Source organism: Musca domestica, unplaced genomic scaffold, assembly GCF_030504385.1.
Source record: "Musca domestica strain aabys unplaced genomic scaffold, Musca_domestica.polishedcontigs.V.1.1 12, whole genome shotgun sequence".
Taxonomy (NCBI): domain Eukaryota; kingdom Metazoa; phylum Arthropoda; class Insecta; order Diptera; family Muscidae; genus Musca; species Musca domestica.
The window spans coordinates 10,788,728-10,916,227 of NW_026712155.1; the positions used below are offsets into that span (position 1 = coordinate 10,788,728).

At 36.5% G+C, this 127,500-nt stretch overlaps 5 protein-coding genes across 13 annotated transcripts; 3 read left to right on the forward strand and 2 right to left on the reverse strand.

The window, feature by feature from the left end:
- Positions 1-70,170: 70,170 nt before the first annotated feature.
- LOC101892900 (arrestin domain-containing protein 3) lies at positions 70,171-88,030 on the reverse strand. Of its 3 annotated transcripts, none has more exons than XM_020035779.2 (4): positions 87,822-88,030; positions 87,183-87,756; positions 70,543-71,934; positions 70,171-70,472 (listed from the first exon to the last, which is right to left on the reverse strand). In XM_020035779.2, the coding sequence occupies exons 2-4, from the start codon at positions 87,295-87,297 to the stop codon at positions 70,414-70,416; spliced, it is 1,566 nt and encodes a 521-aa protein (XP_019891338.2). In that variant the 5' UTR covers positions 87,298-87,756; positions 87,822-88,030; the 3' UTR covers positions 70,171-70,413. The 3 variants fall into 3 exon arrangements, with proteins under 3 accessions (XP_019891338.2, XP_019891337.2, XP_005180781.2); XM_020035778.2 differs by having other exon boundaries at positions 87,815-88,030; XM_005180724.4 differs by lacking the exon at positions 87,822-88,030 and having other exon boundaries at positions 87,183-87,815.
- On the forward strand, positions 72,548-82,874 carry LOC101893072 (GTP:AMP phosphotransferase AK3, mitochondrial). Of its 7 annotated transcripts, none has more exons than XM_011293058.3 (10): positions 72,548-72,699; positions 72,992-73,286; positions 73,536-73,753; positions 73,832-74,043; positions 74,122-74,328; positions 74,387-74,811; positions 75,152-75,220; positions 75,304-75,488; positions 75,556-75,710; positions 75,764-77,036. In XM_011293058.3, the coding sequence occupies exons 2-10, from the start codon at positions 73,001-73,003 to the stop codon at positions 76,884-76,886; spliced, it is 2,880 nt and encodes a 959-aa protein (XP_011291360.2). In that variant the 5' UTR covers positions 72,548-72,699; positions 72,992-73,000; the 3' UTR covers positions 76,887-77,036. The 7 variants fall into 7 exon arrangements, with proteins under 7 accessions (XP_011291360.2, XP_058974189.1, XP_011291358.2 ...); XM_011293056.3 differs by having other exon boundaries at positions 72,593-72,929; XM_059118204.1 differs by having other exon boundaries at positions 72,593-72,888.
- Positions 88,031-92,798: 4,768 nt separating the features above from the next.
- On the forward strand, positions 92,799-99,807 carry LOC101892437 (arrestin domain-containing protein 3). Its single transcript, XM_005180721.4, has 4 exons — positions 92,799-93,358; positions 97,349-97,716; positions 98,644-99,166; positions 99,228-99,807. Exons 1-4 carry the CDS (start codon positions 93,235-93,237, stop codon positions 99,641-99,643), a joined length of 1,431 nt encoding a protein of 476 aa, XP_005180778.1. The 5' UTR covers positions 92,799-93,234; the 3' UTR covers positions 99,644-99,807.
- A 1,071-nt stretch (positions 99,808-100,878) lies between these two features.
- Positions 100,879-112,329, forward strand: LOC101892268 (mitochondrial thiamine pyrophosphate carrier). The gene is made up of 3 exons (XM_005180720.4): positions 100,879-101,678; positions 106,978-108,110; positions 111,758-112,329. The coding sequence occupies exons 2-3, from the start codon at positions 107,389-107,391 to the stop codon at positions 112,092-112,094; spliced, it is 1,059 nt and encodes a 352-aa protein (XP_005180777.1). The 5' UTR covers positions 100,879-101,678; positions 106,978-107,388; the 3' UTR covers positions 112,095-112,329.
- Positions 112,330-123,403: 11,074 nt separating this feature from the next.
- LOC105261651 (uncharacterized) lies at positions 123,404-125,337 on the reverse strand. The gene has a single exon (XM_059118208.1). It carries the CDS (start codon positions 125,232-125,234, stop codon positions 123,426-123,428), a length of 1,809 nt encoding a protein of 602 aa, XP_058974191.1. The 5' UTR covers positions 125,235-125,337; the 3' UTR covers positions 123,404-123,425.
- Positions 125,338-127,500: the final 2,163 nt, after the last annotated feature.

A 127,500-nucleotide genomic window follows, 5' to 3' on the forward strand; every position in this document is an offset into this window, starting at 1 on the left:
TTCGGAAGCTAGAGTGACTTCCACAGACGGATAGACGACAGACGGACGGACATCGCTAAATCGGTATAGAATTTTATGCTTATCAAGAATATATATACTGGGTGGGGTCTAAAAAAGGTCTAAAAACGGAATGACAAACTTAATATAACCTCCATACTATGGTGGAGGGTAAATAATAACACTCTAAAAACACCACAGAAACTTCTCTAAGCCGACCTTCTGCAATTCTCTGAGAAATTTATCGAATCACCTCTCAGGAGAAATTTTGAAAATACCTTCAAAAATTCCGTAAAATAAAACTATTAATTCTCTCTAAGGAAATGGTCTTCTCCCAGCAGAACAGTGTTTCAAAAAAACAACCTCCAAGTCCTTTATAAGAAGCCTATTTGGCTTTGTATGAACGACCTAGCTGACTTCTAGGTGGGAAATCTTGTATGAAGTGCTTTTATGGTTTACTACGAAAAATCCTAGTTGTATACTCGATTTATCTGCTATGAGAAGTCCTTCTGCCTTTCAGAAAAATAATTTCAGGCTTTAATATTACAAAACCCACTGGCCTTCTATGAGAAAACCTCCGGGCCTTCTGTTAGAAACACCATTCGATCTTCAACAACAGAGTCTTCTATTTTATGAGCAGACTCTGTCCCACTGACCCTGTGGTCTCTTTTAAGATACCCTTCTAGAATAAGACTTTCACGTTTTCTAGGCGAAGAATTTCAGCTCTCCTGTGAGAGGACTTTCAGCTCTTCTAAGAGAAGACTTTCTGGTCTGCTATGAGACGACCTTGTGGTCTGCTATGAGACGACCTTCTTGGTCGCCTGTGAGAAGTAATTTTTGTCTTCTATGAAACGAACTTCTGTTCTTCTTCTACGAGAAGACCTTCAGTTCTCCTGGGAGAAGACCTTCAGCTCTTCTATGAAAAGACCTTCGTCACCTCTTCTATGAGAAGACCTTCAGCTCTTTGTTGTTGTTGTCTCTGTGAGAATACCACTCGCTCTTTTCTGAGAAGACCTTGGGAGAAGAAATTCCGCTCTTCTATGAGAAGGCTTATAGCTCTTCTGTGAGAAGACCTATAGCTCTTCTGTGAGAATACCTGTAGATTTCTCTGAGAAGATCTTCTGCTCTTTCGTAAAAAAACACTTTTTTTTGAAAAACTATCGGATTTTAATAGTACTTCTGAGAGAATACTTTCGCAACTTCTACTAAATGAACTTCTGGTCATCTATCGGAAGACCATCTAGTCCTCTTTGAGAAAACCATTATTTTTTATGAAAAGGCCTCCTTGCCTTCTACGTGAGGATCTTCTTATCTTTCGTGAAAAAAACCTATCGTCTTCTAGGACAAGACCTTCCGGGTCTCTATGCGATGCACTTCTGACGTCCTATTTGAATACCATTTCGTCTAGAAGACCTAGTAGTATTTTATGGGAAATTCCTGTTATATTGTATAAAAAAAAACTTCTATGTCTTCTATGAAAGAAGCTCTCTGGAATTTACGTGGAAAGCTTCCGATCTTCTATCAGAAGACCAATTGGTCTCTTATGATAAGAATTTTTACTCTTCTGTGAAAAGACCTTCTGTTCTTTTATGGAAGGCCCTCTAAGCATCCCTCTGGTCTTGTGTGAAGACCCTCAAAGTATATATGAAAACGCCCTTCTTATCTCCCGGCTTTCTGTGAGAGGATATTCTCGTTTCTTACAAGTGAAACCTTGTGGCCTTTTAAAGAGAACTTCTGTATTGTAAAGAATACATCTGGTTTTCTATCTGAAGACCTTCCCGTCTAAGAGAAGAACTTCTCACCTGCTTTGAGAAGACCATGTAAGAGGATCTTTAATTAGACAAGACCTTCTGGTTTCTATCAGATAAGATTTCCTGGTCTTCTTTAAGAAGACTGTGAGCTTATCTTCTTTAAAAAAAAACCCGTTTCCTTTGCTATCAGGAAGATTCTCTCCTCTTCTATGAAAATAAAGTCAGGCCTTCAGAGAGAGAGCCTTCATGTACCTTCTGATTATTAATGATGTCTGCTCTTCGTGACTTCTATGAGAAGACCTTCAGATTTCTAAAAGAAATGATTTGGGGGTTTGCTGAGAAAACATTCAGTTCTCCCATTATAAGGCTTTCTGCTCTCCTGATAGAACATTTTCTCGGAGGAATTTGTGGTTGCTACCTCCTTCTTAGGTAATAAACTCTTCGGCCAACATATAATTTGTGATTTTCTTTGAGAAAACTTTTTGGTTTTCTCAAAGAGAGAGAGGGAGAGAGAAATAGAAAAAAGTATTTCTGATCACAAACTTTTTAGTTCTAACAGAATATACCAAAGTTTTTCTCTAAAACTACTTCCATAAGAAGGACCTTATAGTCGTTAAGGTTATTTCATCTAAGGAAGTGTCTTTTTCAGGGAGAAATAGTAATAAATAAATACTCTTCACAAAGGAGATCTTTTAACATTCTCTTTCAAGAGCAGCTTTCTGTGTTATGCTCCCGCTGAGAGGGGTTCTTTAAAAAACCTTGTATTTGTACTCTCTGTGTGAGTACGCTCTCTCTCCTCTATGAATACATCTGTTTCTCTTAAATGAGAAAACACGCCAATCTTCTTTAAAAATTATAATTTTTTTTTTTGTAAATGCTGGGATTTTTTCAGAATTTAGGCACAATAGGAACATTTAAACTGTATCTGAAATTAGTGTTCCTAGTTTGCAATAACAAAAACAACGGCGTAATCGATTTCCTGCCAAACTAAATAAACAACAAATTCTTTCCCCCAACTGTCAACTGACAATTGAGCCCCTTTAACCTCTCCAGAGAATTTTCGTGTTTCCTGGTTTATGGGACTATTTGTTTAGCAGGCGGAAGGTTTGGCTAATATCATTCCAACGAATGACCAGTGAGAGGCGTTAATGCAAACACCAGTGATGTCCAAATATTTATTTCTTTTGTTTTTTTTGACACTACCCAACAAATAGGAGTTAGACCAAATCACACAAAAAATACATGACTAAACAACAATTTAATTGTCCTCCAAGGAATTGATTAAAAGAAAATTTACAACAAATAAAACAACTGTTGTGTTTGCATTGAAAGTTGGGGGCATTGTTTATCGAATTGTGAAATATGGATTTATGTTGGCTGACATTTTTTTTTTTTTTTTGGCTGCTGTTGAAGTTGAATTGGGAAAAAAATTGATAAAATGACGCAACAAAATCCAAAGATAAATATTTAAAGGACATAAAATTATGCAAGTTATTTGTGTTAGAATAATAAAAGCAAAAACAACAATGTCAAATAGCCAACTAAACATTCTTATCAACGAATGTTTAAAAATATTTTTGCATAGCAAATGAAACGAGGTTTGGATTTTTTTCTCTAAAGGGATTTGAATGCCCATAAATTACAAGGATTCATGGTTAACATGGACTTTGAATATCCGTAACATGGGGGTGGATGAAAAATTTTCAATAGAAAATTCTCCATCCACCGATAGGGTGGAAGAAAAATTTCAATAGAAAATTCTCTATTCACCGATAGGGTGGATGACAAATTTCTATAGAAAATTCTCCATCCTCCACCGTTAGGGTGGATGAAAAATTTTCTATAGAAAATTCCCCATCCACCACCGATGGGGTGGATGAAAAATTTCTATAGAAAATTCCCCATCCACCACCGATGGGTGGATGAAAATTTTCTATAGAAAATTCCCCATCCACCACCGATGGGGGGGAGAAAAATTTTCTATAGAAAATTCCCCATCCTCCCCGGAGGGGGTGGATGAAAAATTTTCTATAGAAAATTCCCCATCCTCCCGGAGGGGGGTGGATGAAAAATTTTCTATAGAAAATTCCCCATCCTCCCCGGAGGGGGTGGATGAAAAATTTTCTATAGAAAATTCCCCATCCTCCCCGGAGGGGGTGGATGAAAAATTTTCTATAGAAAATTCCCCATCCTCCCCGGAGGGGGTGGATGAAAAATTTTCTATAGAAAATTCCCATCCTCCCCGGAGGGGGTGGATGAAAAATTTTCTATAGAAAATTCCCCATCCTCCCCGGAGGGGGGTGGATGAAAAATTTCTATAGAAAATTCCCCATCCTCCCCGGAGGGGTGGATGAAAAATTTCTATAGAAAATTCCCCATCCTCCCGGAGGGGGTGGATGAAAAATTTTCTATAGAAAATTCCCCATCCTCCCCGGAGGGGGTGGATGAAAAATTTTCTATAGAAAATTCCCCATCCTCCCCGGAGGGGGTGGATGAAAAATTTTCTATAGAAAATTCCCCATCCTCCCCGGAGGGGGTGGATGAAAAATTTTCTATAGAAAATTCCCCATCCTCCCGGAGGGGTGGATGAAAAATTTTCTATAGAAAATTCCCCATCCTCCCCGGAGGGGTGGATGAAAAATTTTCTATAGAAAATTCTGCATCCACCGATAGGGTGGATGAAAATTTTCTATAGAAATTCTGCATCCACCGATAGGTGGATGAAAAATTTCTATAGAAAATTCTGCATCCCCCGATAGGGTGGATGAAAAATTTTCTATAGAAATTCTGCATCCACCGATAGGGTGGATGAAAATTTTCTATAGAAAATTATGCATCCACCGATAGGGTGGATGAAAAATTTTCTATAGAAAATTATGTGTCCACCGATAGGGTGGATGAAAATTCTGCATCCACCGATAGGGTTGATGAAAAATTTTCAATAGAAAATTCTGCATCCACCGTTAAGGTGGATGAAAATTTTCCTATAGAAAATTCTGCATCTACCGATAGGGTGATGAAAAATTTTCTATAGAAAATTCTGCATCCACCGATAGGGTGGATGAAAAATTTTCAATAGAAAATTCTGCATCTACCGATAGGGTGGATGAAAAATTTTCAATAGAAAATTCTGCATCTACCGATAGGGTGGATGAAAAATTTCAATAGAAAATTCTGCATCCACCGTTAGGGTGGATGAAAATTTTTCTATAGAAAATTCTGCATCCACCGTTAGGGTGGATGAAAATTTTCTATAGAAAATGCTGCATCCTCCACCGAGATTGTGGATGAAAATTTTTCTATAGAAATTCTGCATCCACCGTTAGGGTGGATGAAAATTTTCTATAGAAAATTCTGCATCCTCCACCGAGATTGTGGATGAAAATTTTCTATAGAAAATTCTGCATCCTCCACCGAGAGGGTGGATGAAAAATTTTCTATAGAAAATTCTCCATCAAATTCTATAGAAAATTTTTCATCCACCCTATCGGTGGATGCAGAATTTTCTATAGAAAATTTTTCATCCACCGGTAGGGTGGATGAAAATTTTCTATAGAAAATTCTGCATCCACCGATAGGGTGGATGAAAATTTTCTATAGAAAATCTGCATCCACGATAGGGTGGATGAAAAATAATTTTCTATAGAAAATTCTGCATCCACCGATAGGGTGGATGAAAATTTTCTTATAGAAAATTCTGCATCCACCGATAGGGTGGATGAAAATTTTCTATAGAAAATTCTGCATCCACCGATAGGGTGGATGAAAAATTTTCTATAGAAAATTCTGCATCCACCGATAGGGTGGATGAAAAATTTTCTATAGAAAATTCTGCATCCACCGATAGGGTGGATGAAAAATTTTCTATAGAAAATTCTGCATCCACCGATAGGGTGGATGAAAAATTTTCTATAGAAAATTCTGCATCCACCGATAGGGTGGATGAAAAATTTTCTATAGAAAATTCTGCATCCACCGATAGGGGATGAAAAATTTCTATAGAAAATCTGCATCCACCGATAGGGTGGATGAAAAATTTTCTATAGAAAATTCTGCATCCACCGATAGGGTGGATGAAAAATTTTCTATAGAAAATTCTGCATCCACCGATAGGGTGGATGAAAAATTTTCTATAGAAAATTCTGCATCCACCGATAGGGTGGATGAAAAATTTTCTATAGAAAATTATGCATCCACCGATAGGGTGGATGAAAAATTTTCTATAGAAAATTATGCATCCACCGATAGGGTGGATGAAAATTCTGCATCCACCGATAGGGTTGATGAAAAATTTTCAATAGAAAATTCTGCATCCACCGTTAAGGTGGATGAAAATTTTCCTATAGAAAATTCTGCATCTACCGATAGGGTTGATGAAAAATTTTCTATAGAAAATTCTGCATCCACCGAAAGGGTGGATGAAAAATTTTCAATAGAAAATTCTGCATCTACCGATAGGGTGGATGAAAATTTTCAATAGAAAATTCTGCATCTACCGATAGGGTGGATGAAAAATTTTCAATAGAAAATTCTGCATCCACCGTTAGGGTGGATGAAAATTTTTCTATAGAAAATTCTGCATCCACCGTTAGGGTGGATGAAAAATTTCTATAGAAAATGCTGCATCCTCCACCGAGATTGTGGATGAAAATTTTTCTATAGAAAATTCTGCATCCACCGTTAGGGTGGATGAAAAATTTTCTATAGAAAATTCTGCATCCTCCACCGAGATTGTGGATGAAAATTTTCTATAGAAAATTCTGCATCCTCACCGAGAGGGTGGATGAAAAATTTTCTATAGAAAATTCTCCATCAAATTCTATAGAAATTTTTCATCCACCCTATCGGTGGATGCAGAATTTTCTATAGAAATTTGTCATCCACCGGTAGGGTGGATGAAAAATTTTCTATAGAAAATTCTGCATCCACCGATAGGGTGGATGAAAAATTTTCTATAGAAAATTCTGCATCCACCGATAGGGTGGATGAAAATTTTCTATAGAAAATTCTGCATCCACGATAGGGTGGATGAAAAATTTTCTATAGAAAATTCTGCATCCACCGATAGGGTGGATGAAAAATTTTCTATAGAAAATTCTGCATCCCACCGATAGGGTGGATGAAAAATTTTCTATAGAAAATTCTGCATCCACCGATAGGGTGGATGAAAAATTTTCTATAGAAAATTCTGCATCCACCGATAGGGTGGATGAAAAAATTTTCTATAGAAAATCTGCATCCACCGATAGGGTGGATGAAAAATTTTCTATAGAAAATTATGCATCCACCGATAGGGTGGATGAAAAATTTTCTATAGAAAATTATGCATCCACCGATAGGGTGGATGAAAAATTTTCTATAGAAAATTATGCATCCACCGATAGGGTGGATGAAAATTCTGCATCCACCGATAGGGTTGATGAAAAATTTTCAATAGAAAATTCTGCATCCACCGTTAAGGTGGATGAAAATTTTCCTATAGAAAATCTGCATCTACCGATAGGGTTGATGAAAAATTTCTATAGAAAATTCTGCATCCACCGATAGGGTGGATGAAAAATTTTCAATAGAAAATTCTGCATCTACCGATAGGGTGGATGAAAAATTTTCAATAGAAAATTCTGCATCTACCGATAGGGTGGATGAAAAATTTTCAATAGAAAATTCTGCATCCACCGTTAGGGTGGATGAAATTTTTCTATAGAAAATTCTGCATCCACCGTTAGGGTGGATGAAAAATTTTCTATAGAAAATGCTGCATCCTCCACCGAGATTGTGGATGAAAATTTTTCTATAGAAAATTCTGCATCCACCGTTAGGGTGGATGAAAAATTTTCTATAGAAAATTCTGCATCCTCCACCGAGATTGTGGATGAAAAATTTTCTATAGAAAATTCTGCATCCTCCACCGAGAGGGTGGATGAAAAATTTTCTATAGAAAATTCTCCATCAACCCCAGATGGGGGTTGGATGAAAAATTTTCTATAGAAAATTCTCCATCAACCCCAGATGGGGGTTGGATGAAAAATTTTCTATAGAAAATTCTCCATCAACCCCAGATGGGGGTTGGATGAAAAATTTTCTATAGAAAATTCTCCATCAACCCCAGATGGGGGTTGGATGAAAATTTTCTATAGAAAATTCTCCATCAACCCAGATGGGGTTGGATGAAAAATTTTCTATGGAAAATTCTCCATCAACCCCAGATGGGGGTTGGATGAAAAATTTTCTATAGAAAATTCTCCATCAACCCCAGATGGGGGTTGGATGAAAAATTTTCTATAGAAAATTCTCCATCAACCCCAGATGGGGGTTGGATGAAAAATTTTCTATAGAAAATTCTCAATCCCCCCACATGGGGAGGTGAGAAATTTTCTATAGGAAATTCTCCTACTTCTTCTACAGAAAATTTTCCAAAAATTGTCTCTAGAAATTGCTTTCATCCCCCCCTCCCCCTTATCTGCCTCTTCGAAATCGCCCTCTGAGTGTGAAAGTGAATTAGTTGGATATTTCATGTGTCCATTTAAGGAACGAAAGCACTTTCAGTAGTTTTTATTACACCTGAGCGCAGAGTGCATTCATTTCGTGTTGCAAGGCTGGAGTGGAGGGCAGAGGATGGCCAGCAAATGGAACAATGGCTTGCATTTGGTTTCTATACTCCCAACAGCAAAGGAGGTGTGTGTTTTTGAGCTCAAGGAAAGCTAGGAGTCTGCTGGTTTATTGCTCGTTGTAATGGCTCAAAAAACACCAACAACAACAACAACAACACCGTTGGCAGGACTGAGTGCTAAATGGCCATGTTAGAGTTGCAGTATAATCATGATATAACTTTAAAAAGTTTAGAACCACCTTAACGCGACAACGTAATTACAGCTGTTATGCAGCCATCTGACTTGGGCTTCGCCTTAGCTTTTAACTTAGATTGCTGGGTGGTTTTTCTACTTTTGTTGTTGTTGGTTGTTTTTTCTCCAGTTAACCTCTTCATGGCTGCCTTGTTCTTCGTTAACACTTCGAGTAATGGTCTTCAAGACCTGCATGGCTTTCGTCGTCGTCATCATCATCATCACCTTCAGTGCAGCCCCATTCAAACGCTACTTCATCACCATCGTCAACACCATTTTGTGGTGCCAGGACGCGAATAAAGAAATGTCTTCACCAAAACCTATTATTTTCTGCATGAAAGGCGCTTTCGGAAGACTTTATGAAGATAATTTCGCAACGAAAAGAAAAATGAATTATGAGGGTAAATTGGAAGTGTTCGCTCGCTCAACCCCAGCACCGCCATTGATAGTGAGCCATCATTTAAATTGCAAAAGTTTGTTTTCTTCAGCTCCAGCTCTGCTTTCCCCTCCTCCATACCCTTTACCTCTATCGTAAATGGATATCCAGCGATTATATGGCAAGTGTCAGGTCAGAGAGTACCTGGGGGATCGCTGAGTTTTAAGAGGTCATGCAAGTAATGTCTTTAGTTATAATTATCTCTTGTTTTACTTGCCATAATTGGAGAAAGTTTTCATTTGCAAAATTTTTGAAAGCTTCGTAAATGGCTTGATAAGGATAACAATGCTTAAGCACGAAGGGGAGGGCGGGGAAATATCCAATAAAAAATATATGCGATTAAGGTAAGAACAAGTCTTTGTCGCTCATGTGGATACATTTATAATATAAAGAAAACTCTCTCTATCGGCATATACAAGTATTGACCATTTGCAGGTGAGCTATCAGAAGGGTTCCGCAGATATATATCATCTTCACAACAGATCTTGTGTTAGCAAAAATATTTGTAAGGGTGAAATTTGAAGAGAATTGGATGCTAATTTAGCTTTATTTGAGCGTTTGTTTTCCAAAAATCGTGAACCCTATGTGGGGGAGGTACCAGAAGAAATGGTCTGACCTCCACTATCTTTATAACAGATCCTGTCTTGAATGGAGTCGGATATTTATTTCATGTTTCACAGGGCGAGATGAAAAAATTGCAACCATCTTCAGACTGCTGTCATTTCTAAGCCCCTCATCCGACAGTTGTAAAAACTATTCCAGAGACAGCTCATTATATTGTTTACAAGGGTAGCAAAGGCATTTTGATGAAAATTTTCCAGAAAAAAAGTTATTCGTGTTCGAATTCAAGAGTGATAGTGTGATCTCCTTATATTTGTCTGGAAAACCACAAGTGGCTATCGTAAGAGCACTCCAGCATTTAAATGTGAAGAAATCTTTTATGTCTCGTGCCATCGCTTGTTACTGTGATACTGGTAGCGTAGCCCGACGTCAAGGAAGTGGACGAAAGAAAACAGCAACAGCATCAGCAGAAATGGTTCTAAAAGTAAAGAAGCGACTTGATCGAAACCCGCGTTGCAGTGGCCGAAAAATTGCTTGTGAGCTGAACATATCGCAATATTCCATTCGGCAAATATTGAAAAATGAGCTCGGGGTAAAGCCATTGAAATTCCAAAAAGTGCAAGAACTTACACCGCAATGGAAAGAAAATAGACTCAAAAGAGCTAAAGAGTTGCTTCGCTTGGCCGAAAGTGGTGAACTGGTGAAATTGGTTTTCTCCGACGAGAAAATATTCATTCAAAATATTCAGTTTGTCAAAGAAACAAAAAGATCGTGTTTACTTGCCAAAGAGGTTAGCTGAAAAGGGGCACCTTCGGTTGGCCACCAGAACTCAAGCGCCGTCCATGGTGATGGTGTGGGGGCGCCATAACAGCCGACTGTTGCTCTCTGCTCGTATTAATCGACTGTGGCATCAAAAAAAAATGGCGAATATTATATCGAAAATATTCTGGAGGGTATATTAAAGCCTTGGACAAGCAAACATTTTGGCCGCTGACCTTGGTCATTCCACCAGGACTCAGCACCATCACACTCAGCCAGCACGCGTCACCCAAGAATGGTTACAAAATGAGGTTCCTCGCTTTATTTCCAGCGCACAATGGCCACCAAAATCTCTCCGGATAGCAAGCCGTTGGACTATTGTGTCTGGAGTATTTTGGAAAGCAAGGTTGGCACCAAATAATATCAAAGTGTCGAACACCTCAAGCAAGCGCTTCGCCGGGAATGGGCCGCAAATACCGCAGAGCAACATTCAGGAAGCGTGTGATGGTCTCTTTGGCCGTTTGGAGACCATAATTCTTGTCAAAGGTGACCAATTCGAATAAATCTAAACTTATTCTAAAATTTGCTGCTATTTCCGACATTTTTTGCTTTCAATCAAAAAAATTTAAAAATGTAAAAAATATGTCTTTTGACTTTGTTGCAGTTTTTTTATCTCACCCTGTATATCCTTTGAATTTCCTAAAAATATATTTAAACAAGTAAAAAAGCAGCTAAGTTCGACCGGGCCGAAATTTTAATACCCTCTACCATTTCGAAGGAAATTGAAATTTTTCAAAAAAAAATCCGAAAATTACCACTTAAATGAAAACCGCGGGGACTATACGAAGACGTGGACCTGCATGCGAAATTTTTTGTCATAGGCAATAGTGACCGTTAAAAACATCAGATATGAAATTTTTTACAGTTACGTTGAATAATGTCGCAAAAATCATGAAAATACGGAGTATCGGGAGGTGGATGGAGGCTATACGAAGATGCTAACATGCATACGATTTTTTTTTGCCATAATTTGTAGTGTACAATAAGGTCTTTCAAGACGAAGTTTAAAACGATTTCGGTGAATAATGGTGCCGAAATCTTCTAAACACCGACTATCAGGAGGTTCCGGTATACGGGGGCTATACGAAGACGTGGACCTGCATATAAAAATTGCGGTCATAGACTGTATATTACCCGTTACAAACTTCAAATACGAAATTCGAAATAATTCCGATAAATAATGTCGCTAAAATGATGAAAATACCGAATATGGGGAGGTACCGTTATATGGTGGATATACGATGATCTGAACCTTCATACAAACTTTTTTTTCTATAGCCTGTAGTACCCATTGGTATCTTCCAGCACGAAATTTGAAACGATGCCGGTGAATAATGTTGCTGAAATCATTAAAATACCGAATATCGGGAAGTACCGTTAAATGGGGGCTAGACGAAAACGTGGACCGACATGGCCCATTTACGAAATTAACCTGCCACACTGGTAAACTATGCATGTACAGGGTTGCCCATATTCGACGGACCTTTGGGCCCATTCCAATCGACGAGGCTTGTCCGCAGGCAACATTCTTTGCATCAATTGAATTTTGTACGGGAACAAATGCAAATCGATGCGAATAATCCGTTGTAAAGTGGACCGAGCCATGCCCAACTGCTGAGAACGGCGCTTTTGGGATGTTTTTGGGGACCTCTCAACACTGGCTCGTACGGCAGCGATATTTTCGGCCCATCGCCTTGGTCGACTTTTATATGGCCTCTTCGGATTAGAAAGAGCCTTACCAGTAGAAAATTTTGCGTATAAACGCTTAATGGTGTTCTTAGAAGGCGCACTTCTCACATTTTTTAATGTTTTAAAAGCACGTTGAGTCTTCACAATTGACTTCTTGTAAATTTCAACTATTTCAGAGCGCTCGCGTGTCGTGTATTGGTTCATGGTAAAAATCTACTTGGACTGACGCTTCAAACGCGGTATGTCATTAAGCGATGTGACATCTCTGTCAAAATTTATGGCGTTGCCAGATGGGTCCGTCGAATATCGGCAACCCTGTATGCAAAATTTTAGCCTTCTATCTCAAGTCGTTCGAAAAATAGCGTGATTACAACTGAGAGACGGACAGACAGGCAGACTGAGGGACATCGCTAGATCGTCATAGAATTTTACGCTGATCTAGAATATATGCACATTGAAGGGTCTATTATGAATATTTCGATATTTCCCTAGAATGGTGTAGGGTATACAAAAATATAAATAGCCCCCTATACGTATTAGTGTCGACAGGACTCATACGTCTATGTGACCAGTACAATATTTGTTTCTTCAATAATAATTTCTGTCAAAGCTACCTTCAGAAGGAACATATATGCCTCTTCCAAAATGTTTATATTTTATATTTATTCATTCTATTTATTTGAAATGTAAACAAAAATTTGTTTAAATTTGAAAATTAAACAAAAAATTGATTTTTCATAAATTATTTGCCATTTAATATATTATTTAAATGGTTACTCCATTCTCCCGTCCTCATTAACTGTCCAACAACAATAATTGTTTTCTTTCATTTGTGTCCATTCAATGATCCAACCTTAATTGCAGCATTGCATTGAGTGTTAAATGTCCTGTTCTGTGGGCTAGGTATTCCAGCAATGGACATCGAGACACACACACATAAGACTACACACATACATTTACGTATTTACCTGAGAATGCATGTGCATATACGTCTGCATAACCAACAACAACAATTCTCTCTCCTCGGACAATTAATGAAGTCGTAGAAAACCACAAAATCTCTTTTAAACGCGGCATTCATTTAGGTTTCCCCCATCCCATCCACATTTCCATTTGAGGTAAGTCCGATGGTGCTGGAGATGGTGGCTCCTGGTTAAACGACTGGCCAGGTGAGGTTGCGTTCGGTTGGGTGGGCTTGGGTTTTGCGGCTGGAATCCATAAACAAATCATTATTTATACTGCAGTCACATGTGGCGGCATCTGAACGATATTTAATTCGTTGGAATTGCTTGGCAAAGAAACAATGGCGCCTCGGGACAATAGCAAAAACAACAACAAGAAAATAGAAAACGCATGAAATAAATTTCTAAGAAGAAAAAAATAACAAATAACACTCAGACGATAATGGGGTTATTATGAAAATGAGTCTTTGAGAATTTTCAATGAAGAGTAAATAAGTGAAATTGTAAATAATATTTTCTTATGTTTATGGAAATGGGATAGAAGTTAAAAAATTGGCATATAATTTTCTACTAAACTTGACCTTGGTAGAAAAAGGTATTATTGTTAAAAAAAAATGAAAATTGGAAATTTTTGTTCACAAGGGCGTATGAGTGTTGTTGACACTAATACGCAGAGGAGGATTTTAATGAATATTAAAAAATAACAAGTAAAGAAGCTGTAAGTTCGGCCGGGCCGAACTTTGAATACCCATGGTGGAGGGTATTCAACGTTCGGCCCGGTACAAATTAGGCAATTTTCAAAAAAACAATAAAATCCGTTAAAAATCCCGTTAAAATCTTAAAAATACCGAATGTAGCTGTTATATTAAGGTCTATGCGACGACGTGGACCTGCATAGTCAACTTTTGTCACAAGCTATTACAATATTCAAATGCGAAACTTAAAAAAATCTGTTTATAATGTCCCTAAAATCATTAAAATACCCAATATCGGGAGGTACCGTTATATGGGGGCTATACGAAGACGTGGACCTGCACAGACAATTTTCTGTCTTAAGCTGTAGTATCAATTACGAACTTTAAATACCAATTTTGAAACAATTCTGGTGAAAAATGTCCCTAAAATCATTTAAATACCGAATATCGGGAGGTATCGTTGTATGGGGGCTATACGAAGACGGGGACCTGCATAGACAATTTTCTGTCGTAGGTTGTAGTATCAATTACGAACTCCAAATATCAAATTTGAAACAATTCTGGTGAAAAATGTCGCTAAAATCATTAAAATACTGAATATCGGGGGGTACCGTTATATGGGGGCTATACGAAAACGTGGACCTGCCCAGACAAATTTCTATCGTAGGCTGTAGTATCCATTATGAACTTTAAATACCAAACTGGAAACAATTCCGGTGAATGAATTCACTAAAATCATCAAAATACCGAATATCGGGAGGTACCGTTATATGGGGGCTATACGAAGACGTGGACCTGCACAGACAATTTTTTTTGCCTTAGGCTGTAGTATCTATTACGAAATTAAAATACCAATTTTGAAACAATTCCGGAAAATAATGTCGCTAAAATCATCAAATTTTATCAACCTACTTCATTTCGTTCGGAAGCTAGAGTGATTTCTACAGACGGATAGGCGGAAGGACATCGCTAAATCGACATAGAATTTTATGCTGATCAGGAATATATATACATTGCGGAGTCTAAAATGTGTATTTCGAGGTGTTACAAACGGAATGACAAACTTAATATACCCTCTTTACTATGATGGAGGGTATAAAAAAATCGAAGTTTTAAATATAATTAATGGACTTAGGGGCGTATGAGTGTTATCGACACTAATACGCGTTTGATTTAAATAAATAAATAAATAAACTTTAAAAATATACTTTTTATGATGTTTTTTTTTTTTTCTATTTTTAAGGAGTTTGGAGGGGTACATTGTCTTAGATCTTTTATTAGTTTAAGATATTGGAGATATTTATAATCGTGGATATTTTTAGTATATTCCTGAGTTATTGGAGGGATCCTATACTGGTGGATTTTTATTGATTTTTATACCCTCTGTAGCCATATGGCTACAGAGGGTATATATCATTTGATATGGTCAAAACGTGAATAGTGGAAATAACGGTTTTAGACCCTAGGTCTCTTTGGACCAAATTCGTTTCAGGACATTTGGAGTAGATCTAGCGATGTCCGTCCGTCTGTCTGTCTGGCTGGTGCGCACGATAACTATCGAAGGGAGTATCCGATTTGATCCAAACTTAGTAACATTTTTGTAAAATTTAGATCGAGTTCGGAGATGAGCAATATTGGTCCAACACCTTAAAAATCTATTTTAAAAGTCCTTTGTAAAATCGCCTCTCCTGCGTATTAATTTCGACAATATTCATACGCCCTTCTGAACCCACTCCTTCTGGTAACTTCCCAACAAAAGGTCGAAATTTTCAAAAAATATATTTTCTGCACAGAAAGTGAATGGATGATCAAATTTTGCTCCTACTTTGCTATTCTTAATATTTGCATCAATGCTAGGTCAGGTGCTAAAATGGACTATATCGGTCCACTCCATAAAGTACCTCCTCCACAAATGGTCAAATTTTTTAATAATTACAACTCTCATAAAATGTGTTGTAAGAGTCCGATTGTCTTCAAATTTCACACATCCCAATATTTATATTAAACTGGTATTAAGATGAAATATATATGTCCACTCCTTCTGGTACCTCCCCTACAAATGGACGAAATTTAAAAAAAAATATATATATATATTTTTTGCACAGAAAGAGAAACGATAATCCGATTTTGCTCCAACTTTGCAAATCCTAATATTTGCATCGGTGCTAGGTCTGGTGCGAGAATGGACTATATCGGTCCACTCCTTCTAGTACCTCCACGGGGTCAAAGGGTCAAAATTTTAAATAATTACAATTCTCATAAAATGTGTTGTAAGAGTCCGATTGTCTTGAAATTTCACACATCCCAATATTTTTATAAACCCCAGATCTGGTGTTAAGATGAAATATAACGGATCCGCTCCTTCTGGTGTCTCCTCCGAAATTTTGAATAATATAAAATGCGAAATTAACATCGGATTCCATTTAGACTTGACACATCTGAATATTTCTATCAACACAGGATCTGTTAAAAAAAAAACGGTAGAGATCGGTCCATTCCTTCTGGTACCTCCCCCATAAAGGGTCAACGTTTTAAATAACCAAAACGTTTATAATATCAGGTTCTCTCCATATTTCACACATCCCATTATTTCCACTAACAAAAGATCCTTTTTGTGAAGATGGGATATATCGGTCCACTCCTTCTGGTACCTCCACCACAAAGGCTCAAAATTTTGAATATCTATGAAGCTCATAAAAAACGACATTGACATCGGATTTCATTCAAGACTTGGTATATCCCAATATTTCCATCAACACAAAACAGTCCGAAACTATATTTATATCATATTTATTTAGGTCCGATACGAAATGACCAATATTGTCCTATTCCTTCGGAACCTACTGCATAAGGGGTTAAACATTTGAATAATCATAAGAGAAGTCAAAATATTTTTAAATAATCGAACATTGGCTGAGGGTATACATCTGTCGGCAAAACCGACCAATACTTTTTTACCTGTTTAATTGTTTTTTTTTTTTATAGACAGAAGAAGTCCTGCAGATTGAACTTCTCTAGGGGATTTGGATGAATAAGGAAAGATTCTTTAAGGATTCACAGTTTTTATGGGTAGAATTTTGCCAATCAAGTTCGATCGAACGAACTAGTATCTTACCTAGCTCCATGGACTCCCGTCGTTTGTATGAAAATTCTGCGTATGAGTGATATGAAATATATGCAATTTATGATATCACTCATACGTTTAGATTATATCTTGTCGAAATTGTACATGTGTTGTGTCTTTAAGAAAAAAAAACTCTTCCATCCACTAATTTAATTTCCAAAAGCACGAACTGCTCAAAACACTTCCCTAAACATTTCCATTATTTCAGCTCGTCCACTTGTGATACCACACGTCATGTCTGTCTTAAATTCCGCAAACAAATCCGAATGGAACGAAATGAAAGACTCACAAATTGTAATAACAGAAATTGAAACAAATCCTTGCATTGGTTCGGATACCGCTCACACCTACCCACCTAAATTTATATGCAGATTTATTTCGTGATGCTTTGGCAAAAAAAAAATATGCACAGAGCTGCAGAACAAGGAAAAAATCACAAAAAGAGAATCATGCATTCCATATGGATTTTATGCTGCTGTGTCGGTCTTTTCATTTGTATTCTCAATTGAAGATTTACTTTTGGTTAGAGTTTTGTTTTTTTGTGGATGTTTTATCTTTTGACAAACATATATGTATAGGGATGTATGTGTCTGTATGTTTGTATGTGTTCAATTTATTGGTTACTTTCGCCAAGCTGTGACTGGCATTGTCTGCTGTGCCAGGCAAAAAAAAAAATCTGTTTTTTGGAGAGAGATTTTTTTTTTGGTAGAGAGCTTTATTTGCTGTCGTTGTTACTGATTTATATCAGAATTTTTTAGGGTGATACTAAGAAGTTTTGCTATCTATATGGAGGTATAAAAAGGTATTTGTCCAATTTTTCCATTCAAATATGAAATATTTCTGAAAAAAGTTCATATTTTGTTATAAAAAAAAATCCTCTTCTTTCCCCTCACCTCTCTCTCCTATAAATAACCTAAAACACACACACACACAAATATAAAGGTACTAGCAAGTGCCGGCCACTTCGTCAGCGAAAAGCCCACCTCAACATTTTTAGATTCGTCGTAACAGCTTGTGTTAGGCCTTTTTCGTACTCAAAATACTCAATTCTTTTCATTATACCCTCAGCCATATGGCTACAGAGGGTATATATCATTTGATACGGCCAAAACGTGCCTAGTCGAAATAACGGTTTTAGACCCTAGGTCTCTTTGGATCAAATCCGTTTCAGAACATTTGGAGTCGATCTAGCGATGTCCGTCCGTCCGTCTGTCTGTCTGGCTGGCTGGTGCGCACGATAACTCTCGAAGGGAGTATCCGATTTGGTCCAAATTGGCTACATCGTAATATTTTTGTCAAACTTAGATCGAGTTCGGATATGGGCAGTATCGGTCCACTCCTTCTGGTACCTCCCCCACAAAAGGTCGAAATTTTCAAAAAATATATTTTTTGCACAGAAAGAGAAAGGATAATCCGAATTTGCTCCAACTTTGCAAATCCCAATATTTGCGTCAGTGCTAGGTCAGGTGTGAAAATGGACAATATCGGTCCACTCCATCAAGTACCTCCCCCACAAATGGTCAAAATTTTGAATAATTACAATCTCATTAAATGTGATGTAAAAGTCCGATTGTCTTCAAATTTCACACATCCTAATATTTGTATTAACACATGGTCTGGTGTGAAGGGGGAATACATCGGTCCACTCCTTCTGGTACCTCTCCCACAAAATATTGAAATTTTGAGTACCCGTGAAGCTCATAAAACGCCAAATTAACATCCGATTCCATTTAGACTTGGCACATCTGTCGAAATATTTATATCATATTTTTGGGTCCGATAGGAAATGGGCAACATTGGCCCATTCCTTCGGGATCTGCTCCATAGAGGGTCAAACGTTTGAATAATCTTAACACTAGTCAAAATATATTTAAATAATCGAACATAGGCTGAGGGTATATATCTGGCGGCAATACGTGATACTTTTTAACTTGTTTTGATAAAACTTTTTAATCAAAACTTCGTACTTCGAATATTAACAAAACCCTTGCCGAATGGACCCACATCCAATATTTCTAGCTTCAGCCGTTTCTTTAGCGTATTGCTTTTCAAAATCTTGAACCGTATGTGGGGGAGGTACCGGAAGAAATGGTCCGATCTCTAAAGATTTATAACAGATCTTGTGTTGATGGAAACTTGGAGATGTGCCAAGTCTGAATTAAATGGTTATTCAAAATTTTGACCTTTTGTGGGGGAGGTATCAGAAGGATTGGACCGATACATCCCATCTTCACAGCAAATCTTGTGTTAGTACAAATAATAGGATTTGTGACATATGAAGAGAACCGGATGCTTATTTTAGATTTTATAATCGTTTGGTTATTCAAAATTTTGAACCCTTTTGTGGGAAGAAATGGTCCGATCTTAACATCGATGGAAATATTGAGCAATACAAAATCTGAATTAAATCGGATGTTAATTTTCAAAATTTCAACCTTTTGTGGGGGAGGTACGAGAAGGAGTGGACCGATGCATCCCATCTTCACAGCATATTTTGTGTTAGTAGAAATAATAGTAGAATAAATTGTGAAGAGAACTGGATGATTTTTTTTTTCGGATTTAATAATCGTTTTGGTTTTTCTAAATCTTAAACCCTTTTGTGGGGGAGGTACGAGAAGATATGTTCCGAAATGTACCGATCTCTACCATCTTTACAACATATCTGGAAATATTGAGTACAAAGTGTGAATTAAATTGGATGTTAATTCTCTGTTTTATGAGCTTCATGGATATTCAAAATGTTGACCCCTTGTGGGGAGGTATCAGAAGGAATGGACCGATATATTACATTTTCACACAAGGAAATGGGAACTTTTATGTGGGAGGTATCAGAAGGAGTGATATATACCCTCTCTACACATATGGTTGAGGGTATAAGAACCCACCTGTGCGTATAAGTGCCGCCAACACTCATACGCACGTATGCACCAGAGAATATATTTTTTTAAAGAAATTCTTTGAATTACATTTTTTTTCAGTCAATTTGTGTTAATTAAATGTTGGTGAAATTTAAATAAATTACATTACAATGGTTTTCAATTATTTAAACATTTATGGACATTTTATATACACATTTTTATACCCTCCACCTTGGAAAGGAGGGTATATTAACTTTGTCATTCCGTTTGTAACATCCTTAAATATTCGTCTTAGACCCCATAAAGTATATATATTCATAATCAGCATAAAATTCTAAGTCGATTTAACGATGTCCGTCTGTCTGTCTGTCTGTCTGTCTGTTGAAATCACGATACAGCCCACATTATTTGACGTAGAGCGTCAAAATTTAGCAGAGCTATTTGCATTGTGTCTAGGATGGTTGGTATTGAAAATGAGATATATCGGTCCACGTTCTGCTATAGTCCCCATATAACGGTACCTCCCGATATTCGGTATTTTGATGATTAATGCCACATTTTTTCAGGGATTTGTCTGGAAATTGGTATTTGATGGTCATAACGGGTCCCTGAGCGTGTGGCAAAACATTGCACGTATAGGTCCACGTTGTGGTATAGTCCCCATATAACGGTACCTCCCGATATTCGGTATTTTTATGGTTTTTGCCACATTTTTTCACTGATTTGTCTAAAAATTGGTATTTGTGGGTCATAATGGGTCCTAGTTCGTGTAGCGAAACATTGTAATTATAGGTCCACGTTTTGGTATAGCCCCCATATAACGGTACCTCCCGATATTCGGTAATTTGATGATTTTTGCCACATTTTTTGCCACATTGGTATTTTTGGTCATAATGGGTTCCAGCTTCGGTGGCGAAACATTGCATGCATGGGTCCATGATATAGCCCCCATATAACGGTACCTCCCGATATTCGGTATTTTTATGGTTTTTGCCACATTTTTTCACTGATTTGTCTAAAAATTGGTATTTGTGGGTCATAATGGGTCCTAGTTCGTGTAGCGAAACATTGTAATTATAGGTCCACGTTTTGGTATAGCCCCCATATAACGGTACCTCCCGATATTCGGTAATTTGATGATTTTTGCCACATTTTTTGCCACATTGGTATTTCTGGTCATAATGGGTTCCAGCTTCGGTGGCGAAACATTGCATGCATGGGTCCATGATATAGCCCCCATATAACGGTTCATCCCGATATTCGGTATTTTGATGGTTTTTTGTCAAATTTTTTCACTGATTTGTCTAAAAATTGGTATTTGTGGGTCATAATGGGTCCTAGTTCGTGTGGCGAAACATTGTAATTATAGGTCCACGTTTTGGTGTAGCCCCCATATAACGGTACCTCCCGATATTCGGCATTTTAATGGTTTTTGCCACATTTCTTCTAATGTTTCTTTTACCCTAAGGTGAAGGGTATTAAAAGTTTGGCCCGGCCGAACTTAATGTTTTTTTACTTGTTTTCTTTTGTTGTATGTAGCTAAGTAAATTTAATACACTTTCATGATATGTTATTTCATTTTTTATTCGCCATATTTTTAGGGTTTTTCATTACAGTAACTTATACGGGATTTCGATTTTTTTGACAAATATTTTCGGTAATAATAGGAAAATAATAATTATAATTAAGATATATATCTAGCCAGGGAATAATATTAATAAGAAATTATTTTTAATTTATTATTAGTTCCCTCCATCTACATTTCTCCAGCTACGCCCTTTGGACTTTTAACAATTGACTGTTAACATATTTCAGTGTAAACTCTGTTAGTTTCTTTTTATACCCTACAACACTATGTGTTGGGGGTATTATAAGTTTGATTGGCCCAAAAATTATGTAACACCACGAAATATTGATTTCCACATAGGAAAGTATATATGGATGTTCCTAGCTCGCCGAGCTGAGTCGATCTAGCTATGTATGTCCGTCCGTCCGTCTGTCCGTCTGTCCATGTTAATTTGTAATCACTCTACAGGTCGCAATTATGGCCCGATCTTCACGAAATTTAGAATGTAGGTGGGGTTAAGGTCAGAATAGAACCCTATTTCTTTTGGAGATGATCGCCAAATGTTTAGGGGTTGAAATGGACCAAATACTGAAAAAATTTCGGATTTTACAATAGCTATACAGGTCGCAATTATAGACCATTCGACGCGGAATTTCGCATGTAGCTAGAGTTTAGGGCGGGGAAGAAGCCTACCAATTTGGGTGGTCATCGGATAATATTTAGCGGGCAAAATAGACCATATCTTTTGTGTTGAAAAAATTCAAAATTTTTCATTAAACCGTGGATATTTTAAATCCCGTCGAAACCACAAAGCCATGACAAGGTTACTTCTGACCTTTACATTGATCCAACAAATCGAATATATAGCAAAATATGTGCGATATATATGTGTATCAAAGAATATATGCTTGAAAAATCTCTTATATGTCGAGAACGGCTGAACTGATTTCGACAGTTCTCATTAATTCAGAATGGCCTCTTGTTAGGAAAGAAAAAACGTATAAAAAATCCCTTAAAATATCTCTCTAAAGATCAAAATATTGGATTTGTAACATTTTCTCATATTTTTTCAATTTTGTCATATTTTTGGCATATTTTCATTTTGAATTAAACATTTGGTAATATTTCTACAGCTAACAAAACTAAGTAGTTAGGATATCAGGATATCATATACAGATCGCATTTATGGCCCGATCCTTACGAAATTTTGCATGGGGATAAGATGAGGGTCAGAATAGATGCCTACTCTTTTTGAAGATGATCGTTATATATTTAGGGGTTGAAATGGACCAAAAAACGGCAAAATTGTCAGCAGGTCGTAATTATCGCCCGATCCTCACGCACATTTGAATGGGGGTTACCGCACATTGCAAAAGCCAAGCAGTTTTGGATGGCCATCCAAAAATATTCATTGTGCGAAATAGTTTGCCAACTTTTGTAGACAAAATACGAAAATGTCCATTCCAGTGACTTTGGAGAATTCACAAATACAGGAAAGACGCACTTCTGACTATTTCGTTAACGCTGATTTCGTTGAAGAATATAGTCAAATGGCTGTATCTCTTATAGATCCGTTTCAGTCAAAAACCAATAATAAATGTTAATCTTTTGCCACTTCTGAGGGATTATAGGTCTTTGGGAAATATTGGTTCCAGATCTAAGAAGACCATTTACGTGCAACATCTACCAATAAATTGGAAATGAGCAAATTAGTTTAAGTTGCTATTATTCGAAAAATAGAGAACGAAACCTGATGGTTTTCTTTTATTATTTGTCGCAATATCTTGTGGAATTCTTCCGAGTATCTCGCCTATATAAACTGTACGATTTATTATAGTGTTGTAGGGTATTCAACGGTCGGCCCCGCTCGACTGTAGCCTTTGCTTACTTGTTTTTGTTTATCTTCCATTGCAACGTCCGGTGGAAAAATGCCAGTCAGTCAGTCAGCCATCCAGACACCGGCGATTGCTGCCGAGGTTGAAGAATCCAGGAAGAATAACACACAAAAAACGCGAAAAAAAAGAATCAACAACAGCAATCTGTAATAACAAACTGAGCAAAAAATAATTAAAAACTGTTTTTTTTTTTTTTGTAATTACAATTAACACACAGCAGAATCTCGTTATATATTCGTTTTTTTTTATTTTTCAGGGAATAACTAAGAGGGAGAAAGGACATGTGGGCCAGGAAATTATATTACACATATATGTGGCTTGTTTCTCATTAAGAATTAATACAAATTATATTTTAAAAAGTATTTTAATAAAAAAATTTATAATTAAATGTGTTTTTTGCCTTTAAGAAATAAAAAAGAAAATATTTTCTTTAGCAAATCACAGGCGTATAATTGATGACATCAAGTATACGCCGAATCTTCATTCAATTTTCACAATTGACGCTGGTGGACTTCAACTCACCTGATTTTTTTGGGTCTTTTAGCATTTCATACCATAGTCGTCTTTGGGCATACGCACCTATGAACCAAGGAATGAAATATTTGAAAAATATACATGGTGAGATGAAAAAAACTGCAACCAACTTCAGACTGCTGTCATTTCTAAGACACTCGTCCGACAGCTGTTAAAATTATTCCAGTGACAGCTCATTATATTGTTTACAAGCGTACAAAAACATTTTGGTGAGAATTTTCCAGAAAAAAAGTTATTCCCGATGGAATTCAAGCGTGATAGTGTGATTTTTTTATACTTGGCTGGAAATCACAAGTGGCTATCGTTAGAACACTCCAGTATTTAAATTTGAATAAATCTTTTGTGTCTCGTACCATCGCTCGTTACAGTGATACTGGTAGAGTAGCCCGACGTCTAGGAAGTGGACGAAAGAAAACAGCAACATCAGCAGAAATGGTTCGAAATGTAAAGAAGCAACTTGATCGAAACCCACATCGCTGTGGCCGAAAAATGGCTCGTGAGCTGAACATATCGCAATATTCCATTCTGCAAATATTGAGAAATAGGCTCGGGGTAAAGCCATTGAAATTCCAAATTCCAAAAAGTGAAAGAACTTGCACCGCAACAGAAAGAAAATAGACTCAAAAGAGCTAAAGAGTTGCTTCGCTTGGCCGAAAGTGGTGAACTGCCGAATTTGGTTTTCTCCGATGAAAAAACATTCGTTGTCCAGCAGTTTGTAAACAAACAAAATGAGCGTGCTTCCTTGCCAAAGAGGTCAGCTGAAAATGTGTACCTTCGGTTGGCCACCAGAACTCAAGTGCCGGCCATGGTGATGGTGTGGGCCGCCATAACAGCCGATGGTTGCTCTCCGCTCATATTTTTCGACCGTGGCTTCAGAATAAATGCAGAATATTATCGCGAAAATACTCTGAAGGGTGTATTGAAGCCTTGGGCATGCAGACATTTTGGCCGCAGTCGTTAGACATTCCAACAGGACTCAGCACCATCGCACTCGGCATGCGCCACCCAAGAATGATTACAAAATGAGGTTCTTCACTTCATTCATTCAGCGCACAGTGATCATCTATACCTCCGGATACCAATCCCTTGGACTATTGTGTCTGGAGTATTTGGAAAGCAAGGTTGGCACTAAAAAATATCAAAGTGTCGATCACCTCAATCAAGCGCTTCGCCGAGAATGGGCCAAAATACCGCCCAGCAACATTTGAGGGACATAGTTCGTACCAAAGGTGACCAATTCGAATTCAATGCACCTCAAGCAACCGCTTTGCCGGGAATGGCCCAAAATACCACCGAACAACATTTGGGAAGCGTGTAACGATTTCATTGGCCGTTTGAAGGCCATAATTCGAACAAATCTAAACAATTCGAACAAATCTAAACTTATTCTAAAATTTGATGCTATTTCCGACATTTTTATACCCTCCACCATAGTATGAAGGGTATATAAAGTTTGTCTTTCCGTTTGTAACACCTCGAAATATACATTTTAGACACCACAAAGTATATATATTCTTGATCAGCATAAAATTCTATGTCGATTTAGCGATGTCCGTCCGTCTATCCGTCTGTCCGTCTGTAAAAACCACTCTAGCTTCCGAACGAATTGAAGTAGATTGATACAATTTTTCTCAAATGTATATTATGTCTGCAGGACTTTTGGTATTGAAAAAGGGGCCATGTAGGTCCACGTTTTGGTATAGCCCCCATATAACGGTACCTGCCGATATTCGGTATTTTGATGATTTTAGCGACATTATTCTTCGGAATTGTTTCAAATTTGGTATTTGAAGTTCGTAATGGATACTACAGCCTATGACAGAAAATTGTCTGTGCAGGTTCACGTCGTCGTATAGCCTCCATATAACTGTACCTCCCGATATTCGGTATTTTGATGATTTTAGCGACATTATTTAGCGAAATTATTTCAAAATTAATAGTTGAAGTTCGTAATGGATACTACAGCCTAAGACAGAAAATGGGCCATGTAGGTCCTTGTGTTCGCATAGCCCCCATATAACGGTACCTCCCGATATTCGGAATTTTGATGATTTTAGCTACATTATTCACCGATTTTTTTGTTAAATTCCGCACTTGTATCGCATTCGAATATTGAATATTGTATGCAGGCCCATGTCGTCGTATAGACCCTAATGTAACAGCTACATTTGGTATTTTTAAGATTTTAAAAGAATTTTTAACGGATTTTATTGTTTTCGAGAATTGCCAAATTCGTTCCAAATGCTGGAGGGTATTCAAAGTTCGGCCCGGCCGAACTTACAGCTTTTTTACTTGTTTTGCTTTCATTCAATATAATTTAAAAAAAATTTAAAAATTATGGCTTTTGACTTTGTTGTATTTTTTTATCTCACCCTGTATATATACATAGATAATCGCATATAATGGAACCTTATCTGTCCTTAAAAATTAGTTTTATAATTTCATGATTTTAGGTCTATAAATAACATTTAAACACAAACTGACAATGCGTCAGTCCGACCTTCCTTTATTTATCCCATAAATGCTGTTAATTTTTGTTATGCAGGACGTAGATTTCGTGCAAGGTATTAGAACAGGAATACTAAAGTAAACAAGTAAAAAAACATTAAGTTCGGCCGGGCCAAACTTTTAATACCCTCCACCTTAGGGTAAAGGAAACATTAGAAGAAATGTGGCAAAAACCATTAAAATGCCGAATATCGAGAGGTACCGTTATATGGGGGCTATACCAAATAGTGGACCTACACATGCAATGTTTCGCCAAACGAGCTAGAACCCATAATGACCTACAAATACCAATTTTCAGACAAATCCGTAAAAAAATGTGGCAAATATAATCAAAATATCGAATATCGAGAGGTACCTTTATATGGGGGCTATACCAAAACGTGGACCTATAATTACAATGATTCGCCATACGAACTGGGACCCAGTATGATATACAACTTCCAATTTTCAGAGAAATTCGTGAAAAAATGTTTCAAAAATCATCAAAATACCGAATATTGGGTGGTACCGTTATATGGGAACTATACCAAAACGTGGGCCTATACATACAATGTTTTTCCACACGTACAGGGACCCGTTGTGACCTACAAATACCAATTTTCAGACAAATCCGTGAAAAAATGTGGCATAAATCATCAAAATATCGAATATCGGGAGGTACCGTTATATGGGGACTAAACCAGAACGTGGACCGATATATTTCATTTTCAATACCAACCATCCTAGACACAATATAAATTTCTCTGCTAAATTTTGGTGCTCTACGTCAAGTAATGTGGGCTGTATCGTGATTTTAACAGACAGACGGACAGACTAAAAGACGGACATCGTTAAATCGACTTAGAATTTTATGCTGATTATGAATAAATATACCTTATGGGGTCTACGACGAATATTTAAGGATGTTGCAAACGTATTGACAAAGTTAATATACCCTCCTCTCCAAGGTGGAGGGTATAAAAATGTGAAATAGAATTTCCTTTTTAAATTTCAAACATTTTCAATATTTTTTTTTATTTTTATAAAAATTTGATTCAAAATGCATTTGATTGTAACTTGAAATAAATCCCATTTTTCACGTACCTACAGCCTTCCAAAATTATCTCCAAGAGTAGTCTCCTTTACTGTTTTTATTTGTCACAATTGCGTGCCCTGAACATCTATTGCAGTGTGTACATGTAAGTATGTGTGCATGTGTGTTTGTGCGTGACAATCGCAGGCCGTGTCCGTTGCTGATATATTTTTATGCATAATACATTGTGTATGCAAATAATTTAATTGTATATTAATTTTAAAACCATAATTATCAAATGCTTATTGGTTTAACTACATCCACGCAAGAGCACGCACACCCATACGCACATATATAGATACACTCGCGCACGCACACACTCACACACAATTGGGAGAAAAACAAATCAAGAGGAGCAACAAAAAATAAATCGGCAATGCAATGCCAATAATAATAACAAATGTTTGCATAAATGTTTATTTGTTTAACATCATTTCGTGTCAAAAAAATCTCTGTATGGGTGTGTGTGTGCGTGCGTATGTGTGCGGATGCGTGGGTTTTATGGCTAAGTTTGTGTTAACATGTGTATTTGGATTACAAAAATATCAGGAAAAAATGAGAAGGATATGAAAAGGGCCAGCAGTGATGAAGGGGTTGTCCGTGGGATGCCCTACACTTCGGGGAAACCTTACAGATATTTCAATAGATATAAGATCTTTAAGAGGTTTTTGTAGATCGGAAGACTTTTGAGGGACTTCTACATATAAATAGTAAAGCTTCTAGAAGAAGATTTTTTAAAGCTCTTTTGTGGCCAAAGACAAACTTCCAATTGAAAATCCCTATGCTATGGAACGAAAGACTCCTACAGGCTTCTATGTTTAAAAGAAACTTCCGCATGTTCTCTAAGGCAAAAAAAAATTCCCGCAAAACTGATTTCGATAGATAGAAAATCACGTATAGGTCTTGGTAGACCAGAATACGTATATGATCTTCTAGAAGTATTTTATCTCTTCAAGGAAGACAGAGGGTTTCTATGGCGAGAAAGTCTCCTACAGGACTTTAATATTTAGAAGACATTTTACAGGACTTAAATAACTAAAATATCCCTTTCAAGCTTCTATGTTTAAAAGGAGCTTTTAACATTTTGTAGGACTTAAAAGGCTGAAATATTCTTTTCCGGCTTCTATGTTTAAAAATAAACTTCTGCAGGTCTTCAGTGGCCGCTGATCGTATTTCGAGAGGTGGAAGTTCTTTCGAGATTTTCGTAGGCCATAAGATTTTCCTGTGTCTTCTATGAAGAGTTGACTTTCTAGATTCCGATTCCGGAATTCGATTCCGAATAAAAGATCTTCTATAGGTCATTTATAGCTAAAACATCTCCTACGGAAGATACAGGGCTTCTATCGCTAGATAGATTTCCATAGAACATTTATGTATCGGAAACATGTTATAGGGCTTAAATGGCTCTTTTATAGGGTTTCACGGACTTCTATAAATATTAGATCTTCTAGATGTTGTTTCCGATTAGATGATCTTCTAGAGGTCTTTTATAGCCAAAAGACCTGTTACATACGATACAGGGCGTCTATGGCGAGAAAGGCTCCTACAGGACTTTTATGTTTAGAAGACATTTTGTAGAAATTAAATGACAGAAATATCCTGTTCAGGCTTTTATAAGAAACTTCTAGAGGTTTTCTATGGCTAAACGATTCTCTAAAGGTCTTATTTCGATAGTTAGATGATCTTGTATAGGTCTTCGTAGAACAGAAGGGTTTTCTTCTTCTTTTTTTTTTTTTCTTCTATGATAAGTAGACATTATAATGGATATTTCTGATTAGAAGATCTCCTGGAGGTCTTTTATGACTAGAAAACTTCTTACGAAAGATACAGGTATTCCCTGGCTAGAAAGACTCCCACAGGACTTTTATTTTTAATATTCATTTTATAGGACTTTTCTATGAATAGTAGAATTTCTGGAAGATGCTTCCTACTAGAAAACCTCTGGTTTTTCATGACTGGAAGATCTCCTATGAAAAATACAGTTTTTTTATGGGTAGAAGGACTCCTACAGGACTTTTATATATTGAAGACATTTTATAGACTCCTACAACTTCTACTCTAAAGAGGTTTTTGTGAATGAATAGATATTTTCTATGGCTAGAAAGACTCCTACAGGACTTTTATATTTTGAAACCTGAAATATCTTTTCCAGGTTTCCATGTTTAAAAGAAACATCTGCAGGTCCTCAATGGTTGAACCATCTCCTATATGTCTTCTAGGGATGGTAGATCCTAGAGCGATCTTCCACTATTATAATACCTCTTATAGGAGTTCTATGACAAAAAGACCTTCCACAAGCCTTGTACGGCTAGAAAGGCTTTCACAGGTAATCGATGTTTAAAAATGTACTAAAAATTGTTCGAGACTTAAACAGTCCTTCCATGACTTCTATGGCTAGAAGTCCTTTTACTAGTTATCTACATGGCTGGGTGATATTTTACTGGAAGTTTATAGGTACAAGACCTCCTGCAAATGTTGTAGGGCTAAAAGACCTATTACGGGTCTTTCATGGCTAGATAACCTTTTACAGGTCTTCTATATCTGGATAACCTTTATCATAATCTCCACAGGTGATATATGGCTAGAATTCATGTTAAATGTCCCTTATGTATGTGTCCAGAAGATCTCCCACATGTCTTCTACGTCAAGAAAAAGTTTTCAAAATAATCTTTGGCTAAAAAATTCTCCCGAAAATGATAGCAGTCTTTTCACGACGTCTAAGGCTTTAAGAACTTTTACAGGGTTTCCATTGCTTAAAATAGTATTTACTAGACATTTATGGCGAAAAGAGGCCTTAGAGGTCACCTCCCACTGGCCTTCCACGACTAGAAACGTTTTCACACGTAATCTTTGGTTAATGAAATCTCTTGAAAATCGTTTGAAAAGTTTTTTATAGGGTTTTCGTGGCCAGAAGGTCCTTCAGAAATCTTTAAATAGTATTTTTGGCAAGAAGGTCGCATACTAGGCATCTATGGCGAAAGGCGACCTTAGAGGACACCTTTAACTGAGCGACATTTTAAGTATATTCCACGTAAAAAAACTTTTTCAGGTCTTTTTTGGATATGCAGCCTTCTATGGTCTTCCAAGAGCAAAATATTTCCTACAGGTATGTCTGGAAGACATTTTACTGGAGCTTTATAGGTAGACAGCCCTCTGCAATTTTTGTATGGTAGAAGACCTAGTATGAGGCTTCCATGGCTTTATAACATTTATGTTCTTTATGGCTATGTCCTTCTACAGGACTTGTATGGCTGGAAAAGCTTTCAAGGTAATCTTTGGTTAAAAAGTTACTGAAAATCGTTTGAGGCTGGAACAGCCCTACACTATTTCTATGGCTAGAGTTTCACGGGGGTTTCATGGCTAGAAGGACCTTTAAAAGTCTTCAAAGTATTTTTTTTGTCTAGAAGACCTTTTACTACTCATTTATGGTCTTATATTAGCTGGCAGATATTTTACAGGACTTTTAGGTAGAAGATGTCCTAAAAAAACGTTCCAAGGTTCAAGGACCATGGCTAGAGAAACTTCTATGTCAGGTCTTTGATATCAAAGTATTTTTTGGCTAGAAAACTTCTTACTACCCCTCTATGGTCTTATATTAGCTGGCAGACATTTTACAGGACTTTTAGGTAGAAGACGTCCTAAACAAACGTTCTATGGTTCAAGGGCCTACTATGCCCTTTATTAGACATTTTATGGCTAAGAGACACTGCAAAGGCCTTCTACGTCTACAAAAAGCTTTCAAGGCAATATTTGGTAAAAATCTCCTAAAATCGTTTCAGGCTCGAACAGTCCTTTCACGACTTTTAAGGCTACAGAAACTTTTGCAGGGTTTCCATGACTAGAAGATCCTTTAGAAGTCTTTAAATGGAATTTTTACCTGGAAATCGATGGTAAAAGGAGACTTTAAGACCTCCTACTGACCTTCTAAGGCCAGAAAAGTTTACACAGGTAATCTATTCCTATAAAATATCCTGAAAATCGTTTGAGGGTGGAACAGTACAGGTTTACAGGTTTTCATGACTAGAACATCCTTTAGAAGTCTTCAAAAGTTAATTTTTGGCTAAATGACCTAGTATGGGTCTTCCATGGCAAAATAATCCTTTACAGGCTTTCTTTGTCTAGATGACCTTTATTAGACCTTTTTATGGCTAAGAGACTTTCCTGGGCTTTATGGCTAGCTGATGTTTTGCCAGACCTGTATGCCTAAAATACCTCCCGTAGGTCTTTCCCTTCAGGACATTCTTCAGCAACTTGTGTAGGGTATTGCCAGACCGATTTATAGAATCACCCATCAACTCATAATCCTACAAATTATTTTCAGCTTATTTACCGCTGTGCCCACCTATGCATGACTACACTTACACACTCACATGCAGACTCCTACAAATATGTAAATAATATACCAGAGCTATTTACATATGTAAATTCATTTTGGCATCGTCCTTTTAATTTATTTCAGTTGCGGCCTTTATTTGTTCAAATTGGGATTATAATTCATGTGAAAGGCTCTTTAAATTGAAATGCAACAGCAGCAGCAACAACAAACAGTACAAACAAAAACTACAACAACAACAAATTACAATACAAAAACCCAAAAACAAATGTTAAATGGGGGGTCAACTGACCAGCCTACATGTGCCTCCCCTGGAGAGTTGGTCTGCAAAGCCAATTTAATATTTGTTTGTTGTTTTATTTTTATTTTTGGTGTTGTTGTTGTCTTTTTTTCAAAAAGTCACTTTGTCGAGAATTGTTGCAACAATTTATGTAGTCAATTGAAATTAACACATATACCGCAGGCCTCAAAATGCCATTTGTCATATTAGTGGCCAAAAAAAAAAAAACAAAAAATAAACAACAAAAAATTTGAGAATAATTTATTGACATTTGTTGCATTAAATAGCTGGACTAAAATATGTTTGTTTTTGGTTGAGGTGAGGCAGTATTGGTCACTTGATTCAAAATTTTTGGCCAACAACTGAAAAATATGCCGGAAAAAACATACAATTACACAACTGAGAATATGAGGCCCAACTATAATCACTTTATAACTTAAACATAGGTGGGAGACTTTTTAGAGGCGTTCTGAGGTTCCAATTTTTTATTATACCCTCCACCATAGTATGGAGGGTATATTACACCTCGTTTGTAACACCTCGAAATATAAATTTTAGACCCCACAAAGTATATATATATTCTTGATCTGCGTAAAATTCTAATATTTCCACGTCTGTCCGTCTGCGGAAATCACTCTAGCTTCCGAACGGAAAGAAGTAAGTTGATAAAAATTTACATAAATTTGTATTATGTCTGCAGGACTTTTGGTATTGAAAATGGGCTACGTCTACGTCCAAGTCTTCGTATAGCCCCCATATAACGGTACCTCCCGATATTCGGTATTTTGATGATTTTAGCGACATTATTTACCGGATTTGTTTCGAAATTGGTATTTAAAGTTCGTAACGAATACTACAGCCTAAGACAAAAAAAGAGCCATGTAGGTCCACGTCTTCGTAGAGCTCCCATATCCCGGTACCTCCCGATATTCGGTATTTTTATGATTTTAGCGACATTATTTACAGGAATTGTTTCAAATTTGGTATTTGAAGTTTGTAATGGATACTATAACCTAAGACAGAAAATGAGCCATGTGGGTCCACATCTTCGTATAGCCCCATATAACGGTACCTTCCAATATTCGGTATTTTGATGATATTAGCGTCATTATTCACCGAAGTAGTTTCAAATTACGTATTTAGTGTTCGTAATAGGAACTACAGACTGTAACAGAAAATTGCCTACGCAGGTCCAGGTCTTCGTATAGCTCCGATATAACGGTATCTCTCTATATACGGTATTTTGATGATTTAAGCTACATTATTTACCGTTTATTTCAAGTTTCGAATTTGAATTTGTAGGTCCACGTCATATAGACCCGTATATAACGGCAATATTCTGCATTTTTAAGATTTTATCAGAATTTTAAACAGATTTTATTTTTTGGAAATTTTCAAATTCGTTCCAAATGATGGAGGGTATTAAAAGTTCGCCCCGCCCGAACTTACTGCTTTTAACTTTTTTTTTTTGTTTTTTTTTTTTTTTTTGTCTTCTGGAGATATAGGTGATTTATACTCCCATTTTCACAGGTCTTCTGAGGATAGAATAACTTTTCAGGGTCCTATATGGGAGGTGAATAATTGATCGCCTTTGATCGATTTAAATTTTAAGGTTTCTTGAATATATTTCTATGATCATCCAGAGGCCTTTAACCGCGGATAATCGAACATATTTTTAAGTATATTTGGTTGTATAATCTTCGATTTTCATAATATATTTTTAAGGTCCAAAAACGCAAATTTTTTTTAAATATATATTTCACATTATTTTTGGAGGAAAATAATTTCAAATTATTTGAGGGTCCATAAAAGGTGATTTTTCTTGAAGGGTTTTCGTGGGTTTTTTATAACGGTCCTATAATTGTTGATTTTTACATCCTACAACACTGTGTTGGGGGTATTATAAGTTTGGTTGCGCCAAAAGTTTGTAGTACACACCGAAATATTAGACTCGCCTAGTCGAGTCGATCTAACTATTTGCGCCCTTTCGTCCCTCCGTCTATCCATGTAATTACGTTACAGGTTTCAATTCTGGCCCGATTCTTACGAAATTGACATGGAGTTGAGGTTAAAGTCACAATAGAAGCTTATCGGTTTTGGCGATGATGTCGAAATATTTAGGGGCTGAAATCGACCAAAAACAGAAAGTTTAATTTATTTTGCAGTTGATCGACGGGTCCCGATTATACAGCAACACACACGGAATTTTGCACGAGATAAAAGATTCAGGTATAACATAAGCCTACCTATTTGGGGTAGTCGTCGGTTAATGTTTAGAGGGTGGAAAGATCGCCTTTGATCGAAACTTTTGTGTAATTGGAAACAGTTTGGTTAAGGGTGAACGGATGAAGATGACGTTTTTAATTTTTGTATTGGGGTCCCTGGTGTTGAGAAGGTTTGAGAGAAAGAAATGCTATTTGGAAATGTGTAACACAAGTGCACGAAAATCGCAAAATAGTACAATATTTGGTACAATTCGGGTAATCTAAAATTCGGTATTGGGGTCACTGTTCATGTGCATCCAGGGCATATGGATGTGGTTTCGGAAATGTATACAATACCTGTATGAAAAGTACTAAATGGTACTAAATTGGGTATTGGTTGAAGGAATAGAGTTAAAGTTTTGAAATTACAGGGTGAGATAAAAAAACTACAAAAAATTCAAAGGCCATAATTTTTTAATTATTTTTTTTAATTTTGATGAATGAAAGCAAAAAATGTCCGAAGTAGCATCAAAGTTTAGAATAAGTTTAGTCTTGGTTCGAATTGGTCATCTTTGACACGAATTATGGCCTTCAAACGGCCAATGAAATCGTCACACGCTGCCTGCATGTTGTTCTGTGGTATTTTGGCCCATTCCCGGCGAAGCGCTTGCTTGAGGTGGATAATTGACACTTTGGTATTTTTGGTGCCAACCTTGCTTTCCAAAACACTCCAGATACAATAGTCCAATGGATTGTTATCCGGAGATTTTGGTGGTCATTGTGCGCTGGAAATGATGCGAGGAAACTAATTTTGTAACCATCCTTGGCTGGCGCGTGCTGAGTCCTGTTGGAATGTCCAAGGTCTGCGGCCAAAATGTTTGCGTGCCCAAGGCTTTAATACAACCTCCAGAATATTTTCGCGATAATATTCGGCATATTCTGGCTGTTATTGCGGTCCACACCATCACCATACATTTTCAGCTGACCTCTTTGGCAAGTGAACACGATCATTTTGTTTGTTTACAAACTGCTTTACAACGAATGATTTCTCATCAGAGGCGGAGAAACCCGTATTCGACAGTTCAACACTTTCGGCCAAGCGAAGCAACTCTTTAGCTGTTTTAAGTCAATTTTCTTTCCGTTGCGGTGTAAGTTCTTGCAATTTTTTGAATTTCGAATTTCAATGGCTTTACCCCGAGTTCATTTTTCAATATTCTCCGAATGGAATATTGCGATATGTTCAGCTCACGAACCATTTTTCGGCCACTGCGACGGGGATTTCGATCAAGTTATTTCTTTACTTTTCGAAGCATTTCTGCTAATGTTGCTGTTTTCTTCCGTCCACTTCCTTGATGTCGAGCTACGCTATCAGTATCACGGCAACAAGCGATGGTACGAGACACAAAATATTTATTCGCATTTAAATGCTGGAGTACTCCAACGATAGCCACTTGTGGTTTTCCATAAAGAAATCACACTATCACGCTTTTTTTTTTCACCAAAATGCTTTTGTACGCTTGTAAACAATATAATTAGCTATCACTGGCATAATTTTAACAGCTGTCGGATGAGTGGCTTAGAAATGACAGCAGCCTCAAAGTGGTTAATTTTTTCATCTCATCCTGCAATTTTTTTAACAATTTATCCTCTTTCTTTTTCGAGTTGACGCCTGAAAGTAACATGAAATTGGACAAAAAGTGTTAAAAGAGGAAATATTCTACACAAGATTTCAATACAAATCTCAGAATAAACCATATATCTAGGTACAATAGTTTTTTAGAAAATTACATTCGAAATTTTAAGTACCACAAATGAAAATTATATATCTGTTTTTTTACTCTTAATTGGACATATTTTCAATCTAAGACAAAATCTCCATTTATACTTCATTTTTTAAAGAAAGTGTCAAAGGAAGAAATATTCTGGACCGAATGTCTCTGAACAAAAGAAATTTATATATTCAATATTTACCATGGAAAAACATTATTCGAATTTTATGAAATACATGTGAAATTATATCTGATTTTTTTCACTTTTAATTGAACACATTTTCAATCTAAGACCAAATCTCCATTTTAACTTTATTTTTTTAAGAAAGTGTCAAAGGAAGAAATATTCTGGACCGAATTCCATAGTGAGTCTATGAGCAAAAGAAATTTGTGAATTCAATTTTTACCATGAAAAAGTAGCATTCGAATTTTATGTAGTACCATGTGAAATTATATATATATATATATATATTTTTTTTTTTTCACTGTTAATTGGACATATTTTCACTCCAAGTCAAAATCTCCATTTATACTTCATTTTTTAAAAAAATTGTCAAAGGAATAAATATTCTGGACCGAATACCATAGTGAGTCTCTGAACAAAAAAAATGTGTATGTTCAATATTTAGCATGAAAAAATAGCATCCGAATTTTATGTAGTACATATGAAATTATATCTGTCTTTTTCCCTGTTAATTGGACATATTTTCAATTTAGGACTCCATTTTTTTACATTTCTCCATTTTAATTACATTTTTTAAAGAAAGTGTCAGAAGAAGAAATATTCTGGACCAAACTCCGTAGTGAGTCTCTGAAGAAAAGAAATTTGTGAATCCAAGTTTAACCATGAAAAATAGCATCCGAATTTTATGTAGTACATGTGAAATTATATCTGATTTTTTCACTTTTAATTGGACATATTTTCAATCTTAGACAAAATCTCCATTTTAATTACATTTCTTAAAGAAAGGGTCAAAGGAAGAAATATTCTAGACCAAATTCCATAGTGAGTATCTGAACAAAAGGGATTTATATATTCAATTTTTAACATAGAAAAATATCGTTCGAATTTTAGGTAGTACATGTGAAATAATGTCTGCTTTTTTTCCACTGTTAATTGAATATATTTTCAATCTAAGACAAAATCTCCATTTTTATTTCATTTTTAAAGAAAGTGTCAATGGAAAAATTGTTCTGCATCAAATTCCATAGTGAGTCTCTGAAGAAAAGAAATTTATGAACCTAATTTATACCATAAAAAATAGCATTCGAATTTTATGTACTGAAAGTGAAATTATGTCTGTTTTTTTTCCACTGTTATTTGGACATATTTTCAATCTAAGACAAAATCTCCATTTTAATTTCATCTTTTAAAGAAAATGTCAAAGTAAGAAATATTCTGGACCAAATTCCATAGTGAGCCTCTGAAAAAAATAAATTTATATATTCAATTTTTACCATGAAAAAATAGCATCCGAATTTTATGTAGTACATGTGAAATAATGTCTGCTTTTTTCCACTCTTAATTAAATACGTTTTCAATCTAAGACAAAATCTCCATTTTAATTAAATTTTTTAAAGAAAGTGTCAAAGGAAGAAATATTCTGGACCAAATTTCATTGGGAGTCTTTGAACAAAAGAAATTTGTGAATTCAATTTTTACCATGAAAAAATAGCATCCGAATTTTATGTAGTACATGTGAAATTATATCTTATTTTTTCACTTTTAATTGGACATATTTTTTATCTAAGACAAAATCTCCATTTTAATTACATTTTTCAGAGAAAGTGTTAAAGGAAGAAATATTCCGGACTAAATTCCATAGTGAGTCTTTGAAAAAAAGAAATTTATATATTCAATTTTTACCATGAAAAAATAGCATCCGAATTTTATGTAGTACATGTGAAATAATGTCTGCTTTTTTCCACTCTTAATTAAATACGTTTTCAATCTAAGACAAAATCTCCATTTTAATTAAATTTTTTAAAGAAAGTGTCAAAGGAAGAAATATTCTGGGCCAAATTTCATAGTGAGTCTCTCAAGAAGGAAAATTTGTGAATCCAATTTTTACCATGAAAAAATAGCATCCGAATTTTAAGTAGTACATGTGAAATTATGTCTGTTTTTTTCCACTGTTATTTGGACATATTTTCAATCTAAGACAAAATCTCCATTTTAATTACATTTTTCAGAGAAAGTGTTAAAGGAAGAAATATTCCGGACTAAATTCCATAGTGAGTCTTTGAAAAAAAGAAATTTATATATTCAATTTTTACCATGAAAAAATAGCATCCGAATTTTATGTAGTACATGTGAAATTATATCTGATTTTTTTCACTGCTAATTGAACACATTTTCAATCTAAGACCAAATCTCCATTTATTCTTCATTTTTTAGAGAAAGTGTCAAAGGAAGAAATATTCTGGGCCAAATTTCATAGTGAGTCTCTCAAGAAGGAAAATTTGTGAATCCAATTTTTACCATGAAAAAATAGCATCCGAATTTTAAGTAGTACATGTGAAATTATATCTGATTTTTTTCACTGTTAATTGGACATATTTTCAATCTAAGACAAAATCTCCATTTTAATTACATTTTTTAAAGAAAGTGTCAAAGGAAGAAATATTCTGGACCAAATTCCATAGTGAGTCTATGAGCAAAAGAAATATGTGAATTCAATTTTTACCATGAAAAAGTAGCATCCGAATTTTATGTAGTATATGTCTGCTTTTTTCCACTCTTAATTAAATACGTTTTCAATCTAAGACAAAATCTCCATTTTAATTACAATTTTTATAGATAGTATCAAAGGAAGAAATATTCTGGACCGAATTTCATTGGGAGTATCTGAATAAAAGACATTTGTATACTCAATATATATCATAAAAAAAATCATCGATTTTATTTAAAATTTTAAGAAAATTTGCCTCTTTTTCCAAACCCGATCCACGTCCTATAAAGAGAATATCTACTACAGTTTATCTATGAATAAAATAAATTTTGAATTTTTTATCACAACCATGAAACCCACACCTAATTCCTTTTGCCCCCCTGACATAACTCAAAATTAAAATTAAAATAAATTTCATATTAAATTCAATTGAATATCCTTTTGGCCAAATCTCAACAAAAATACGAATTCAATTTAAATCATTACATTTGCAACCGATTGCAATTGATAGTCCGAAAAATTCATTTACAACATAAATATGCATTCATGTGTGTGTGTGAGTGTGTGGGTACGTCTGTGTGAGTGCATAATTTTGGGTTATTCAATAACAACCTACACAGATTGTTTTATCCGTTTTATCATTGGAGTTTCTCCAGTTTTGGATGTGGGTGTGTTCGTGTGCGAGTGTGAGATCATTAATATGGACATTCCTTTGAAAGTAAATAGTAGTGAATGGCCTTTGGTGCGTATGAGTGTGCACGTGTGTGTGTGTGTGTTTGTGTGTGTGAGGTTTTGCATATCCATTTGTATTTACATTTGCATATTATGTTTACTTTAAAACAAATTTTACCATTTCAACCTTTGCTTTATGGTCAATAGCAATAGTAATAAAAATAACAACAACAAGAACAAGTACAAGTACAACAACGCATGATTGCCTACACAGTCGCACACACACACACATGCATACACACATCCAGATTCAAATGTTGCAGGAAAGATATTTATTATTAGTTTTGGCATATTTGAAAATGTAAACACACAGACAAGGACGCTCACACACACCAACACCACCAACATGTGTATTTAAGATACAGTCACGACTGTTTGCGTAGGGACTTCGTGGAGAATGGGAGTTGGAAATTGGCGACGGGTATTGGGTTCATGAATTTGAATTCTAAAAAAATTAATTTAAACCAAATTATAAGGATTGCTTCTACTTTTCTATGTACAGACGGTTAGCTGACCCGCCAGCTCGCCTATATAGCCACTACTGGAGAGTAGCTGGCCTCAGAGGGCCCTATGGAAGAGTATCTGGCCTCAGTGGCCACTCCTGGAAAGTAGCTGACCTTAGAGGCCACTACTGAAGAGTAGATTGCCTCAGATGCCACTACTGAAGAATAGATGGACTCAGAGGCCACCACCGAAGAGTAGCTGGCCTCAGAGGCCACTACTGAAGAGTATCTGGCCTTAGAGTCTACTCTGGGAGAGAAGCTGTTCTCAGATGTAGAAGAGTAGCTAGTCCAGTGACCAATATTGCAAAATAGATAGCCTCAGTGGCCACTACTAAAGAGTAGCTGGCCTACGAGGACACTTCTGAAGAGTAGCTGGCCTCAAAGCCTACTTTGGGAGGGAAGCTGTTCTCAGAGGCCACTATTGAAGAGTAGCTGGTCCAGTGAACACTATTGGAGAATATCTGGCCCATATTTCAATACTGAAGTCCATGTGGTCCCAAAGTGCACTATCCAAGTGTATCAGGCTTCCGAGGTCACAAGAAAAGATTATCTCCGATAGTAACTGGCCTTCGAGGCTACTATAGGATTGTAGCTTTTATCAGAGGCCACTATTGAAGAATAGCTAGGCTCAGTGACCACTATTGGCGAGTATCTGCCCAGATTGCACAACTAAAGTCTATCTGGCCCCAGAATCCACTATCCAAGATTATCTGGCCTCAGAGGCCACATCGTCTTTAGATGAGGGCGAGACAGTCTCGCCCTTCAGCACCGTCCATAGATGAGAATGATACTGGCTCGTCCTTCAGTTCCGTTCATTGACGAGGACGAGATTGGCTCGTCCCACACCTCGGTCCGTACACGAGGACGAGACTGTCTTGTTCTCAGCTCCGTCCCTAGACGAGGGCGAGGCAGACTCATCCTTCAGCTCCGTCCATAGGCGAGGGCGAGGCAGTCTCGTCCTTCAGATCCGTCCATAGACGAGGGCGAGGCAGTTTCGGCCTTTAGCTCCGTCCATAGACGACGGCGAGACAGCGTCGTCTTTTAGCTCGGCTTTGGACGAGGACGAGGCAGTCTCGATCTTTACCTCGTCTATAGACGATGACGAGGCAGTCTCGTCCTTCAGGTCCGTTCATAGACGAGGACGAGACAGTCTCGTCCTTCAGCTTCATCTTTAGACGAGGACAAGAAAGTCTCGTCCGTCTCGTCCGTCTATAGATACTCCCTTGCCCTCCAGCTCGTCTATAGAGACTCTTCGTCCCTTAGCTCATCTATAGAGACTCCCTGGCCGTCCAGCTCGTCTATAGAGACTCTCTGGCCGTCCAACTCGTCTATAGAGACTCCCTGGCCGTCCAGCTCGTCTATAGAGATTCCCTGGCCGTCCAGCTCGTCTATAGAGATTCCCTGGCCGTCCAGCTCGTCTATAGAGATTCCCTGGCCGTCCAGCTCGTCTATAGAGATTCCCTGGCCGTCCAGCTCGTCTATAGAGATTCCCTGGCCGTCCAGCTCGTCTATAGAGACTCCCTGGCCGTCCAGCTCGTCTATAGAGACTCCCTGGCCGTCCAGCTCGTCTATAGAGACTCCCTGGCCGTCCAGCTCGTCTATAGAGACTCCCTGGCCGTCCAGCTCGTCTATAGAGACTCCCTGGCCGTCCAGCTCGTCTATAGAGACTCCCTGGCCGTCCAGCTCGTCTATAGAGACTCCCTGGCCGTCCAGCTCGTCTATAGAGACTCCCTGGCCGTCCAGCTCGTCTATAGAGACTCCCTGGCCGTCCAGCTCGTCTATAGAGACTCCCTGCACCTCCAGCTCGTCTATAGAGACTCCCTGCACCTCCAGCTCGTCTATAGAGACTCCCTGGCCCTTCAGCTCGTTTATAGAGACTCTCTGGCCCTTCAGCTCGTCTATAGAGACTCTCTGGCCCTTCAGCTCGTCTATAGAGACTCCCTGCGCCTCCAGCTCGTCTATAGAGACTCCCTGCGCCTCCAGCTCGTCTATAGAGACTCCCTGCGCCTCCAGCTCGTCTATAGAGACTCCCTGCGCCTCCAGCTCGTCTATAGAGACTCCCTGCGCCTCCAGCTCGTCTATAGAGACTCCCTGCGCCTCCAGCTCGTCTATAGAGACTCCCTGCGCCTCCAGCTCGTCTATAGAGACTCCCTGCGCCTCCAGCTCGTCTATAGAGACTCCCTGCGCCTCCAGCTCGTCTATAGAGACTCCCTGCGCCTCCAGCTCGTCTATAGAGACAACCTGCGCCTCCAGCTCGTCTATAGAGACAACCTGCGCCTCCAGCTCGTCTATAGAGACTCCCTGCGCCTCCAGCTCGTCTATAGAGACTCCCTGCGCCTCCAGCTCGTCTATAGAGACTCCCTGCGCCTCCAGCTCGTCTATAGAGACTCCCTGCGCCTCCAGCTCGTCTATAGAGACTCCCTGCGCCTCAAACTCGTCTATAGAGACTCCCTGCGCCTCCAGCTCGTCTATAGAGACTCCCTGCGCCTCCAGCTCGTCTATAGAGACTCCCTGCGCCTCCAGCTCGTCTATAGAGACTCCCTGCGCCTCCAGCTAGTCTATAGAGACTCCCTGCGCCTCCAGCTAGTCTATAGAGACTCCCTGCGCCTCCAGCTAGTCTATAGAGACTCCCTGCGCCTCCAGCTCGTCTATAGAGACTCCCTGCGCCTCCAGCTCGTCTATAGAGACTCCCTGCGCCTCCAGCTCGTCTATAGAGACTCCCTGCGCCTCCAGCTCGTCTATAGAGACTCCCTGCGCCTCCAGCTCGTCTATAGAGACTCCCTGGCCCTTCAGCTCGTCTATAGAGACTCTCTGGCCCTTCAGCTCGTCTATAGAGACTCCCTGGCCCTTCAGCTCGTCTATAGAGACTCCCTGGCCCTTCAGCTCGTCTATAGAGACTCCCTGGCCCTTCAGCTCGTCTATAGAGACTCCTTCGTCCCTCAGCTCGTCTATAGAGACTCCTTCGTCCCTCAGCTCGTCTATAGAGACTCCTTCGTCCCTCAGCTCGTCTATAGAGACTCCTTCGTCCCTCAGCTCGTCTATAGAGACTCCTTCGTCCCTCAGCTCGTCTATAGAGACTCCTTCGTCCCTCAGCTCGTCTATAGAGACTCCTTCGTCCCTCAGCTCGTCTATAGAGACTCCTTCGTCCCTCAGCTCGTCTATAGAGACTCCTTCGTCCCTCAGCTCGTCTATAGAGACTCCTTCGTCCCCCAGCTCGTCTATAGAAACTCCTTCGTCCCTCAGCTCGTCTATAGAGACTCCTTCGTCCCTCAGCTCGTCTATAGAGACTCCTTCGTCCCTCAGCTCGTCTATAGAGACTCCTTCAGCTCGTCTATAGAGACTCCCCGGCCCTTCAGCTCGTCTATAGAAACTCCTTCGTCCCTCAGCTCGTCTATAGAGACTCCCTGGCCCTCCTGCTCTTCTATAGAGACTTCTTGGCCCTCCAGCTCGTCTATAGAGACTCCTTCGTCCCTCGGCTCGTCTATAGAGACTCCCTGGCCCTCCAGCTCATCTATAGAGACTCCCTGGCCCTCAGTTTGTCTATAGACACTCCTTCGACCCTTAGCTCGTCTATGGAGACTTCATCTGTCCTCAGCCCGTCTTTAGAAACTTCTTGGTGCTCCAATTGGTTTCTAAAGACTCCTACGTGCTTCAACTTGTCTTGGGAGACCCCTTCATCCTTCAACTGGTCCACAGAGACTCCTACGTCCTTCAGCTTGTCTGTGGATACTTATTTGTCCTATAGCTCATATTGGGATACTCCTTCACCCTTTAGATCTTCTATTGAGATTCCTAGTCCTTCTATAGAGATTCCATGGCCCTCTTGGGTTCTCCATTCCCAATTCCCCGCCCCAATGCTGTAATAAACTCGCCCCCACCCTAAATATCCTGTATTTGGTTTATGAATCGAAAATGTTCGAATATGTTTGTCTAGCAGTGCGTAAATTTCTGTCTACAATGCCATGCAGGTGGATGGGCCATAGTTTACTTTTGTCTCCATGTTTAAACACATGCACGCGCACACACACACCTCTTCTCTCTCTCATACATGCGTATGTGTGCATTTGAATATTAGTTTTCCTGGTCTCTGTTTGCCCGAATTTGGTGCATTAATAAATTTTCCATCATTATATAAATTGTCTATAATTATTGTCTCTTTCTATATTATGCCAGGGCTACTAGCTATGGTCGCTTGGTTGTTGTTGCTGTTACTGTTGTTGTGAAATTAGTGTTATTGTACTGGGAGCCGTTTTATTTGCTGATGGCATTGGCATTATTGTTATTTTGTAGTTGCACTGTTGTTTAGTTTGGTGTTTTGTTAATTAGGTACTTTGCAATTCTCCGACCAGAGCACACACACACACAAATACACATGCATGTATACATGGAGGAAATTGTGTGAGTATGTATTTGAGTGCGTGTTCAATTTCAAATATTCAACGGAAGTATACATTGTTTACTGGCCTTAAATTATAAATTTGCCATAATTGTTGTCCAATTGCCCTGGACGTAGGGGAAAGTCGTAATTTTTGGAAAGTGAAATATTTTGGAGGGGAATAATTTAAAAGGAAAATTAAAGGACATTTTAGAAAGAATTTCAAAGGACATTTAAAGGAGAATTTGAAAGAAATTCAATTAAATTTTTGGAATTTAATTAAAATTGGGGAAAGGAGAAAACTTATTTTAAGGCTAAGTTTTTGGGAGAAATTGAAAAAAAAAGTTAAAAATTATCAGTCGTTTTGGCCGACAGATGCATACCCTCTGCCAATGTTCGATTATTAAAATATATTTTGACTTCTGTTATGATTATTCAAATTGTTGACCCTCTATAGAGTAGGGTCCGAGGAATGGCCAAGTATTTCCCATTTCGTATCGGACCTAAATAATTATGATATAAATATTGCAACGTGCCAGGTTCTATGAGCGCCATTGATTTTCAAAATACTGGTCGTATGTGGGAAAGGTTCCAGAAGGAATGTTCCGATCTCTACCATCTTCACAGCAAACCTTGTGTTAGTAGAAATAAAGGGATGTGTGAAATATGAAGTGAACCGAATGCTTATTTCAGATTTTATGATGGTTTTGGCTATTTAAAATGTTGACCCTTTGTGGGGGAGGTACCAGAAGGAAAGGTCCGATATATACCATTTTTGTAAAAGATCTTGTGTTAATAAAAATATTGAGCTGTGCCGATTTTGAATGGAATCGGATGTTAATTTCACGTTTTTTGAGCTTCATGGCTATTCCAAATTCCGACGCTTTGTGGAAGAGGTAGCAGAAGGAGGGGACCGATATATCCCATCTTCACAGCAGATCTTGTAGTAGTAGAAATATTGAGATGTGTAAAATTTGAAGAGAATAACATGCATATTTCGCGTTTTACGAGCTTAATAGCTATTCCAAAATCTGACCCTTTGTGGGGAGGTACCAGAAAGAGAGGTCCGATCTCTACCATCTTCATAACATATCTTGTGTTGATAGAAATATTGAGATATGTACAATTTGAAGAGAACTGGGTGCTTATTTCGCGCTTTATGAACTTCATGGCTATTCCAAATTCTGACCCTTTGTGGGGAGGTACCAGAAATAGTGGTCCGATCTCTACCATCTTTATAACATATCTTGTGTTAATGAAAATATTGAGATGTGTGAAATTTGAAGAGAATCAGATGCCTAATTCGCATTTCACGAGCTTCGTTACTATAACAAATTCTGACCCTCTGTGGGGAAGGTACCACAAGGGGTGGACCGATATATCCCATCTTCACAGCAGGTCTTCTGGTAGTAGAAATATTGAGATGTGTAAAATTTGAAGAGAATAACATGCATATTTCGCGTTTTACGAGCTTATTAGCTATTCCAAAATCTGACCCTTGGTGGGGGAGGTACTAGAAGGAGTGGTCCGATCTCTACCATCTTTATAACAAATCTTGTGTTGGTAGAAATATTGAGATGAGTGAAATTTAAAGAGAATCAAATGCTTATTTCGATTATTTTGAGTTTCATGATTATTCTAAATTCGGACCCTTTGTGAGGGAGGTACCAGAAGGAGTGGACCGATACATTCCATCTTCACAGCAGATCTTGTGGTAGTACAAATATTTAGATGTGTGAAATTTGAAGTGAATCAAATGCTTATTTCGATTTTTATTAGCTTCATGGCTATTCCAAATTCTGATCCTATGTGGAGGAGGTACCAGAAGACAATCGGACCCTTACATCACATTTTATAAGAGTTATAATTATTCAAAAATTTGACCCTTTGTGGGGTAGGTACTTGAGGGAGTAGACGGATATTGTCCATTTTCACACCTGACCTAGCACTGATGCAAATATTAGGATTTGCAAAGGTGGAGCAAAATCGGACCATCCTTTCTCTTTCTGTAGAGTAAAATATTTTTTTTTAATTTTCGTCCTTTTGTGGGAGAGGTACCAGAAGGAGTGGACCGATATATTCCATCTTAACACCAGACCTTGGGTTAATAAAAATATTGGGATATGTGAAATTTGATGATAATTGGACACTTACATCACATTTTTTTAAGAGTTATAACTATCAAAACTTTGACCCCTTGTGGGGGAGGTACTTGATGGAGCGGACGGATATTGTCAATTTTCGCACTTGATGTAGCACTGTTAGAAATATTGGGATTTGCGAAGTTGAAGCAAAAACGAATCATCCTTTCTCTTTCTGTGCAGTAAAATGTATTTTTTGAAAATTTCGACCTTCTGTGGGGGAGGTACCACATAGAGTGTAACGATATTGCCCATCTCCGAACTAGATCTAAGTTTGATAATAATATTACGATGCACCAAGTTTGGACTAAATCGGATACTCCCTTGGAGAGTTGTCGTGCGCATCAGCCAGTCATGCAGACAGACAGGCAGGCGGACGGACATCGCTAGTTCGAATCCAAATTTCCTGAAATCCTTGGTGGGGGAGGTACTTGAAGGAGTGGACCGATATTGTCCATTTTTGTATCTGACCTAGAACTGACTCAAATATTAGGATTTGCAAAGTTAGAAAAAAATCGGATCATTCTTTCTGCGCAGAAAAGATTTTTTTTTTTTTTTTTTTTTGAAAATATCGACCTTTTGTGGGGGACGTACCAGAAGGAGTAGACAGATATTGCCATTCTACGAACTCGATCTAAGTTTGATAAAAATATTACGATGTACCAAGTCTGGACCAAATCGGATACTTCGTTAGAGAGTTATCGTGCATATCAGCCAGCCAGATGGACAGGCTGACGGACGAACTGACATAACTACATCGACTCCAAATGTCCTGAAACGGATTTGATCCCAAAAGAACTACGGTCTCAAATCGTTATTTCGATGAGGCCCCTTTTTGGCCGTATCAAGTACTTTCGAGAGTTATCGTGCGCACCAGTCTGAAAACAGACGGACGAACGGACTGACATAGCTAGATCGACTCCATAAATCCTGAAACGGATCATAAACCTTTATTTCGATGAGGCACCTTTTTGGCCGTATCAAATGATATATACCTTCTCTAGCCATATGGCTGAGGGTATGATAAAATATTCTCGCTTTCAATTAAGGCCTATATAAGGTCGGACAAGAAGACTACTTTAGACGATAATTTGACCATAAACTTAGCAGTTTTTACTCTATTGGGATTGGAGTTCTATGAATTTTAAATCGCAATGAGATGGACTTACTGGTCGACCTTATATAGGCCATGTCTTTAATGGTATTTTGAAAACTATTTAAAATTGCGAACAACAAAAAAGGAAGGTGAGCAAATTTTTTAAAACGTTTCCACATATCAAGGATATTTCTCATAACATACCAATTCATAATTTTCCAAAAAGACATCCCTCCCCTGACTCCCTTGCATATCTATTATTAATAAATTAATTAATATTAATAAAAATAATTGCCTTCTTCGTAATGATCTCATCTTCCATAGTTTTTCTCTCAATTACAACAGCTATATACACACACATTCTCAGCCATACTCATCCATTCCAAACCCCCCCCCCCCTTCGAACCCCACCCCACACTTGCACAAACATGCAGTTTAATAACAATGGCCTTATAAATGAAAATAAATACAACGACAACAACAAAATCAACAACAATAATTGCAATTACAATAACAATAAAACGTTAAATGATATGGAGAAAGAGAGAAAGAAAAAAACACGACAACAACAATAACAGCGGCAGCCACAGCAATGCTGACACTTTGAAACATGCAACAGAGTAACGGCTGAATAATAAAGGACACTTGTAAAAGCAACACTATTGTTGTGAACAGGCAGGCAGGCAGGCAGGCAACAACAACAAGGACAACAATGGCGTTAGCAATATTATCGCCATCATCTTCATCGCCATCACCATGGCTAAGTATCCACAACAACAACAACAATTGAGACTAACAGCCATATAAGTGACATTTACAATCATTTTACAGCAAATTTACCACCAGAGCCCAAGTGTCATTCGCTTGATTATTGTTACGGATGAAAATAACAACAACAACTTAAGCGGACAACAAAATTTATAGGTATTCTTCATTAAATAATAATAACGGGAATATCCTTAAAGGCCTTCTAAAAAATCGTCCATTATTAGACGAACTTCCAAGAGGTCCCCCGGAATTTATCATGTGTATATACTCTCTCAGGCCTTCAATTCATGTATACAGACTCCCTGGCCTATAACTCCTTATAATGACTTCATGCCCTTTAAGCGACTATATATAGCAGCTATGAGCAGCCTCGAACGAAAAAGTATAAACAAAGCACACGTATTCTCTCTCGATTTTCATGTGCCATTGATTTGGCAGGGCAAGGAAGTCTCTCACCACTACTTATGCATACATTGTGAGCAAGCCTGATATATAGGCTTCCCAGACAAGAGCTAGTTCATATAGACAGCCTGGCCTTCAACTTATCCAAAAACGAACTCTCTGACCTACAACTCATCAATACAGTCCATATGGACTACCTAGCCCATAGCTAATCTATATAAACTCTCAGGTCTTTACCTCTTCCATATCTCACACACATAAAAACTGTGGGTCAGGATAGCTCTAAAAACGAGCTCGAGAACCAGGTAGTCTCTATGGATAAGCAACAGGACCTGGAGGTCTTTATAGGTAAACTAGGGGGCTAGGGAGCCAATATTAACGAGCCGAAGACTTGGAAGTCTATACAGACATGCTGTAGTCCGGGGGACTTCTTGGTGGTCTACCCATTCTTCGTAGATGAATTGGCGGCCCAGGAAGTCCTCATAGAGAAGTTGAGGAGGGCAGGAATTATTCATACGTGAGCTGAAGCTCTACGGAGTCTATACACAGACTAGCTGCAGTGACTGGCAATCTCCATAGTGGAGCTGGCGGACCAGGCAGTCTATACATAAATGCTGGGGAATCCTTGTATGAGAGCTCGTGGACCAGGAAGTCCTTGTAGACAAGCTGGTGTGGACAGGATTATCTATAAATAAGGTGGTGCGGTGCAAGCAACTCTCAAGCAACTCGACCTGGAAGGCCATGATTTTCCGCAAATTAGGAGATTTTCCGCAGATGAGCTGCTTGTCCATCTGGTCTTCTTGTTTTGTGTCTGGAGAAAGTTGGTCTTCATACAGAAGCTGCTCTCGTCATCTGGCCTACACAGATTAACTATTGAAAGGCTGGCTGAAATGATAGTGCTGAGTCGGAGACCTGAAAAACGAAAGAGGTCAATAGACGAGCTGGAGGGCCAGAAAGTCTGTATAGACGAGCTGAAAAATGAAGGAGTCTCCATAAAAGCGCTGCAGGATGAAGGAATCTCCATAGAACGGATGAAGATCGAAGGAGTCTCCATAAAGGAACTGGAAGACGAATGAGTCTCTATAGGAGAGATAAAGGTCGAAAGGGTCCTCATAGATTAAATGAAGGCTGAAGGAGTCGATATAGACGAGCTGAAGGACGAAGAGTCACTATAGACGAACTGAAGGTCGAGAGAGTCTCTATAAAAGATCTAAAGGGCCAGAGGGTCTCCATAGACGAGTTGAAGGACGAAAGAGTTGCTATAGACGCGATTATAGAGGAAGGAGTCTCCATAGAAAAGATAAAGGTCGGAAGTGTCCTCCTAGAAGAAATGAAGGCTGATGGAGTCGATCTTGAAGAGCGGAAGGACGAAGAAGTCTCTATAGACGAGCTGAAAGACGAGGTAGTCTCTATAGACGAGCTAAAGGACGACGGAGTTTTTATAGACGAGCTCAAGGACGAAGGAGTCGATACAGAAGAGCTGAAGAGTCTAGAGAGTTTAGTCGCTACAGAAGAGTTGCGAACCGAAAGAGTCTCTAAAGATAAACTGAGGGCCGAAGGAGTCGCTATTGACGAGATTAAAGCTAAAGGAGCCTCCAAAAACGATCTGAAGGATGAAGTCTTCGCAGACAAGCTGAAGGACTGAGGTTTCTCTATAGATGAGGTGAAGGTCGAATGAGTCACCATACAAGAGCTGCGCGACGAATGAGTCACCATACAAGAGCTGCGCGACGAATGAGTCTCCATACAAGAGCTGAAGGACCAAGGAGTATCCATACAAGAGCTGAAGGACGAAGGAGTCTCCAAAGACTAGCTGTAAGACGAAGGAGTCTCTACAGACGAGCTGGTGTGGCCAGCATGTCTCTCTATATATGAGCTGGTGTGTCGGCCCGCTGGTCCCTATAGACGAGCTGTTGGGCTAGTCAGCTTGTCTCCACAGAATCTCTACTAAAGGTCTTCTCTCAATAGAAGTCCTCTTGGAGCACTTTTCTCCACAGTGTATTTCGGTGTCTTTTCTCCATAGAAAAACTCTTGAAGGTCTAGCCTCCACAGAAGACGTCTTGGAGGTCTTTCCTCTACTGAAGTTCTCTAGGAGGACTTCTAACCCAATAAGACGTTTCTAAAAAAAAAACCCTCTTGAAGATTTTCTCTCTACAGAAGACTTCTTTACTGAAGGTCTTCTCTCCAATTAAACCTCTTAGAGGTTTTCTGTCCACAGAAAAACTTTTGAAAGTTTTCTCTTCGACTCTCTGTAAAGTTGTTGAAGGTCTTCTCTCTTTATTGAGGACCTCTCCTGAAGGTCTTCTCCCCATAGAAGACCCCTTAAAGGTGTTTGCTCAATAGAAAATCTCTTGGAGGTTTTCCCTCCATTGTAGAATTTTAGTAGGACCTCTGGATAATAGGACCTCTTACTCTATTTTTATTTCTAGAAGACCTGGTTACTTTATCTGTTATAAATAAAGTAACCAGGTCTTCTAGAAATAAAAATAGAGTAAGAGGTCCTATTACCCAGAGGTCCTACTAAAATTCTACAATGGAGGGAAAACCTCCAAGACATTCATTATCATCGCAAAATATCCACCTTTTTTAATTGGTTATACCTCATTGATGTAATGTCTCTCAGCTTTCCCAATTTCTCTTTTGACCTTGATTGCACCCCAAAACTCAAAATTCCGATTAAAGTCCCTTTTTAATTCTGCCAATAAAAATGCACAACAACATTTCGCCAATTTTCATTTCTAAGCACTTCATTTCGAATGAATCTCGGTTATTGCATTTCACCATCCACAACAACAACTACAAAACAATGGCATTCATGGCGATGATGATTGCCACGATTCTGACGACGATGACGACGATAATGCCAGAAAACAAGTTCCAATTACCCGGCTAGGCCTAAATACCAAATGCATGATAAAATTATAAAATAATTTGTCAAAACGATTTCACAAATTCAAGCGAATGGTGAAATGCGGCGATGACGACGAATGGATTTGCAAAACTACAATCCGCCAGCTGACATGACATGGCCGGGCAGAATTGGCCATAAAACAAATACTACAAATGATGACAGGACCAAGCCTTCGCCAGAAGTGCTGACATGGCGGACAAACACACACTAACATTTATTGCGTTTTAAATATGTGGAGGGAGAAAAGAGAGTAGGAGAGAGAGAGAGAGAGAAAGTGGGGTATGGAATAAAACTCATAAAATTAACAATAACAACACAAGAATCCATTCGAACACACAGAAAAAAACAAATGTGGTTGCATGCTGAAGTTGGAAGGAGGTTGGGTGTGGTGGTATTATTGCAACATTGTAGAATTCCCGCCATAGACTCCAATGCAGAGGAGTATCGTAAAACTTAGCATTGTTGCTGTTGTTGTTGCAATAATTGTGCAAACCGTTTGTGACGGTCATAACATGTTCCACTCACTTGTCTCGCTCGATATGGTGATGGCGGATTAAACGACAGGGTAATGTGAATTTAAATTAACCGGCACAGTGGGAGGCGAAGTGCATTAGGTGAGTATTCGAACCAAATGTAATAATCAATGTTATATGGTGCCATAAACGCAATTGTTGTGGCAGGGAGTGTTTTTGTAAAAGATAGGAGAAAATGGTCATGGCATTGCAGGAGCAAAGACAATAGTGAATAAGAAAAAAATAAGGGTAAAAATGTTTGTGGAACGTAAGATTTTGCGATGAAAATTTTGTGTAAAATAAGATTTTCCATAGAAGGTATTGTGGAAAATAAAATTTTCCATAGAAAATATTGTGGAACGTGATATTTTCAATAGAAAATCTTATGGAACATAATATTTTCCAAAGAAAATATTGTGGAACATAATATTTTCCAAAGAAAATATTGTGGAACATAATATTTTCCAAAGAAAATATTGTGGAACATAAGATTTTCCATAGAAAATCTTGTGGAACATAAGATTTTCCATAGAAAATATTGGGAAACAAAAGATTTGAAAATATAGTGTAACATAATATTTTCCAAAGAAAATATTGTGGAACATAAAAATTTCAATAGAAAATCTTGTGGAACATATTATTTTCTATAGAAAATCTTGTGGAACGTAATATTTTCTATAGAAAATTTTGTGGAACGCACTATTTTCTAAAGAAAATCTTATGGAACATAATAAATAGAATTAATGGAAAATATAGTGTGAACATTATATTTTCCATAGAAAATATTGTGGAACATAAGATATTCCATAGAAAATATTGCGGAACATAATTTTTCCCATAGAAAATATTATGGAACATAAGATTTTCCATAAAATTTGTTGTAGAACATAATATTTTCCATAAAAAATCTTGTGGAACATAATATTTTCCATAGAAAATCTTGTGGAACATAATATTTTCCATAAAAAATCTTGTGGATTATAATATTTTCCATAGAAAATCTCGTGGAACTTAATATTTTCCATAGAAAATCTTTTGGAACTCATTAATTTCTATGGAAAATCTTGTGGAACATAATATTTGCCATAGAAAATAATGTGGAACGAAAAATTTTCAATAGAAAATCTTGTGGAACATAATATTTCCCATAGAGAATATTGCGGACTCTAATATTTTCCATAGAAAATATTGTGGAATATAATATGTTTCATAGAAAATATTGTGGAACGCAACATTTTCAATAGAAAATATTGTGGAACATAATATTTTGAATAGATAATATTCCCATATAAAATGTTGTGGATCGCAATATTTTCTATAGAAAATCTTGTGGAACATAATATTTTCTATAGAACATATTGTGGAAAATAAGATTTTCCATAGAAAATGTTGTGGAACACAATATTATCCATAGAAAATATTGTGGAACATAAGATTTTCTATAGAAAATATTGTGGAACATAATTTTTTCTATGGATAATCATGTGGAACATAATGTTTTCTATGGAAAATCTTGTGCAACATAATATTTTCCATAGAAAATATTGTGGAACGCATTATTTTCTATAGAAAATTTTGTGGGACGCATTATTTTATATAAAAAATCTTGTGGGACATAGAAAATGTTTTGGAACGCATTACTGTCTATAGAAAATCTTTCTGGGGAAAATGTTTTGGATTATAATATTTTCTACCGAAATATTTTTTTTTTTATCGAAAATATTATATACCACAAAAATGCCATTTTAAATATTATGTTAATATTATGTACTTAAGGTCCAGGTTAAATCGGACATTCCCGCTGGCAATTGCTTCCGTTGGCAATTTGACCATAAGTGAATATGTTAGGGGTGATGTATAATTTCCATAACTTAACCACGAGCGGAAGTTCATTCATTGTTCACACTTACTAAACACTTTAAGGGGGCCACAAACCTTTTCAATTTCTCCCCCACGCTTTCGGCCTAAATTAAATGTCCTTGCAGAGCCCATACTTGAAGCGAAGGGTCCATAGTTGCAAACAATTCAAAAATAAATAAGAAACAATACATCAAACAATAAGAATCTGGCCAAAGACGAAACTGCTATGGCTTCATTCCCACGCCCCTCTTTCCACAACAACAATGGCAAAGAACTTTGTAGGAGAGGTCCTTGTGTGTGTAAGACGGAAATATTATGCGGGACGTAATGTAATTGTTTAATGTTATTTAAATGTTTTACAAATGCGAAGCAATGAACTTACACTCATACATATCTGCAATGCACACACACACACATACTTATACATGTGTGAGTGTGTGAGGATAGCAATAAATTATTGTATATAATTTATTATTTGTAGAGAAATTGTTATTATTGTTGCTTAAAGGCTATTACATTATATTTTGGTTTCCCTCTATGACAAACAATGTCCTGGCTTCATAACAACAGGTTAGGGCCAAGGAATTGGGAAAGGGAACAAAATATGTTTCCAAGTAAAAAAATCTTTAAAAGAATGAGAAGAGGGGGCTAAAGAAAAAAAATTGCCCGAAACTGCTTTGAAATCTTTGATCTTCTCACGACACATCCCAAGCATCATATTGTCCAGACCCCTGGCTGTATGAAAGCCAAGTGTACTTTAGGCTGTATAATTGTTGTTTGTGGTAAGTTTTACATGAACTTCAAGTAGGGTTTTGCAAAAAAAAAAACAGCAACAAAAATAATAACCAAATGGTCTCAACAACATAAAACGCAAAAATTGTTGGCTTCTTTTGTTTTCTTCGTTTCGGCACGAGCATTTGCCGCACAATTCTCAAGTGTTAATGTTTCCTCAAGAATTTCTCCAGCCGAGAATGCAAAAAAAAAATCTCCACACACAAATATGTCTGCAAAATACAATTTTATTGAAATATGTGCGGACACATGAGTGCGTAAGTGTGTGCGAATGTCTGTAAAGTCCTTAAATGAATTTGTATGAAGTGTAAAAAATAGAAGAGAAAAAAATTAAGCTGTCAACATTTAATGAAAATAATTTAAATGTCTGAATTATTTAATGCAGAACTTTTATAAAGAAAAGAAGTGTTAAATCAAAAATATACAAAGGATTTTCTATAGAAAATATTGCGGAACATAATATTTTCTGTAGGACATCTTGTGGAATATAATAGATCCAATTGAAAAACTAATCTAGAATTTAATACCTTTAATAGCAAATCACAAGGAACATAATATTTTCCATAGAAAATATTGTGGAACATAATATTATCGTGTGGAACATAATATTTTCAATAGAAAATCTTGTGGAACATAATATTATCGTGTGGAACATAATATTTTTAATGGAAAATTTTGTGGAACATATTATTTTCTATCATATTTTCTATAGAAAATCTTGTGGAACATAATATTTTCAATGGAAAATATTGTGGAACCTAAAATTTCCATGTCATATCTTGTGGAACGTAATGTTTTCTAAAGAAAATCTTGTGGGACATAATATTTCCTATAGAAAATTTTGTGGATGGCGATATCTTCTATAAAAAATCTTATGGAAGGCATTATTTTTTATAGAAAATCTTGTGGAACGTAGTATTTTCTATAGAAAATCTTGTGGAAGGCATTATATTCTATAGAAAATCTTGTGGAAGGCTTTATTTTCTATAAAAAATCTTGTGGAAGGCATTATTTTCTATAGAAAATCTTGTGGAAGGCATTATTTTCTATAGAAAATCTTGTGGAAGGCATTATTTTCTATAGAAAATCTTGTGGAAGGCATTATTTTCTATAGAAAATCTTGTGGAAGGCATTATTTTCTATAGAAAATCTTGTGGAAGGCATTATTTTCTATAGAAAATCTTGTGGAAGGCATTATTTTCTATAGCAAATCTTGTGGAAGGCATTATTTTCTATAGCAAATCTTGTGGAAGGCATTATTTTCTATAGCAAATCTTGTGGAAGGCATTATTTTCTATAGAAAATCTTGTGGAAGGCATTATTTTCTATAGAAAATCTTGTGGAAGGCATTATTTTCTATAGAAAATCTTGTGGATTGCATTATTTTCTATAGAAAATCTTGTGGATTGCATTATTTTCTATAGAAAATCTTGTGGATTGCATTATTTTCTATAGAAAATCTTGTGGATTGCATTATTTTCTATAGAAAATCTTGTGGATTGCATTATTTTCTATGGAAAATCTTGTGGAACGCATCATTTTCTATAGATAATCTTGTGGAACGCATTATTTTCTACAGAAAATCTTATGGAACATAATATTTTCTATAAAAAATCTTGTGGAACATAATATTTTCTATATACAATTTTGTAGATTATAATATTTTCAATGGAAAATCTTGTAGAACATAATATTTTCTATAGAAAATCTTGTGGATCATAATATTTTCTATAGAAAATCTTGTGGAACAACATATTTTCTATAGAAAATCTTGTGGAACGTAATATTTTCTATAGAAAATCTTGTGGAACGTAATATTTTCTATAGAAAATCTTGTGGAACGTAATATTTTCTATAGAAAATCTTGTGGAACATAATATTCTTTTGGAACATAATATTTTCCATAAAAAGTCTTGTGAAACAAAATATTTTCTATTCAAAATCTTGTTGAACGTAATATTTTCTATAGAAAATCCTGTGGAACATAATATTTTCTATAAAAAATCTTGTGGAACATTATATTTTCTATAGAAAATCTTGTGGAACATAATATTTTCTATAGAAAAACTTGTGGAACATCATATTTTCTATAGAACATCTTGTGGAACATAATATTTTCTATAGAAAATGTTGTGGAACATAATAATTTTCATAGGTATTAATTTTCATAGAAAATATATTGTGGAACATAATAATTTTCATAGAAAATATTACGGAATATAATAATTTTTATAGAAAATATTGTGGAACATAATATTTTCCATAGAAAATCTTGTGGAACATAAACACAAAATCTTGTGGAACATAATATTTTCTATAGAAAATCTTGTGGAACATAATATTTTCCATAAAAAGTCTTGTAGAATATAATATTTCTACAGAAAATCTTGTGGAACATAATATTTTCCACAGAAAATAACGTGGAACATAATGAACATAATTTTGTGAAACATAATATTTTCTATTCAAAATCTTGTGGAACGTAATATTTTCTATAGAAAATCCTGTGGAACATAATATTTTCTATAAAAAATCTTGTGGAACATAATATTTTCTATAGAAGAACTTGTGGAACATAGTTTTTTCTATAGAAATTCTTGTGGAACATAATATTTTAGAAAGAAAATCTTGTGGAACGTAATATTTTCGAAAGAAAATCTTGTGGAACATAATATTTTCCATGGAAAATGTTGTGGAAAATAATATTTTCCTTGGAAAATGTTGTGGAAAATAATATTATCTATAGAAAATCTTGTGGAACATAATATTTTCTATTGAAAATAATTTAGAACGTAATATTTTCTATGGAAAATCTTGTGGAGCATAATATTTTTCATAGAAAATCTTGTGGAACATAATATTTTCTATAGAAAATGTTGTGGAACATAATATTTTCTATAGAAAATCTTGTGGAACGTAAAGTTTTTTATAGAAAATCTTGTGGAATGCATTATTTCTATATGAATTCTTGCGGAATGCATTATTTTCTATAGAAAATCTTGTGGAATGCATTATTTTCTATAAAAAAAATCTTGTGGAATGCATTATTTTCTATAAAAAAAATTTGTGGAATGCATTATTTTCTATAGAAAATCTTGTGAAACATAATATTTTCAGTAGAAAATCTTGTGGAACATAATATTTTTCATGGAAAATATTGTGGAACATAATATTTTTCATAGAAAATATTGTGGAACATAATATTTTTCATAGAAAATATTGTGGAACATAATATTTTCCACAGAAAATTTTGTGAATCGTAATATTTTCTATGAAAAATATTTTTTATTTATAGAATTTCCATTTTATTTCCTGTTGAAATCATTTATATCCTTCCATTATCGCTCTCCATCTCTCTCTTCCGCTCTCTCTCACTCTTTGTTAAGTTTCGAACAAGCCCAATAAATGTTTTTCACAAACCACATAAATCACGTTTTTATTGAGTTCAACACCTCGCACCCACTTAACAGAGGTGGGTGGTTTGAATGCATTTTTATCGCCTTATCGCCAGCTATTTTACACGCTCATTAAATTACATCGATGTAATTTATTTTTATGTTATCAACAACAGATAATAAACTAATTTTTGTAAATACATGGATAAAATTTATATTTCTTTATTTTTTTTTTGCTTTTTTTGTTTCGCTGCCGTCACCGATTTATTTGAGGTGCGTGTTCGTGCATATTAAGTGATGCCCGATTCCAGGGGGATGGATGTTGAAGTTAATACTAATTGAGGTTATGTTGAAAACGTTTTAAAATAAAATCCTTAATTTGGTATGTTGGGACTAGTCAAGAGGTGAGAGATCTCAAAACTTCTCTTAAGGGTATTTAGTATTGGAATTCTTTTAAAGATTTAAATATTTTAACAAAAGCCCCTCTCCCCTCTGTGTCATGAGCGATCCTATAAAAAACAGCTACAACAAATCAACGTGCAACATATTGTCTCGCAAGGAAAAAAATGCCAAAATGGATGTTAATAAACAGACAACAGATGTGGCTAAATCGAAGATGGTTTTGTTTGACCCGAACAAAAGAAAAAATGGGGGAAACCAAAAAAGTGTGGGTTTCAGTTCTTCGACCAGTTTTGTAGTTTATCAATGGCCAGAATAACCTTCAAACGATTAATAAAAGGCAGAACATTAAAAGTCAACACACATACAAAAGACAGTTTTTTAGACACACACACACTTACCCCCACAAAGTTCCATGTTCGGCCACAGCAGCAGAAGAGGGTATAAAACTGCCATTGGAAATTTGAAACGAAAACAGTATCCTTTGTCTTTTTTTAGTTAACCCCCGTTGATTGGAAGATAAATGGAATCCTGTGACCAATTTTCAACAGCTGTAACCGCCTGAAACTCCAATAGCATATGTGAAACCAAAGAAAAACGATTTGACCCAATCGTACCTTAAATTGTTCGACAAAGGAAACAAAGTCCAAAAAAAAAAAATAAAAGGTGAGCAGAATTTATTGAAAACCTTTTGTTTTTAATTTTCGCATCGTTTAAATGAGGTTTAAAGGAATAGATATTGAAACGGTAGGATAGAAGTCAATCAAGCTTAACAACACGAAATATAATAAAATTTTTCATTTTTAGCCATTGGGCGCCACGAGATTTTCTATAGTAAATCCCTGGGCCAACCATTGGGTGCCACAAGATTTTCCATAGAAAATCCATGGCTAACCGTTGGGCACCACCAGATTTTCTATAGAAAATCCATGGTTAACCGTTGGGCACCACAAAATTTTCTATAGAAAATCGATGGGCTAACCAACCGTTGGGCGCCACAAGAATTTCTATAAAAAATTCCCGGGCTAACCGTTGAGCGCCACAAGATTTTTTATAGAAAATCCTTGGCTATCCGTTGGGCGCCACAAGATTTTCTATAGAAAATCCATGCCTAACCGTTGAGCGCCACAAGATTTTCTATAAAAAATTCCCGGGCTAGCCGTTGAGCGCCACAAGATTTTTTATAGAAAATCAATGGCTAACCGTTGGGCGCCACATGATTTTCTAAAGAAATTCCCTGGCTAATAGTTGGCACCACATGATTTTCTAAAGAAATTCCCTGGCTAATAGTTGGCACCACATGATTTTCTATAGAAAATCCCTGAGCTAACCGTTTGGCGCCACATGATTTTCTATAGAAAATCCCTGAGCTAACCGTTGGGCGCCACAAGATTTTCTATAGAAAATCCTTGGCTAACCGTTGGGCGCCACAAGATTTTCTATAGAAAATCCTTGGCTAACCGTTGGGCGCCACAAGATTTTCTATAGAAAATCCTTGGCTAACCGTTGGGCGCCACAAGATTTTCTATAGAAAATCCTTGGCTAACCGTTGGGCGCCACAAGATTTTCTATAGAAAATCCTTGGCTAACCGTTGGGCGCCACAAGATTTTCTATAGAAAATCCTAGGCTAACCGTTGGGCGCCACAAGATTTTCTATAGAAAATCCTTGGCTAACCGTTGGGCGCCACAAGATTTTCTATAGAAAATCCTTGGCCAACCGTTGGGCGCCACAAGATTTTCTATAGAAAATCCTTGGCTAACCGTTGGGCGCCACAAGATTTTCTATAGAAAATCCTTGGCTAACCGTTGGGCGCCACAAGATTTTCTATAGAAAATCGATGGCTAACCGTTGGGCGCCACAAGATTTTCTATAGAAAATCGATGGCTAACCGTTGGGCGCCACAAGATTTTCTATAGAAAATCCATGACTAACCGTTGGACGCCACAACATTTTTTATAGAAAATCGTTGGCTAACTGTTGGGCGCCACAACATTTTTTATAGAAAATCGTTGGCTAACTGTTGCGCGCCACAAGCTTTTCTATGGAAAATCGATGGCTAACCGTTGGGCACCACCAGATTTTCCATAGAAAATCGGTGGCTAACCGTTGGGCACCACCAGATTTTCTATAGAAAATCGCAAACGTTGGGCGCCACAAGATTTTCTATAGAAAATCCCTGGGCTAAACGTTGGGCGCCACAAGATTTTCTATAGAAAATCCCTGGGCTAAACGTTGGGCGCCACAAGATTTTCTATAGAAAATCCCTGGGCTAACCGTTGGGCGCCACAAGATTTTCTATAGAAAATCCCTGGGCTAACCGTTGGGCGCCACAAGATTTTCTATAGAAAATCCCTGGGCTAACTGTTGGGCGCCACAAGATTTTCTATAGAAAATCCCATGGCTAACCGTTGGGCGCCACAAGATTTTCTATAGAAAATTCATTATCGCTTACCAACCACCCCTCTTTGTAGCTGTGTCCAATTTATTTCGACTCTTCTAATTATCCCAATTCGATTTGGTTAAGACAAATCAAAACGTGGTTGCTCTTGCTCGATTTATTCAATTCCATTCTTCTCCCATCACAACATCAATAACAACAACAAAAAAAAAATAAAACGAATCATGATTTTCATAAAATCAAATATTGAATTATGTTCTCGTCTTCGATTCCTGAACATGTGTTCGATTTTAATAAAAATTATTATCAATTTAGTAACATATTGTCCAGCAAAGTAGATAGTAACTGAATGACGTTACGTGTGTATGTGTTCGCGTGTGTGTGCTAATACCACATAACGACAACATGTGGCATAGATGTCCTTCCTCGTCGTCCACATCATCGTCGCATCCTTTTGCGTTGATTTGCTATGACGGAAAAGGATAGGAAATCAAAGAGAATGAAAGAAATCAATGATAATAGTGAACAGTGAACATGTTCAGTCATGGTTGTCCGTCACTAATGCGACTACATATCGACTAGTTGGTGCGAGGGTGTGTGCGACACATTGTAATAACAAATTTATGGTTTACCTCCACCTTCAAGCGATGGCGAGTAAATCTGATTTTTGACACAATGGTATGTGACCCAAATCTCACCTCGACTCGGCAAATAATTTTCTTTGGAAAATCTTGTGGCGCCCAACAGTTAGCCAAAGATTTTCTCTAGAAAATATTGTGGCGCCCAACGTTTAGCCATGAGTTTTCTATAGAAAATCTTGTGGCGCCCAACGGTTAGCCATGAGTTTTCTATAAAAAATTGATGTGGCGCCCAACGTTTAGGCAAGGATTTTCCATAGAATTTTATTGGCGCCTTACGAATATTTTGTGACGCCCTTCTGTTAGCCATGGCTAACCGTTGGGCGCCACAAGATTTTCTATAGAAAATCGATGACTAACCGTTGGGCGCCACAAAAATTCTCTAAAAAAAATCCATGGGAAAGCGTTGGGCGCCAACATTTTTTATAGAAAATTCTTAGTTAAACGTGGGCGCCACAAGATTTTCTATAGAAAATTAATGGATAAACGTTGGACGCCACAAGATTATAGAAAATGCCTGGGATAACCGTTAGGCGCCACAAGATTTCCTATAGAAAACGATGGCTAACCGTTGGGCAACGCAAAATTTTTTCTTTAGAAAATCGATGGCTATGTGGCGCCCAACGGTTAGCCATGGATTTTCTATAGAAATCTTGTGGCGCCCAACGGTTATCCCAGGCGTTTTCTATAATCTTGTGGCGCCCAACTTTTAGCCCCTGGATTTTTTATAGAAAATCTTGTGGCGCCCAACGTTTAGCCACGGATTTGCTATAGAAAATCTTGTGGCGCCCAACGGTTAGCCCAGGGATTTTCTATAGAAAATCTTGTGGCGCCCAACGGTTAGCCCAGGGATTTTCTATAGAAAATCTTGTGGCGCCCAACGGTTAGCCCAGGGATTTTCTATAGAAAATCTTGTGGCGCCCAACGGTTAGCCCAGGGATTTTCTATAGAAAATCTTGTGGCGCCCAACGGTTAGCCATCGATTTTCTATAGAAAATCTTGTGGCGCCCAACAGTTAGCCATCGATTTTCTGTAGAAAATCTTGTGGCGCCCAACGGTTAGCCATCGATTTTCTTTAGAAAATCTTGTGGCGCCCAACGGTTAGCCATCGATTTTCTATAGAAAATCTTGTGGCGCCCAACGGTTAGCCATCGATTTTCTATAGAAAATCTTGTGGCGCCCAACGGTTAGCCATCGATTTTCTATAGAAAATCTTGTGGCGACCAACGGTTAACCATGGGTTTTGAAAAACTTGTGGCGCCTAACGGTTAGCTCTGGGACTTCTATAGAAATTCTTGTGGCCCCCAACGGTTAGCCATCGATTTTCTATAGAAAATCTTGTGGCGCCCAACGGTTAGCCATCGATTTTCTATAGAAAATCTTGTGGCGCCCAACGGTTAGCCATCGATTTTCTATAGAAAATCTTGTGGCGCCCAACGGTTAGCCATCGATTTTCTATAGAAAATCTTGTGGCGCCCAACGGTTAGCCATCGATTTTCTATAGAAAATCTTGTGGCGCCCAACGGTTAGCCATCGATTTTCTATAGAAAATCTTGTGGCGCCCAACGGTTAGCCATCGATTTTCTATAGAAAATCTTGTGGCGCCCAACGGTTAGCCATCGATTTTCTATAGAAAATCTTGTGGCGACCAACGGTTAACCATGGGTTTTGAAAAACTTGTGGCGCCTAACGGTTAGCTCTGGGACTTCTATAGAAATTCTTGTGGCCCCCAACGGTTAGCCATCGATTTTCTATAGAAAATCTTGTGGCGCCCAACGGTTAGCCATCGATTTTCTATAGAAAATCTTGTGGCGCCCAACGGTTAGCCATCGATTTTCTATAGAAAATCTTGTGGCGACCAACGGTTAACCATGGGTTTTGAAAAACTTGTGGCGCCTAACGGTTAGCTCTGGGACTTCTATAGAAATTCTTGTGGCCCCCAACGGTTAGCCATAGATTTTCTATAGAAAATCTTGTGGCGCCCAACGGTTAGCCATCGATTTTCTTTAGAAAATCCTGTGGCGCCCAACGGTTAGCCATCGATTTTCTGTAGAAAATCTTGTGGCGCCCAACGGTTAGCCCAGGGATTTTCTGTAGAAAATCTTGTGGCGCCCAACTGTTAGCCATGGATTTTCTATGGAAAATCTTGTGGCGCCCAACGATTAGCCATCGATTTTCTATAGAAAATCTTGTGGCGCCCAAATGTTAGCCCAGGGATTTTCTATAGAAAATCTTGTGGCGCACAACGGTTAGCCCAGGGATTTTCTATAGAGAATCTTGTGGCGCCCAACAGTTAGCCCAGGGATTTTCTTTAGAAAATCTTGTGGCGCCCAACGGTTAGCCCAGGGATTTTCTATAGAAAATCTTGTGGCGCCCAACGGTTAGCCCAGGGATTTTCTATAGAAAATCTTGTGGCGCCCAACGGCTAGCCATGGATTTTCTATAGAAAATCTTGGGGCGCCCAACGGTTAGCCATCGATTTTCTATAGAAAATCTTGTGGCGCCCAACGGTTAGCCATAGATTTTCTATAGAAAATCTTGTGGCGCCCAACGGTTAGCCATAGATTTTCTATAGAAAATCTTGTGGCGCCCAACGGTTAGCCATAGATTTTCTATAGAAAATCTTGTGGCGCCCAACGGTTAGCCATAGATTTTCTATAGAAAATCTTGTGGCGCCCAACGTTTAGCCATAGATTTTCTATAGAAAATCTTGTGGCGCCCAACGGTTAGCCATAGATTTTCTATAGAAAATCTTGTGGCGCCCAACGGTTAGCCCAGGGATTTTTTAGAAAATCTCTTGGCGCCCAACGGTAAGCCCAGGATTTTCTATAGCCCACGTAAGCCCAGGGATTTTCAATAGAAAATCTTGTGGCGCCCAACGGTTAGCCCAGGAATTTTCTATAGAAAATCTTGTGGCGCCCAAAAGGTTAGCCCAGAGATTTTTTATCTTACGGCTCCCAATGGTTAGCCAAGGATTTTCCATAGAAAATCTTGTGGCGCCCCACGTATAGCCCATGGATTTTCTATAGAAAATCTTGTGGCGCCCCACGTTTAACTAAGAATTTTCTATAAAAAATGTTGGCGCCCAATGCTTACGCATAGATTTTTTTAGAGAATTTTTGTGGCGCCCAGCGTTTAGCCCAAGGATTTTCTTTAGAAAATCTTGTGGCGCCCAACGTTTAGCCATGGATTTTCCTTAGACAATCTTGTGGCGCCCAACGTTTGGCCAAGATTTTTCTTCTACTTGCCCAGGGGGTATTCCAAAGGGGTTCCCAGAACTCCAAAAAATGAAAAACACTTTTTAATAAATTTATTTGTTTTTTTTTTTTTTTTGTAATCTTTATTAATTTCGATTAATTTCAACAATTTCGAGAAATGAAAAAATAAATAATTATGTGATTTTTGTGGAATAAGTAACAAAAATTAAGGGGGAACGTAAAATATGCAAATATATATAAATAAATATGGGCGGTTGGACGATTTTTCTTTTGTTCAAAACAAATTCTTTTCTTTTTTTCTTGCAATTCGAGGCAATAATTAATTAAAAATGTAAATAAATTAAAGATCATTTTGTTCTTGGCATTGCGACAGACAAACAAAAAACTAAACTTACAACTAAATAAATTCACAGATACATATATGCGTGTATGGATATATAAATAATATAATACAGGGACAAACATGGTTATGGGGAATATTTCCGCAATAGTTATAATTGAAAAATATTAAATCGTAAAAATTATATTGGCTGACTCTTTTCTGGTCACATTCGACCTTTATTAAACTTTCGCCATTGTTAAATTAAATTAGCTCGAACTTAATTAATCTGGCAATGGCTCAAGTTGTATTATTCTAGAATATCAAAAAATATTGCTTCTTTTCCGAGACCCTTATAACCATGTTCCTTTTGTGCTACGAAGAAATCATTCATAACTCTTTTTTAAACATCACTTTTAGTTTGCAAAATTAAGTAAAGAAAAAAAATATTTGTGACTTTGCAGCAAAAATAAAAAAAAGTAATGTTTGTGGCAAAAAAATAAACCTGAATCAAGGTTGTTGTATTGGTGCGATAGCTTTTGTGTTTCTTAAGTCTCGTGTTTCGTTAAAGTAAGTTAACAGAAAAGTTATACATTTTTTTGTTAGTATAAAACTTATTTAGTGCTATAACAATAGACATATAGAGAGTCTTCTTAAAAAAAAAAAAAACATAATCCATGTTCTTTTTGTTTAGATGAGGGTGGGAAGGGATTTTCTTGGGATATTAATAAATACATAATTATAATAATAGTTATAAATGGCAGTTAGTACATAGTCGAGAGAGAGAGAGTTGTAGATTTTGTGTCCAATAATAACTTTGGCGTTTTTTCGTTTTCTAAATAATTTTTTTGTATACATAATTTATTTTCTTATAATATAAATAATATATTGCAATAATAAATTATACAAAAATTATTTGTATTTGTTTTTTGCAACACAGTTACTTCTGAAAAACTGGAGGGACGGACCAATGGGGAGAAAATCTTGTGGCAAATTATGTTTAGCCTTTTCTATAGAAAATGTTTATAGCGCCCAACAAAGATTTTCCATAGAAAATCATGTGGCGCCCAACGTTTAGCCAAGGATTTTCTATAGAAAATATTTGAGGCACCCAGCGTTAGCCAGGGATTTCACATAGAAAATCTTGTGGAGCTCAACGTTCAGCCAGGGATTTTCTACAGAAAATCTTGTGGCGCCCAACGTTTAACCACGGATTTTCAACGTCAGACCAACGAGTTTTTTCAATTAAATTTTGGTTATTTGAAAAAAATAAATTATATAAAGGTCGGACAATGGTCTTATATGGGTCTTGGGTTCTGAAAGGTTATGAAATGGCTGTGAAAAGCTTGAGGTGGGCAGAAAATCTTGTGGTGCCCAACGGATAGCCCAGGGATTTTCTATAGAAAATCTTGTGGCGCCCAACGGATAGCCCAGGGATTTTCTATAGAAAATCTTGTGGCGCCCAACGGTTAGCCCAGGGATTTTCTATAGAAAATCTTGTGGCGCCCAACGGATAGCCCAGGGATTTTCTATAGAAAATCTTGTGGCGCCCAACGGTTAGCCCAAGGATTTTCCATAGAAAATCTTGTGGCGCCCAACGGTTAGCCCAAGCATTTTCCATAGAAAATCTTGTGGCGCCCAACGGTTAGCCCAAGGATTTTCCATAGAAAATCTTGTGGCGCCTAACGGTTAGCCCAAGGATTTTCCATAGAAAATCTTGTGGCGCCCAACGGTTAGCCCAAGGATTTTCCATAGAAAATCTTGTGGCGCTCAACGGTTAGCCCAGAGATTTTCTATAGAAAATCTTGTGGCGCCCAACGGTTAGCCCAGAGATTTTCTATAGAAAATCTTGTGGCGCCCAACGTTTAGACAGCGATATCCCGTAGAAAATCTTGTGGCGCCAAACGTAACCACGGATTTTCTGAGAGGTTCTGAAATGGGTTCTGAATAGCTTGAGGTGGAGAGAAAATCTTGTGGCGCCCAACGGTTAGCCCAGGTATTTTCTATAGAAAATCTTGTGGCACCCAACGGTTAGCCCAGGGATTTTCTATAGAAATTCTTTTGCGCCCAAAGCTCAAAATCGGCTGAAGATAAATATAGAAGCTATATCCAAATCTGAACCGATCTTTATAAAATTTGGCAGAGATATTTCTGGGCTGTATCGGATATGTGGTACCAAATATCATTGTTGTCGTATGCATTTTACGAATGTGAGGGACTTAAACCCCAAATCGGATGAAACATTTGTATGGGAGCTATATCTATATCTGAACCGATTTTCATCATATTTGATTTACTTGCTTCTAAACTAAATTCGGCGGGATTTACCAAAAAACAGGTCATTTGGACTTATTTTGTTCATTTGGAGCACAATTAACCCGAAATCGGTTGAAGATATATATGGAAGCTATATCCAAATCTGAACCGATCTTTATAAAAATTTGGCAAAAATATTTCAGGGATGTAGCTGATATCTGGTAGCAAATATCATTCTTGTCGAACGCATATTACGAATGTGAGGGACTTAAACCCCAAATCGGATAAAACATATATATGGGAGCTATAGCTATATCGGAACCCATTTTCACCAAATTTGATATACTTGCTTCTAGACTGAATTCGGTTGGGTGTGCCAAAATTCAGGTTATTCGGACTTATTTTGGCCATTTGGTGCCGGTTGAAGATATATATGGTTGACCAACATGTCCATCTGACTACTAATTAATTTATTAATTATGATTTGAAAAATATGGTCTGCATATGGTCTTAGAATGAGTTTTGGAGAATAAATGTCGTTTCATATTTTATAATAGATCTTGATCCAGTCCCTGCTTTTCAGACACACTATGTTAAATTGTAATATTATATGTTTTTTTCTTATTTTTGTAAAAAAATAAACTTAAATTTTATGGCGCTTAAATAAAATATATGTATATGTTGTTCTTTCCCTATATAATGTATATAATAATGCATTATTTGTAAACAATTGTAATTTCATTAATTTTAATCGATTAAAGCAATATTTTGTTTGTTTATTTGTTTGTGTCTTCTAAGAAATGTGTGCTTTCATTGCAAAATTTTTTTTTAGTAAATTCAAGTTTATAAACCCTGGGGCTACAAGAAAGAAACACAAAGTCAAATCGAAATCAGATTTATAAAGTGAGTTGGAAATACTTTTGTATTCCGGCATTTTCCCTAAGTACATGTCAAGTTACGTTCATTCACAATTTCTTTAATTAATGGAAATAGGTGGGTGTAAGTACAAAGGGACATCTCGAATTAAACAAAGCAGCCAAAAAAGCTGTAAGTTCGGCCTGGCCGATCTTTGAATACCCTCCACCATTTGAAAAGATTTTGGCAATTTTAAAAAAAATATAAAATCTGTTAAAAATTCTGTTATAATCTTTATATTAGGGTCTATACGACGACGTGGACCTGCATAGGCAACTTTTGTCATAAGCTATTACAATATTCAAATGCGAAACTAAAGTCATCAAAATTCCGAATATAGGGAGGTACCGTTATATTAGGCCTGAACAGACAATTTTCTGTCATAGGCTGTAGTATCCATTACGAACTTTAAGTACCAAATTTGAAACAATTCCGGTGAATAATGTCGCTAAAATCATCAAAATACCGAATATCAGGGGGTATTGTTATATGGGGGCTATTCGAAGACTTGGACTTGCACAGTCAATTTTCTGTCATAGGCTGTAGTACCCATTGCGAACTTCAAATACCAAATTTTAAACAATTCCAGTGAATAATGTCGCTAAAATCATCAAAATACCGAATATCGGAGGGAATCGTTATATGGGGCCTATACGAAGACGTGGAGCTGCATAGACAATTTTCTGTCATAGGCTGTAGTACCCATTGCGAACTTCAAATACCAAATTTGATACATTTCCGGTGATTAATGTCGCTATAATCATCAATATACCAAATATCGGAGTGTATCGTTATATGGGGGCCATACGAAGACTTGGACTTGCACAGAAAATTTTCTGTCATAGGCTGTAGTACCCATTACAAACTTCAAATGCCAAATTTGAAACGATTCCGGTGAATAATGTCGCTAAAATCATCAAAATACCGAATATCGGAGGGTATCGTTATATGGGGGCTATATGAAGACTTGGACTTGCACAGACAATTTTCTGTCATAGGCTGTAGTATTCATTACGAACTTCAAACACCAAATTTGAAACAATTCCAGTGAATAATGTCGCTTAAATTACCAAAATACCGAAAAATGGGATGTACCATTATATGAGGGCTATACCAAAACGTGGACCTACATCACCCATTTTCAATACCAAAAGTCCTGCAGACAATATATATATTTGAGTAAAATTTTATCAACCTACTTCATTTCGTTCGGAAGTTAGAGTGATTTCCACAGTCGAACAGACGGATAGACGGACGGACATTGCTAAATCGACATAGAGGGTCTAAAATGTACATTTCCAGGTGTTACAAACGGAATGACAAACTTATTCAAATCCCTGAATGAATTTTTTTTAGTCAAAGTTTTTTTTTAGAAATAACTTCAGCGATACATTTTTAAGAAGTTGCTGAGCTAATACATCTTTAGTTCTCTTAATTTAGCCATTGAATATTTTGTTCTCTGACATTTATTGCTGATAATGAAGTTTCTTGTAGCTAACGAGACAATTTATTCAATAGGTCTTGTTCAAGGCCTCATTAAACAGAACTTGGTTGTCGCCAAGACTCCAAGATAGGAATAGTTTAGTAGACTTCCATTCAAATTATAAATCAAAATTTTACGTTTTAATTTTACCGATTCTTCGGTAAGAAAAATAAATTAACAGCATTGCTAGCATAACTGAATAATATCTTCATTTTATAAATCGTTTGAGAAACTCATTATTTGTCCTTCATTATACAAAGTATGAATTCTAAACTCACTTTTTTCGTTACTGATTTTCTTCAATTTCAAAAGTAAATTCTAGTAGCCCTGTGTTTAATATTAGCTGGTTTAGTTTTGTTTTTCTATTTTTCAATTTGACGACAATTTTAAGCATTGCTAGGTTTTTTTTAATAAACGACAACATTGTTGGCAAAAGCTTAAAGCTTCATCGAATGCTTTCAAGCTTTGGAGTAATGTCAGTTACTACTTGATTTTCGTTTTTTTCTGTTTTTCTTGTAAAACATCTATCTAAACTATGCTAAGTGGTTATGAATCGTAATGTATCCCTTACTTGTCCTGCGAAGGGGTAGGAGGGTGGGTCTAGTAACTCTGTTATTTTAATGATTTTTTGTTTTCAAAAATGTCATGCCGAGGATGATTAAATGCATCATTCTTTCGTTTATTTTGCTTTTCCTCCTTTTCTTGTTTAGAAGAAATAAAAAGCCTGCTCTCATTTGGGTGTTTCTGGAGGTGCTGTGGCATTGCCGAAAAGTTCTTCATAGGAAGGAGCTGTAATAAAAAAAAACAAAGCAATTTTGAAAAATATCCAAACTGTTATAAAATTTTCTCTAAAACTCACGTAATTCATGGGCTCCCGGTGGTGGTCGCATTGCCATATATGTCGATGACGACACCGAGGCATAGTGTGCACTTATCTGCGCTGTGGCTGCCGTTGGCGGTGGTGGTGTTGGTGTTGCACTTGGTGTCAATTGATTATTGGCCTGTGGCATTAAGCTATACTGTGGTGAATCGGACAATGGATATGGTGGCATGTGTGCAGCTGGCGGTGGATATGAACTAATCATGAGTGGACTACTTGAATAAGGCATATATGGTACATTGGTATTGCTACGTATGCTAGCCCGATTGAGGGGACTATTGAATTGTGACGAAGAACCCGAAGTGTAGGAGAGAGCCGTGCCACCCACAGCAGGACTAAGGGTAGCTGCCGATGAATCGGATGTTGTGGAATGCAGTGAACTTGATTCGCTGCTATACTGTGAGGAGTGTGATGGCGAGCCAATGGAATTATCCAATGGTGGATACATTGTTACCGTGGAAGTTTCAAAAGGATTACCTGCCCCGCTCATATTTAGCGGTACGCCACCGCCACCTTCCGGTGGCATTGGGGGTTGGGGTGGTCTTCTCACCGACGCCTCAGTCTCATTGGTGTACATTTTAAAAGGCATATTTAATACAAGATTTTTAAAGAAGCCCCTCAGGACGGCCTCCACCCTTAGTTCATAGGAAATATTTATTACACCCGATAGCTCATCATCGCTGGGTTGCACCGTTTCGGGTATCAACAATTCATGGGCAAAGGAACGTTCACTTTTCTTGTGTACCGAACCGGTTTCTTTATTTGCCACCGGGATTATTTCCACCTTTTGGACCCGCAATGGCAGGTGGCTGTAATAGCAAATATATTGGAGCACACAAAAGCGTAACTTTTCCACATTGGTGCCACTGTTGTTGGTGACGGTAACACATATCCTTAAGGGTTCTCCCCGCACAGCAAAATCTTCCGGCAACAAAGCCAACATGGTAATGGGTCGTGAACCAAAAAGGCTAATGGTTTTGGTAATTTGCTTTTCCAAGGGTGTAGGCTGCAAGCGATACATAGGTGGTAAGGGCATATTCTTCATTACCGTAACCGGTATTGAATGGCGTTCGTCGAAAGACCATGGCCTTTGTATGAGTATACGTAGTTTATATTTAATTGATCCATGACTACCTTTAAAACTCGAAGGTAAATTCCATTCCAATGGCATGGAAAAATCGAATGTATGCTCTCCGGGACTTAGTTCAATGCCTCGTGGCTCAAATACCGATAAGGGTATTTCATTGTGGGCATAGATTTCTTTGCTCGAATAGAAGAGACTGCGTGTCGATTCATTGTTGGAATTCGAGTTTTTACGCAAGATTTCCATCCATTTGCATTTTCCCTTGCCTGTTATTTGGACTTTGATGGCTGCAATGGGAGATAAAAAAGAGGTAATTATTAATACTGGGAAAAATATATTAAATATTTTATTTAAATATTTAAAAGGCCCGCAAGACATAGCTTTATTTACTTTTTGTTTCGCTGATAAAGTCTGGGGAACCAACTTCATGTATATCTTAAAAAGTTGATTTCAGATTATAAACCTTGTGCAACATTTATATTACTGAATAAATTGAATAATATTAAATATTATGTTAAATATTATTATTATTTATATTAATATTTTTAATATTTTATTGTTGAAATATAAATTTGGCGCTAACTTTTGTTTTATCGGCAATTCAAGGCGTCATAGTCGACTATTGTGAATGATTTTAACGGCTGTTGAGTGTAACACAAAAAAGAGAGCGAGAGAGCTAACACATTTAAGGCCCACTCGTATTGTTATTTAAATAATGAAAAATGCGGTTAAAAGACCTTATCATTCTCCAAATAAAGTATTAATTGCTCAGCAATTGCGTTGTTTATTTTAATACCCTTCATTATTCTTTTTATTTCTTCTTCTTACTCTCTTTGGTCATTCACATTAGCTATTAAACACTCAAAAGGCCTAGTTGGCGTTTTTTTCCTTGTTGCTCATGTTAGCATCACTCTTTGAGATTGACAAACCAGACAACAATAAGAAGAAGAAGAACAGCAGCATTCTTGGTTGAACAAGGCAAAGCAGACGGCAAGCAATTGTGTAGTGAAGAAAAAATTATGATTTTTGATACGGCAAAATAATAACCAAGGGTAGGTAAAACAAAAAAGTAAGTATTGCAAATATTATTTTAAATTATCAAGAAGCTAAAAGAACTATTGTGCAATCGAAAAACAATGCTAAAAAAATAAAAAGAAACCAACAACCATGAGGTAATAGCACACATAGTATATGGATGCGGCGGCGACAACGACGACGACGACACCTCCTCTGCAAACAAGGTTTGGATGCTAAACAAATACGTACACACATACTAATAGTGGTATATACACCAAAAATGTGTGAATTATTTAATTAATTTTATTTAAAATATTCCCCTTCCAGTTGATAAAAATGGATGCCGATCTAATAAAAAAGGCCTTGTGCTTCCATGGCAAGCCCATGCAAAAGATATGGGACGACGAGAGGGGTGCCATCGATTTGCAGAGCCATGGCGTGGCGGAAGATGGCAACTACAGCATTTACATGGAAAGGCAAAAACATTTCACATTTCAGGATAGAGCCAAGCGGCTGAAATTGCATCAATTTCTGGCACGCAAGGCCGACGATCTCTACGACAAGGATCTAGGCAAAATTCCGGCTGTACCAAGGAAAATTCAACTTAATCCGGAAGACAAAAGTAAGTGTGTTGCCTACAACAATAGCAAAACTGTTTCTCGTTAAGTGATAGTACACGGTTGAGTTTTGAAATGCAAAGTGAGAGAGAAAAAAAAGCCCAAAATGTTTGTGTTTATTCCAAATTAAAAAATAATAATTCTTTGGTTGATTTTATTATTATTTGCCAAATGGTAAGCTACTGGGTTTAATCTTAGATCTTGTCGTGTTTGCTATGCTGCACTAATCATGTGTTCTGTTTCATGTTTTTCAGATAATACAGCCATTATGGTGGAACTGCCACCATATGAAACCTTTTTGCAAAAGAATCAGGATAAGGTTAAGCGCCACACACTAGAGTCGATTAAACCGGGTGACATTATTTATGCCACAATTTTAAAAGGCAAAAGTGGTTCAATAACTCCTCTAGTGGTCAAGCCTCTATGCACTGAGGAAAATAATTTCAAACTGCTTAAGGATTATAAGATAAAGGTATGTTATATTTTCAAATACGTATCCACCACTTGTTTGATGACCAAATTTGTTTGATGACTTTACTTTCCCCTATAGACCACAATACCGGCCCAGTTATGTGGACCCCAATTGTTGGATAGTGCCGGTGTCCCCATCTACATTGAAGCCCGAGATTATGTACGGTGTGAGGTGGTAGAATTTTCGGTAGATGCCGAACGCATGACCCTGAGTTTACAACCATTTTCAGACAAAAATAAAAATAAAAAATTGGGTAAAATAACCCCCAAGGAATTACCATCGTTGTATGGGTGAGTTTTGTTAAGAGTTAGCAAGAAGTTTAATCTCGTATTACCTCCTCTTTCTGCAATTAACTCAACAACGAACAGTAAACTTACGGAAAACCCACAGAGCTATGAACAATATTTGTGCACTGCTCCCGAATTGGAGAATCCTAATTATGATGTCTTGTATGCAAGTGTTGGTTTAGATGTGAATGACAATTTCACCCTGATGAATAATTTCAAAGGTGGTTTTCCTCAGCAAGAATATGCCAAAGAATTGCGGCAGTTACAGGCCAGCAAGTGGGCATTTAGGTGAGTTAAAATATGAAATTTCTTGCAAATGATTTTTATAATCAATCAATCATTTCAGATCTGTGGCCGAGGGTATTGAATATTTCAAGGTTGGCCAACATGTCGAGGCATTCCAATGTTTGAATAAAGCCCTGAACATTGATCCAAGAAATGTAGAGGGTTTGGTGGCACGTGGCGCCTTATATGCCAACAAAGGATCGTTTCTTAAAGCTGTGGAGGATTTTGAAAAAGCCCTCACTCTAAACTCACTCCATGTCAATGCCCGCAAATATATGGGTGAAACATTGGTTGCCCTAGGCCGGAGTTATGAGGAGGATAATCGTATACAAGATGCTGCCAAGGCATATCGTGATTGCTTGAATATCATACCCAATCATGAACAGGCTACATTACTGCTAGAAGCCATACAACATAGAACTGGGGCAAATGTTGATGCTGTTCCGCCGCCACCGGTTATGTTTGGAAGTTCGTATGAACAGACAGGTAAATGTTTAAATTTATCGTGGCATTTTTTAAATCTATATTCTATCTGATATTGTTTTCATGTTTGAAAACGAAGTCTGTCTGCGCGTACACAATCACATCTGAAGATTTTTTCCGGAAATCTTTTTTCCGAGTTTAAGTTTGTTTCTTTGTTCAAAGTCCTTTTAATTACAACTCAAATGTAAACAAGTCAGTTTGATTTAATATTTAATACGATTGTGAATGCCCCAAGAGTTGTTGAGTCCTCAAGGGCTCCGCAAAGGCCGTTTAATGTGATTTGGACGGTTTTCGTTTGATTCTGGAAATGAAAATAATTGTTGTGACCTTTTGTCTAAAACAGATAAAGCATCCTCGGCAAGTCAGGGCTCAGATTCCGATGATTCCTCTGATTCAGAATCCGATTCGGAGGGTAAGTAATATAAAACTATATTATTTAAAATTTACAACTGCAATGCTCATAAAACCGCATCAATTATTGTGTTTTCATTTAAGAGAGTCGCCCCACACTCTATAATAACAGTAAAAAAGCAGAATCATTGTCGCCCTTGAGCAAAAAGTTAGCACTGCATGCCCAAGAAATGCAAGCATCCAGAAAACAGGTGTTTAGCCAACCATTCTATGTCAGTCAAAGTGAGACAGTGGCCACGCCGGCTGCAGTTGTTCCCAATGAATTTAAGGTAAGTTATGCCACAAATTCCTAAAAAGCAAACTTTCGTCATAAAAAACATCCATAAAATATTTCAGCTTGATGAAGATGATACCGAGACAAGAGTACGTAAGCTTTTGCAGGATGCTTCAAAACACAAAAAAGATAAGAAAAAAAGTAAAAAATCCAAAAAGGCCAAAAAGGCAAAGAAAAGCTCCAAGGATAACAAGGACTCGGATGAGGAATATTCAAGGTAAGGAAAACCATAACTTTTTTTGAGTGTTTTCTAAACGATTCCATTTTTAGATATGAAGATCCCATGGATATACAAAGTAGAGAGCATGCTTTAAATGAAAATTTAAAACTCTATGAAAAATCCATACAACTTTTGAAAAAACGCCAACAGCTGTTGGACGAACAGCCCACAACATCCAGTGCCGGTACGAGTGCCAGCAGAAAAAGAGACAAATCTGAGTCACCGCCTCCTGCACCCTCATTTAGATCTGATAAAAATCGAAATAATGGTAAGGACTATCACACCATTGGCTTTGGTAAATTTCCAACACAAACAGCCTCAACATCTATGCAGCATCATAACTCATCGACCTCCAGGAAAGATGATAAAAAGCTTTCATTTCAAATTAAAAAGCCTGTTACCGTTGATAAATTCGGTTTGATACGTTTACGTTCCCCCTTTCAACCGGAGAAAAGTCCCACGCCGAAATCTCCATCACCTGGCCGAAGTCGTAGACGATTGTCGCCTCGGTCACGCACGCGTTCTCGTTCTAGATCACGTTCCCGTGGCTATCGACGCAGCAGTCGAAGCCGCAGTAAGGGTCGTTCAAGATCACGTCGTTGGCATTCACGTTCACGAAGTCGATCGCGTGGTGAACGTTATGCCAGTCGACGTAGACGTCGTTCCGTTTCACGTTCTCGTTCAAGTTCATATTCCGACAAACGTCGGAGAAATTCTCGTTCACGATCGCGTTCACTTTCACGGGGTCGTAGGCGTCGTTCGCCATCCCCATTGCGAGGACGAGGGCGACGTTCACCGTCATCACCCTCCCGTCGTTCGTCGTACAGGCGTTCACGATCGCCACATTATGGTCGTGGACGCGGCGGTAGTCGGGGCGGGCGTGGTGGCGGTTTCGCCCCACGTGGTAGTTATCAATCATCAAAATTTGGTAATCGTGTTTGGAAAAATCCCAATTCAAGTGATACCCCCCACACAAAAGAATTCTCCTCCTCAGATGGCCGTTGGCCACATGATAAATATGAAAATACCTCGAACAAGGGGGCTGGTGATGAGAATCCCGATGATCCTACCATTGAGGAAATTGATGAAATTATCAGTAAGGCCCAGCGTGAACGTAAACAGAATATCATCAATAATGATAAGGATATTCTTAAGAAACCAAGTAAATGGTAAATAAGAAAACAAAACAAAAAAAAAACAGAAAGAAACAAAATTATATACAGAATACAAAATAATAATTCTCTTTTTGCATTTAAAATGTAATTTAAGATACACATACATACGTATTCAATCAAAACAAAATTTCGCAATAAACCATAGAAATTTAAAAAAAAAAGTTTTTTTTTTACTTGGATTATAGGATTAATAGTGAATAGTATCAAACGGAAGAAGGAAAGCTTTACCATGGAGAAGTGGAAAAAAGACAAATAAAAAACATTATGTTCGGCCGGGCCGAACTTTTAATACCCTCCACTTTAGGGTAAAGGAGACATTAGAACCCATTAAACACAAATTTCAATTTTTAGACATATTCGTGGGAAAATGTGGCAAAAATTACAAAATATCTAATATCGGGAGGTACAGCTATATGGGGCTATACAAAAACGTGGACCTACACATACTATGTTACGCCAACGGAGGTAGAACCCATTAGGACACACAAATACAAATTTCTAGACAAATCCGCGTAGAAATGTGGCAAAAATTATTAAAATACCGAATATCTGGAGGTACCGTTATATGGGAGATATACCAAAACCTTAATTAATGAACTTCATAAAAAAATTGGGGTCTAAAATTGGATTAATTCTCTTTTAGGTATATTCCAGATCTTCCGGAATATACAGCAATTACAGATGTGGATAGGCTCTTTTGAAATGAGGTTATCTTCTTCATTCCATATCTTTATTTTTATCATGATTATGCCATATTGTAGCCATGGAGGTCCTATTAACGGTGCTTATATTAAATATTTGGAAATTATTAACATAACTTTGTACATTTTAATTAATTTCAAATTAGAAATATATTAAAAAACTATCACTCACATGTGAATTACTCCCACAAAAAAATTCACAATAGTGCCAAGTTGTCCCATCAATGTCGGTTTTCGTAACAATAAACAAACATATTCTCGTTCTCTCTCTTTCTTTCTATCATTATATCTGAGTTAATGAATGAGATAATCATTTCCACACCACACCAACTTCATTGATTCCAATAAAAAGAGTAGAGTAAACAAAACATTCACTGTGAAGTGTTATTTGCAAATTTCTTACAGTGTGTGGAGTAAAGAGAGCAAGAGCGGGAGAGAGCGCGCAAAATTCATTGTATCTTTCTCCCAAATAAACAAGTATTTGTTTTTGTGAAACCCGTCCAACGGAGACGGAGACTCCAACAAATCCAATAGGCACAAAATACCCCAACATTCTGGCAGTTGGAGAAGCAAGCACTCACGAAAAAGGGAGCAACGAATAGATTTCCAACCAAATATCGTGTCAGTAGTTTCGGTAGTGGTATTGACATTAGACGCGTAGAGTGGTTGGTTTTGGTATTTTGGGCAAAACAAAAGAAAGAAAATAAGGTTTGCGTGTTTTCATTGTTGTTTGTACTATATAAATAGAATAGAAACATGTAATTTTGAAAAAAAAAAACTAGTATTGGTAATTAGGTCGGAATTTGGGGAAAAAATATAAAATGTGGAAAATGAAAAGAAAATACCCATAGAGAGGGAAGTATGAAATAGAGCAAGTGTCATCATTTAAGTAGTACCTGGCTTTAAGCCAATATATATCAGTACTACCTTTATAGAATGTGACAAATACCTAGATACTAGTAGGTATTATATTTTAAAAGACAATATTTTGATATTCAATTTTTATCAATTTAAACAATTGGTTTTTCTGATCAAAGTTCAATTAATATTAATTTGTTGGTATCATAGATTTTTTTCACTTTTTGTATTCACATGATGTTGGTTGTGGTTTTTTATGGCTACTTCCCTGTTTGGACTTTGAACGCGTCGCTGGCTCTCTCTCTTGTTTGTCAACAAGAACAGCTTGTATTTATTTATGTTTATATGAATATGTCAAGCGCAACTGAATCGACTGGGGGAGATACTCTATAGGTGGCAATAAAATTGCGATATTTGAATTGAAAAAATCTGAAATAAATTCGCGTTGGGTTCCAACGGGCAAAACAAATGAGATTTTAATGCAAAATTCTCTACAAATGTCTAAAAATTTACCATTTTGGAAGGGGCCCAGTGTTATAAAGAGCGTAACTCAAATCGTTTTTTATATAAAAAGTTTCTGAAATTATTTTATTTTCAATACCATCCTTTGTATAGTGTCAATACCTGTACAAAATTTCATAGCTCTATTTTTATAAGTACCAGCTCTATCGTAATTTCAATGGACATAAACATGAACGGATTGAGAGAGAGCGTAGGGTCAATCGACATGGAAGTTCACGTCGATCATGAACATAGATATTTTAAGCGACTAAAATATAAAAGAACTTTTTCTTAATAAAAGCAGCAAAGAAATCTTAAAGTCGGGTGAGGCGGACTTTATGACAGCCTACACCACTTTGCATATTTAGTAGAGCTTCATATAACAAATGAAGGTTTATATCTGAAACGATTTTCACCAAATTTGACATACTTTTTTCTAGGCTCAATTTGGCCGTAACTGTCAAATTCCATCCCCTTTGGGTTGATTTTACACGTTTGGTGCACAATAAAAGGCAAATCGGACGGAGATATATACGGGAGCTATATCCAAATCTGATCGGATATGGAAAAAATTTAACAAAGGTATTTCTGAGATTTATTTGATAAATTTCCCCAATAACCGTTGTTACAGAGTGCATATTATGGTTGCGGAGGACAAAAATAACAAATCGGATGTAAAATATATATGGGAGCTATTGCTATATCTGAACCGATTTCGATCAAAATTGGCATACTTTTTTCCAAGCCTATTTTGGTCGTTTGTACAAAATTCCATTCCATTTGGGTTGATATTACACGTTTGGTGCACAATAAAAGGCAAATCGGACGGAGATATATATGGGAGATATATCTTAAATTTAACCGGTTATCTCCAATTTCGTCCCTGGTTGAATCAAATGATTTGTGCAAAATTTAATCTAATTCGGGCAATATATGCGACCTGTACTTTGTTTACAAAAATACATAGACAGGCGAACGGACATGCATATATCGACTCAGAATGTGATTTTATGTAGATCATCAAAAGAAACTATGGGCCTATCTCATTTCCTTTTGCCTGTCACAAACAAATGCACAAAGACATGATACCCCGACCACCTTGTGGTGTAGGGAATAAAAAATTAAAATTTTCAAAATAGGTCCCCGAAATGGTTTCGAATGCTTTTTTGTGAACGTTTCTGACCCCCATACATACGGTACCTTCTTATTTTCGGTATTCAGGCTCAAACTTCCAACCAAATTAACTGTAAAATGTCATTTGAGATTCTGAGTGGGTAGTTTAACAATTCGCAATAATATATTCAATGTAGATCCACTTTTTGGTATGGCCCCCATTCACAACGTCACTTCTATACTCTCGGTATTTGGAGGTTTTGCCCCCCAATTCTCCAGCCAAATCAGCTGTAATTTAATATTTCAAGTAATTTATGGTTAGATTAACTCCTCTCCAAAAATATTCAGGTATTGCCCCAATAAATTAAAATTTCAAATTAGGCCATAAAGTTCAGTTTATGAAAAGTTCAGCAAAACCCACCTTAACGCCTTTTGTATGATTTTTCTTTAAAAAGGTCTTTGTTTTATTCCCGTGAAATGTAGGCTTCCTCCTATTCTTTTATATCCCACCTCAAATAAATATTTTTACACCCACCACCATAGTATGGAGGGTATATTAAGTTTGTGATTCCGTTTGTAACACCTCGAAATATACATTTTATACCCCTCAAATTATATATATTCTTGATCAACATAAAATTCTATGTCAATTTAGCGATGTCCGTCCGTCTGTGGAAATCACTCTAGCTTCCGAACGAAATGAAGTAGGTTGATAAAATTTTACTCAAATGTGTATTATGTCTGCTGGACTTTTGGTATTGCAAATGGGTGATGTAGGTCCCCGTTTTAGTATAGCCCCCATATAATGGTACCTCTCTTTTTTCGGTATTTTCGTGATTTAAGCGACATTATTCACCGCAAATGTTTCAAATTTGGTATTTGAAGTTCGTAAGGAATACTACAGCCTAAGACAGAAAAGTGTCTGTGCAGGTTGACGTCTTCGTATAGCCCCCATATAACGGTACCTCCCGATATTCGGTATTTTGATTATTTTAGCGACATTATTCACCGGAATTGTTTCAAATTTGGTGTTTGAAGTTCGTAATGGGTACTACAGCCTATGACAGAAAACTGTCTGTACAGCTTCACGTCTTCGTATAGCCCCCATATAACGATGCCACCCGATATTCGGTATTTTAATGATTTTAGCGACATTATTCACCGGAATTTGTTCAAATTTGGTGTTTGAAGTTCGTAATGGATACCACAGCCTATGACAGAAAATTGTCTGTGCAGGTTCACGTCTTAGTATAGCCCCCATATAACGGTAACTCCGGATATTCGGTATTTTAATGATTTTAACGACATTATTCACCGGAATTGTTTCAAATTTGGTATTTGAAGTTCGTAAGGAATCCTACAGCCTAAGACAGAAAAGTGCCTGTGCAGGTTCATATTTTGGTATAGCCCCCCATATAATAGTACCTCCCTATATTGATGATTTTAGCTACATTATTAATTTTTTTTTGAGTTTCGCATTTGAATTTTGTAATGGCTTACGACAAAAGTTGCCTATGCAGGTCCACGTCGTCGTTTAGACCGTAATATAACAGATACATTTGGTATTTTTAAGATTTTAACAGAATATTTATCGGATTTTATTTTATTTTTTTTTTTTTTTTTGAAAATTGCCAAATTCGTTCGGCCGAACTTGTTCTTTATAAAATGTCTTTGCGTTATTCCGTAAAATGTAGGCTTCTTCCTATTCGTTTATATCCCACCTCGAAAAATAATTTTATTATTGTTTTTATTTTCAAAACTCTCGTGATATAAATCTTTTCCATGCTTTTTTGTTTTCGAACCACAAACAAAATAAAAAATTGAAATTTGTCGGTGAGGGGAGGGGCTGAAACATCACCTTAATACCTTATCAGAAGTAGAGAATGAACAAGCACCAATAGTGCAAATTTCATATGGCACTATCTGAAAGCAAGCCCTACCTCTGCCAGGCTTTTATAGTATATGCCATACGAAACAACATCACTTAATATTTGTTTATAATCTGCCTGCCTATCATTAAAATAATGTTTTTTTTTTTTTTCTTTTATAATTTCAGTTTTATTTTGAAATTTGCCAAACACGGACGGCACGATTCGCACAATTTGTAGCACATCATTAAAAACAAACAAATAGAAAGAAAAATGATGTCAAAACTATTTCGTGCTGTGATATTGGGTGCACCCGCCTCGGGCAAGGGAACCATTTCCAAACGCATTGTTGACAAATTTGGCTTCGATCACATCTCACCGGGTGACATTTTGCGTATGAATGTCAAGAACAACACTAAACTGGGTAAAGAGGCCAAAGTTTATATCGATCAGGGTAAATTGGTGCCGGATGATTTGATTATAAAATGTGTCACAAGTCGTTTGCAGGAATCCCATGGTAAATCATGGATGCTGGATGGATTTCCACGTACCCGTGTACAAGCTGAACGTTTGGCAAAGATGCATGCCCTAGATGCTGTGATAAATTTGGAAGTACCCCACGAAGTGATCATCGATCGGGTCAAGGGTCGTTGGTTACATTTGCCCTCGGGCCGTGTCTACAACATTGGTTTCAATGAACCCAAGGTACCCGGTAAAGATGATATCACCGGAGAGGAGTTGGTGCAACGTGATGATGACAAGCCAGAAATTGTGGCTCAACGTCTACAGGTCTATGAGGAAATGATGAAACCTGTTTTGGATTTCTATTACGAAAATAATTTGGTCACCAATTTCAAGGGTAAAACCACCGCCGAAATATGGCCAAAGGTAGAACAATTCCTGGTGGAAAGAACCAAGGCTCTGATGGCAGGAAGACTGTAAAAATCGCCCCCAAACAACTATGTATATCACTAATAACCTAATTGGAATCGTTCCTATGGGAACAAGATCTTTGAACACAAAGTGTTTTCTTGCTTTTTTTTTAAGAATTCAAATTAGTTATAGTTAAGAATGCTTTTTTTAATTATATTACTTTTATAATAACTACAATTAAATTGTAATCTGCAATAATACTTTTAATCCAATAATTGACTAGAAAAAAAAATAAATTTTTAAAACCAAAAGCAAAAATGTAATAACTATTTTTCTTACCCCAACTAGCAAAGACAAGCCAGTAACCCCTTGTTATCATTCAACGACCGACTGGCCAACCAGCCGGCAAACTAAAAGTGAATTTGCTTGCTTTGTGATAAAGCCATTATAATCTTCAGTGGCAACAGCATTGTTAGTGTGTCCCCCTTATTACAAACCACTCAAAAGAAGACAATGTGGCCTTTGATTATAATTTGCCATAAACAATATGTGGGGGGCGAATGATTGTAAGCCAATTTGTCGGTGTGTGTGTGTCTGTGTTTGTTTGTAGGTGTGTCACTGATTTCCCTTGTTTTGCAAAAAATTTATTCAAATATTGTCATTTATATATAGTTTTGAACTTTGCATGTCGTTGGTCTTGTTGATTATGACATATTTTAAGGTGTAGCGCTTTTGGTGGCTCCACTGAGAATTTGCTTGTATTGTGAATGAATGACAAAAACTCCTCTCGCACTCACTCTCTCACACTCTTTTGTTGCTTGGGAGATTACTTAATGAACAGGGTTACCAATGAATGGAAAATGCATTTGAAGGTGGTATTTTTATAAACACCACAAGAAAAATGGAGGAAATATGAAATATATCATTTGCTAGGAACACCTTGAAATATTTGTCGGAAACCCCATAAAATATATATTTTCGGGATCAGCAAAATATTCTAAGTCCATTTAAAAATACCCCACATTATTTGATATAAAAATTTTCAAATTGGAAAATAATTTGTGTCCAGGACGATTGGTTGAAAGTCACCTATCACCTATTTTGGTCTACATTTTCGTATAACCTCCACGTAGCCGCACCTTCCTATATTCGGTATTTTAACCTTAATTTTCCATAGAATTGTACCTCTTGATATTCGTTTTTTAAGGATCTATAGTCACAATTTTGCGCGGAGTAGTTCCAAGAGCCTTTGAGGGGTTTAACATCCTTTGGCAGACAATTTTTTTATATATGTTCACGATTTTCTATAGCACTCAATATAACCGAACCTCCCCATACTCGGTATTTTAAAAACTTTGCCCACATTTTCTCTTGAATTGGTTTAAAAGTTGGTATTTGTACCTCTCGATATTCGTTATTTTAAGGATCTAAGTCACAATTTTGTGCAGAATTGTTCCAAAAGCCTATAAGGGGTCCTACATCCTTTGACAGGCCATTGTTAATATAGGTCCACGTTTTCCTATAGCACTCAATGTAACCGAACCTCCCGATACTCGGTATTTTAACGATTTTAGCCACATTTATGGTATTTGTAGTTGAAAAGTTGGTATTTGTACCTCTGGAATTTCGTTATTTTAAAGATCTAAATCACAATTTTGAGCGAAATTGTTCCAAGACCCCTTAAGGGGTTCTACATCATTTGACAGACCATTGTTTATATAGGTCCACGTTTTCCTATAGTTCCAACCGAACCTTCCAATACTCGGTATTTTAACGATTTTAGGCACATTTTCTATCGGATTTGTTTTTAATTTGCTATTTGTAGCGGTGAAAAGTTTTCTTTATAAGTCCACGTTTTTTCTAAAGCCTCAATATAACTATACCCACCGATATTCGGTATTTTGAGGGTATATGTCACAATTTTGCACGGAATTATTCCAAATTTGGTATTTAGAGTCTGTAAGGGGTTCTAAATTCTGTAGAAGAATATGGTCTATGTAGGTCCACGTTTTCGTATAGGCATCACATAACCGCACCTCCCGATATTTTATATTTTGATGAATTTTATCAACGAAATTGCTTCAAATTCGGTATTTAGAGTTTAAAAGGGGTTTTTTGTCTTCAGTGACAGAAATTTGCCCATATTGCTAACGTTTCCCTATAGCCCCCATACATCGGTACCTTTGGATATTCGTTATTTTAACGATTTTAGCCCCATTTTCTATCGGATTTGTTTAAATGTTAGTATTTAGTCTAGTTCGTAATTGATTCTACCTCTTGTGGCAGAAAATTGTCTATATTGGTCCACGTTTTCCTATAGACCTCTTAAAACGAAGCCTCCCGATATCAGGTAATTTGATTGTTTTAGCCCCCTTAGCAGTAAGTTTTCTATGTATGCTCTCGTTTTGGACAGTTTGACCCCTAGCAAAAAAATATTTAATACGGTTCGCCTTTTTGTTATAGCTCCCATATAACAACACCTCCTGATTTTCGGTAAGACTGAGGTTTCTCTCCGAATTTTCAACCAATTCAGCTGTAATTCTGGGTCCTCCGTGATTAGCTTAGCTCTTGTCGAAAAATAGGTCCACTTTTTGGCATAGCTCCAATATAACTACTTCCTGATTTTCGGTATTTGACCTCGATTTTGCGATAAAATAAGTTATAATCTTATATTTCGGACTTAAATTGGGTAGGTCAACTATACTCGAAAAATATTCCATGTAGGTCCACATTTTGGTATATTCCCAATCTCTTGATCTTCTTGTTTTTTAAAACTTCTTCTAAATATTTGGAGTAAATAAGTTGTAATTCAATATTTTGGGATTTCATTGGGTCCTTTAACTTCAACTTTTTTGTATGGTCTCCGTATTTCTGTACCTTCGGATATTTAGTATTTTTTAAATTTTTGATCCCAATTTCCAAACCGACTCATCTCTACTTTGACATTTCGGATTATGATCGGAAGGCTTGACTTCTTACGAAAAATACCTAATATAAGTCCACTGTTTGTGAGAGCCCCTATATGGCCTGAATTTTGGCATTTTGCAGTTTTGTCCCCAATTTTAATGAGCTGTATTTGTCGTTCCAGCTTCTGATGGGTTACTCCTTGCAAAAATATAAACATTCGTTTTTATAGCGTCATATAACGTTACCATCTGATTTTCGGTGATTTCAGATTTTACGGACCCCCAATTTCCAAACAACTCCCCCTCAAAAAATATTCCATAATTGCTGTGTTCCAAATGCTGCACTAGTTTGTAATTTTTTTTCGATATTATAAGAGAAACATCAGTTATCGTAGTAAAAAGTTGTACATTCCTGTAGTTCTGAAACAGAGCAAATATGGATTATATGCCATGTATTCCATTGGGTGTCACAAATGAAAACGGTATGAATAAATTATCCTTGTCCTTATTTCACAATGTATCCGAGATGGCTTTAGGAAGTTTATTCAGTCACTGAACTTTGCTTTTTGGTTACTTTTGGAGAATGTCAACAGGCTGTCGAAGGTAATTCCAAGCATTTTTTTGGTTTTGAACTGTTTGCATTGTCCCATCTCCGATTTGCTCACAATAACAACTACTAAAGAATACAATATTTACAAAATAAAATAAATTTCATCTTATTCGGCTGTTCTGTTCAATTTTCGGCCAAAAAGATGGCAGCTACACTTTGGGGAAAAAATCCCACACATTTCTTTCTCAAACAGCGGCAACCCTGTATAACCCATTAACGCTCCCACAAAAAAAATCTAATAAGAACAAAATTTACAAACAGGAGAAATCCGTGCAAAATTATATTCCCATTACAGAACCGATACTATTGTTGTTGTTGTTATTGTTGGAATCATTTTTCAAAACTTAATACGGCATAAACTTTGTTAATGATTCCGAACGAGAAAAGATTCATGGCACACACAAAAGGAGTAGCCCAGTCAAGTCAAGGCACAACAAACAAGCAGCAGCAGCAGCACCCAAGACAAATGGAAATGGGCTCGACCAAAATGAAAAATAATAAAAAAAAAACGCAGAAAAAAAACTTCTTTCTTTCGTTCGCTTGCTGGTTCTTTGTTTGCCAACCAGAAGAAGAATTTCAGGCCATAAAACCAATCAAGAGTTGAAACGAAGTCATGTAAACAAACAAAATATTGGCGACCGTAAAGTGAGTGACCACAAGTAGCAGCACCAGCAGCACGATGAACACTCAGCGAATATTATATACAAATTAGCTAGCTCATGTATGGCGAGGCAAGTGATTGACAGATGGATGATTCAAGCAAAGACGACAAAAAGAGGTCCAATGCATTGCAAATACTCATGAAATTACAGATTTTTTTTTTAGTTTCGGGTTTTAATTTTATAAATTGGTCACAGAACTTACCTCTGATTTTGGTACGTTTGGTTAGATTTAGCCATATCTCCCCCTTGATAGTTTGGCCAGCTATGTAAACTTTATCGGGTTTGTCCAAGGTGATACGTAAACGTTCGTTTTCCATGACCGCCAACACCGCTACCGCACTCACTAGGAACAACAACACTTGCTTTGTTTTTCTTTTTCTTCTTCTATTTTGTTGTTGTTGTTATTTTTGTTAACTTGCAATTTAAATTTGCCTTTAAAAAAAAAAAAAACTACTTTATTCCACCAAGCATTTAACAACATCTACTTATTCTATCATTCATTCATTCACTCTCACATTTAGCTGTTTTTTTTTTCTTCTTTTGTTTTTTCTTGTTCACTACATTTATCCAAAAATAAACTTCCTCCTCTTATTTTCTTATTGGTGGATTCTTTGACTTTTTGCTTTTCTTTTCGTTGAGAATGATTTCTTCTAGCGCTGCTGTCATAATTGTCACCTTCCACACTGGCCAGCAGCAGGTTCACTATTTCCACACATCCATTGGGGTAGTGTATTACGATTTCTCTCGTTTAATTGTTGTACATTTATTGCATTTTTCTAAAAAAATAATTAATTTATTAATTAAATAAATATCCTCGCCGTCTTCACTACTAACAGAGTACCACCAACTAAAAAGTCGCCAATGTATTATATATGTGTGTACGAATGGAAATCATTCACAATGGTTGGTATTTTCTTTATGTTGTAAAAAGAGAGCGCAAATGGTGCGAGAGAGAGAGCGAGCTGAATCATGAATGGGGAGAGGAAAAAAGAGCATACAGTGTGGTCCATGTGTTTTGAAAAGAAATACGCGTTTTTAAGGCAAAGTTGGCGTTTTTGGGAACGCGAAAGAAGAATTGATATGTTAATGATTTAGTTTTAATTTAATTTACATAGGTTCCAAATAAAATATCTTTTAAAACCCTTGAAGTAACATTACATAAAATAAAACAAAATAATAATAATAGGAGAAAATCTGGCCTAATAAAGGGAATGCCAGGAAAATTACGGTGCTTTCAACACATTTCATTTAAAAAGCTGCTACTTTTGGGAGTGTACGCATAGAGTTTATACGTTATTTTATTATTATATATTTCAATTTAATATTTAAATAAATTTCCATGGTCTTTCGAAAAGTAAGAAAAAAGTGTGGCCCTATTAAAAGAACGCAAAACTATCAAAACACAGGTGTTTTTAATGGCATCCAAATGGAAATGATATTTTAATAATATTATATGTAAAGAAATACAATTACAATAAAAACACTTGATTTGATATACAAAATAAATATATTTATACCCTACACCACGAAGCTTTCAGGGTATTATGTCTTTGTTTGTAACAGGCATAAGGAAACGAGATATAGGGTAAGTGTGCCTAAGTTCGGCATGTCCCAGTAGTCGGCACTTTTTATTTTTAAGCCCAAATAAATGAAACTATTATAACTAAATATATTTTATTTACTTCAAATATATTGTCAGCTATCTTTGTGAACAATTTTGCTAAGAAAATATGAATTATTCTTGTAAAAATTAAATTTTTGTCTGTGAAGGTCCTCAACAATTCATATTCTTAAGAAAAGTACAATAAAGACGCCGAATCAGTTTATCTAAACAAAAATATTATATTTTAATGAATTAATTTATTATTATTATTAATCATTCTTACAAAAAAATTGGTATGCCGACTGTTGGAAAATGCCATACCGACAATGGGCAAGTGGTGCCGACTACTGGCAAAAAAGCATTGTTTTAATAAAACTACAAATTTATGAAATTTAATAAAAAGTTATTAAAACTTTATTTATTATTGCAAAAACTATACAAAATTTCGAATCTGAATAAATTAACTTTGTAATAATTGAAAAGTTCCAATCAGAATGGTGAGCGATTAAAAACGCGAAAATCCTAAAAGTGCCGACTACTGGTACACTTACCCTACCCATAGTTGCTTTTGATGACCTGCATAGAATCACATTCTGAGTCGATTTATGCATGTCCGTCCGTCCGTCTCCAGGGTTCATCCCAAGTCGCATTTATTGCCCGATTCAGAAGAAATTTTGCACAAATCATTTATATGACCCAGGGACGAACCCTATTGAAATTGGATATAATCGGTCAAAATGTAGGTATAGCTCCCATATATATCTTTATCCGATTTCAAGTTAATTGTGCACCAGATGAGTAATAGAAGCCCGAATTGAAAAAGCGCAAATGCCTCGGCAAATTTAGTAGAAATCGATTCAGGGGAGGATATTCCTCTCACACATTAGTTTCATTGGACTTTAAATTATAACTATAATCACAGGTGGTATGATTTAATTCTCACCAACTCCCCATAAAAACTTTTATTTCTTATGCGAAACTAGACTTTAAGAAGCAAAGGGGCCCGCTAGTCTTTAAGACTTTCTTAGCTGATTTAAAGTGTCTACTGTGGACTTTTAGGCCGGTTTTCTAAACACAGAGAGAAAACGGCATACAGTGTAGTCCATAGCGCTTACATAAAGAAAAACGTCTTTAATATGACGTTTGCGTTTTTAGGAACACGCACAAAGAGTTGATAGTCCGGTACGTAAATTATCAACTTTTCGGGTGAAATTTAACTAAACCAATAACAATTTTATTTAAATAAACATTGTGGAAGAAATATTAAGAGAAAAGCGGTCTCACTAACGAAAAGGCAGGAATAAAGATTACTTTATGTGGCGAAAAAACCGTAATATTCAAACTATCAGGAGAGAAAACTTATACAGTGTAATCCATAGCGCTTTCATAAAAACGCGTTTTTAATACGATGTTTGCGTTTTTAAGAACACTCACGAAGAGTGGATAGCCAAGTACCTAAATGATTAATTTTTTTGGGAAATTTAACTAAACCATTAGCAATTTTATTATTTAAATAAACACTGTGGAAGAAATGTTAAGAGAAAAGCGGTCTCACTATCGAAAAGGGTATTATTCTATATTAGGGTATTCTTCTATAATTCTATATTTTTTATATAACAGTTACAATTAAATGAAACACTTAAAATAAGTAATACAATTTTTAATGTTGTTGTTTTTTAGTTTTAAGGGCGAACTTTGTCGAAATCAAACCCTAAATTAAAAAACCACTGGGTTTACTAAATTCGATAAACTGTAAATGTACTTTAAAATGTTAAATTTACACTGCTTTTTTGATTTTTTGAAAGCTATGTCTCACATTCGAAACAAACTGTAAATGTACTTTAAAACGTCAAATTTACACATCCTTTTATAATTTTTTAAAAACCATGCCACACATTTCGAAACAAATAAAAAACTGCACACTGAAATATTTTAATGTAAACATTATTATTTACATGTAAATAAATTATTTCCCATTTCTTTTTGATATATTCCATGTGCTAAATCAAAATAATGTATTTAATTATTGTAACAAAATTTATGAAGCGACTGAAAACAAACGTAAACCTTATTCTGATATGTGACGGAATTTAGCGTTTTTTGTTTCAATTAAATTCTAATGAAAGTTTCAACAATAGAAGGTCAAACGGATATGTAATTTGAATTGCAGTCGACTGGAACTTAAAACAAAATGTATACACCTACACACATACTTTGTAAAGTAAATTAAAAAAACAGAAAGCTGTTATATATTCTAACAAATCTATAAAAGGAATATTTATATACTTTTTTAAAACCTCATTTTTTGGAGTTCAATATAACTATTATTTAACTAAATTCTCTGCTAATACAAAATTAGAACGACTCCAAATGTCCTGAAACGGATTTGGTCCAAAGAGACCAAGGGTCTAAAAGCGTTATTTCTATGAGACACGTTTCGGCTGACACGTTATGGCTGAAGCTATAATAAATAAAATCAGCAGCATAAAAAGCATAGAATATTTTCCAGAAACTTATTACAAATAAAATACCTCCGGTCGGCCATTTATTTATTTATCTCTCTATCTTTCCATAAATCTAAAAGATATACCAATCTTCTATTTTTAGAATACCTTGACAAGGCATATTCGAGTGTGGATTTCGTGTGAATATTTAAATTCATTCATTAATCTAGCTTTAAATAAATTTTTGAAAAAAAAAGTTGGAATTGAGTTCGCATTTGGCTTAGAATATGATTTCAGCCAATTGTATATCAATTATAAAGCGACAACAAAAAAACAACAATAGGTAGTAACATTAACAACAATAAGTCGTCTAGAACTATATGTATTACTAATGTATACAGTGGAACCCAAATTTGCTCAATACAATCGCCATATGGCTAGAGAGAGTGTATATATTATTTGATACACTCAATATTTCCACCAATAAAATATATTTTATAAAAATGTTAGAGATCGGACCATTCCTTGTGTTGGTTCAAGATTTTGAAAAACAAAACGGTGCTATACCAAAACCTGGACCTGCACAGACAATTTTCTGTCATAGGCTGTAGTAGCCATTACGAACTTCAAATACCAAATTTAAAACAATTCCGGTGAATAATGTCGCTAAAATTATCAAAATACCGAATATTGGCACGTTCCGTCATATGGGGGCAATACGAACACGTGGACCTGTACAGACAATTTTCTGCCATAGGCTGTAGTATCCATTACGAACTTCAAATACCAATTTTAAAACAATTCCGGTGAATAATGACGCTAAAATTATCAAAATACCGAATATCGGTAGGTACCTTTATATGGGGGCTATATGAAAACGTGGACCTGCACAGACAATTTTATATCAAAGGCTGTAGTGTCCATTATTAGCTTCAAATATCAAATTTGAAACAAATCCGCAGAATAATGTCTCTAAAATCACCATAATACCGAATATTGGCACGTTCCGTCATATGGGGGCTATACGAACACGTGGACCTGTACAGACAATTTTCTGTCATAGGTTGTAGTTCCCATTACGAACTTCAAATACAAAATTTAAAACATTTTCGCTGAACAATGTCGCTAAAATCATCAAAATACCAAAAAAAGGGAGATACTGTTATATGGGCGCTATACCAAAACGTGGACCTACATGTCTCATTTTAAATACCAAAAGTCCTGCAGATGTAATACACATTTGAGTAATATTTTCTTTACCTACTTCTTTTCGTTCGGAAGCTAGAGTGATTTCCACAGATGGACTGACATCCCTACATCGACATAGAATTTTATACTGATCAAGAATATATATACTTTGTGGGGTCTAAAATGTATATTTCGAAGTGTTACAAACGAAAGAACAAACTAAATATAGCCTCCATACTATGGTGGAGGGTATAAAAACGATATTTCCAAATCCACAATTTGTTACTTACTCCGTCTCTCTGCAATTCCTATAGTGTCACGAAAAAATGCGTCATTTTAACATTGAATTACTGTCTCAAAATCTTGCTCACATACCTACCTACCCCAGCTCTAGTCTGGTTTATGAAAAAAGCGGCCGGTATCACAAGCCGGAATCCATTGTTCACTTGTGGATATATCAACGAACGAACGAACAGACATACAAACACTCGCACATACATTCACCCAACTGTGTTTGTATTTATGTGTTTTTATGCGGATGAATTGACAGAAAGAAGCCCACAAAGTTTTCTATTTCAAGTTCAATTTTTCAGTCTGGAGTTGATAGTGAATGGTGGTGGCCGAATTGGAAAACTAGTCGGGAAACGGGCAAACTATTGAAAATAGAGAAAAAAAAACAAAGAAGCATTTTGCGTGTGTAACTAACTTACAATAGCAAAGCATAACAACAGCGGCAACAACATCAAATTGTCTCACACAAATCAAGAAGAAGAAAAAACAACAACAACGAAACAGACCATTTAAATGTGTTGAAGATGTTGTAAAAAAAAGAGACGAGTGTACACTGACCTTGTGAATAAATGAATGGATGGATGATCTTTTGATTGGGGCTATGTTTAGACCAGTTTCCGAGCAGCAGACAGATAGATCAATTAAAAAAGAATTGAGCAACTGAGTTTAATTTTCCTCAAAAAAAAGTAATTAACAAAAAAAAAACCTACCAAACATCTATTTCAACAATGTCCAGCAGCAGCAGCAAATGTACCATCACCTTTGACAACAATCCCTTTGGAGTCTATTATGCCGGCCAAGTGGTATCGGGAACGGCTGAATTGGTGACCACCCGACCCAAGACAATACGCTGTAAGTAGCTTGTAATTGCATGGAATGCAGGAATACCAAAGCAATGCTATTTTTTTATTGATGCCGTAAATAGCATCTTGGGGTTGGTCCCTTTTGCAAAAACCAAACAGAAGATGACACATAAATAACAACGCAATTACCTCCCCCTTCCCAGTGACATTTTCCTCGTGAATTTATCATTAAGGGTATTATACTTCTTCCTTTTATTAATAAAACTTCGAGGCATTTGCAGCAATTGTTTGGCATTACGTCAGCTCCGGATATTAAGAACCCAGAAGAGAAGAACATCCACACATATTCGTAGATTTTCAGTTTAACGCGACACACCAACAAAATTTTTTGAATTATATCGTCATCAGACATTTGTCTGCGTAGCTCATTAATATTCTCTTCACTGTGGCTCAATACGAGGTGGGTTGTGAGAAGGAATGGGGAAAATTAGAAGTTCCAAGGTCTAATTAAAGGTATTTTTGCAGTAGCCATATACGAAGAACATATTCTACTTGCAAAAGATATTAGGAAGTAATTTAACCGTAGGAGGAAGAACTTAAAAAGACCATGAAAAGGCTTCTATCCACAGAAGATGACAAGAATTCAACAAAATTAAATCAGCTCAGAATGTATTTTTTGTTTTTTATACCCTTCACCATAGTATGGAGGGTATATTAAGTTTGTCATTCCATAAACCTCGAAATATACATTTTCGACCCCACAAAGTATATATATTCTTGATCAGCATACAATTCTATGTCGATGTTTGTCCGTTTATCCGTCTGTGGATACTCACTCTAGCTTCCGAATGAAATGAAGTAGGTTGATAAAATTTTACTCAAATGTATTTTATGTCTGCAGGACTTTTGGTATTGAAAATGGGCCATGTATGTTGGTAACTCCTGATATTCGGTATTTTGATGATTTTAGCTACATTTTTCACCGGAATTGTTTCAAATTTAGTATTTGAAGTTCGTAAGGTATACTACATCCTAAGACAGAAAATTGTCTGTGCAGGTCCACGTCTTCGTATGGCCCCCATATAACGGCACCTCCCGATATTCGGTATTTAGATGATTTCAGCGACATTATTCAGCGGAATCGTTTCGAATTTGGTATTTGAAGTTCGTAATGGATACTACAGCCTATGACAGAAAATTGTCCGTGCAAGTAAACGTCTTCGTATAGCCTCCATATAACGATACCTCCCGATATTCGGTATTTTGATGATTTTTAGCGAAATTATTCACCGGAATTGTATCAAATTTGGTATTTGAAGTTCGTAATCGATACTATAGCCTAAACCAGAAAATTTTCTGTGAAAATTGTAGCCCCCATATAACGATACCTCGGTATTTTTATGATATTAGCGACATTACTCATCGTTTTATAATATTCAAAATGTTGACCTTTTATGGGTAAGGTACCAGAAGGAGTGTACCGATGTATCCCATCTTAACAAGGGACCTTGGGTTAATAGAAATATTGAGATGTGTGAAATTTGAAGAGAACCGGATGCTTATTTCGGATTTTATAATCGTTTTGGTTATTCAAAAACTTTGTGGGAGAGTTGCCAGAAGAATGGTCCGATCTCTACCATCTTAATAACAGATCTTGTTTTGATAGATATATTGAGATGTGGCAAGCCCATCTTTGTTCAAGGAGTCTAAACCAGAAGCACAGTATCCCCTATCCGAGTGGCATCTCCCTAATCGAAAAATAATAAAACAAGTCGCAAATAAAAATCCATATTTACAGCTCCTGAGAACCTTCCTAAAACATTTCTAAAATCGACGTTAAAATCTAATTTCCTTCCAAAAACATTCTTAATGTTGTTGTTAATATAAATCTACACCTCTAAGACAATCAAAATAAATTCAGAAATATGTACTCGTTTACAGACCAAAGGTCCTTCGAAAAAAAACACTTTTAAAAATGCACAGCTCAAAGTCCTTCAACTGAATTTATCATACCCACCCCGCTTGCTGAACTATAATCGGCCCATAATTCATTTAGGTGTTGAATTTCTTTATTCCAGAATGTCGGTGTGTCCACCAAAGTGTTTCAGCTGAAATAAACCATGACCAACAAAACCAGTTTTTTTCTCGATTATTTCTAAGCCGAACAAATTGTTGTTGTAGTTTGATAATTATTTTTAGCATTTTTTTTTTGCTTTTTTGTAGAACCATTAGTTTGCGCTATAATTACAAAATCAGAAAATAAAAATAATAACAATAATGTGAGAACAGTTTAATGGTATGTGTGCACAGAATTCCAAGAATAAAAATTTACATGGTTAGTTTGCATAAAAAGTGGACTATAAAGAATACGCCGGTGTTAAAGTCATACCAGGGAAGCGATGTTTTTTATTTCGACGGGGAAGAAAGAAATCATCAATCATTCCGTAGAAAGAGAGGGTATATATCATTTGATACTGCCAAAACGTGCCTCATCGAAAAAACGAACCAAATCCATTTCAGGACATTTGGTGTGGATCTAGCGATGTCCGTCCGTCTGTCTGTCTGGCTGGCGCGCACGGTAACTCTCGAAGGGAGTATCAGATTTGATCCAAACTTGGTACATCGTAATATTATTGTAAAACTTAGATCAAGTTCGGAGTGGGACAATATCGGCCCACTCCATCAAGGACCTCCCCCACAAAGGGTAACCATTTTGAATGATTATAACACTTATTAAATGTGATGTATGAGTCCGATTGTCTTCAAATCACACACATCACAATATTTTTATTAACTCAAGGTCTGTTGTGAAGATGGTACATATCGGTCCACTCCTTCTTGTACCTCCCCCACAAAGAGTCAATATTTTGAATATTCATGAAGCTCGTAAAACGCGAAATTAACATCCGATTCCATTCAGATTAGGCACATCCCAATATTTCCATCAATACTAGCTCTGTTATAAAGATGGTGGAGATCGGACCATTCTTTCTGATACCTTCCCCACCAAGGGTCAAAGTTTTGAATAACCAAAACGATCATAAAATCCAAAATAAGCATCCGGTTCTCTTCAAATTGCACACATCACAATATTTTTATTACCCAAAAGTCTGGTGTGAAGATGGGATATATTGGTCTACTCCTTCTGGCACCTGCCCCACAAAGGGTCAAAATTTTGAATAAGTATGAAGCTCATAAGACGCGAAACGAACATCCGATTCCATTCAAACATGGCACATCTCAATATTTTCATTAACACAAGAACTGTTATAAAGATGATAGAGATTGGGCCATTCCTTCTGGTACCTCCCCCACAAAGGGTTAAAAAGGGTGAAACGAGAAATTAATATCCGATTCCATTCATGGAAGGTCGCAAAATTCATATCATATTTATTTAGGTCCGATATGAAATGAACAATATTGGCCTATTCCTTCGGAACCTACTCAATAGAGGGTCAACAATTTGAATAATAAGAATTGAGGCCAACCCTTAGCATTCCTCAAAAACTCAAAGAAAATTCATGTGAATAAAAGTTTAGGCCTCGCTGTATAATGTCTAAGGTACTTTTATATATTTATTATTTATATATTTATATTTATTTTTAGTTTTACAGGTTATTTTGAATCATCTATCCAATTTTGTGTGTCTGTCTCATAACGTGGTTGACATCAATTATGCCGATGGTCCTTAATGATATAATAGTTACTGTAATTGATCTTAATTTGTCTAGCCCAAGTATAGAAAAGAATTTAATTAAGTAATTTGAGGTCATCGCATGATCTTAAAACATGTCAGCACCCTCTATGCCGGCAGCTGATACACAAGTTAGCTTAAATTGAAAATCCACGTAGATGTCTCAAGTACTTAAGAATCCATTAAAAAAGACGGGTGGAGTAAGCAAAAAATAAACAATTATTTCACATGCAATTGTCTATTGTGAATGGACACTTGGGTGTTGGACATTCTAAAATACCAAGAATTGATTACTAAATTTATTTTCTAATTCAATTTTCGTTTTGTGTTTTTCTCTTTCCACAGCCATCGCCATTAGCATCAGCGGTTTCTCCGAGGTCCGCTGGACGGAAAACATAACCAAACAAGATGCTCAGGGCAATCGAGAAAAGGCAGTCGAAACCTACTCGGCAACGGAAATCTATTACACCAATGACAAGTTTGTCTATGGTCAAAATGGTGGTGCTCAACTGGAGTTGCCAGCTGGAAAATATGTCTTCCCATTTCAGGGTTCTATACCGCCAAATGCACCCACATCCTTTAATGGGGCCTGGGGTCGGATCCAGCATGAAGTTACCCTCACCATAGATCGTGTAATGCGTTATAACAATGAGTTTAAGCAGGCCTATACTGTTATATCGCCATACGATCTCAATTTGAATCCAAATCATGGGGTAAGTGAATTCCAAAAAAAAAAATGGCAAAAATTTGGATGGCAAAGGTTCCCAAAAGGGTATTAAAAAGTACACTTTAATGTCTCTGAAAGAAAATATTTTTTGGAAATCCACATATCGGTGATAAAACGTGATTTATAGCCTTAAAGATCCTTAGATCCTTATTAATAATAAACTGGCTCTGAAGATCCTTCAAAAATATTAAAAAAATTACATTTTTGGTTCTGAAGATCCTTTAAAAAATTCCCGTTTATGGCTTTAAAAGTCTTTCAAATATATTCCTTAAAAATCCAAGATCTTGGTTTGGTTAAGGCTCTTAAAAAATCCAGATTTTTGACTCTAAAGATCCTCCGAAAAGGGTATTAAAAAGTACACTTTAATGTCTCTGAAAGAAAATGTTTTTTGGAAATCCACATATCGATGATAAAACGTAATTTATAGCCTTAAAGATCCTTAGAACTATTCATAATAAACAGGCTCTGAAGATCCTTCAAAAATATTTAAAAAAAAATATACAATTTTGGTTTTGAAGATCCTTTAAAAAATCCCCGATTATGGCTTTAAAAGTATTTCAAAAATATTCCTTAAAAATCCAAGATCTTGGCTCTAAAGGCTCTTTAAAAAAAAATCCAGATTTTTGATTCTAAAGATCCAGATTTATATATCTTAAGATCCTTTAAAAATCTTTTTAAACAAAATCAGATTTGTGGCTCTAATGATCCTTTGCAAATATTGTAAAGAAACTCCACGTGTTTTGGCTCTGAAGGCCCTTTAAAAATCTTAAAAAAAAATCCAGGTTTTTGGCTCTGAAGATCTTTTAAAAATATTCTTAAAAATCCACATTTTTGACTTTAAAGGTCCTTCAAAAAGTTTGAAAAAAATATACCTTGATTTTTTCATAATTTTTCTTATATTCTGTCCTTGCAGAAACCTTTACACAAAATCGAGGAGAAAACCTTCTGCTGGAGTCTTTGCTGCGGCAGCAAGGGGCCCATGGTGATGACAGCCAAGGCACCGTTCAGCGGCTATGCCCCCGGACAAAAGATACGTTTTAACATCGTACTCGACAATCAATCTGACGTGCATTGTTCCGACGTCAAAGTGCGCCTCATGAAAAAAGTCGTCTACACAAGCCGTTCGCCCGAAACAAAAACAAAAGAGACCGAAATCAAAGTTGCGGACAATCATTGCGGAGAGGTGGTGAAATATAATAAAGCCGAATTTAATGAATTCTTGCAAATACCCTCCACCACACCGACCTCGCTGGAGAGCTGTAGTATTATTAAAGTTAGTTATTCGTTGAAATTCATTGCCAAGGTATCGAGGATTCATGGCGATTTGGTGATTGAGTTTCCGCTGACGATTGGTACGGTGGCTCTGTTTGCCAGTACCGTTGAAACGGAGGCGGTTACATCACAGCCCGGGCGGGGACCGGTGTATAAACCATTGCGTAAGTGTGGTTTTCACTTTAAAATCTCAATAAAATGCTATTAAAATGTATTTCTTTTCAGCCCCTCCCATGTTCGAAGAAGATGTACGCTCGGAACAGTTTGAAAGCAATACCTTTAAACCTAGATATCCGGTATTTTTAAATGATGGCGAACTGGGTGTTAATGGTACCGCAACACCTGGCCCGGCGGCACCACCGCCGTCATCGGCCAACAATCTTTATCCTTCACCTCAACCGGGTCCCATGGTCGTTACACCAACCCCACCAAAAGCAAATATAACACCAACTGCCCCACCAGCAGCTGTGATGCCATCACCCACGGCACCACAATCGCCAGCTGTTGTTCAACCACCCAACACAAATCGTCCGACCCCTGGTCCTCCGCATCAACCTTCTCTGGAAGTTTTAGGTTTCAGCCTACCACCTGACTATGAACCCACACCCCACGATCCATCTGCAAATATTGGTTGGAAATAAATTTGCAAACGAAGTCTTCTTAACTATTTTTTACACTCACACAAACATACAACTATACGATTTGATACAAATATTTTATTGCATTTCTTTTTTATATATCTCTCTTGATATATATACCGACAAGCTACTATTATATATATATAAATATGTATACAAACATTATTATTTTTTATTTTTATAAAATATATGAACAAATAAAGACAACACACAAAATGGTATTGTAATAAAAATAAGTTTTTTTTTGTTAAATAGGGTTTAAGACCCACCAGAGATGTAAATGTGGATTGTTGTAAAGAAGGGTTTTCCAAGGTTCACTCCTTTTGGTACCTCCCCCACAAAGGGTAAACATTTTTAAAATCCACGAAGCTCATAAAACGCAAAATGACCATTCCTATTAATTCAGACTTGGCACATTTTAATATTTCCATTAACACAAGATCTGTTATAAAGATTGTAGAGATCGGATTATTCCTTCTGGTACCTCCCCCACAAAGGGTCAAAGTTTTGAATAACAAAAACGATCATAAAATCCGAAATAAGCATCGGGTTCTCTTCAAATTACACACATCCCATTATTTCTACTAACACACATTTCTAAAGTGTGTCTTGGCAAATTCTGCTAAAATTGTTTCTAAATAATTAAAATTTTATTACACTTCTTACTACTCCTTCTTTCTCCCCTGGGTTTCCAATATGTGGGTAATATCCCGGTGGAAGCACAAATTTTTGTTTTAAATACATGGCAAAACAATGATTCTACTATGGCCAAAACAATATATCTTGTATTGCAATACCAGATAGAAAATTTCAGGTCGCCGACTGCCGTAGAATCAATGTCCAGCTGGATATTAAGATTTCATTTCAATTAAGATTTTCGTGTATTCTAAACTACAAGCTTACCTCCACATTCAACATGACTTCTTTGAATTACTAAAAGACTTCCATATTTTCAAAATTTTTCTAGCAAGGAAACCTTTTTCATCGAAATTAACCAATTCTTCTAAATCAAAAAATAAATTAAAATTTCAAATGAAATGTAACGTCTCTCTAACCGCAATGTACAACCCTGTTTGACAACTGCCACTCGTTGCCGCCAATTGTTTTCATCCAGCCATGTGGCAACATGAAATTGCCATCGATTATGTTATTATGTTAATCACTCACATTGAATGTCAACATTGTCAAAGAAAAGAAGAAGACTCAAGTAAAAATTACTTACTTACTAATCAGAAGTCGACTTACCTATCCCTATTTCACTTTTGACGTAACTTGTTTTGAAATTGAATAGTCAAAACAGCACAGCAGATATACCGACATAAACCTGATCGGATCGTACCACTGCTAAGAGACGAGAGGGGGTGATTAAAGCTCACCACCAGCAGAGATTCCAAGAGACTGCTGCATAACAACAAAGGGCCAAAGTGAAGAAGATTCAATCAATGGGTTTCTCAACTGTTGATTATTGGTTAAGTTTTTGGCGGCTGTGAGCGACAAGCCTTCAATTTTTATGGATGAGCAAGGCCAGCTAGCTGCAGTCAGGTTGGTTGGTTAGTTAAAGAAAAAGAAAGTTGAGAAAACAAAAAAACAACGTGCTAACATGAATGAAACCCATTGACACTCAAAACCAAAGAGAGGTGCGGTGTAACACAACAGCGCAGCAGACTGAAACTACAAATTCCACCAAAAACGATTTTTAGTATTGAAACAGGTGTTATTGGAAGAGGTTCAAATCGAAATTGTTAAGCGGGCGGACCGACTATGTGATACGGAATCGAAATTTAGTGTTTTGTTTTGATATTCAATTTACAACAACCCCCCCCCCCCCCCCAACCATACTACCCGACCAATGTAGTAGTAGTCCATTGTTGGAATTTCAAAATAAAAGAGCTGAAGCTGAAAACATCGACGACCTGGAATGGATACAATTACAGGCGCTTGAATAACAACAAAGAAATTCGAAAACTTTCATTTATGCACATTGTGGATAATTGCATTTTATGCCAAGTTTTGTTTTTCCTTTATTTTATTATTGTGGGTAAGTCAATGAGACGAATATACACTTAATGTAATCATAGTTGTTTACATCACTGCTGTCCAACCCTCGAAACTAGTTTCATACCCTACACCGCACTGTGTGCCAAGGTTATTATGTTCGTAACATTGTGAAGGGGGGGAGATATAGGTGCCTAGTTACATTTAGAGATCTTCATAGCACTACTTTCCGAGACGATTAATGCATGTCCGTCGTCTCTGTGTGAAGCTATTTTAATATAAGTACAGATCGCATTTAAAGTCTGATAAACATACAGTTTTGCTGGGTTCCTTTGGTTGGCTCCAGGACGAAGACTTTCATTAGCTGACTAGATTATCTACAAAACACTATTTTGAGGGACCATTGAACGTGGAAAGGAGGGTATATTAACTTTGTCATTTCCTTTGTAACATCCCTAAATATTCGTCGTAGACCCCATCAAGCACATATATTCAGAATCAGCATAAAATTCTAAGTTGATTTAACGATGTCCGTCTGTCTGTTGAAATCACGATTCAGAGCACATTATTTGACGTAGAGCTTCAAAATTTGGCAAAACTATTTGTATTGTGTCCATGAAAATGAAATATATCGTTTTGATATAGCCGCCATATAACGGTTCCGCCCGATATTCCCTATTTCGATGATTTTCACCACATTTTTCACCGATTTGTTTAAAAATTATTTTTTGTAGATCATAATGGGCTTTAGCTTCGGTTGGGAAACATTGTATATATAAGTCCACGTTCTTGTATAGCTCCCATATAACGCTACCTTCCGGTATTCGGCATTTTGATGATTTTCACTACATTTTTTCACCGATTTGTTCAAAATTTGGTATTTGTAGGTCATAATGGTTCCTAGCTCCGGTTGCGAATCATTTTATGCATACGTCCACGATTTGGTATAACCCCCATGTAACGGTACCTCCCGATATTCGGAATTTTGACGATTTTTGCCACAATTTTTCACGGATTTGTCTACAAATTGGTATTTGTAATTCGCAATGAATTCAAGCTCCGGTGGCGGAACCTAGTATATATATGGGTCCGCATTTTGGTATAACCCCTATGTAGCGCTACCTCCCGATATTCGGTATTTGCACAATTTTTCACGGATTTGCCCAAAAATTGGTGTTTGTAGTTCGCAATGGGTTCTAGCTCCGGTGGCAAAACATAGTATATCTAGGTAACCCCCCATAACGGTACCTCGCAATATTCGGTATTTTGATGATTTTCGCCACATTTTTTTTAACGGACTTGTCTAAAAATTGGTATTTGTAGATTTGTAGTAGTAGATAATGGGGTTTAGTTCCGGTGGCAGAACATTGAATACTTAGGTCCACTTTTTCCTATAGCGCCCACATAACGATATTCAGTATTTTGATAATCCTAGTCACATTTACCCACAAAATTGTTTCAAATTTGGTATTTAAGAAGATTTGGTTTGATGACAATCCTTGAAGTATAAAATTGTCTATAGAGGTTCCCGTTTTGGTATGGCCTCCCTTATGGAGGTTACTTAGATTACGGCCCGGCCGAACATAAGGTTTTTTCTTGTTAATTAATAACTGACCTAAACTTGTGGATTTTTTCCGATTTGAAAATTTGACCCCCCTCAGTCCAAACTATGCATTCAATAACAATCACATTACTATACCCTGTTTCTTACGCGGATCTCTTTTAAATGTGCATAGTAGTGTATGGTATCACATAATCGACCTCGCCCAACTTTTGTCCTTTCCCAACAGCTTAATTGTATATAATTAAAAATAATGTTTGTGTTTTGTTAGCCAAAGTCGGCGTCACAGTTGTGCTATAATTTTCTATTTAAAAACTAGTGTTGTAATCAAAATCTTTATTTCAAATCAAGATTTGCTTTTCCCCGATAATTATGGCGGTAATTTCCCTCATTAACCTATTGTACCTGCCTGCTAGCGCGTACCGTATCAAAAGACCATATCGAAAGATCTTATTAATTGTTTCCAATTGTCATCCACCAGCAATCACGTATGCCACAAAGATCAAGCGTATGCGCATGCGTGCACATTTTGATTATAGACTTGATTTTGAGATATCAAATAGAAAAACCACCACGATGGTTGGTAATGGTTTCTTACATGTTGGCATGTAAGCTTGAGAAAAGAAAAACAAGATGCTCTCGCAAGGCACGACAAGAAGAAGGTGTGAATGTCAAAATAGTTAGTCAAATATTTAACACTTGTCTCAAGCGACAATAGTGCGTAGAAGCCATCGATTGTTTTTTTTTTATTTGGCATCAGCAGCAACATGAGTCAATACCATAAACTCTTATTGTATTTTCGCAATATTTATGTTTGTGGCAAAAATGTTGAAATAAGAAAACAATATGGACACATTGGGATAGGTATTGATTTTGTTTTGGAATGTTTACAGATTGTTGGTTGGTCATAGATCTCAGCTTGATTTGCATAAATTTAAATTTATGCATTTAATGTTTGTATTTTATGCCCCATCATTTTCGGAGCGGTTTTGTTAAGATTTCAAGGGCAAATATTATAGCAGCCAAATGAAGAAGGAAAAAAAAAATATTTATTTTAAAATTAAAACAGGTATATTTTTAGATGTAGACTTTGTTTGGAGTTTGTTACGATGGTATTCTAAAGGTTGCCTAGTGAAAAGGGGCCCTATTAGGCTTTAATATGAATATGGGGATGAGAGCTGTTAAGTGTATTAGGAAATATTATCTCGATTGTTGTGGTAACATTGATGCAGATATATTCTTGATATATAATAGAAATTAGAGACTTAGAAATAGAAATAGAGATTTATTTTCTTTGGTGACTTATATGGAAATTTGCTAGAGAACATTTTTGTCTTAGACATCATCATTCGAAAATGATGCATTGTAGGGGAATTTGCATAGACTCCCATCGGATACGCCTCTAACCTTAAATCAGTAAGCAGTAAGTTAAAAAGCAGTAAGTTCAGCCGGGCCGAACTTTGAATACCCTCCACCATTTGGAACGAATTTGAAAATTTTCAAAAAATAAAATCCTTAAAAAAATCTGTTGAAATTTTAAAAATACCGAATATAGCCGTTATATTGGGGTCTATACGACGTGGACCTACATAGGCATTGTTTGTCATAAGCCATTACCATATTCAAATTCGAAACTTGAAATAAACGATCATTAATGTAGCTTAAATCATCAAAATCGGAGCTGTGCGAACACCTGGACCAACATAGACAGGTTTCTGTCACAGGCTGTAGCATCCATTACGAACTTCAAATACGACATCTCAAACAATTTCGGTTGGTTTTGTACCTAAACTCGTCAAAATACCGAATATAGGGAGGTACTGATATATGGGGCCTATACGAAGACCTGGATCTGCATAGACAATTTTCTGTCATAGGCTGTAGTATCCATTACGAACTTCAAATACTAAATTTGAAACAATTCCGGTGAATAATGTCGCTAAAATCATCAAAATACCGAATGTCGGGAAGTACCTTTATATGGGGGCTATACGAAGACGTGGACATGCACAGACAATTTTCTGTCATAGGCTGTAGTATCCATTACGAACTTCAAATACCAAATTTGAAACAATTCCGGTGAATAATCTCGCTTAAATCATCAAAATACGGAGTACTGAAATGTACCATTATATGGGAGTTATACGAAGGCGTGGACCTGCAAAGACAATTTTCTGTCTTAGGCTGTAGTATCCATTACGAACTTCAAATACCAAATTTGAAACAATTCCGATGAATAATGTCGCTAAAATCATTAAAATACCCAATATAGGGAGGTATGGGGCCTATACGAAGACCTGGACCTGCATAGACAATTTTCTCTCATACGCTGTAGTATCCATTACGAATTTCAAATACCAAATTTAAAACAATTCCGGTGAATAATGTCGCTAAAATCATCAAAATACCGAATATCGGGAGGTACCATTATATTGGGGCTATACGAAGACGTGGACCTGCACAGACAATTTTCTGTCATAGGCTGTAGTATCCATTACGAACTTCAAATACAAAATTTTAAACAATTCCGATGAATAATGTCGCTAAAATCATTAAAATACCCAATATAGGGAGGTACTGATATATGGGGGCTATACGAAGACTTGAACCTGCACAGACAGTTTTCTGTCAAAGGCTGTAGTATCCATTACGAACTTCAAATACCAAATTTGAAACAATTCCGATGAATAATGACGTTAAAATCATCAAAATACCGAATATCGGGAGGTACCATTATATGGGGGCTATACAAAGACGTGGACCTGCACGGACAATTTTCTGTCATAGGCTGTAGTATCCATTACGAACTTCAAATACCAAATTTGAAACACTTCCGATGAATAATGTCGCTAAAATCTTCAAAATACCGAAAAAAAGGGAGGTACTATTATATGGGGGCTATACGATGACGTGAACATGCACGGACAATTTTCTGTCTTAGGCTGTAGTATCCAACACGAACTTCAAATACCAAATTTGAAACAATTCCGCTGCATAATGTCGTTAAAATAATCAAAATACCGAATAAAGGGAGGTACTATTATACGGGGGGCTATACCAAAACGTGGATCTACATGGCCCATTTTCAATACCAAAAGTCCAGCAGACATAATATACATTTGGGTAAAATTTTATCAACCTAAATTTCGTTCGGAAGCTAGAGTGATTTCCACATAGGGACGGAAATCGCTAAATCGACATAGAATTTTATGCTGATCAAGAATGTTTATGTATATTTCGAGGTGTTACGGAATAACAAATTTAGCATAATCTCCATACTATGGTGGAGGGTATAATTTTTTTTTTTTGGGAGGGAGGGGTGTGGAATTTGTTCCCCCTCTATTTTGGTTACTTTGCGATGTACATTTTTCTAACGCCTCTGTATGCGCCTCCGATTTTTAGTTCTGCTTTTTTATAATATGCTGGATTTTTACCAGTAATTATTGAAAAGGGAGGAATCAATGCCCGCTACTCTAAGGGAATATAATGATGGTCCTGCTTCGGTTTCGGTTAGCAAAATTTGAAAAAATTGATGCTATATCCGACATTTTTTGTAAAATGTAAAAAATGGCGTTTTACTTTGTTCGTTTTTTTTATTTCACCCTGTAAATGCAAACTCCTCATATGTAAGGTTTTCTTATGCATTCAATATCTTCTTAGGATCTCTAATCTCTACCTAATCTTTCTGACCCTTTTCTCTTTTTTACATATGTACATGATGATTTATTCAATCCCCATTTTAACAAATATTTTTTGTTTCTTCCCCATTTTTTTTTTGCAGTTTCTCAAACAAAAAAGAAAACAACATTTTCTAAAAAGTAATCATCAAGACTGAGATTTTTGACTCCGATGATCTATACAACAACCTCAAACCTGGCAGTGGCCGTAATGAACTATTACTTCATTCAGTCTCAAAATACCTTGGCGTAACATCTCTGGCGACGTCACAACGCATAACAATACCAACTGAAGCCGAAAGAAACAAACAAACAGACAAGTCGGCACACACACTCGCACTTACACACACACACACACATATTTCATTCAGACATTCAACGACAAGCCAGAAGAAAAGTGAAACTTACAAACCTCAGTTGCGAGTTAATGCTTGCACACAACGCACAAGAAACCAAGCAAACTGCTCCTCCATAAGCTTTAGATAGACGACGACAACAACAAATATACCTTAAAGATGACACCACAAGTGAGTACAACAACAAATGCCACCACCTCAGTGGCAAAGCCAACCTTGGATCAGCCAGCAAAGACTCCAGCCAAAAAACGTACCCACAGCAAAAAGGAACAGTTGCAACAAATCATTGCCGGTGGCTTGGCAGCAGCTATAACACGATCCACATGTCAACCATTCGATGTCTTGAAAATACGTTTCCAACTGCAAGTTGAACCGCTCGGGGTGGATGCAACCTCGGTGGCAGCTAAAAAATCCAAATATATTTCCATAACCCAAGCCGTCAGAACAATATTCAGGGAAGAGGGCCTCATGGCCTTCTGGAAGGGCCATAATCCAGCTCAGGTGCTAAGTGTCATGTATGGCATATCACAATTCTGGACCTACGAACAATTGAGTTTGTTTGCCAAACAAACCGTCTATCTCAAGGATAAACCAAATCTATCCAATTTCATATGTGGTGCCGTGGCCGGCAGTACGGCTGTGATAATTTCAACACCATTAGATGTGATACGCACGCGGCTGATAGCGCAGGATACGAGTAAGGGTTATCGCAATGCCACACGGGCTGTGGCCTCGATAATTCGCAATGAGGGTCCGCGCGGTATGTATCGTGGCCTCTCGTCGGCCCTGCTGCAAATAACACCGTTGATGGGTTCGAATTTTATGTTCTATCGTCTGTTCTCACAATCGGCCTGTAAGATGTTCCATGTGGAAGAGAGAAGGTGAGTGGGGGAATTAAATTGATAAAATTGGAAATATTGAGTAAAAATCATTAATATTTTAAAACACTGAAAAAATAAATTTTCAATTAGAAATTAATATTTTTTTCAAAAAATAATACATTTAATTTAGAGCCTATTTTTGACAAACGAATCGAAAGTGGAAATTTTGAGGAAAAATCATTATTTTTTCAAACACTGAAAAAAATAAATTTTCAATTGAAATTAATTTTCTTTCAAAAACTAATAGATTTAATTTAGGGCCTATTTTTGACAAAGGAATCGAAAGTGGAAATTTTGAGTAAAAATCATTATTTTTTAAAACACTGAAAAAATAAATTTTCAATTGGAAATTAATTTTTTTCAAAAAGTAATAGATTAAAAATAGAGCTTATTTTTGACAAAGGAATCGAAAGTGGAAATTTTGAGTAAAAATCATTATTTTTTAAAACACTGAAAAAATAAATTTTCGGTTGGAAATTAATTTTTTTTTTTTTCAAAAAATAATAGATTTAATTTAGTTCCTATTTTTGACAAAGGAATCGAAAGTGGAAATTTTGAGTAAAAATCATTATTTTTGAAAACAAAAAATTAAATTTAAAATTAACAAGTAAAAAACATTAAGCAAGAGAACATATACAAATCAAACAAAGTAGAACAGAGAAAGCCCGTTAAAAGAGAGCCCCAACATGTCTACAAAGATTTCCTGTAGTTCAGCCCATGGTTCAGCCTCTTCTGAGAAATTTTAATCGATAATCAGCCAATCGATAGTAATGTAAACAATGAATCATCTGTTCAATAACCACAAAAATCCCCGATTTTTTTTCTAGTTGGAAAATAAAAAATTAAAATAAACAAGTCAACAAAAAAACATTAAGTACGGCCGGGCCGAACTTTTAATGCCCCCCACCATTGGGTAAAGAAAACATTTTTATATAAAAGTATCAGAATTCCAATGTGTTCCACCGTAAACTACAAACACCAGTAAGACCGTTTGGACAATTCTGTTAAACTTTTGAAAAAACCGTTAAGTGAATGAGGCCTGCCGGTGAGGGGTCCATACCAAAACCGGAAACCTGCATAGACAATTTTATAATTCAAGGATTTTCATCTACCAAATCTTCTTAAATACCAAATTTGAAACATTTTGTGGGTAAAATACTGAATACCGGTGGGTATTGTCATTTGCGCGCTATAGGAAAACGTGGACCTAGATATTCCATTATTGCCAACGGAGGGAGAATCCATTAAGGACCAATTTTTAGGCAAATCCGTGGGAAAATGTGGCAAAAATTATCAAAATACGCAATATCGGGTGGTACCCTTATATGGGGGCCATACGAAAACGTGGACCTATACAAAAAAAGTTTCGCCACCAGAGCTGGAACCCATTATGACCTACAACTACCAATTTTAAGACAAATTGGTAGAAAAATATGGCAAAAATCATCAAAATGCGCAATATCGGCAGATACCCTTATATGGGGGCTATACGAAAACGTTGACCTATTCATATAATGTTTCGCCACCAGAGCTTGAACCCATCACGACATACAAATACCAATTTTTAGACAAATTCGTGTAAAAATCTGGCAAAAATCATAAAAATAACGAATATAGGGAGGTACCGTTGTATAGCGAATATATCAAAACGTGGACCAATATATCTCATCTTTAATACCAACCATCCTAGACACAATACAAATTGTTGTGCCAAATGTTAAAGCTCTTCATCAAATAATGTGGGCTGTATCGTGATTTCAACCCAGACAGATAGTCGGACGGACAAACTTACATCATTACATCGACCTAGAATTTTATACTGATCATGAATATATATACATTATAGGGTCTACGACGTATATTTAGGGAAGGGAATGCCAAAGTTAATACTGGGTGAGATAAAAAAACTGCAACAAAGTCAAACGCCATAATTTTTACATTTTTTTTTAAATTTTATTGAATGAAAGCAAAAATCTTGGAAATAGCATCCAATTTTAGAATAAGCTTAGATTTGTTGGAATTGGTCACCTTTGGCACGCATTATGACCTTAAAACGGCCAATGGAACCGTCACAAGCTGCCCGAATTTTGCTCTGCGGTATTTTGGCCCATTCCCGGCGAAGCGCTTGCTTGAGGTGATCGACACTTTGGTGTTTTTTTAGTGCCAACTTTGCTTTCCAAAATACTCCAGACACAATAGTCCAACGGATTGGTATCCGGAGATTTTTTGGTGGCCATTGTGCGCTGGAAATGAAGCGAAGAACCTCATTTTGTAACCATTCGCGTGCTGAATGTGATGGTGCTGAGTCCTGTTTGAAATTTCCAAGGTCTGTGGCCAAAATGTTTGCGTGCCCAACGCTTTCACCCTCCAGAATATTTTCGCAATAATATACGTCATTTATTTTGATGCCACGGTCGATTAATACGAGCGGAGAACGACCAACGGCTGTTATGTCGGCCCACACCATCACCATGCCCGGCGCTTGAGTTTTGGCCGCCAACCGAAGGTGCACATTTTCAGCTGACCTCTTTGGAAAGTTAACACGATCATTTTGTATGTTTACAAACTGCTGGACAACGAATGTTTTCCCATCGGAGAAAACCAAATTCGGCAGTTCGCCACTTTCGACCAAGCGAAGCAACTTTTTAGCTCTTTAGAGTCGATTTTTTTTCTGCTGCCGTGTATGTTCTTGTACTTTTTGGAATTTGGAATTTCAATGGCTTTACCCCGAGCTTATTTTTCAATATTTGCCGAATGAAATATTGCGATATGTTCAGTAAACGAGCCATTTTTCGGCCACTGCGACGAGGTGTTCGATGGATGGTGGCTTCTTTACTTTTCGAACCATTTCTGCTGATGTTGCTGTATTCTTCTTTCGTCCACTTCCTCGACGTCGGGCTACGCTACCAGTATTACGGTAACGAGACACCAAAGATTTATTCACATTTAAATGCTGGAGTGCTCTAAGGCTAGCCACTTGTGGTTTTCCAACCAAATATAAATAAATCACACTATCACGCTTGTATTCCATCACGAATAACTATTTTTTTTTTCTGAAAAATTCTCACTAAAATGCTTTCGTACGCCTGTCACAGGGATTATTTTAACAGCCGTCGTACGAGTGGCTTAGAAATTAAACAGCTGTCTGAAGTTGTTTGCAGTTTTTTCATCTCAGCCTGTATATATACTTTATGGGGTCTAATATTTAGAGATGTTCCAAACGGAATAACAAAGTTAATACACCCTCCTTTTCAAAGTGGAGGGTATAAAAATTATTATTATTATTATTCTTTTTTTTAAACTAATAACTTTAATTCAGGGCCTGTTTTAACAAAGGCGAAGGAAAGACACCAATCCAAATATGTTTTCCAAATTTTGAATTGAACTCAAAAATATGAAAAAAAAACTTATTTGGAATTGTGTATTTTGTTCTCTTTCATTTTCATATTGTTATACTGAAATAAAACCTTAACATTATCTTAATTTGCGGGAATTTTTCTTCGGGGAGTTTTATTTATATTTCAAGTAGTTGGAAAAATAGACCTTAAATTTGTTATTTTGAATTGTCCTTTTAACATTTGCAATTATAAATTATAATGTTTCTATAAATAATTTACAATATTCCCTATATTTTTGTCTCTTCACAGTCAACTTCCCACCTGGACTCTGCTGATAATGGGTGCCTCATCGGGAATGCTCTCCAAAACGATTGTCTATCCATTTGATTTGATCAAGAAACGTTTACAAATACAAGGTTTCGAATCGAATCGTCAAACCTTTGGACAAAACATACGCTGTACGGGGGTCTATAGCTGTCTGCGGGAAACCATCAAACAAGAAGGTGTTCGCGGTCTTTACAAAGGTGTTGCTCCCACCCTGCTTAAGTCAAGCTTGACAACAGCTTTGTACTTTAGTATCTATGATAAATTGAAGCAGATACAATGGTTACCAGCTAACAGCAGCAGCAGCACCAAGTCCAGTTAGAACACACACACACTCACATTCAATGTGGTTATTAAACGCCGGATATTTAATAACCGTCACATTTTTTTATTGAAAGACATTTCTAAATTAGTTAAATATACATAATTATATATAATTTTTGTTTTTTTTTATAATTTTATTGTAAATAATTTAGTTAGTACAATTTAAGTTATAAAGAAATGTTGTTGTCTATTTTGATAATTATGATAATTATTATATGCATACATTCGGTTTTCCTTTTTTTGTCGATAAAAAAAAAATATTTTGTAACGATATTATTTTTAAACAAAGAGAAGAAAAATATATATACACTTTTTTCCAAGGAGAACAACAAAATGTGGGATATATTTAAAAAAAATTATTTATTTGTTGTTGGTGTGGTTAAAAACGCAAGTGCTTGACCGCTGTTAGCACGCCAATGTGCCAGCTACCACATAAGCTTTCTTCCTACTAAAGGTTTATTAAATTTAATTTTAAATACCACAAAAAATAAGAGATATTACGAATAATTGTGAAAAAGTCAGAGGGAGAGAGATGGTATGAAATTCTCTTCTGCTCACTTTGTGTAACTGAAAAAGCTCTCTATTTATCTGTTTTGATGTTTACCTTTATATGGTGAGACAAGTAATAGCCAAATATAGTTCCAAACATGTTAAAAAATGTCAGTCTGTTTTGCCGACATCTATATATACCCCCAGCCTTGATTTATGATCATTCAAACTGTTGACCCTTTATGGTGGAGGTTCCGAAGCAATTGGCCAATACTGACCAATTTGTATGTGACATAAGACTGATATAAATATTACAACGTGCCAGATTTGGACTGTTTCGACTACTTCCTATCATTTATGTGAGATATATGCAAATTTTTGGAAAATGTGGAAATATGCGGGCCGAAGTATTCCATTTTTATACTTCATCTAATAGAGATGGGAAAAATTACAAGAAATTCGAACATTTAAATCCAATTAAATATTCATCTTAGGTTTCCGCTTAAGAGAAATATTTAGATATAGCAAGTTATAGAGATTCGCCGCCCTTTTTTACAAGTTATGACAGATATAAGCATTGAAAATTGTGACCCTTTATGGGTGAGGTACCAGAAGGGTTTCGCAGATACATATATCATCTTCACAACAGATCTTGCTTTAGCAAAAATATTTGGATGTGTGAAATTTGAAGCGAGTTGGATGCTTGTTTCGCCTATGTGGGGGGAGAGGTACCAGAGGGAGTGCGCCGATGTATCCCATCTTCACAGCAGATCTTGTGCTAGTAAAAATAATGGGATGTGCAAAATTTGAAGAGAATCAAATGTTTATTTCGGATTTTATGATTTTGTTTGTTATTCAAAATTTTGAACCTTTGTGGAGGAGGTACCCGGAGGAATGGTCCGATCTCTATAATCTTTATAAAAACTCTTGTGTTTATCGAAATATTGAGATGTGCCAAATCTGAATGGAATTTCGTGTTTTATGAGATTCATGAATATTCAAAAATTTGACACTTTTGTGTGGGAGGTACCAGAAGGAGTGGACCGATATATCCCATCTTCACACCAGATATTGGTCTGGTAGAAATATTAGTATACATGAAATATGAAGAGAAACGCATGGTTATTTTGGGATCGTTATGATCGTTTTGGTTTATGAAGGAATGGTCCGATCTTTGTCATCTTTATTACAGATCTTGTGTTTAGAGAAAACAAGTCGAAATGGAATCGGATGTCAATTTCGTGTTATATGAGCTTCATTAATATTCAAAATTTTGACCCTTTGTGGGGAAGATACCAGAAGGAGTGGACCGATATATCCCATCTTTTCGCCAGATATTGTGCTGAAAGAAATATTGGTATGTGTGAAATATGAAGAGAACCGGATGGTTATTTCGGATTTTATGAACGTTTCGGTTACTCAAAATGTTAACCCTTTTTGGGGACGGTACCAGAAGGAATGGTCCGATCTCTACCATCTCTATAACAGATCTTGTGTTGATGAAAATATTGAGATGTGCCAAGTCTGAATGGAATCGGATATTAATTTCGTGTTTTATGAGATTCATGAATATTCAAAAATTTTGACCCTTTGTGTGGGAAGTACCAGAAGGAGTGGACCCATCTTCACATCAGATCTTGAGGTAATAAAAATATTATGATGTGTGTATTCTGATATGTGAATCGGACACTTACATCTCATTTTATACGAGTTATAATTATTCAAAATTTTTCCCTTTGTGGGGAGCCACTTGATGGGGTGAACCGATATTGTTCATTTTCACACCTGACCTAGCACCGATGCAAATAGTTACTTTGAAAATTTTGACATATTGTGTGGGAGGTACCAGAAGGAGTGGACCGATATTGTTCATCTCCGAACTAGATCTAAGTTTGACAATAATATTACGATGTACCAAGTTTGGATGAAATCGGAAACTCCCTTCGAAGGTTATGGTTATGGTGCGCATCAGCCAGATAGACGGAGGGATGGACGGACATTGCTAGATCGACTCCAAATGTCCCGAAACGGATTTGGTCCAAAGAGACCTAGGGTCTGAAACCGTTATTTCGATGAGACACGTTTTGACCGTATCGAGTCATATGGCTGAGCTGATAATAAGGCATTTTAAGACATTTTCTATTACAAAAAGATTGTAATAATTCTAAAATTCTTTCTTTTGTTTTACCCAAAAAACATTTGGTCTGCTCCTCCTTGTTTTTGTGAGGTATATAGAAATGTATCGGCTGTACATGATAAACATATTCCAATGGTATATAATTTAGTGCAGAATCTATTTGTAAAAATTTCAAACGAGATTTTTTGAAATTCTTTGCAATTTCCGGTAGAATAGTTAAAACTGACGATGAATCCTCCGCCGATGAATATATTGTTAAAAATATATCCTTTTTCGAATTGTTTACAAATGATTTGAAATTATTGGCCACACATGATGTGAGGCCTTGTTTTGCCGGTTTCATTTCTGACCATGATTCGGAACGGTAAAGTTTGGTATAATTAAAATAGTATAGATGATAAAATAAAGATGATGGGGTGCGGAAGTTTTCAATTTTGTAAATTCTCTTACAGCGGTCTATTTTGTACAGAATGGTTTTGGTTTTGTGAAATTCTAAATCTGTGTTCAAACATTCTTCTTGATACCATTTGGGATATAGAATATCCAGGTCTTTTATGTTGGCAACGAGGTAATCAATTCCATAACCATGTCTCGCCTTGGAGACATTGTAAATTTGCCGGAGTATGGGAGATTGTAGATGAAGAGGTTTGTGCTCTAAATCCATGAAATAAATTACCATGGAATTTTGAATATTGTGGAAGTTTTGACGTTGCAGAATTTTAAAGGAGTTTTCATAGTTAGCCGCCAGAAATTGTTGGAAACTTTCCATGGTATTGGTAATGTTGGGAGGTAAATGAAATTGCTTGTACCTGGTTTTTGCTAGCAAACTGTGTCGTTGTTTTCGCCCTTCCTGGCCCATGTTGTCCTTCACGAAGGCAATGACTTTTTCCGTTTTATAACTTCTTCCGCTGTAGTGCAGGAAATTCTCCTTATCATCGTGGGCTATGTAAATCAGCTGGGGATAACGATAGCCACTGAACTCAAAGGGTACATAATTTCGCAGGCCATTTAGATAATATGTTTCGATTCCATATTCGGCACACTCTCGGGCAATTTCTTCATAATTGTAACCTCGACCATTGTAGGGTTCAGCGAAATCTTGTAATTCGATGATAAGTAAAATATTCTCTTTTGAATCGGCCACCAATTGTTGGTAATTGTTGTAGACACAAATCTTTAAAAACGTATCTTTATTTCTTATCTCCCTTGGGGGCTGGGATGGAAACAATTTCTCCTCTATTAGGGACTTGCAAACAAGCTGTAGATTCTGTAAACTCTTCTCGTTACACTCTCGATATTCAAAACGTCGCACACGTTGCCTCGCATCTATGGCAAAGATTTGTAAAGCCTCCATTTCGGGTTTATTTAGGGATAAGAAAAAATCCGCTGGATTCTTGTACGGATACATGACATCCAAGTCCATTTGATCACCAACAAAGAATTCAATTTCCCACTTATATATCTGGGCCACCCTAAAGATCAGATCCAACCATTTGCGATGATAAAAACACTTTTCCCGAAAGTGATTGAATGCCAGCACTCTTCGAGTGGATAATTCTTTAAACACCGAACGATCCAATATTTTGATTAGATTGGGACAGTGTTCTCCAAGGTATGCATTTAAATCGACAAAATTTTCTTCCACGGAAGGCTCGTCAGCAGTTGACGTTGGTGATTTATGGTCGGGCTTTTTGTTTTCATCTTCCATACAGATTTGATTAAGGCGAATCAGTTCTTCTTCCATTTAAACATGAATTTCTTTGCACGGAACGAACAGCAGTTTGTTGTCTTCTTGGTCGGCTTTAAATGAGTACTGAAGCGCGTCATTAGCAAATTTGCGGAAAAAAACTCTCTTAATAAAAAGAAGAGAAGAGTAATAAGAAATGAATTTTGCATTCTGTTGTGAAATTCTGAATTGACTTCACAAGCCGAACAGGTTGTGCCCTGCGATTTTAAGGAGAAAAAATTGTTGGAATTTTGGAGTATATTAGATATTTAAAAAAATATTTTTTTTTTAATATTTAAGAAACAAAAAGATCGTGTTTACTTGCCAAAGAGGTCAGCTGAAAATGTGCAACTACGTTTGGCCACCAGAACTCAAGCGCCGGCCATGGTGATGGTGTGGGCCGCCACAACAGCCGATGGTCGCTCTCCGCTCATATTTATCGACCCTGCACCATTTGAAAGCAATTTGCAAAATGGTAGGACCGTATAAAAATGTGTATTCGAAAAAATTTAAAAGTCTTGACTTTTAAGATGATTGGTTAAATTTTTTAAAATATTTATTAAATTTAAAATAGCTATTGTGACAAATGCTAAGTTCTTAAATTTTTCAAAAAAGGGTTTTTCGTAATCATATTTAATAAAAAGTCTGAATTTTACTGAAATGAAATGAAAAAAATTTTAGTGAACATCGATTTAGATTGCAAAGATTTAGTATGCACAGGTTGCCAGTAACGTATACACATCCAAAGAGCAAACACAGGCAGAGAAAAGCCCCCCTCCCCCCCTCATGTTAAATAAACAGCAGAGCATTGCAATATGGAGCAAGAGAACACATCGACCAAACACGACTGCACAGAGAACGCATTTCAAGGGAGCCCATTAAAAGAGAGCCCCAACATGACAAAAAAAAATGTCTTTACTCTTCAGAGAAATTTTAATCGATAATCAGCCAATCGAGAGTAATGTAAACAATGAATCATTTGTTCATTTACCACAAAAATCCCCGATTTTTTTCTAGTTGGAAAAAAATCAAAATAAAACAAGTACAAAAAAAAACATTAAGTACGACCGGGCAAAACTTTTAGTATCCTCCACCAATGGGTAAAGAAAACATTTTTACATAAAAATGCCACAATTCATACGTGTTCCACTTTAAACTACAAATACCATTGAGACCGTTTGGATAAAGCTGTCTTCTGCCAATTTTGTGTATGTAATTATTGTTTTGGAGATTTTTTTTCAAGATCACGTAACTTCCCCACAGAGGGTCAAAATTTTGAATAATTATAACTCTTATATAATGTGATGTAAGTGTCCGATGGTCTTCAAATTACACACATCACAATATTTTTTTTAACCCAAGGTTTGGTGTGAAAATAGATTATATGGGTCCACTCCTTCTGGTACCTCCCACACAACGGGTCAAAATTTTGAATACCCATGAAGTACATAGAACGCGAAATTAACATCCGATTCCATTCAGACTTGGTTCATCTCAACATTTCCATAGACACAAGATGTGTTATAAATATTCTAGAGATCGCACCATTTCTTCTGATACCTCCCTCACATAGGTTTCACGATTTTTGAAAAGAAAAACGCTCAAAGAAAGGGAAAGAAGCATACAACAGTCTTCGAATTTCACACATCCAAATATTTTTGCTAACGCAAGATCTGTTGTGAAGACAATATATAACTGCCAATCCCTTCTGGTACCTCACCCACAAATGTGTCGCAATTTCCAATACTTTCATTTGTCTTAACTTGTGAAACAAGTCGACGATCTCTTAACCAGAAATCTGATAGGAATATGTAATTTCTCGAAATTTATAGGTCTCTAATCGAGAAATTTTCCAAGAACTTTACTAAGTCTCTCTTCAAGTATTGTTTAAAGATCCATTGTTGCAGCTCTCAAAGTATTTGGAAAATCTTTTTAAAAATAAGAATCGGTAGATTTTCACTTCATTTATTATTTTTTTTCAAAATTCATTATATTTCTCTTCAAGTTTTCAACATTGATTGCAAAAATTTCAAAATATCATTTTTACTTCGGCCACAGCTTATATAACGTACAGTATCCTCCTCGGGATTATTTTCCGGTATATAAAAATGTACAGGATATGTGTGGCATCGGTATTCCAAAGGTAGATAATTTAATTTTGCATCTATTTTTAAAAATTTCACATTTCCAATGGGAAATTCTTCGGCAATTTCGTTTAAAATTTTCGTTAGTTTTTCCATGTCAGGCGATTCATCCCAGTGGACGGTTAAAAATTTATGACATTTATAGTTTTTTATGAAGATGTGAAAATTGTCGGCAATACAGGATGTTACAGGGGTGCTGGAATTAATAATGGCATGACGCGCTTGAGAGAAATAAGGCGCAAGACGTTCCAGTTCAAATGCGAAATAACACAGGGCAGCCGAAGTTTTGAAATCTTCTTCAATTTTATAGGTGTGATTGCAAAAATCAATTGCATAGATATGGGGTTTGGTTGAGTCAAAGTGCAGTTCGTCCATATATTTGTGATACCATTTGGGATAGATGACATCAATGTCCTGCAGTTCGCCCACCAGAAAATCGGTGCTGTAACCATACCTGCCATGGGCCACTTGATGTATTAGCTGAAGCCATTGTAGATAATATCTCACATCGTTACTTTTGAAATCCATAAAATAGATTATAACGCATTTTCGTATTTTCGAAAAGGAACGGCGATCCAAAACTTGAAATGATTTTGTAAAATTTTCATTTAAATATTCTTGTAGATTTTCAAATTGTATCCTCCTCACATCATTAGGTGGCAGGGTAAATGGTTTGTATTTAGATTTCTCTATTCCCTGATGCCTTAGCTGCTTGCCTTGGGGTCCAATATTTTGTTGAATGAAAATCCTCAAGTTTTCCGTATCTCTGGTACCCTGCTCGAAACGTATGAACTTCTGTTTTTCGTCATGAGGTATAAATAATATGGTTGGATAACAACCCACATAATATTCAAATGGTATGAAGTTGCGATCGCCATCTATATAGACAATATCTAAATTCGAGTCCTTAAATTCCTTGGCAAGCTGTTCATAGTTTGGTTCCCCTTCCTCGGCGGGCCGATAATCATCTAAACCCACAATTAGGAGGATATCTTTGCTGGAATTAGCCACTAAATCATTAAAATTCAAATGAACACATATTTTTACCAAAATATTATCCTGCACCATTTCCGGTATGGCTTGGGAAATAAATAAGTTACCACTTATTAGATTGCAACAGAGTTCCATTAACACCTCATCCGTTTTGTAGGCATCAAAGAACTGCAACATACGTCCCTTTTTGTCTCTTACGAAAATTTGTATATCCTGCTCCTCGGGTCTTATGAAACAGCTGAAATAATCTATGGGATTGGTATTGGGATATATTACATCCATGTCCATTTGATCGGCCACAATGAATTCTATTTCCCCGCCATATTTCTGGGACAATTTGTAAATTGCCTCAAGCCAGTACAAATGGTGAGCACATTTTTCACGAAAATGATTGAAGGCTATGAAAATTGGACGCTGGATGTTGGCAAAGCTGGAACGTTGCAGAATCTTGATGTGATTTCCATAGGTTTCTTGAACATATTTTTCAAAATCAATAAATTTTTCTTTGGCTGATTTCTCTTGTGGGGTTTCTTTGGCAGCAATTTCATTTGGTTTGGTTACTTTGTTGCCCTCTCGGACATCCGCCTCTTCGGCCGCTTCTTCTTCTTCTTCATCACTTGGAATAATTATTTCCGGTAGCAGTTCAACGTCTCCTTCCATTGTTTTATTAACTCTCTCGCTTTTTTTGGATGATTTTTTTTTCCAATAATTAATTTATTTATTGTTGTTGGTGTTGTTTAAAATGCAAGTGCTTTACCGCTATTAGCAGGGTAGTGTGACAGCTGCCACTTAAGCGTTCCTACTAAAGATTTATTAAATTTAATTTTAAATGCCACAAAAATAAAGAGATATTACGAATAATTGTGAAAAAGTCAGAGTGAGAGAGAGAGATGGTATGAAATTCTCTTCTGCTCACTTTGTGTAACTGAAAAAGCTCTCTATTTATCTCTTTTGATGTTTACCTTTATATGGTGAGACAAGTAATAGCCAAATATAGTCATAGACAAATTAAGATATAGACAACGAAAAGTTAGTTTGGTCTTTTTTTCCAGGTGGCTCTCATCATGTTTTGCATAGTCAACATGCTCATTTACGCGTTCAAGCCACTCGACTTCGAAAACACATTTCATCGTTTTTCAAGAATTTCACTTGATTATTCCGGAATTTTTTGATGTCATCTCGTAATTTTCACATTTATTTTATTATGGAACAATTTTCAACTGACAAATATCCTACAGTTTTTGTTATTTTTAACGTTTTAGAATTGAGTGACTTCAATATTCCCACTCAAACCCCTGAAACGATATAGACGACATCTGCTGATTCGATTTTTTCGAAGATAAACGGTGAGAGCATTTCGTTGTCTATATGTGGCCTAAGCCTGATGTGGCCTAAGCCTGATAAAAATATTACAATGTGCCATATTTGGACTATATCGACTGCTTCCTATACTTTATGTGAAATATGTGCAATTTTTTTGGAAAATGTGGCCGAAGTATTCTATTTTCATACTTCATTTAATATAGGAAGAAATATGGGTATGGGAAAAATTACAAGAAATTCGAACATTTAAATCCAATTAAATATTCCTCTTAGGTTTCTGGTTAAAAGAAATATTTAGATATAGCAAGTTGTGGAGATTCGCCGACTGGTTTCACAAGTTATGACAGATATAAGCATTGAAAATTGTGACCCTTTGTGGGTGAGGTACCAGCAAGGTGTTCGCAGATTCATATATATTACTTCACCACAGATCCTGCTTTGGCAAAAATATTTGGATGTATGAAATTTGAAGAGAATTAGATGCTTATCTCGCTTTCTTTGAGCGTTTGTTTTTTCAAAAATTTTGAACTCTATGTGGCGGAGGTACCACAAGGAATGGTGCCATCTCTACCATCTATATAACAGATCCTGTGTTAATGGAAATATTGAGATTTACCAAGTCGGAATAGAATCGAAAGTTATTTTCATGTTTTATGAGCTTCATGAATACAGAAAATGTTAATCCTTTGTGGGGAAGGTATCAGAAGGTTCACATCAGGCTTTGAGTTAATAAAAATATTATGATCTGTGAACTATGAAGAGAACCGGATGCTTATTTCGTATTTAATAGTCGTTTTCGTTATTCAAAACGTTGACCCTTTGTGGGAGAGGTACCAGAGGGAATGATCCGATCTCTACCATCTTTATAACAAATCTTGTGTTGATGGAAATATTGAGATATGCCAAGTCTGAAGGGTTTTATGTGATTAATGGATATTCAAAATGTTGACCCTTTTGTGGGGGAGGTACCAAAAGGAGTGGACCGATATATTTCATATTCAAACCAGACCTTGGGTTAATAATAATATTGTGATCTGTGAACTATGAAGAGAACCGAATGCTTATTTTGGATTCAATAATCGTTTTGTTTATTCGAAACTTTGACCCTTTGTGGGGGAGGTACCAGAAGGAATGGTCCGATATCTGCCATCTTTATAACAAATCTTGTGTTGATGGAAATATTGAGTCTGAATGGAATCGGAAGTTAATTTATGAGCTTAATGGATATTCAAAATGTTGATCCTTTGTGGGGGAGGTACCAAAAAGAGTGGGCCAATATATTCCATCTTAACACCTGGCCTTGGGTCAATGCAAATATGGTGGTGTGTGTAATTTGAAGACAATCTGACTCTTCCATCACATTTTACAAGAGTTATAATTACTCAAAATTTTGACCCTTTGTGGTGGTGGTACTTGATGGAGTGAAGCGATATTGTCCATTTTCGCCTCTGACCTGGCACTGATGCAAATATTCGGATTTGCAAAGTTCGAGCAAAATTGGATTATCCTTTCTCTTTCTGTGCAGTAAATTATTCTCTTGACATTTTGTGTGGTAGGTACCAGAAGGGGTGCAGCCATATTGCCTATCTCCGAACTCGATCTAAGTTTGACAATAATATTACGATGTGACAAATTAAGATCAAATCCGATACTCCCTTTGAGAGTTACACCAGCCAGAGAGACAGACGAACAAACGGACAAGGCTAGGTCGTCGCCAAATGTCCTGAAACGGATTTGTCCCAAAGAGTTTTCGATGAGGCACGTTTTGGCCGTATCAAATGATATATACCCTCTCTCTAGCCATATGGCTGAGGGTATAATAACTTACTCTTGTTGTACGGTTGGTCCTTAAAAACATTTTAGGTAAGTACCTTATACCTCTGTTGTTTAAAAACCTACCATTGTAGCAGAGTTAGTCCTTGTAAATGAGAATATAATCCAATCTTCGATTTTCAATTATATTTTGGATCCTGCTCAGAGGATCAATGTAGGAAATGAGAACGGAATCCAATCTCCCTCTTCGATTGTCAATTCTAGTCTCTATTCGGCTCGACTGCAGCAATGTTTAGTGAGAAAGGAATACAACCGCTTCGCTTGGGTGTAGATTCAATTTTAGTACTACTGAAAATAATCTAACTTAACCTAATCGCAGCCCCACTATTATTCGTATATAGTCTAATATTGAATGGAGAACATTGCAGGGCTGTTTGTCATTTCATTGAAGTGGTCTTGTACATCTACTGAGGGCATCGATATCTGTGCGTGTGGGTCATAACCTTTATTATCTTACACATTATCGTATGCGTCTGCGCACGTCAGATCATCGAATTGTTCACATGATATATTTTAGGGCGACTGGGAAATATGTAATTTTAGAATATTTATTGTTTATTGCTACGTTTTCCCAGCGCCTCAACCGCTCTCAAAAGTATTTACAAAGTATTCTGTACAGTCCTTGAAAAATAATTAATTATATTTTTTGTAATCTGATATAATCCCATTTTTTTGTTATTTATTTCAGCTATATTTTCCGCTATTGTTTCTTATAAATTCCAATATATTTTCTTTACTGCTATTTTTATTAATATATCTCACAGTCTCCTCATCTCTATTCCGTTTCGGTATGAAAAAGTGAACCGGATATGTGTCAAAAGAATATTCCACAGATATGCTATTATATTTCACATCCATTTTCAATAACTCCACCCCGAAATCTTGAACTTCTTGAGCAATTTCATTTAAAATATTTAATATTTTATGCGACTCTATGTAATTCGATCGGTAAATTGTTAAAAATATATTGTGGCGTGAATTATTTATGTGGGTGTGGAAATTTTCGGCCACACATGTTTTCACCACATCCCTACGCCATGGACGACAAGTGTATGGGGTTTGGGAATAGGACAGCTGTGAATAATGTAATTTTACGAAATAATAAAACCACGAAGATGGCGTTGGTAAATCAGAAATTTTATAAATTAACTTCATTCGATCGATGGCATAAACTTGTGGCTGTTTGGAGTTTTCCAACTGCTTGTTGTCCAGGTGTTTTAAATACCATTTGGGAAATATAATATTGACATCACGAAAATCTCCAATTAAAAATTTCACCGCATAACAAAACGTGCCCTGGGCCACTTGATGGATTTTTTTGAGGATATCTTGGTAATACGTAATGGGGGTTCCTTGAAAATCAAACAAATGTATGATGTGGCAATTGTTGTCAGTTTTCAAGGAGTTCCGGTTTAGCAATTGAAATGATCTGGGAAAATTTTCGTCCACATACAACCCCAAATCTTCATAGGTTAGTTGCTTGTCCGTGGCTAAGCTAAATGGTTTATATTTAAGTTTATTGCGATCTTCCTGCCTCCACTTTTCACCTTGGGCGCCAACGTTCTGTTTTATGAAATTACGCATGTTTTCCGTATCTCTAGCGCCTTGCATATAGTGTATAAACGCATTTTTATCATTATGTGGTATAAAAAGTATTGTGGGATAACCGCCAGCATTATATTCAAATTTCGTGTAATTCTTGTCGCCATCCATGTAGACAATTTTCACATTAGAATCGACGAATTCCTTGGCCAATTCTTCATAATTTGGTTCGTACTTCAAATGATATTCATCACGGGGTGAATAATCTCCATAGCCAATGATAAGCAATATATCTTGGGAGGATTGCCATACAACTTTTTCAAAACTCAAATGGACACATATTTTGACTAATGTCTCCCCTGGCTCGGGTATTGCTTGGGATCTATATATACTGCCGTTTAATAGATTTTCACACAGTTCCGCTAAAGTCTCCTCCGTGTTGTAGGCATCAAAGTGCTCATACACCCATTTTCTTTCATTTATGGCATAGACTTGAATGTTTTGATCCTCCGGCCGCAGTGAATAGGATAATAATTCAATGGGATTAGTGTTGGGATACAGTACATCCATATCCATTTGATCGCCCACCAAAAATTCTATGCGATCTCCATATTGTAATGATAATTTAAAAAGGGTATCCAATTTGTCTTGATGATAATAGCAAAATTCGCGAAAATGATTGAAGGCCAGAATAATGGGCCTCTCAATTGCCTGAAATGTTGAACGTTGCAAAATTTTGATTTTATTTTCACATTTTTCACGAACATAACATACAAAATCAACATAATTATCGTGGAGGTTTTGTTGGGGTGACGGCGGCAGTCGTGGTGGCCTGGGAGGATATTTACGTTTTCTTATAATTGTTTTTGGTTTTATTATTTGCTGATTTGATTCGTCATCCTCAATGGTTATTTGTCGAAATAAACGAAATTCTTCTTCTTCTTCCGTCATGGTGTTTCTGTTGTCGATGTTAGTTTGGCCGTTACTCAAAGGGAACTAAAACCGCCTTTTTTGTCACAAAAAACAAAGATAAACAGTAGAAGAGGGTCATGAAATGAAGAAATCCATGAACAAGATTTTCTAACAGCTCTCTCTATCTCTCTCTAAGCTCTCATCAACGGAAATAATAATAATAATAATGGCGAAATAAACAAAATTCTTCTCCTTCTGTCATGATTTTTTTGTCTTTGATGTTAGTCTGGCCGTTACTCAATGTGAATTGTTACCGCGTTTTTTTGTGACAAAAACAAAGATAAGAAGAAGAGAGGAATGAAATGAGGGAATTCATAACAGTTCTCATTTTCTTTCTCCGTGTCAACGGAAAGCTCTCATCCAAAGAGGTATTTTATTTCACAAATAAATAATAAATATTTCACAACAATAATAAATTAACGTTTTTTATAGTTCAATAGATAAAATAAAAGCTGAGGAAGTGCATGGCAATATGGAATGCAATAAATCATATTGAATGGAGAAATATAATAAAGAGAGCTCTTCGATGGTTCTCTTTCTGAGAATAATTGTCAATATTTTTGTAAAGCAAATATAAAATGGCAAAAAATAATAGTTCAAGTGCAAGGTAGTGCATTAACTTGCAGTAGTCACGCAAAGGCTTTTTCCGGCAACAGCAATAACAACAAAATTAATAATTATAATAAAACAAGTGTAAACTATAGGCATGGAAGTTAAGGAAGAACTATTTGCCAAACAAAATATCTCCAATAAAGGAGACGTAGACAAAGAGGATAATATCGGTCCCAAAGAAAAAATCATCGATTTTGAAGAATACGTCCACGACAGCTATGGAAATCACCTCAAAATCCTACAACGCTCCAGCTTTGACGAGATCCAGCGTCCAATTTTCATTGCCTTTAATCATTTTCGTGAAAAATGTTATCATCACCTGCATTGGCTTGAATTGCTTTACAAATTGTCCCAGAAATATGGCGCAGAAATTGATTTTATTGTAGCCGATCAAATGGATATGGACGTTATCTTTCCCCATACAAATCCAATATGTTATTTCAATAGCTATATTCGAGCTGAAAATGAAAGTATACGGATTTTTGTACGAGATTCGAGGAAAAGGATGTTGGAGTTTTTCGATTCGGATAAGAGCAAGGAAAATCTAATGGAATTATGTGATGATCTTCTAGCGGGTACGCTATTTATTTCCCAGCCCATAGGGCAGCAGAAGAACAAGGAGGATAGTTTAATAAAAATATGTGTCCACCAGAATTTCAACGAATTGATAATCGATTCCAATAAAAACATACTGCTGATTATCGATCGAGATGATTATCAGCCCCTGGAAGAACATAAACCCAATTTTGAACAACTTGCCCAAGAATTTAAGGATGCAAATTTAGATTTTGTCTACATAGATGGAGATCGCAATTACATACCCTTCGAATATTATGCCAACAGTTATCCAACCATATTGTATATAGATCACGAGGATAAGAAAAATTACATGCGTTTTACACATCGTATCAGAGATACAGGGAATCTACGGAAGTTTATTCAACAAAACATGGGAGCTCAAGGCAAACAGCTAAGGCAGGAAGAACGGGAAAAATCTAAATATAAACCATTTACCCTACCTCAAAATGGCGAGGATATTACATTGCCGGATCTACAAAAATATTTAAATGAAAATTTTCAAAAATCATTTGAGATTTTAAATCGCCACAAGTTTCCCAAGCGGAAAAAATGGATTATCATATATTTTCTGGATTTCAAAAGAAATGGCTTGGAATACCACCTTCAAACCCTGCAGCTAATACATCAGGTTGCCCATGGCAGTCATGCTTTAAGAACCCAGTTTTTAGTTGGAGACCTCCAGGACATTGATGTCATCTATGCCAAATGGTATCACAAATATGTGGCAGAACTACAATTGGACCCAACTAAGCCACAGATCTTTGTAATCGATTTTCTCAAGCATGTTCATAAAATTGAGGAAACTTTCAAAACCCCTGCTTCCCTGTGTTCGTTTTTAATTGAAATGCAACTTCAACGGCCAAAGGAATATACTTTCCACACTATACATAATCCGGAAACTTGCTACACGGTTGATAACTTTCATACATTTTTTAAAAATCTGAAATGTAATATATTTTTAACAGTCGTAAACGACGGAGAATCGAAGGAAATGCAACAACTGTCGAAAATTTTAAATGAAATTGCCAAGGAATTTCCAATAAAATTTTTAAAA

What these genes read in the sequence shown, in the direction of transcription:
- LOC101893072 (XM_011293056.3), top strand. Translation starts at nt 72,843, where the DNA reads ATGCGGCGGCGACAACGACGACGACGACACCTCCTCTGCAAACAAGGT. An exon ending in AAGTTCGTATGAACAGACAG is followed by an intron (nt 74,812 to 75,151) that starts GTAAATGTTTAA and finishes TGTCTAAAACAG; the next exon opens with ATAAAGCATCCTCGGCAAGT. An exon ending in TTGTTCCCAATGAATTTAAG is followed by an intron (nt 75,489 to 75,555) that starts GTAAGTTATGCC and finishes AAAATATTTCAG; the next exon opens with CTTGATGAAGATGATACCGA.
- LOC101892900 (XM_020035779.2), bottom strand. Translation starts at nt 87,297, where the DNA reads ATGGAAAACGAACGTTTACGTATCACCTTGGACAAACCCGATAAAGTT. An exon ending in CAAACGTACCAAAATCAGAG is followed by an intron (nt 71,935 to 87,182) that starts GTAAGTTCTGTG and finishes CTCCCATTGCAG; the next exon opens with CCATCAAAGTCCAAATAACA. An exon ending in ACCGGGAGCCCATGAATTAC is followed by an intron (nt 70,473 to 70,542) that starts GTGAGTTTTAGA and finishes TTTTTATTACAG; the next exon opens with CTCCTTCCTATGAAGAACTT.
- LOC101892437 (XM_005180721.4), top strand. Translation starts at nt 93,235, where the DNA reads ATGTCCAGCAGCAGCAGCAAATGTACCATCACCTTTGACAACAATCCC. An exon ending in CCGACCCAAGACAATACGCT is followed by an intron (nt 93,359 to 97,348) that starts GTAAGTAGCTTG and finishes CTCTTTCCACAG; the next exon opens with CCATCGCCATTAGCATCAGC. An exon ending in ACCGGTGTATAAACCATTGC is followed by an intron (nt 99,167 to 99,227) that starts GTAAGTGTGGTT and finishes ATTTCTTTTCAG; the next exon opens with CCCCTCCCATGTTCGAAGAA.
- LOC101892268 (XM_005180720.4), top strand. Translation starts at nt 107,389, where the DNA reads ATGACACCACAAGTGAGTACAACAACAAATGCCACCACCTCAGTGGCA. An exon ending in TTCCATGTGGAAGAGAGAAG is followed by an intron (nt 108,111 to 111,757) that starts GTGAGTGGGGGA and finishes GTCTCTTCACAG; the next exon opens with TCAACTTCCCACCTGGACTC.
- LOC105261651 (XM_059118208.1), bottom strand. Translation starts at nt 125,234, where the DNA reads ATGACGGAAGAAGAAGAAGAATTTCGTTTATTTCGACAAATAACCATT.